This window comes from Pelophylax lessonae, assembly GCF_965119305.1.
Source record: "Pelophylax lessonae genome assembly, chromosome: 1".
Classification (NCBI taxonomy): Eukaryota; Metazoa; Chordata; class Amphibia; order Anura; family Ranidae; genus Pelophylax; species Pelophylax lessonae.
The window spans coordinates 517,878,187-518,022,365 of record NC_138768.1 but is presented as its reverse complement, the minus strand read 5'-3'; positions in this window follow the sequence as shown (position 1 = coordinate 518,022,365).

Below are 144,179 nucleotides of genomic sequence, written 5' to 3'. Positions count from 1 at the left end.
GACAGCTTTTCCCAATAACAATATAAAGTGCAAGTCAAAAATCTAAAATATATATATATATATATATATATATATATATATATATATATATATATATGTGAAAAAATATATATATATACAGTATATATATATATATATATGTATATATATATACATATATATATATATATATATATATATATAAATATATATATCAAAAATAAGTGAGCTAATAAATGAAATATATAAATATTAGTCCATAAAAAAATTGTCCATAGTGAATCTTCCCAAAGTGACAAAAGAAGTGAAAATGTGCAAAAAAGTGCCATAATCCAATAGCTGCGTGTATTCAGTGTCCACACGTGAGGATCCCACCTTCCGTGCACCACTGTTTCCCCTAAATTAACTCACTGGAATATAAGCTGGTTAAACCAGCAATCACACTTTCTTAATACATTTCAAGACTGGTGGTCCAGTTCCTCAATAAAGGTTATCCCAGTTCATAGGATATATATAGAGGGGGAGGAGAAAGAATATATCCACATAGTGTAATTCCGTTTCAACTGTCGTTTGTTTATAAAAAGCAAAATATGTAAGCTCACATTTAATAGTGTCTACCCGACACTAGGATGACACTAGGTTCTAATGTATTTACACTGCTCCGGCGTCTCTGGAGCTCTGTCGCGAGCATATGTCTCTCTCTCTCGCGGTGTTTCCTTCGGCGTCCTAACCCCCGCCGATTTTAGAAGGGTAACTACTTGAAGTTGGAGGGAAGTCCTGGTCAATTTGTTAAGTTATACAGTGTTGAAACTGCCTTTTTGTCTGGATTGAGGTAGCCAAGTCGTACGTCAAGTGGCTTTTCCCGGTCTTATCTTTAGAGTTTGTTTGTAAAATAAGTCATTTAAGATTCCCTATTTAGGAAAAGGAATGGATTTTTGTAAAGGTTAGGAATTTTATGTAGTGAAGGCCTTTGCGGTGCCAAGTTGTTTCACATGAAAAGGAAAAGAGATGTGTGTCTTTGTGATTATGAAGAACATATTGTAGATTAATTTTAGGAGTTAAGTTTTGATCAAGTTTAGTATCCGTGTAAATCAAGGTGCCATGAATCCAATTCCTTATGTATGCTATTAGAAAAGCTAAATTATATATTTCAAGATCAGAAAAATTGAAGCCCATCACCAGGAAGTTAATGCAATGAGCGTAAGCTTGTTGTTGCCCTCCTACTGCTCCAAATGAGATCTCGGGAACATCCTGTAGAGATTTTTTAGGTCAGAATGTTTAAGAAGTAGTGGCAGTACCTAAACAGTGTAAAAAAAAAAGATTATTCTACCCCTGTATAAAATGTTAGAGCTAAGTGTGTCCAGGTTTGTAAGAGTGGCTTTGATAGTTAATAATTTATTTTAAGCATTATTATAAGCATTATTATAATTGCTTAATTCCTGCTCTAGGCCAATTTTTCTTTTTTTACTTTTTTTTTTGCATTAGTGTATTTCCCTCAGGTCAGTGAACTGGACCCGCAGTGCTCCCCTCCAACAATATTTTGTGCTGTAATAACACAGTGTGTTCAAGGCACCTTGGTGGTGCTCCCACCTACGGTGGGGCCATGACAACCTGCATACATAGAATCTACTCACTTGTTGAGTGATGTTGGACATCAATTCAACCTGGAAGACTGTGGGGGGTAGCTCTACAATAGAGGTTAATAATGCAGTTTGAGCTGTTATTTTTTTATACCTACAGTACATGAAAGATATTTAAAAACAAAAAAATGTCTGGGGTTGGCCTTTACTTTTATTAATAGTTGGAATGGTTTTTTTAGCAGTGATATTGTTAGACCAGGGGCAATGTGCAGGAGAAGTGCAGGAGAATTGGGGCATGTGCCCCAGGTGCCCAGGTCTAGAAGTGCCTATGGTAAAAATTCTACATGATAAACTGAGAAATGTAGAATGAAAATCAGTATCTGAACTCTGATTTACTCTGCAGGGGTATGCACACCACAACTCTCATTTTTGTCCCATCCATAATGATTTGGAGCCCATGTCCCACCATGGAGATCCCTTTGTTGGGTTCAGCAGAAAAAGTTCTGTGACTGAAGGAGGGTCAGTTATGCCATTTTGACAAGTTTCATAATCCTTGCATTTTTTTTATTTTTATTTTACACCCTTCTATTGAGAAGAGCTAGCTTCATGACTCCACTGTGCTTTATAAATGTGGGATATCTATTCTTTTTGTAAACATCAGTAGTATGACCATACGTGGCCCCTAATTGAGACTATATAATGCACAACATGGTAGAATCCATAAATGTATAAACTCTCGCGCTCAAATTATATACCGTGACCACTATTTCTAGTGAATGCACAAAAAACTCCAATAAATATATAAAAACGTGATGCAGCAGCTTTCAATCAAATAACTAAACAAAATAGGTGATCCCCATTCAAAAATTGAACTAAAATTGAGCTTGGTGTTTTTAGTTAAATTTTTGAATGGGGATCACCTAATTTGTTTATGGTGAATCCATTGATATACTGTATGTACCAAAAATAATTATAATCAGAAAAAAGGTTTTAAAACACAATTAACTTATTATTATTTACAGTAAAATGTTCAAACGCATACATATACGCGGTATTGTTTTCAGGTATACTGTAGGTATTCCAATATTTTACAGGTATTTGCAAAAAAAAATCACGAATTTAACAGACCTAAAGGAGGACCACTTTCTCATGGCTCTCTCCAACCTCTTCATGCCAAAACAGATGGTATTTAATATTTGGTATTTAGTGAGAGTAATTGTACGGTATGCAAGCCTAGAAACACACTGTACCCGCTTCAGTCCAGATGGCTGCAGGTTGCCATATATGAGAAGTTGTCATCTGTCTGGGAGCAGAGATGCCAGCGTCAGTGCCCCTGGTGAGGGCGGCTGTCATGCTTGGGAACAATGCATGCAATTATTAATTTCTCGCCTGCCAACACGCTTTGCTAATAAGATCTACATCCCTGGGAATGACGCAGGATATGCAGAGTGACAGATCTTGGGGGAAGACTATAAGGCTAAACATAGCAATTTCCATCTAGAAATCAAGGTCAGCATCACCCTGTGCTGGAATTATATTGGGATAGCTTGTAAAATACATCATTTTGTTATGCTGCTCCACAGTCAAAATATAAAATTGGCCCTATTTTTTTTATGCTTTGTAAAGCAGACTTCAGCACTGCTCCCTGACTGTGAACAATCTACTGTACACAGCTCTACTGGCACTGGAAGAGACTTATATACCAACCGCAGAGACATTTGAGATATTGCACTCAGTTGGAGTGACTCTTGGCAAACATTTATGCTGAAAGTGTGTTGATGCTGGTATTTGTTAGCTTTGATATAAACAACCAATGAAGCCATTTTTTATGACTAGCACACTAAACAATTTGCAGATGTTTGCCCTAACACCTACGCAAACAGTAAGACTAAAGTTCTGCTGGAAACATTTGGAAGATTCAGAGAGCATATAAAATACAGAGGTCACCTCTGATGTATAAGATTACTTGGTTCTCCAAAAAAAAATACTTTGGCTTTAAAAGGCAACTCCACTTTCGTAGGGAAAAAAAAATAGCAAAGAAAGAAAAATTAATATAGCGTATACAATTGTGACACAAGTCATATTGTAATTGAATGTTATTAAAAATTACCTTTCCTTTTCAATCTGTAGCCGCTGACATTTTTTGAGGATGCAATGCAATATGGCAACCTGGAGCTATTCTGTACACAGAATATGTACTGACCACACCCCATGTGTGATTGGCTCACCGATTTTCCTAAAGTTGGATAAACACTATACAATTTTTGTTGTTTGATTTCCTTTAGATTTACCTTCAACTATGTAGTGCAAGGGCCTGCCTGACTGCATTCAAAATGAAAGAGTTTAGGTTTGACCTCATATTATCTGGTTTTGATAAATCTATAAAGGAAAAAATCTAAAGAGAATTGTATAGTGTGTATGAAGCTTAAGTCTCCCCAAGATACAAGTCAGATTTTAATCATCCCCTGCAACAAAAATATAATTTTTGGTGATGTAGCACTGCCCCCATGGGGGTTGCTGGTTAATGGGTGTTCTTCAGCACTACTGTGACTCCATCCAGCCCACACTCTAGGTTCAGACATTGTGCGTACACCTTTAAGAATTACACTGACATAGTACAAATGAGTTTTGACTTTTGCTCAGTGAGTAAGCAAGTGAAATTATGTCAGTCAGCTGAACCCCTGCTTAAACCGTCAGGGTTCAACCAGACTGACACAGAAAACAACAGAAAACAGTAAGCTGTAATATCAGGAAACAGTATTGTAAATAACGTTCTATATAATAAAAGTGTAATGAATATTTCCTAACACAATAAGATAATGAGGCAATACTCAAGTTTAAAGAGAACTCTAAGCTAATTTATACTGTCAGTCCCCTTTTTAGCAATATGGCAATAAACTAGAACGTGTACCCTTTAAGAACTACTGTGCATCAATGTCCCTCCCTTTAGCTAGGCCTTGCTATGTTCTTCACAGGCAATTGTAGCTCATAGATAATTTCCACTGTGGTTTAAAATAGCAAGAGGATCAGATGTTATATTGTAATCCTAAGAGAGTTGATGTCGGTTGCAATGTCTGTGGTCAGGGTAAAGATGACATTTTATACTTACAGTGTGAGCCACGCAAAGGCACCCTCTCTCCACTTGGATGTCCGTCCGTGAGGGCCCGCTGGAACAGGCGATGTGATTTCCCACACTTCAGTGTCCGGAAACAGGCTGCACTCTGCCACCTCTGGATAAAACATATCCAATAAAAAAATGTAAAAAATCTAATTTCTTCATTCATTTAGGCCAATATGTATTCTGCTGCATATTTTTGGTAAAAACAATTTACATGCAGAAAAACTATTTACATGAAGTGCTGCTTCAGCCCTATTCATTTTGAATTGGCCAAAATTGCTCTGCACCGCACCAAAAGTAGTGCATTCATTACTTTTAAAAACTTGCGGAAACCGCATCACATACTTTTGTTCCATGCAATCCGGTGGGGGCAAAAAGCAACACGTTTGCCACCTGCATTTGGGTTGTCGTTAACTTGAACTGACCCCTGCAGCAGATCGCAAGGGCATTGCGATCGGAATGTGGTGCGGGAAGCCACGCGGGAATGCTGCTCTCCCACACTGCATTTAAATGTGAACGGGTCCTTGAACATATACTGTATGTATTTCATCTGTGTATTTTGCCAGGAACTGACTTTTTGCCAAGAATCTTTTCCTAAACTCGGTGTACTAAAGGCTCACCTGGAAGAAGAAAAATTAGGGGTCTATTTTTACAAACGACATTGCTTTCTTAGGCCCCATTTACAACTGTGTCTTTTAGGTGCAGCATATTAAACAAAAAGTCTTGCATGCTGCATCTTTTATGCGCTTTCATAAAAACACTTTTTCTATAGATTTCAATGGTAGCGTGCCTAAAATGCATGTAAAACGTGCCTAAAATGCAACGCATCAAAAATCCAACTCACACTCGGGAACGGGCCCTTAGTCCCAAGAGATTACATTTTATTACAAAACTCAAACGCACTTTTTATTGTGAAAAGGGCTAGTTTTGATAAAATAGGATGCTGTTTAAATTCTAAATTATTAATGGAGAATTATGGCCAAATCTCTTTTTGCTGTAATAATCATGTGGGTCACAGGAGTGCACTTAGCTCTGCACTCCTGTGACCCAAATTCGGCCGACAGCGGGCTAAAGTGCTGGAGAGGCAGAGCAGAGAGCAGTGACTGAAAGTCACTGCTCTCTGCTCAATGAAGACCAAGAACTGAGCGATCAGCGGGCATGTGATCGCTCAGTTCTCAGTCTTAGAGTCGGTGGAGAACAGATGCAGCCATTCGATTGATGTTGCAGCCATCTAAGTGAGTATGTAGGTTTTTTAGTTTCCCACACTTATCCTTTAAATTTATTTCCAAAATCAGCTTACTAAAAACACTACTTTTATGAAGAAAAAAATAGAAGCCTGCATTTTTCAAATATTATTCTGTTTTAGTCTGAATTCACAAATGTGCAAGTCGGGAATGCGTGCATAACTGTACATGTTCCCGACCCACAAGCAAAACACACTGTCCTTAAGCAAAAGCACGGAGGTGTCATTAATTTTTAATGGGACCCCCACACATCAGCAAAATTACAGAGTTTTTGTGTTCTGTATGCAGTTCCATGTTTTTCGTGGGTACAGCAGCTCATTAAAATGAATGGGCTGCTGGACCCGTGACGTGCGTGTGCAAATGAGCATGGCCAAGTGTGAACCTAGCCTAGGTCCATGGAACTGGCAATGCATATCCACGTAGTCCACGTTCGTGTAGTAAGAGCTGCACATCCAAAATGCGAGCCATGGGTGCTCCTGTCAGCAAAACCTAGTGTTGAATGAGCCACATGGAAAATTGTTGTCCAGAGAGAGTCTGCTTTCAATCAGAACAGCCCAAAGTAGAAGTTTTATTGATCTGCACTGTTTAGCCTGGATAGATGAATCTGTTAAGCCTATGCACAAGATAAGAATATCGCATGAATGATCGTCTGTTTTTTTTTCTTTTGTGCATGATAGTTTTTATATTGAAAATTAAAAGGTTATTAAAGTCATAAAAATTCTCGTACAACAGAATACAACTTCATACGTGATGTAGGGCTCCATTCACGAAGCGGTATTTACCGCTTTAAGAAATGTAGTAAAATACCGTATAGCTTTTATAGAAAAAAATTTTGTCATTCACTAAAAAATGTTTCTAAAATACTGCATACGGTATTTTTCTGAAACATGCGGTATTTATCTCATGCAATGTTCAGTGGGATGGATATAATAGAGAAGAATTAGAACCCCTGTCAGTATTTATTGTTAATAAAGAGGTAAAATGGCTGAAACTGTTTAAATATGACAACTCACTAAGTCAGTGCAGTCTCTGCAACATATGTATTAAAAAAATACAAAAAAAGATGACCGGTTTACCAGACAAAGGGAAACTGCATTCACAGGTCACACGTGGTGTATCAAAAACAACTAAGTTACATTAAGTAAATACAACATATCTTTATTAATGTCAAATATTGAATGAAAATATTATCAAAAGTCACACACATATAAAAAGCTGATGGTGAATATGCACTAAAGTTAGTTATTGGTCTTGTCATAGGCATGCGCACAGGGTATGCCTGGGCACACCCTAATCACCCTGTGTGGCGCAGATTTCCCCTGTTAAGACTCCTGATATTTCACCAAAGCTCCTAAAAAAAGTGCTAAAAAAATAATTAAAAGAAATTTAAATTGTAAAAAAGAATACAAAATAAAATAATGAAAATAAAAAATGACTGACACCGTCCACTGCCCTACTGACACTGTCCATTGCTCTACTGACACTGTTTGTAGATACAAACATGCACACGCATATGTGTTTGCGCTTTGGGGTGCACAACCTAATGCAATAGGCCGGGCACACCTATGGGTCTTGCCCGCAGTAAACGGAGCTGGTGACATTTGTCTCTTTGCTTATGGGGATCTCCACATGCAGAAACCCCCTAGGACTGGAATTCCTATGGATGTTTTAGTACATATTCTTACTTGTGAGTAAGTTTTATCTGTTACTTGGACACATCATTAACTTTTTGATCATCCGATCAAATTTTTGATCATTCCATTATCCATCATTTGTTTCAAGTGAGTCTTTGATCTTGTGTTTTTATTCACCCTCTCCCCCATTCTAAGTGTGACATGCCCAAATATCTGACACACTATATATAATTATGATTCAATAGGCTGTGTACCGCCCTATGGGGCTCCTTTTTTAGCCACATTGGCCCTGATGTGCTGCCTCCACGCTTGTGGGTTGCTCTGGAGGCCTCTTTTCCCCTGCCCCCACTGGGGACTGGACACTTTATAGGCTCTGGTTTTTGCTCTGTGCATGTATTCAATGTTTATTTATTTTTCCAATAAGTTTTTATTGGAAAAAAGAGTATAAACATACAAAGAGTGGGTCATCATAAAATGTCATACATACAACCACTTAGTATAACAAAGATGTGAGATGCAGATGCAGTTCTGCTATTTATTAACCATCCAGTATGTATAGGCATCCTCAACAGTTACAGCTATGACAGCTACAACCACTGCCTCCATTTGAGGGAGACAAGAAAGAGATGAAAGAGAATTGAAAAGAGGGGTAAGAGAAACATAGAATAGGAATAGGGGGTTGGGGTATAAGGAGGAAAAGGGTGGGGAAGGAGGGCTTCTACATTGGTCATATGCACTTAGAGAGCATTTGGTGTGGAATGAACAAAATGAATAGGATCAGGTGAATTCAGACATAAGTTCAGCATATGTGGATAAAAAGTAAAGGCGAACCAGCAGGCCCATATCTTATGCGCAACTGAAGCCAAATCTCTATGTTCATATGTAAGATATTTCACGTGATATATATGATCGAAACCTTGTTTCCAATAACAGAGAATAAGGGATTTTGCTGCATTTAGGAGATGAGGGGCGATGGAGCGCTTAAATCAGCCAGCTGGTTTGTCCGTGCAGTAAAACAATATGACTCAAGGGTCATTCTGTACAGGAAAGCCTTGGATTAGTTCAATCCAGTGTAGAATTGAAGACCAATATTGGCGTATCAGTGGACAGTACCACCATATGTGAGCATGGGTGGCAACCGCACTGCAACCTCTCCACCATAACGCCAAAATATGCGATGACGTTGAGCAGGAGTGCAATGCGTCAACATTGTATAGTTAACTTGGGCGATTTGCGATGAAATGAAAGAGTTATGCGTAATTTGTAGTATAGTGGACATTTGTGAGATTTAGTTGCAGATACTGTTCCAAGGCCCCAATATAGTTAGGGACCGTAGTAGAGTTCAGTTCCAGTAAAGCTCTGTAGAATTGCAATATGGTTTTCTGAGAGGATTTGGAATTTGCTAGGATCCTTTCCACTGGTGTAAGATTAGCAAGAGATCCTAAAAGTTTAGTTAGATTTTTAATAAACTGAGATAATTAAGCACACATCCAATGATCCATAAAAGAAGGCAATGACGATTGTATAATAGATAGGTACCGGTAGTGAACCTTTCAGGTTTGAAACTTGATGAAGGAGTGTTGGGATTTGGCAGCCAATGACCAAACTGTGGATCCACCTGTCTCGGGGGCAGAAGAATGCCAAATCAAGGGCATCAGCGGTGAATAATATTTCCAGCCATTGGTTTTATGTAAGGAATTCCATATCGTAACAGTGGACCAAGTCAAAGGAGATATAAGTTCTGAAACGTTTTCGATAGTTCTTAGGAATCCAGAGTTGTGTGAATGGTTCTGATCCACTTAAATCTCTTTCTAGTTGAACCAACAGTTTTGTGTTGGTATGATGTGTCCAATCAGAGATTCTATGTAATATCACAGCTAAGAAATATTTTTTAAAATCAGGAAGGACTAATAACTTTTTTGTCTGGTGAGTATTACACGTGATATGTGAGGATGTTTATGGTGCCATACATATCTAAGCACCAGTGATGATAGCACTGAAAATAATACTGGGGGAATTTTATATGGTATAATTTGGAGTAAGAAGAGCACTCTGGGCAATATGTTCATTTTGACAACACTTATCCTCCCCAACCAGGAGGTAGCAAGGTGGTTCCATTTGTTTAGGTCTTGTCTAATGGAGTTAAGGAGGGGTAACAAATTTGCTTTGAATAGGCTGGCCATATTGGGAGTTAAGTATATCCCAAAATATTTCAATGAGGAGTACTCAATGTTTATGATGTACATTTCTGTTTTTTATGATTATTGTATGAATTTTGTCATTAATTGTAATACATCTCTCAACAAGATAGGATCTCCTGAAGAAGCTTTTTTTGTGAAACGCATAGAGAACCACATGAATGAACCTTGTATTTGGCCCAACATACAGAAGAACTTGTATCACATTCATATACCAATGTGTTAGATTCAAATTCGGACACTTAATACAGGTTTCAGCACACTCAGACCGTTGTTCCCATTTATTGGGAATATTATATAGCCTATAATGTTTAATGAAATTAGGATTTATGTGTTTTTTATGCTATGGCTATTTTGGCTGATTGATGTTGTTAATAAACTTTTGTATTTTTTAGTCTTTGGAGTACTCATTTCCTACATTTGGGGTTAAAGGTGGCAACCTTCAAAGTCCATTCAACTCTTTCTCTTTGTTTTCTATATTTAAGTGTGTTTTTTTTTTTTTTTTTTTTGTTACCTGCTAGTTGCTATGCATATATAATTACCCTTCTTCCACCAATTAAAAAGAAAATGTTGTATATATGTGTGTTATACAGTCAGGTCCATAAATATTTTATGACCATAATAATCTTTTTGGCTCTACACACCACCACAATGGATTTAACCACTTTAATACAGGGCACTTCCCTCCCTTCCTGCCCAGGCCAATTTTCCCCTTTTAGCGCTGTTGCAATTTGAATGACAATTGCGCGGTCATGCAACACTGTACCTACACCAAATTTATGTTACTTTCCCCCCACAAATAGAGCTTTCTTTTGGTGGTATTTGATCACCTGTGCGATTTTTACTTTTTGCTAAACAAATAAAAAAAGACCGAAAAGTTTGAAAAAAAAAAAGTTTTTTTGTTTATGTTATACAATTTTGTAAATAAATAAGTTTTTTCCTGCACTGATGAGCACTGATGAGACTGCACTTACAGGCACTGATGAGGAGGCACTGATGGGGTGGCACTGATGGGGTGGCACTGATGGGGTGGCACTGATAGGCGGCACTGATATGCGGCACTGATAGGCACTGATATGCGGCACTGATAGGTAACACAGATATGCAGCATTGGTGGGCACTGATAGGCGGCACTGCTGGGCACTGATAGGTGGCATTGATGGACACTGATAGGTGGCACTGATGGGCACTGATAGGTGGCACTGACGGGCACTAATGGGCACTGATAGGCAGCACTGGTGGGCACTGATGGGCACTGATGGGTGGCACTGATGGGTGGCACTGATGGGCACTAATGGGCACTGATAGGTGGCACTGGTGGGCAATAATGGGCACTGGTGGGCGACACTAAAGGATGGCAATGATGGGCACTTGTGGGCAGCACTGATAGGGAGGACACTGGTGGGCATCACTGATGGGGAGGGCAATGGGGGGCTCCCTGAGCCCTGATTGCCATCCCTGGTGGCCATAGTGGGCATCCCTGGGGTCATAGTGGGCATCCTTGGGGTCATAGTGGGCATCCCTGGTGGATCTAGTGGCACCCCCCCCCCCGAGGGTCTGCACTGGTAATCAATGATCTGATTACCAGTGCCGACCCCCCCCCCCCTGTCAGGGGAGCCGCCGATCGGCGCTCCTTTGCTCGTGCCTGTCAGGCACGAACTAAGGAAAGCCGATCAACGGCTGTTCCTATTTACTATGTGACCAGCCGTGATTGGACACGGCTGATCACATGGTAAAGAGCCTCCGTCAGAGGCTCTTTACCGAGATCGGAGATGCAGGGTGTCAGACTGACACCTCGCATCACCGATCGCCGCTCTGCGCGCCCCCGGGGGGTGCCCAGAGCTGTGTTATCCTGCCGCCGTCATATGACGTCCGGTCAGGATAACACAACCACATTCCCGCCGTCATTTTGTAATAGGGCGGGCGGGAAGTGGTTAAAAGGAAACAAACAAGATGTGCTTTAACTGCAGACTTTCAACTTTAATTTGAGGGTATTTACATCCAAATCAGGTGAAAGGTGTAGGAATTACAACAGATTGTATATGTGCCTCCCACTTTTTAAGGGACCAAAAGTAGTGGGACAATTGGCTGCTCAGCTGTTCCATGGCCAGGTGTGTGTTATTCCCTCATTATCCCATTTACAAGGATTAGATAAAAGGTCCAGAGTCCATTTCAAGTGTGCTATTTGCATTTGAAATCTGTTGCTGTCAACTCTAAATATGAGCTCAAAAGAGCTGTCACTATCAGGGAAGCAAGCCATCATTAGGCTGAAAAAACAAAACAAACCCATCAGAGAGATAGCAAAAACATTAGGTGTGGCCAAATCAACTGTTTGGAACATCCTTAAAAAGAAAGAACGAACCAGTGAGCTCAGCACCACCAAGAAACCCAGAAAACCACGGAAAACAACTGTGGTGGATCACCGAAGAATTCTTTCCCTGGTGAAGAAAACACCCTTCACAACAGTTGGCCAGATCAAGAACACTCTCCAGGAGGTAGGTGTATGTGTGTCAAAATGAACAATCAAGAGAAGACTTCACCAGAATGAATACAGAGGGTTCACCACAAGATGTAAACCATTGATGAGCCTCAAAAACAGGAAGGCCAGATTAGAGTTTACCAAACAACATCTAAAAAAGCCTTCACAGTTCTGAAACAACATCCTATGGACAGATGAGACCAAGATCAACTTGTACCAGAGTGATGGGAAGAGAAGAGTATGGAGAAGGAAAGGAACTGCTCATTATCCAAAGCATGCCACCTCATCAGTGAAGCATTGTGGTGGTAGTGTCATGGCGTGGGCATGTATGGCTGGCAATGGAACTGGTTCTCTTGTATTTATTGATGATGTGACAGCTGACAAAAGCAGTAGGATGAATTCTGAATTGTTTCGGGCGTTATAATCTGCTCATATTCATGCTTTAGAACACATTGGACGGTGCTTCACAGTGCAGATGGACAATGACCTGAAGCATACCACGAAAGCAACCAAAGAGTTTTTATTTAAGGGAAAGGAGTGGAATGTTATGCAATGGCCAAGTCAGTCACCTGACCTGAATCCGATTCAGCATGCATTTCACTTGCTGAAGACAAAACTGAAGGGAAAATGCCCCAAGAATAAGCAGGAACTGAAGACAGTTGCAGTAGAGGCCTGGCAGAGCATCACCAGGGATGAATCCCAGCATCTGGTGATGTCTATGCGTTCCAGACTTCAGGCTGTAATTGACTGCAAAGGATTTGCAAACAAAGTATTAAAAAATGAAAGTTTGATTTATGATTGTTAATCTGTCCCATTACTTTTGGTCCCTTAAAAAGAGGGGGGCACATATACAAACTGTTGTAATTCCTACACCTTTCATCTGATTTGGATGTAATTAACCTCAAATTAAAGCTGAAAGTCTGCAGTTAAAGTACATCTTGTTTGTTTCATTTCAAATCCATTGGGGTGTTGTATAGAGCCAAAAAGATTAGAATTGTGTCAATGTCCCAATATTTATGGACCTGACTCTATATATATATATATATATATATATATATATATATATGTGTGTGATTTTTGATACTATTTTCATTTAATATTTGACTTTTATAAAGATATTTTGTATTTACCTAAAGTAAAACTAAAGGAAATTTTTTTTTTAAAGTTTTGGATAGACTAGAGAGGTATTAAAACGCCTATTAGGTTTTTACTTTTCCCCTCATTGGGGAGATTCCCTTTCTCTATTTGTCCTGTTTACGATTATCATTAAAAGTTAAATGAAAAGAAAATCCCAAGTTTTGAGTTGTTCCTGGAAAAATATAATAAAGGGGAAATCGTCCAATGGAGACACTGGTTCTGGTGGGCTGGGGGACCCTGAGAGATTCCCTAACCTCTTCAGCTCCTGAAGGTTTACCCCCCTTCACGACCAGGTCATTTTTTTGTGATACGGCATTGCGTTACTTTAACTGACAATTGCACGGTTGTGCAACGCAGTACACAAATACAATTAATGCCCTACCACTAATAGAGCTTTCTTATGGTGGAATTTGATCACCTCTGCAGTTTTTATTTTTTGCGCTATAAACAAAAAAAGAGCGACAATTTTGAAAAAAAAAAATATTTTTTACTTTCTGCTATAAAACACTTTCAATAAAAAAAATGGAAAAAATCTAATTTCGTCTTCAACTTAGGCCAATATGTATTCTGCTACATGTTTTTGGTAAAAAATCCCAATAAGCGTATATTGATTGGTTTGCGCAGAAGTTATAGCGCTTACAAACTATGGGATAATTTTATAGAATTTTCATTGCTTTTCCTTTTTTTTTTTACTAGTAATGGCAGTGATCAGTGACTTATAGTGGGACTGCGATATTGCGGTGGACAAATCGGACACTAAGTGATACTTTTCACACTTTTTGGGGACCATTGACACTAATACAGTGATCACTGCTAAATAATATTTACTGTATCTGTACTAATGACACTGGCAGGAAAGGGGTTAACATCAGCATTCAACAGGTTAAATGTGCTCCCTGGGAGTGCCTTCTAACTGTGGGGGGGGGATGCTTGTACTGTAAGAAGACAGAGATCCGTGTTCCTGCTTAGCAGAAACACAAGATCTCTGTCTTCTCCTGTCACAGAATGGTGACCTGCCTTGTTTACATAGGCAGACCACATTTCTGTCTGCCATGGGAATGATCGGCGGGTCTCGGTTGACCCTGGTGCGCTGGACCTGCTGATTGACTCCTGCTGTGTCCAATCATAGCAGGAGCTGGTCGCCTGCCTCGCGACCTAGGAAGGGCCACCCTGCCACAGTATATATGCGTGGGGTGGTCCAGAAACGGTTAATTTGCAAGGATTTCCTCCCCAATGGCACACAGATGGAAAAAAATGAAAAAACTGACAGGGGTTCTAACCCCCCCCCCCCCCCCCCCCATATCCAAAATGAAAAAGGAAGTTTTGCCTTTGGCTACACTTTCAAGCAGCATTTATAAACCTTTTTAACACAGAGGATACATTAGTGTGATGGTCAGTGGGAAGAATGCTCCTTACATATGTCGTCATTGGAAAGAAATTATATATATAGCTTATGGATAGCAAAAAAGATCAATGATGTCAGTGGGAACTTGTCAGTGGGAAGCTATCTCTAAAAATAATTGTGAAAAAGTAAAGTATCCCTGCTACATTTGACATATGTTCTAACAAGGGATTAGACCATTGTGATATGCATGTACATTGTATTATGTTTGGAGTTTTTGCAGCAAATGATGTACTGTATATGTTTTTATATTCACAAAAAAAGTCTCTAAAAATCGGGCGAAATGACAAGAGAAAATAAGTATATTTTTCCAAATGTAATGGGATAGATTCACTAAAGGCACATAAAGTGAGAACTTTGCAAGTGAAGTTGCTCCAGAGCTTAGTAAATGAGGGAAAGCTCTGCTGACTTCCTTGATCTGATCACGTGAAAGCAAAAATGCATGTGATTGGGTTTTTTTTGTAAAGTGAACCTTTAACCCATGTACTAAACTCTAGAGCAACTTACAAATTGCACAGTCTATTTGTCTTAAAGTAAAACTACTGACAAACTTTTTTTTTTTTCATTCTGGAGAGTAAGGGAGAGTTATACTTTAACTAGGGATGCACCGATACTGTAATATATGTTCAATATGTAATTGTGATTTTTTTTTTCTGCAATGTCAATATGTTTTGATGTAAACACGTTTTTATGACATAAGAATTATTATAAAAAATATAGAGGGTTTTAATCATATAATAGTTTGTTGTCTGCTTTTAAAATCCTATTGAGAGGTAGGTAAAAATGATACAGGAATTCTGCCTCTTGTTGTGTATTGTGCTTGCGTCCCCAGTTGCACTAGGTAGCATAAGAAAGAGATGTGTACCACATTTATTTGTATGATACTCAATTATATACAGAGAGTACAACTTGTAAAACTTGTACAAACAAACTGATTGCCTATTATATTTTGTTTGACCAGATGAGCCATAAATATGGGGGGGGGGGGGTTAATAGAAAATAATAAACTCAGTGATCAGTCAGAAAGTAACTGTAACTTGCATGTATAATATTAAAAACAATAATGCAAAACAGATTTAGGATGGCCAAGAACATGCATACACAGACATACTGTAGCTCCCAGGTCAACAGCGCCCTGGTAGTTAATTAAGAATTACAAGACAACAGCCGTAAATAATGTCGGTACTTGTACTTCTCCCATTCACGGAACTCTGTAAATAAATGATGTGGTCAGGTGGGGGGAGCCTATTATATTGTGACAGCAGGCATTGAGCGAAGGTCCTGACCTGCTGTCACAGCAGGGACTCCGGAGGCGTGGGGGTAGCTACAGCAGTAACATGTTACATGTTACACCCTGAATACGGTTTTAACATGCACTTATCCTTTACATTTTTTGCCTAATTCTCCTTTAACCTCCCTGGCGGTATGATTCTTTCGGATTTTAGGTGCTGAAAGCGGTACCATTATTTTGCATGTAATTCTTAAGAATAAGCAGCCCAAACCAACTATTTACATATGATTTTTTCTTACTGTGCGTTCTTCTTTATAACATCTCGGGTATGATAAAGTTTGAAACACAAAATCATTAATTATAATATAATAAAACACTATAGATAAGTTAAAGTATGTATGTATGTATACATATATTATATATATATATATATATATATATATATATATATATATATATATACACATATACACACACATATATATATATATATATATATATATATATATATATATACACATATATATATATATATATATATATATATATATATATATATATATATATATACATATATATATATATATATATGTATACATATATATATATACACATATATATATACTTATATATATATTTACTTATATATATATATATATATATATATATATAAAGTACAGTAAAACTGCAGGAGAGGGCACTGGGGGGCAAACTAATGTGATTTTTTTTTATTTTAAATGGTATCAGTGTGTTTGGTGTGTTTTATATTTGAATTTGCTGCCAGGTTCCACCCCCCTGCGAACGTCACGTCGCAGGAGACGAAAGCCGGGGCACAGAGAGGATCGGGAGGAAGATCCGCCACTAGACACTGCCGGGATACATCGCTGGATCCCAGTGACAAGGTAAATAACCCCGCTTTCAAGATCCAGCGATGCTTCTGGTGGTACCCTGAGTGTGGCTCAGGGTTACCGCTTTTGGCTCTGAAATTTAACCCCGAGCCACGCTCGGGAATACCGCTAAGAAGGTTAAGGGACATGGTGGGGAGGTGCCCTATGCCTAGACTCTTTTGCTAATAGGTATTCTATTGCTAATAGGTATTCCTCGCTCCCATCTCAAAAAGTTGGAAGGTATGCACTGAAAATTAACCAAAACAAACTATGAAAGGTGCACAAATATGGACTCTCTGTCTCAAGCAGAGTAACGTGGCTGTATAGCATAGTCTCTGAAAGACTCTATAACAACGTCTTATCTAGCTGAGAACTACTTTTAAAATGTTGTTCACTCTGAAGAAAAGAAAAATTGAAAAGTCAGCAGCTACAAAAACCTGTAGCTGATGACTTTTAATAAAAGGACTCATACCTGTCCAGGGATCCAGTGCCATCCACACCCTCACTGTGGGCAACCGCCTGTGCTGCTTGTGGGTTCACACCTGGCTTCCCACTGTTCATGCGTGAGCCATTTTGCCATCTGTGAAAGGACTAGCAGTCTTCTAGGACCTGTGACGTGTCCCAGAAGACTGCGGGGAGGGGGAGAGGAGAACTTCTGCTTGGATCTCCTAGGCCACATGTGTCAAACACAAGGCTGAATCTGGCCTGCCAGGCCATTTCATGTTGCTCTCAAAGCTCCCCTGCAGCTGAGGCATCCCCCATGTCTCTGCCCTCACATTGTCTCAGCAGTCAGCAGCAGAGAGGAGGAAAGAACTCCTCAGCCAGATCCTGTGCTTCTTCCTACAGCCACGGAGAGGCTCACCTCTTCCCTGCTCTGTCTCAGAAGTCTGTAGAAGAGAGAAGGAAAGAACTCATCCTACAGATCCTGAGCTTCTCTATGCAGCTGTAGCACCCCCTCATCTACCCTGGTCACAGTATTCAGCAGACTCTGGCTGCTGACTCCAGCCCTCCTCTGGTCCTCCTCCAGATCCTGCACTTTCTGCTTCCCAGCTCTGCCCCCCAGCTTCTTCCTAGCAGCAGCACACAGGTAAGGGGGGTACACTGTGATGTATGGGAGGGTGGGAGGGCTCTTGACATCTGATGTTAGGGGGGTGCGGTGCTCTGGACATCTACATCTTACAGATACAATTGGCCCTTTGAGGGCAATCATAGTGCTGATGTGGCTCACAATGAAATTGAGTTTGACACTGCTGGTATAGGCGATCCAAGCAGAAGTGGGAGCAAGTACCTGTCAAAACTATATACCACCCCCCAAAAAAAATTACAGGAGAAGAGGGGATGGGAGGAGAACTTAAAGCGGAACTTCCCCTTCTTTTGGGCGCAGTTCCATTTTAACTAGACTTTGGGCGTGGTACATATGTCCAGAAAGACATCATCATTGCACTGTGTAGCATGTCTAGTCTGTCTGCCCTGCTACTTCCCACTCCCCTAGCAGTTCTCAGCTATGAGCTATCAAAGCTGGGACTGCTCTGTACCCAGGGCAGCTTTCGGCAGCTGAACTGAAAAAAAGGAGTTTGACAGTGTTTATCAAAACACTTCTCAGACTGAACAGAAAATATATAAACTCACATAATGTTATATTTGTATCTACTCTGTTCATTCATCTGCAGATCGAAGTAAACTTCGAACTGCAGATAATGTCAGTTAAAGCAACCACAGATGAAGTCGTAATGACAAAACGCGTCAGAGCGGGACGTCTGCGCACCACCGACAGTGACAGACATCAGATACAGTGAGAGTATCAGCGTGGTGGGTGAGACACCATTCACTGATTCGTAGATAAGTGACTGATGTTGATGTGAATATTGCGTGTATATGACTTGTGTTTGAAAGTGCAATTTTAAAAGAGGATGTTCTAAATAATGTCTGCTTGAACGGGATTACGCTATGTGGAGCTTTTTTCTTATAAAAGATCAGTGACTCCTGGAGTGATCCTAGTGTAACCGACACCATCTGCTTGGAGAGCAATATAAACAAAGGCTTGTTAAATGAATATCTCTGTTGAGTGTAAACTGTTAAGAGAGTGGGACTCATGTGGTGACAATCGGGGTGATTGGTGCATGGAACAACCTAAGGCAATACAAGGATACAAGGATATTGTTTTCCAGAGACTGTTTTGCACACACTCACAGGGTGTTTGTATTCACGTGTGTGGTTAACACATAAATGCCGTTCAATTGTAGAGACTATTGATGGGGCGCCACTATTAGAGTTTTACTGTTTTAACGCTATTTTTTTGTAATTAATCTATTAGTTATAGTAGCAGCTATTGATGTTTGAATGTTTAACATATAATTAGTGTATAGATATTCTGGTTTTAATGACCTTCTGCATATTGGCGATGTGTTATAAATACTTGGAACACATCCTAGTTAAAGCAACCTAACTAATTAAAAAAAAAAAAAAATGTTTCTTTAAATAAAATATTCTCATGTTAATCCCCCTATTAACTCTTATGCTGGCCATACACTAGCCAAAAAATCGTTCGAAAATCTGTCATTTGGTCCGGTCGTTTTTCGTCCAGTTAATGGGAACAAATAGAAATCGTTTTTAACTTTTCAGAGCCGAAAAATCGAAGGAACAGTTTGGAAAATTCTGCCGAATGAACGATAAATTGAAAGGTTAATGTGTTTCTCGGCCGAACTGTTTGCACTAGGCATACAGTCAGATCCATAAATATTGGGACATCAACACAATTCTAATCTTTTTGTCTCTATACACCACCACAATGGATTTGAAATTAAACAAACAAGATGTGCTTTAACTGCAGACTTTCAGCTTTATTTTGAGGGTATTTACATCCAAATCAGGTGAACGGTGTAGGAATTACAACAGTTTGTATATGTGCCTCCCACTTTTTAGGGGACCAAAAGTAATGGGACAGATTAACTTATAAATCAAACTTTCACTTTTTAATACTTGGTTGCAAAGCCTTTGCAGTCAATTACAGCCTGAAGTCTGGAATGCATAGACCTCACCAGATGCTGGGTTTCATCCCTGGTGATGCTCTGCCAGGCCTCTACTGCAACGGTCTTCAGTTCCTGTTTGTTCTTGGAGCATTTTCCCTTCAGTTTTGTCTTCAGCAAGTGAAATGCATGCTCAATCGGATTCAGGTAAGGTGATTGACTTGGCCATTGCATAACATTCCACTTCTTTCCCTTGAAAAACTTTTTGGCTGCTTTTGCAGTATGCTTCGGGTCATTGTCCATCTGCACTGTGAAGCGCCCTCCAATGAGTTCTGAAGCATTTGGCTGAATATGAGCAGATAATATTGCCCGAAACACTTCAGAATTCATCCTTCTGCTTTTGTCAGCAGTCACAGCATCAATAAATACAAGAGAAGCAGTTCCATTGGCAGCCATACATGCCCACGCCATGACACTACCACCACCTTGCTTCACTGATGAGGTGGTATGCTTTGGATCATGAGCAGTTCCTTTCCTTCTCCATACTCTTCTCTTCCCATCACTTGGGTACAAGTTTATCTTGGTCTCATCTGTCCATAGGATGTTGTTCCAGAACTGTGAAGGCTTTGTTAGAAGTTGTTTGGCAAACTCTAATCTGGCCTTCCTGTTTCTGAGGCTCGCCAATGGTTTACATCTTGTGGTGAACCCTCTGTATTCACTCTGGTGAAGTCTTCTCTTGATTGTTGACTTTGACACACATACACGTACCTCCTGGAGAGTGTTCTTGATCTGGCCAACTGTTGTGAAGGGTGTTTTCTTCACCAGGGAAAGAATTCTTCGGTCATCCACCACAGTTGTTTTCCGTGGTCTTCCGGGTCTTTGGTGTTGCTGAGCTCACCAGTGCGTTCTTTCTTTTTAAGGATGTTCCAAATAGTTGATTTGGCCATACCTAATGTTTTTGCTATCTCTCAGATGGGTTTGTTTTGTTTTTTCAGCCTAATGATGGCTTGCTTCACTGATAGTGACAGCTCTTTGGATCTCATCTTGAGAGTTGACAGCAACAGATTCCAAATGCAAATAGCACACTTGAAATTAACTCTGAACCTTTTATCTGCTCCTTGTAAATGGGATAATGAGGAAATAACACACTCCTGGCAATGGAACAGCTGAGCAGCCAATTGTTCCATTACTTTTGGTCCCTTAAAAAGTGGGAGGCACATATACAAAATTTTGTAATTCCTACACCTTTCACCTGATTTGGATGTAAATACCCACAAATTAAAGCTGAACGTCTACAGTTAAAGCACATCTTGTTTGTTTCATTTCAAATCTATTGTGGTGGTATATAGAGCCAAAAAGATTAGAATTGTGTCCATGTCCCAATATTTTTGGACCTGACTGTATGTGACAAACTGAACGAAAAACGTCCATTGAACGATTTATCATTCGAAATTCAGTCATTACATGATAGCATGATCGTCTGTAGTGTTGAGCGAACACGGACTGTATTATTCACGTTCGTACCGAATAATTGGATTTTTGTTACCCGAACACGGACCCGAAAACATTACTGTATGTTCGGGTTTAAAATCCGTGTTCGGTCATTTTATTTCCAGGTTTGTATGTATTGGCGCGCTTTTAATGGCGGGCTTTCAACAGCCAATCAACAAGCGTTTAACTGGTGTGCCTTAAGCCATCCCAGCCATGCCTACAAATGTATTAGTAGCTGTGATTGGCCATCTGAAGCATGTGACCAAGTCTTTATAAGTTCGAGACCGAGCGCCGCTGTGTCATTCTGCTGTAGTATAGGGACAGAGCACACATCATACGTGCTGGCTGCTGATTAGGGACAAACAGTCATAAATTATATTGTGTCCGAAAATAATTCAGAATCAGGGACAGGTCGGAGTACTGCAGGCAGGGCGAGTTGTTAGGGCATTTTAGGGCAAGGCTGGAGATAGGCAGGGTCCGTGTTCTACAATCGATTTTGCTGTGTGGGGGGGGTTTGCAGTGCCGGCAGTGACCGATCTTATCGATCATTTTAGGGCGAGGCTGGAGATAGGCAGGGTCAGTGGTCCACATCGATTTTGCTGTGTGTGGGGTGGTGTGAACACAATCTTTTTCCCCGCTGAGGAGGAGGGAGAAAAAAGTCTTTTTTATCAGTCAGTTTGTGCAGCGTTTTTCCTTCAGTGCTGCTGACTGTGATAATACACTGCTGTGTTCACATGTGCTATTATTGAGTGATTTCAAAATTTATACACTTTTTTCTATTCCACTATTCAATATACACCCTTTTGGGTTAAAAAAATTAAATTGTGTCATAGTCTGTACTAATCTATTTAAAGATTACAAACTTAAAAGGGGAATTTTCTTTTTTTTTCCCTCCATAGCCTGCAGCAGAGCTGACTGATATAAGACACTGCTGTTCACATGTGCTATTGAAAAATAACCAATTTTATATCATATTTTCTATTCCGCTATTCAATCTACACCCTTGGGGTAAAAACAATTAAATTGCGGGATAGTCTGTATCGGTACGTGTGAGATACACCTTTCCAATTTTTGGGGCGCATCTCATACTGCCGAGGATTGCAGGGTGCTTCAGTCTGCCTCCTGCCTGTTCCGAACTCCTCCTACTCCTTATCCTGCCTTTGGGGGTACAAAAAATAGTAATTTGGGCCTAGTCTGGGTCTGTACGTGTGAGATACATACACCTTTTGATATCATATTTTCTATTCCGCTATTCAATCTACACCTTTGGGGTAAAAACAATTAAATTGCGCGATAGTCTGTATCGGTACGTGTGAGATACACCTTTCCAATTTTTTGGGGCGCATCTCATACCGCCGAGGATTGCAGGGTGCTTCAGTCTGCCTCCTGCCTGTTCCGAACTCCTCCTACTCCTCATCCTGCCTTTGGGGGTACAAAAAAATAGTAATTTGGGCCTAGTCTGGGTCTGTACGTGTGAGATACATACACCTTTTGATATCATATTTTCTATTCCGCTATTCAAACTACACCTTTGGGGTAAAAACAATTAAATTGCGGGATAGTCTGTATCGGTACGTGTGAGATACACCTTTCCAATTTTTGGGGCGCATCTCATACCGCCGAGGATTGCAGGGTGCTTCAGTTTGCCTCCTGTTCGGACCTCCTCCTACTCCTCTTCCTGCCTTTGGGGGTACAAAAAATAGTAATCGGGGCCTAGTCTGGGTCTGTACGTGGGAGATACATACACCTTTTGATATCATATTTTCTATTCCGCTATTCAATCTACACCCTTGGGGTAAAAACAATTAAATTGCAGGATAGTCTGTACCGGTACGCGTGAGATACACCTTTCCAATTTTTTGGGCGCATCTCATACCGCCGAGGATTGCAGGGTGCTTCATTTTGCCTCCTGTTCGGACCTCCTCCTACTCCTCATCCTCATCCTGCCTTTAGGGTACAAAAAATTGTAATCGGGGCCTAGTCTGTGTTTGTACGTGTGAGATACACCACCGTTTTGTAAAATTTTTCCTATTCCGCTATTCAATATACACGCTGTTTGAGTGTAAAAAATTAAATTACGGCATAGTCTGTATCGGTACATGTGAGATACACCTTTTTAAATTTGTTTGGCGCATCTCCTTCCACTGCCGAGGATTGCAGGGCTCTTCAGTTTGCCTCCTGTTCCGAACTCCTCCTACTCCTCTTCCTCATCCTGCCTTTAGGGTACAAAAAATTGTAATCGGGGCCTAGTCTGTGTTTGTACGTGTGAGATACACCGTTTTATAAAAATTTTCCTATTCCGCTATTCAATATACACCCTGTTTGAGTGTAAAAAATTAAATTACGGCATAGTCTGTATCGGTACGTGTGAGATACACCTTTTAAATTTGTTTGGCGCATCTCCTTCCACCGCCAAGGATTGCAGGGCGCTTCAGTTTGCCTCCTGTTCCGAACTCCTCATACTCCTCTTCCTCATCCTCCCTTTAGGGTACAAAAAATTTTAATCGGGGCCTAGTCTGTGTTTGTACCTGTGAGATACACAGTTTTTTATCCTTTTTTCTATTCCACTATTCAATATACACCCTTTTGGGGTAAAAAAAATTACGTTGCGGCATATTTTGCATATTTGACTGTGAGATACTGTTGTTGTTTTGTTCCGCTATTCAATAAACACCTTTCTAGGGCAAGATCATAAATTACAGAAATATGAGGAGACCGTCAAATAGGGGCCGTGGCCTGGGTCGTGGTGCTGCTGGTAGAGCTCCTGTTGCAAGGAGAGGACGTGGTCGATCTGTGCCAGCTACACGCACAGGTGAAACACCTTCCTCAAGTGTGAGTAGGCGACAGAACCTGCAGCAGTATTTGGTAGGGCATCATGCGCCTCTAGAAGTGATGAGGCCAGAAGAAGTACAGGCGATAGTAGATTGGGTTGCTGACAGTGCCTCCAGTTCCTTCACATTGTCTCCCACCCAGTCTACTGCAGAAAGGTCAGAGTTGGCACCTGCAGCCAATGTCCAACCGTTTTTCACCTCACCCCCTTGCAAATCAGGCAATCAGTCTGAGCCCCAAGTCATGCAGCAGTCTCTTCTTCTTTTTGATGACTCTGTCAGCAGGGTTTCCCAGGGCCATCCACCTAGCCCTGCCCCAGAAGTGAAAGAGATTGAGTGCAGCGATGCCCAACCACTTATTTCTCAAGATGAGTACATGGAAGGACCATCGCAGCACGTCTCCGATGATGACGAAACGCAGGTGCCAACTGCTGCGGCATTCAGAATTGTGGAGACCGAAAAGGAGGGCAGGGGTGAAGACTGGGTGGAAGATGATGTGGAGGACGATGAGGTCCTCGACCCCACATGGAATGAAGGTCATGCAGGTGACCTGAGTAGTTTGGAGGAAGAGGCGGTGGTCGCACAGAGCCACCAGCACAGCAGAAGAGGGAGCAGGGTGCAGAAGCGGAGCGGCCGTGCCCTAGACACTACGCCTGCTACTGCCCAATGCAGAAAGGGAACGAGCGCACCAAAGCGAGCACAAAAGAGTTCTCTAGCGTGGAAGTTCTTCAGAAAATGTGCTGATGACAGGACACGAATGGTTTGCACCCTGTGCAATCAGAGCCTGAAGCGAGGCATAAACCTTCTCAACCTGAGCACAACCTGCATGATCAGGTATCTAAGTGCAAAGCACGAGCTGCAGTGGAGTAGACACCTTCAAAACCAAGAAAGGTCTCTGGCTCCCCCTGCTTCCTCTTCTGCTGCAGTCTCGGCTTCTCCATCCACATCTGTAGTGATACCGGCACCTGCCACCCCGCAAACAGACGATCTGTCAGCAACACCACCACCTGGGTCACCAACCATCTCCACAATGTCCCGTGGAAGCGTTCAGCTTTCCATCTCCCAAACACTTGAGAGGAAGAGGAAGTACCCCCCTACCCACCCGCGATCCCTGGCCCTGAATGCCAGCATTTCAAAATTCTTGGCCTTTGAAATGCTGTCATTCCGTCTGGTGGAGACACACAGTTTTAAAAGCCTTATGTCGGTGGCTGTCCCACAGTACGTCGTGCCCAGCCGCCACTACTTTTCCAGGCAAGCCATCCCTTTCCTGCACAACCAAGTGGGGGAAAAAATCAGGTGTGCACTGCGCAACGCCATCTGTGCCAAGGTCCACCTAACTACCGATACGTGGACCAGTAAGCACGGTCAGGGGCGTTATATCTCCCTAACGGCACACTGGGTAAATGCAGTGGTGGATGGGCCTGAGGCGGATAGCAATTTGGCGCATGTCCTTCCACCACCGAGGATTGCAGGGCGCTTCAGTTTGCCTCCTGTTCCTAACTCCTCCTACTCCACTTCCTCATCCTCTACCGCCTCCTCATCCGGTCAGCGTAACACCTTCACCACCAACTTCAGCACGGCCAGGGGAAAACGACAGCAGGCAGTTTTAAAACTTGCCTGTTTGGGGGAAAAACCACACACCGCGCAGGAGTTGTGGAGGAGCATGGAACAGCAGAAAAATGAGTGGTTGCTGCCAGCGAGCCTCAAGCCCGGCCTGGTGGTGTGCGATAATGGGAGAAATCTCATAGCAGCTCTGGGCCTAGCCGGTTTGACGCACATCCCTTGCCTGGTGCATGTGCTGAATTTGGTGGTGCAGAGGTTTCTTAAAAATTACCCCAATATGTCAGAGCTGCTGCAGAAAGTGCGGGCCGTCTGTGCGCACTTTCGGCGTTCTCACCCTGCTGCTGCTCGCCTGTCAGCGCTGCAGCGTAACTTCGGCCTTCCCGCTCACCGCCTCATATGTGACGTGCCCACAAGGTGGAACTCCACCTTGCACATGCTGGAAAGACTGTGCGAGCAGCAGCAGGCCATAGTGGAGTTTCAGCTGCAGCACGCACGTGTGAGTCGCTCTGCGGAACAGCACCACTTCACCACCAATAACTGGGCCTCCATGTGAGACCTGTGTGCCTTGTTGCGCTGTTTTGAGTACTCCACCAACATGGCCAGTGCCGATGATGCGGTTGTCAGCTTAACTATCCCACTTCTATGCCTCCTTCAAAAAACGATTCGGGCGATGATGGAAGAGGATGTGGCACAGGATGAGGAGGAGGAGGAGGAGGATGAAGAGGTAACATTTCCAAGGCTTTCAGGGCAGTCATTCGCAAGTGGCTCCGAGGGTGGGTTCCTGCACCCACAAACGCCAGGGACACAATTGTCCAGCAGGGGCACAGTTCTGGAGGATGAGGAGGATGAGGAGGATGAGGAGGAGGAGATGGAGGAGGAGATGGAACCATGTTCACAGCAGGGTGGCACCCAGGCCAGCTCATGGCCATAACTGGTGCGTGGCTGGGGGGATACAGAGGACACAGACGATACACCTCCCACAGAGGACAGCCTTTCGTTGCCTCTGGGCAGCCTGGCACACATGAGCGATTACATGCTGCAGTGTCTCCACAACGAACGCCGAGTTGCCCACATTCTAAATTGTGCTGATTACTGGGTGGCCACGCTGCTGGATCCCCGTTACAAGGACAACGTACCGTCCTTAATTCACTCACTGGAGCGCGATCGCAAGATGCGCGAGTACAAGCGCACGCTGGTAAACGCGATGCTGCTGGCATTCCCACCTGACAGCGGGGCCACAGTGGAAGCACAAGGCCAAGGCAGAGGAGGAGGAGGAGGAGGAAGAGGTCGCCAACGCAACCAGGGCACCGCCAGCACCTCAGAAGGCAGGGTTAGCATGGCCGAAATGTGGAAAAGCTTTGTCAGCACGCCACAACAAACAGCAGCACCAGCAGCTCATATGGAACGTCTTAGCAGGAGGCAGCATTTCACCAATATGGTGGAGCAGTATTTGTGCACACGCCTACATGTAGTGAATGACGGGTCTGCCCCCTTCAACTTCTGGGTCTCCAAATTGGGCACATGGCCTGAGCTTGCCCTTTACGCCTTGGAGGTGCTGGCGTGCCCTGCAGCCAGTGTATTATCTGAACGTGTATTTAGCACGGCTGGGGGCGTTATCACAGACAAGCGCAGCCGCCTGTCCAGACACAACGTGGACAAGCTCACGTTCATTAAAATGAACCAGGCATGGATCCCACATGACTTTTCCGTACCTTGTGCAGAATATAGATGGATACCGACCTTACCCAGCCATTGTTCTATTTTTGATCTTTCTCACTCTTTTGGGGTGTACCCTCATTTAAAATGACTGAAAAAAAGCAGTGTTGGCTACCTCGTCCTCCTCCACCGCCGCTTCCACCTACACCGCCCATAGGTGTGCGCAGCCTATTGCATTAGGGTGTGCACCCCAAAGTTTAAATACACATGCATGTGTTTGCCTACATGTATATGGCCCCGGTACATAACTCTCCCTGCTGGCAAAGTGAAATAGAAGTGTGTGGCACTTCTCTTATGGCAGAGCAGGTCAGAGGGAGATTTTTCCCATCTCCTCACTGGCAAACAGAGCGATAATGCTAATGTGCCCTAGGTGATTAGGGTGTGCCCAGGCACACCCGGCACACCCTGTGCGCACGCCTATGACACCGCCACATCCACCACCACCTCAACCTCCCTCCTACTCCATATGGGCCTCGTCCTTCACAAATGAAGAACATTGTTTTATTTTTCTGTTTTTTTTTTTGTTGTTTTAAGTTATTTCTCTATCCACATTTGTTTGCAGAGCACTCGCCATGCTCTTAACTACGTTTTGCTGCCATTTTCAGCACTCTAGCCCTTTCCATTGGTGTTTTAGAGCCATTTTAGTGCCTGAAAGTTCGGGTCCCCATTGACTTCAATGCGGTTCGGTGTCCGGGTAAAGTTCGGAAAAAGTCCGGGACACGGACCCGGACTTTTTTTTCAAGTTCAGCCGAACCCACCGAACACGGACATCCAGGTGTCCGCTCAACTCTAATCGTCTGCTCTCACGGCTGATTTTTTGTTTTTTGAAAATGATTTTTAATGATATTTCAGCTAGTGTATGGCCAGCTTTAGTTTACTTCAGCCCTGTTTAACTCCTTAGTCTCATTTTCCATATTTCTATTTTCCTGCTCATTTTTTTATTTTTTTTTATCCTTTGAACCATTATTATTTAAACTTTTTGTTTTTGTTTTTCTTAGTTTTTACGTTAATAGTTTTACACATTTAACATATATTTATACATTTCCTATTTTAAAAAAGCACAAAATGAAAAAAACAAAACACCTTACTTCATTTGTAAATAACTTTACATTGCTTTATAAAATGCAAACTTTTTACACTATTGATTCTTAAGCTAACACTGTTCAAAAAAAAAAGGAAAAATGCATTTTGTTTACTTGCGTTTTATTGTTTAAGGGTTGCAAAAAAAAATATTGTTCAAAACACAAACAGCTGCTTGCACTTAATCTCATAAATAGCATCCCTCTTAGTGCAGTTCAGGGTAGCTCTGATAACACAGGTGAACAGCTGGAGGGATACAAGGTCTAAAACCAAGGGCCACTTCCCAGGAACTAAAATAATCTGGTAGAAATTGGGGAGGTGCTAGGTAACTGGGCTACTGGACAGGTTGCAATGCAATTAGGCATCTGCATGGCTGCTCACACCCCGGTTCTGATGGTTGAGGGCCACTGATCTGGGCTGCAGATCACTTACTCAGCTACCTGTGCCTTAGATGGTGTGGCCTTTCTGAGCTGCTGAGGAAGGAAAGTAGTGAGGCATATCTTTCTAGATCATTTCAGGGAATCCAGGGAGTTTTGGAAAATGCTTCCAAGCATGTTGAGTAAATGGTAAATAAATCTGCTACATGAAAATAAAGGCTGGCTAAAGTTAAATCCAGACTGAAATATTTGGGGTCAAATGCCAGCTTCTGAAAGCCAAATGGCAACACCCAATGTATTTATTTTTGAGGACAGGGGATTTCCATAGTTTAGACAATGGTTTCAAAATGGGGTAAAATCAGCCTTTATAAAACTGGTCATTTTTTATATTTTTTGTCTCTCCATATAGGAGTTTAATATACACATAAAACTGATTTATTATGAATCATCTTGATAGAGGACATTTATTCTTAAAGGTCATTGTTCAGTTTATTATTAAACTGTACCATAAGGTCCATTCCTAATGTGCAGATAAGTAATATGTAATTGAAGTAGCATTTTTACAATTATATAACTTAAATGTGTGTAAAGATATGTTGGTATGTAAGCAGATCAGTATAGAGATTTGTTTAAAAAATAAATAAATAAATAAAAACTGTACTTATTTTTATAAAGAAGGTAGTTCAGGGAAGTGGCCTAGAGGAAGGTTCCATTAAAAATTCATTGCAGTATACAGAACAGTGTATAGACTCTTGACACCAAGACATCAAAAGAGACCAGAATATAGGATTCTTGTAGAGCTGGTAAGGCAACAAATCCTTCAAAGTTCTTTCATTCTTGAAAAAAATGCTTGTATGTTTTAAACATGTGACTGGAAACATGTATCAAGCTAGATGGCTAGCTCTTTAAAGTGTATTTCCACTTTTGCAGCCAAATTGGGGTAACAGCTACTTTATATTTGGTACATGTTTCTATTCGCATAGCATAAATTAAAAAAATACAATTTTTGCATACCTTTTTACTTGCTTAAAATCCTACCTAGCTTTCCCCTTCTATGAATGTTAAGAAAGAGACTGTGGAGTTATCCTTACTTTAATGAACCTAGAACAGACAAGGTTTGCCCCCTGGCAAAGCACCTTCTCCTAATTTTGATGAGGAAATTGGCCTCTTCTTCCAAAACCCTGGCCCAGTGGTTGTGGGGGTCTGTGGGGGGGGGGGGGTTATAAGAATCTGGATGGATTTAAAAATAAGGGGCCCCCAGATACTGCCCCACATATAACATGAATAAGTAAGGGGTCCAGGTTACTCCTACATAGTGCCACTACTCATTCACAAAAAAAATGTAAACATTAAAAAAATACTTTTTAATTAAAAAAAATGTAGCACATATACAATATTGCATTCATTATGAAATCACATTATCTAGTGATGCAAATTCACATTAAAAGGGTTGTGAAGTCAGAAGTTTTTTTTTTTTTTTATCTTAATGCATTCTTTGCATTAAGATAAAAAGCCTTCTGTGTGCAGCAGCCCCCCTAATACTTACCTGTGCCCCATCTCTATCCAGCGATGTGCACGAGTGCCTCAGCCATCCGTGACTCTCTCTCCTGATTGGTTGAGACACAGCAGCCGTGCCATTGGCTCCAGCTGCTGTCAATCAAAGCCAGTTAGCCAATAAGTAGAGGGAGAAGGCAGGGCCATATCGGAATGGATACACAAAGCTGTAGCTCAGCTCCGGTGCCCCCATATCAAGCTGCTTGCTGTGGGGGCACTTAACAGGAGGAAGGAGCCAGAAGAGTCAAAGAGGGACCTGAGAAGAGGAGCATCTGGGCTGCTCTGTATAAAACGAACTGCATAGGTAAGTATAACATGTTTGTTATTTTAATATAAAAAAAAATACTTTACAATGGCTTTAATCATGGTGCCGCCTACTAAAAGAAAAAACGTACACAATCTTTCCTCCGCGACTTGTATAATGAATTAATTCCCTGAATGGTTTGTTTACAAACAGAACAAAGCTGACAGAAGCTGTCATTTTACCTGCAATTTAACCTCTTTCTTACCATCAGTAGTAATTTACTGCTTGTTATTCCTGGACAACCTACTGGTATGTCATCCTGCTCATGGACACAGCGCATCATTGTGCTGTTATTGGCCCAGATACCACGTGATTGCTGTGACCAATCACATAGATCACATGTCACCTAGTAAACAACATTCATGTTATTATTGTTTACTACTATATGTGATCTGTGATTGGTCATAGTGATCACATGGTACCTGAGCCTATCACAGCACCCTGTAGCATGTGACAGCTGTGGCCAATCACAGCATCACATTAGTAAACAATGAGTTATAAATAAAAGCTTTTCATGAAAGTTCAAATGATTACTGTTGCAGTGCTCATTGCTGCAACAAGCACTCATAGTGTAAAAAATAAAATAAAATCCTGATTACCTCCCTAGAGTAGTAGAGTATTACTATGGTCACAGTATGTTTAAGGCCAGGTTCACATATGTGCGGGTTCGTGCCCTGGGTCCTGTGCTTGCCTGTTCACCAGTTCAGGTGTGATTCAGGTCCAAATTTTTGCCTGTATTGGCACCTGAGCTGGACCCAAACACGCACAGGACCCTTTTAAAATCTGCTCTGTTGCCGCCCCAGACCTGTGTTAACCAGCTCCATTGAGAGCCGGTCACACTCGCCTGTCATGCAAATTGGATGCGGGGAAACCTGCATGCAATTTGCATATAGCGAAACCGAGCCTAAAAAAGCTGAATTTTTTTTTTTTTTTTTTTTTTTACCTACTGTCACCAGTAAGTATGCCTGATCACCATCACACCAGTCATATGATTGTGCTGTACTGCACCGATGAAAGTATGTTTAAAAACAAAAACTATGTTACATTTTTTTTTTTTCAGTTATTTTAGGCTGGGTTTAACTAATAGAAATAGGTTGCGGGGAAAACTGCATCCAATTTGCATACAAATTACATACTGCATCCAGTTGTATAGCTAAACTATGCTTAAAAAAAACGGATTTTTTATTTATTTATTTTTTTTACCTACTGTCACCAGTAAGTATGCCTGATCCCCACCACACCAATCATATGATTGTGCAGTATTGCACCGGTGAAAGTATGTTAAAAAAAAAAAGCTATGTTACAATTTTTTTTTTTCAAAAAAATTGTGACAAAAAAGTTACAACTTCAAAAAACTCACCATGCCTCTTACTGAATACCTTAGACCAGCCTTTTTCAAACAAGGTGCCCAGGCACCCTGGTGTGCCTTGAGGTTTCTTCAGGGGTGCCTTGGCAAAATGCCTAAAAATTGGCCAAAAATGGTATACAAGCCGGCATGTGGATGAAGGCTGCCTTTTTAGTTACACAAAGCCACAGGTTTTCACCATTACAACCCTTTAGCTTCCAGGGTCCTAATGACCAATGGCATCATCAGTTGATGAGGAGGATGTCAGTCGCCTGCATAGTACCATTGTTTGACCCTCCCCTGCCCCTCTCCATCAGCGTTTGGGTCATATTACCTGAGTGATAGAGAAATACTGAGGGAGAAGAGAAACATAGGATTACTAGTCAGTACCAGTCTTCAAAAAGGTACAGTATTTGCTTTGGAAGAATAAATCACCTCAAACGTTAGGTATCCTACTTGGGCTTGTGGATGTTGCTGCATTATGTAAAACTATTAGAATAGGTTTTACATTTTAGAATGGGGCGCCTCGAGACTGTCCATAATTTTTAAAGGGTGCCTTGAAAATGTCTTTAATTTTTAAAGGGTGCCTTGACAGAAAAAAGGTTGAGAAACACTGCTTTAGACTGTCTAAATGGGTAATTTTTGTATTTATACATATTTATATTTATTCCTACTTTGTCCACTTTCAGACAATCCCTGAAAACACATCTCTTCAGAGAAACCTATCTGGCAACCACCAAACAATTCCATGAGTCCATCCCCCACAGTTATTACCGCTTGTATCTCTTGACCCTCCCTCTTAGATTGTAAGCTCTAACGAGCAGGGCCCTCTGATTCCTACTGTATTAAAGTTTATTGTATTTGTACTGTCTACCCTCAAGTTGTAAAGAGCTGCATAAACTGTTGGCGCTTTATAAATCCTATATCATAATAATATACTCTAATTTATAGACCCTATACAGAGTTTCCTACAGACTAAAAAATATACCCTGATTTGGATTATTTTTACCAAAAAAATGTAGCAAACTACATTTGGCCTAAATTTGTTCAGAAAGACTATTTGTTTGCAAAACTTTATAACCGAAGTAAAGAAACATTTGTTGTTTTCATAATTTTTTCATTTAAATAGCAAAAAATAAAAAAAACCCAGTGGTGATTAAATATCAGCAAAAGAAAGCTCTATTTGTGTGGAAAAAAAAAAAAAAACGATATAGATTTAATTTGGGTACAATGTTGCATGACCGAGTAATTCCCAGCTAAAACAGCGCAGTGCTGAATATCAAAAAATGGTCTGGTCATGAAGGGGCTAAAACCTTCCAGAGGTCAAGTGGTTAACCACTTAAGCCCCGGAGGATTTGGCTGCTCAAAGACCAGGCCCTATTTTGCGATTTGGCACTGCATGACTTTAACGGACAATTGAGCAGTCGTGCGATGCTGTACCCAAATGAAATTGACGTCCTTTTTTTCCCCACAAACAGAAATTTCTTTTGGTGGTATTTGATCATCTGTGCATTTTTTACTTTTTGTGCTATAAACAAAAAAGAGCAACAATTTTGAAAAAAATAACAATATTTTTCACATTTTTTTATATGAAATTCCCCCAAAAAAATGTAAAAATCAAATTTTTTTAACATTTTAGGTCAATTTGTTTTCTGCTACATATGTTTGGTAAAAAAATCGCAATAAGCATATTTTGATTGGTTTGCGCAAAAGTTATTGCGTTTACTATCTACGGGAAAGATTTTTGTCATTTTTATTGTTTTTTTTTTAACGAGTAATGGCGGCGATCTGTAATTTTTTTTGCGGGACTGCGACATTGCGGTGGACAGATCGGACCCCTGACTGACATTTTTGACACTTTTGGGGGTACCAGTGACATTACTACAGTAATCAGTGCTATACATATGCACTGTTACTGTAAAAATGACACTGGCAGGGAAGGGGTTAACTTTATTAGTGATCAAGGGGTTAAGTGTGTCCCTAGGGGCGTGCTTCTAACTGTAAAGGGGCGTGGCTAGTGATGTAACCACAGAGACATACGATCCTACATAAAAAAAAAACATGTCCGTCATTCTGTTCCCTTATTACAATTTAAAATTGTTCAGAATAGCTTGTAAGCTGCCTATGGAGTCCTACAGTATGTATAAATATGCTCTAAATAAATAAGTAAGAAATATACTTTATTAATCATTATTTTTACATATTTTGTGTGTAAATAATGATGCAATAGTGGGGGTTTCTCCAATTAGACTGCAAATGTAGAAATACACTTTAACAACAAGCATCTTTAATTTATAAATTACAGTATATTTTATTTTTTTTTTATACATGTGCATGATTGCTTACCTTTTTTTTTCTGAGATCACATTAAGCTTTTTTGTAATTTTACAGAAAGTTTTGTTTTTGTTTTCTTTTTTTTTTCTATTTAGAGAGATTACAAGAACATTTCCAGTGCTTCGTTGCACTTTGAGGCAAAATCATTAGGCACCGGGTGGTATAAAGTGCCAACTGAGGGTTTCATGGTTGATTTTATGAATGGGTAGGTTGGCTGCTTGGTGTTTTTTCATTTCTATTTTAAAATATCTATAGCGAGTTAGAACTTAATGGTTTGTGTAATGGGTAGAATTCAAAGGTATTTACTGAAAAAATCACTTCAGGGGTGTAGGATGTAACTATTCAAACTGAAGTTCATCACTACTTAAATTGTCCTAAATGGATAATTTTGTGGATGTTATCTACTTTTGTGTATCTGGTGTAAAATTGGTTTGTCTCTACTTTGTGATGTATCTTCACACATACTGGGCCCCCTAGTCTAATACGAATATTACTGTTAGTTACCCATATATCATCTTCAGAATATCTTTTTCTGTAACAGATTTTAATTCAACACTTTTATTCAGCATGCATTGGTATTATTTTTTAGCTCTGATGAATGGATGGTCCAAAAGTTAAAGTTTTCACCCAGTTGTTCTGTGAATGTATTGCTTGTTTCCTTATTGGTCATCTAGACTGCATCAAAATATATTATATATTATAAAGACAATTTTATTAATAGACACCATAACATGAATGGTGTTCTTTAACCAATTGCTGAAAGCCTGCTCGCAATGTACAGCGGACGGGCAGTCGCACAGGCAGGGCCAGATTAACGTAGGGGCTATTGGAGCTGCAGCTCCAGGCCCCTACCTTTATATAGGCCCCGGGTTGGCCATATTCACTGTTACCGCTCTTCTGTCACTTGTAAACACAGAAGTCTGGCTTCTATGCTCGCTTCCCCAGGCAGCTCTCTCGGAACCTCCCCACACAGCACGAAGGCCGGACAAGGAGGGACAGTTGCCGATGCATGGATGTGTTTATGGGCTTCAGAGACAGCATCCCATGTTGAATTAGTCATGCATGGCTGCACCCTTCCTCCTCTGGGTGCATGCCAAGGCACGGCCCTTAAGGCCCTTCAAAATCCTCAGCACCAAGCCCATGATGCTCTTAATCCGGCCCTGCGCACAGGCAAAGCGACGTACCCATTGCTGCCTGCCCCTGGATTTAGGCCCCCTGACACCCACTGTGATTGTAAACAGCGGGAGTCTGTCAGCAAGTCCAATAAGTGATGGCAGGAACCTGCTGATCGGCTGTACACAATCACAGCCTAGAACCCTATGTTTATGACCAACACAGGGCTATGTACAGTGGGAACAATCTATCTGTCTCTTACCTCTGCCCAAGGTATTTTTGTCAATCATATATTTTGAGTTTGATTATTATCATTATTTTAATAATGGTGTAATAGATGCAGAGGCCTAAGACATGCATTTATATATAAAAACTTAAACTTTGCTTAAGCGTTTGTCTCTTACCATACCGTTGAGGTAACCCAAGCAGTAAGTTTAGGGTTAATAGCAGAGGAGATCACTACAATAGCAGAGCAGACCACGCAACATGGTATCAATGTAATTGGTCCTGTACCATGTGATCGCTGTGTCCAATTATGGCTTCATACAAATGTAAACAAAAGCCGCATGGTGTGGCTTCCTCTCTGATCACTGCCCAACAGTGTACTGTACTGTAGCCAGACACCCATCAAACTGCAACCAGACACCTCACACCCGTCAACAGTGTCACCAGTACTGTCAGGAATATTGTCCCCGATTACAGTGATAACCAGATCGCTATACATTAACACCAGCATCCTGATCATGGCCATACCAGTCTGCTCACCACCATACCAGCTTCTTTATCACAGCAATACCAGTGTTCTGATCACTGCCATACCAATGTCACATCCTGATCACCGCCACACCAGCAGCATCCTGATTACTGTCATACCAGTTTCGTGATTACCACCATACCAGTTGCATCCTGACCACTGCCATACCAGCAGCATCCTGATCACCGCCGCACTAGTGTCCTGATCATCACCATACCATTAGCATCCTGATCACTGCCATACCAGTGTCCCGATCACTGCCACACTAGTGTCCTTCTCACTGCCAAACCACTGTGTCCTGATCACTGCCATAACAATGTGTCCTGATTTCCGCAAACACCAACATACTGATAACCACTATACCAGGATCCTGATCACCACCACAGGTGTCAAAAATAGACATTTTTGTCCAATTATCCATTGAGGACAATTTAAGTAGTGATGAACTTCAGTTTGAATAGTTAAATCCTACATCCTACACCCATGAAGTGATTTTTCAGTAACTACCTTTGAATTCTACCCATTACACAAACCATTAAGTTCTAACTCGCTATAGATATTTTAAAATAGAAATGAAAAAACACCAAGCAGCCAACCTACCCATTTATAAAATCAACCATTATTCCCTCAGTTGGCACTTTATACCACTTTATGATTTTGCCTCAAAGTGCAAACAAGCACTGGAAATGTTCTTGTAATCTCTCTGAAGTAGAAAAGGAAAGAAAACGAAGAAAAAACTTAATGTGATCTTGGAAAAAAAAAAGGTTATCATTAGGGTTGAGCGAACACGGACTGTATTATTCTTGTTCGTACCGAATAATTGGATTTTTGTTACCCGAACACGGACGCGAACACTTTACTGTATATTCGGGTAAAAATCCGTGTTCGGTCGTTTTATTTCCGGGTTTTGCATGCTTTGGCGCGCTTTTCATGGCGGGCTTTCAACAGCCAATCAACAAGCGTTTAACTGGTGTGCCTAAGCCATCCCAGCCATGCCTACAAATGTATCATTAGCTGTGATTGGCCGTCTGAAGCATGTGACCAAGTCTTTATAAGTTCGAGGCAGCGCCGCTGCGGCGTCATTCTGCTGTTTAGATCAGGGAGAGAGCACACATCAACGTGCTGGCTGCTGATTAGGGACAGACAGGAAAAAAAAAACATTTGTGTCCGATAGAATTGAGGGACAGGTCGGAGTGTGTTAGGCAGGGCGAGTTGTAGGCATTTTAGGGAGAGAGTCTGCTGATTTTTTAGGGACAGTGCGTTCTACAAACTACAATCGACATTGCTGTGTGGGGTGGGGTTTGCAGTCACCCGATCTACGATCTTATCAATCCTGTTAGGGAGAGAGTCTGCTGATTTTTAGGGAAAGTGTGTTCTACAAACTACAATCGATATTGCTGTGTGGGGTGGGGTTTGCAGTCCCGATCTACGATCTTATCAATCCTTTTAGGGAGAGAGTCTGCTGATTTTTAGGGACAGTGTGTTCTACAAACTACAATTGATATTGCTGTGTGGTGTGGGATAGGAGATAGGCAGGTGTCAGTGGTCCACATCCATTTTGCTTTGTGTGGGCTGCAGTGAACACAATCTTTTTGGGGTGCAGTGAACACAATCTTTTTGGGGTGCAGTGAACGCAATCTTTTTGGGGTGCAGTGAACACAATCTTTTTGGGGTACAGTGAACACAATCTTTTTGGGGTGCAGTGAACACAATCTTTTTGGGGTGCAGTGAACACAATCTTTTTGGGGTACAGTGAACACAATCTTTTTGGGGTGCAGTGAACACAATATTTTTTGCCCACTGAGGAGGAGGGAGAAAAGTATTTTTCTATCAGGCACTGTGTGCAGCCTTTTTCCTTCAGCTGTGCTGTGCTGAGTGACTGATCATACACTGCTGTGTTCAGTTCACATGTGCTAATATTGAGTGGTTTCAAAAATCATACACTTTTTTTCTATTCCACTATTCAATATACAGCCTTGGGTTAAAAAAAAATAAATTGTGGCCTGCAGCAGAGCTGAATGATATTTGGGGTTTTTGGGGTTCATCTCATACTTCTGAAGATTTGAGGGTGCTGCCTGTTCCATACTCCTCCTACTCCTCACCCAGCCTTTTAGGGGTACAAACAATAGTAATCGGGGCCTAGTGTGGTTGTGTACGTGTGATATACATACACTTTTTTTGATCATATTTTCTATTCCGCTATTTAATCAAAAACCTTTGGGGATCAGTTAAATTGGGGGATAGTCTGTGTCGGTACGTGTGAGATCCACCTTTGCAAGTTTTTGGGGTTCATCTCATACTTATGAAGATTTGAGGGTGCTGCCTGTTCCATACTCCTCCTACTCCTCATCCAGCCTTTTAGGGGTACAAACAATAGTAATTGGGGCCTAGTGTGGTTGTGTACGTGTGATATACATACACTTTTTTGATCATATTTTCTATTCCGCTATTCAATAAAAACCTTTGGGGAACAGTTAAATTGCGGGATAGTCTGTGTTGGTAGGTGTGAGATCCACCTTTGCAAGTTTTTGGGGTTCATCTCATACTTCTGAAGATTTGAGGGTGCTGCCTGTTCCATACTCCTCCTACTCCTCATCCAGCCTTTTAGGGGTACAAACAATAGTAATTGGGGCCTAGTGTGGTTGTGTACGTGTGATATACATACACTTTTTTGATCATATTTTCTATTCCGCTATTTAATCAAAAACCTTTGGGGATCAGTTAAATTGGGGGATAGTCTGTGTCGGTACATGTGAGATCCACCTTTCCAAGTTTTTGGGGTTCATCTCATACTTCTGAAGATTTGAGGGTGCTGTCTGTTCCATACTCCTCCTACTCCTCACCCAGCCTTTTAGGGGTACAAACAATAGTAATTGGGGCCTAGTGTGGTTGTGTACGTGTGATATACATACACTTTTTTTGATCATATTTTCTAATCCGCTATTTAATCAAAAACCTTTGGGGATCAGTTAAATTGGGGGATAGTCTGTGTCGGTACGTGTGAGATCCACCTTTCCAAGTTTTTGGGGTTCATCTCATACTTCTGAAGATCTGAGGGTGCTGCCTGTTCCATACTCCTCCTACTCCTCATCCTGCCTTTAGGGGTACAAACAATAGTAATTGGGGCCTAGTGTGCTTCTGTACATGTGAGATACATACACTTTTTTTGATCATATTTCCTATTCCGCTATTCAATAAAAACCTTTGGGGATCAATTAAATTGTGGGATAGTCTGTGTTGGTAGGTGTGAGATCCACCTTTGTAAGTTTTTGGGGTTCATCTCATACTTCTGAAGATTTGAGGGTGCTGCCTGTTCCATACTCCTCCTACTCCTCATCCAGCCTTTTAGGGGTACAAACAAGAGTAATTGGGGCCTAGTGTGGTTGTGTACGTGTGATATACATACACTTTTTTTGATCATATTTTCTATTCCGCTATTTAATCAAAAACCTTTGGGGATCAGTTAAATTGGGGGATAGTCTGTGTCGGTACGTGTGAGATCCACCTTTGCAAGTTTTTGGGGTTCATCTCATACTTCTGAAGATTTGAGGGTGCTGCCTGTTCCATACTCCTTCCACTCCTCATCCTGCCTTTAGGGTTACAAACAATAGTAATTGGGGCCTAGTGTGCTTCTGTACGTGTGAGATACATACACTTTTTTTGATCATATTTCCTATTCCGCTATTCAATAAAAACCTTTGGGGATCAATTAAATTGCGGGATAGTCTGTGTTGGTACATGTGAGATCCACCTTTGCAAGTTTTTGGGGTTCATCTCATACTTCTGAAGATTTGAGGGTGCTGCCTGTTCCATACTCCTCCTACTCCTCATCCAGCCTTTTAGGGGTACAAACAATAGTAATTGGGGCCTAGTGTGCTTCTGTACGTGTGAGATACATACACTTTTTTTGATCATATTTCCTATTCCGCTATTCAATAAAAACCTTTGGGGATCAATTAAATTGTGGGATAGTCTGTGTTGGTACGTGTGAGATCCACCTTTGCAAGTTTTTGGGGTTCATCTCATACTTCTGAAGATTTGAGGGTGCTGCCTGTTCCATACTCCTCCTACTCCTCATCCAGCCTTTTAGGGGTACAAACAATAGTAATTGGGGCCTAGTGTGGTTGTGTACGTGTGATATACATACACTTTTTTTTTGATCATATTTTCTATTCCGCTATTTAATCAAAACCTTTGGGTATAAACAATTAAATTGCGTCATAGTCTGTGTCGGTACGTGTAAGATACACCTTTCCAATTTTTTGGGCGCATCTCATACTGCCGAGGATTTGAGGGTGCTTCAGTCTGCCTCCTGCCTGTTCCGAACTCCTCCTACTCCTCATCCTGCCTTTAGGGTAGAAAAAATTGTAATCGGAGCCTAGTTTGTGTTTGTACGTGTGAGATACACCGTTTTGTAAAATTTGTCCTATTCCGCTATTCAATATACACCCTCTTTGAGTGTAAAAAATTAAATTGCGGGATAGTCTGTATCGGTACATGTGAGATACACCTTTTTAAATTTGTTTGGCGCATCTCCTTCTACCGCCGAGGATTGCAGGGCGCTTCAGTTTGCCTCCTGTTCCCAACTCCTCCTACTCCTCTTCCTCATCCTACCTTTAGGGTACAAAAAATTGTAATCGGCGGGGCCTAGTCTGTGTTTGTACGTGTGAGATACACCGTATTATAAAATTTTTCCTATTCCGCTATTCAATATACACCCTTTTGGAGTGTAAAAAATTAAATTACGGCATAGTCTGTATCGGTATGTGTGAGATACACCTTTTAAATTGGTTTGGCGCATCTCCTTCCCCCGTCAAGGATTGCAGGGCTCTTCAGTTTGCCTCCTGTTCCCAACTCCTCCTACTCCTCTTCCTCATCCTGCCTTTAGGGTACAAAAAATTGTAATCGGGGCCTAGTCTGTGTTTGTACGTGTGAGATACACCGTATTATAAAAGTTTTCCTATTCCGCTATTCAATATACACCCTTTTGGAGTGTAAAAAATTAAATTACGGCATAGTCTGTATCGGTACGTGTGAGATACACCTTTTAAATTAGTTTGGCGCATCTCCTTCCCCCGCCAAGGATTGCAGGGCGCTTCAGTTTGCCTCCTGTTCCCAACTCCTCCTACTCCTCTTCCTCATCCTCCCTATAGGGTACAAAAAAATTTAATCGGGCCTAGTCTGTGTTTGTACGTGTGAGATACACCGTTTTTTATCCTATTCCGCTATTCAATATACACCCTTTTGGGGTAAAAAACATTAAATTGCGGCATAGTTTGCATATTTGACTGTGAGATACACCCATGCGATACTGTTGTTGTTTTGTTCCGCTATTCAATAAACACCTTTCTAGGGCAAGATCTTAAATTACAGAAATATGAGGAGACCGTCAAATAGGGGCCGTGGCCTGGGTCATGGTGCTGCTGGTAGAGCTCCTGTTGCAAGGAGAGGACGTGGTCGATCTGTGCCAGCTACACGCACAAGTGAAACACCTTCCTCAAGTGTGAGTAGGCGACAGAACCTGCATCAGTATTTGGTTAGGGCATCATACGCCTCTAGAAGTGATGAGGCCAGAACAAGTGGAGGCGATAGTAGATTGGTTTGCTGCTGACAGTGCCTCCAGTTCCTTCACATTGTCTCCCACCCAGTCTACTGCAGAAAGGTCAGAGTTGGCACATGCAGCCGATGTCCAACCGTCTTTCACCTCACCCCCTTGCAAATCAGGCAAGCAGTGTGAGCCCCAAGCCATACAGCAGTCTCTTCTTTTTGATGACTCTGTCAGCAGGGTTTCCCTGGGCCATCCACCTAGCCCTGCCCCAGAAGTGGAAGAGATTGAGTGCAGCGATGCCCAACCACTTATTTCTCAAGATGAGTACATGCAAGGACCATCGCAGCACGTCTCCGATGATGACGAAACGCAGGTGCCAACTGCTGCGGCGTTCAGCATTGTGGAGACCAACAAGGAGGGCAGGGGTAAAGACTGGGTGGAAGATGATGTGGAGGACGATGAGGTCCTCGACCCCACATGGAATGAACGTCATGCAGGTGACCTGAGTGGTTTGGAGGAAGAGGCGGTGGTCGCACAGAGGGAGAGGGAGATGAGGGAGCAGGGTGCAGAAGCGGAGCGGCCATGCCCTAGACACTACGCCTGCTACTGCCCAATGCAGCAAGGGAACGAGCGCACCAAAGTCAGCTCAAAGGAGTTCTCTAGCGTGGAAGTTCTTTAGAAAATGTGCTGATGACAGGACACGAGTGGTTTGCACCCTGTGCAATCAGAGCCTGAAGCGAGGCATAAACCTTATCAACCTGAGCACAACCTGCATGATCAGGCATCTAAGTGCAAAGCACGAGCTGCAGTGGAGTAGACACCTTCAAAACCAAGAAACGTCTCTGGCTCATCCTGCTTCCTCTTCTGCTGCAGTCTCGGCCGCTCCAGCCACATCTGTAGTGATACCGGCACCTGCCACCCCGCAAACAGAGGATCTGTCAGCAACACCACCACCTGGGTCACCAACCATCTCCACAATGTCCCGTGAAAGCATTCAGCTTTCCATCTCCCAAACACTTGAGAGGAAGAGGAAGTACCCCCCTACCCACCCGCGATCCCTGGCCCTGAATGCCAGCATTTCAAAATTCTTGGTCTTTGAAATGCTGTCATTCCGTCTGGTGGAGACGCACAGTTTTTAAAACCTTATGTCGGTGGCTGTCCCACAGTACATCGTGCCCAGCCGCCACTACTTTTCCAGGCAAGCCATCCCTTCCCTGCACAACCAAGTGGGGGAAAAAATCAGGTGTGCACTGCGCAACGCCATCTGTGCCAAGGTCCACCTAACTACCGATACGTGGACCAGTAAGCACGGTCAGGGGCGTTATATCTCCCTAACGGCACACTGGGTAAATGCAGTGGCGGATGGGCCTGAGGCGGATAGCAATTTGGCGCATGTCCTTCCACCACCGAGGATTGCAGGGCGCTTCAGTTTGCCTCCTGTTCCTAACTCCTCCTATTCCGCTTCCTCATCCTCTACCGCCTCCCCATCTGGACAGCGTAACACCTTCACCACCAACTTCAGCACGGCCAGGGCTAAACGACAGCAGGCAGTTTTACAACTTGCCTGTTTGGGGGACTGTCAGGAAGGCAGGTGGAGCCTGACTAATAGAGAGAACTCTCACCTGATGAGAAGGCCGTGGTAGCAGAGCTGGATGCCGTATGGACACCAAGGTAAGTACTCTGATAAGGACACAGGTTCACCTGAGGTGCGGAGTCTAAGTGTTAGCTGGTTTTCACCAGGGCCCCTAATGGTGGGGTTGGACTACGCTGCAAGCTAGCACCAGGTCGCGGTCCCCAGGATCACCCAGCCAGGCAGAGCGCAGGTTCTGGTCCAGAAGCAGAGAAGCAGACAAGGGTTAACCAAGAGAGTAGTCAGATGAGCCAAAGGTCAGGGCGGGCAGCAAGTAGCAAAGACAAGAGGAAGCCGGGTCAAATAATCAGGAACAACAGGTACACAGGAACACGGATCACAAGGGAGAGCTGAAGATAACACAGCAACTTCCTGTAGTGACAGCTGTGTTTAAATAGGCCAATTTGGTAGCCTAGAGCTATACGGAGGTAGCCTCAAACCACACTGAGGTAGCCTCTAGCTATACTGAGGGTAGCCTCTAGCTATTCAAGGCACCTCTTCGTACACGCATGCGTATAGGCGTTTGCCGGTTTGCGGCACCAGTGCGCCTGTGTATAGCAGAGGATCCCTGACATTGCCCCCTCCTTATGGGCAACCTCCGGGTGCCCAAAAGATTCCTTTTCTGAGGATGGCTGCGGAAAAAAGCCCGAATTAATTCCTGGGCATGGACATCCTGTTCGGGCTCCCAGGAATTCTCCTCTGGGCCATAGCCCTTCCATTTAACCAGGAATTGTATTTGGTTCCTCCTCCTTCTGCAGTCCAAGATAGCTTCCACCTCGAATTCCTCATCACCGTCAATCACCACAGGGTCAGGAGGCCTAGAATCCCTACCCGGAAAGGGGTCAGGTAAGGCAGGCTTCAACAGTGAAGCGTGAAATACAGGGTGGATTTTAAGTGACTCTGGCAAGATCAGTTCGTAGGATACCTCGTTAAGTTTCCTCTTTACTGGAAATGGCCCAATAAATTTGGGTGCCAATTTTTTCGAGGGGCAGGCCAAGCGGAGGTTATTTGTTGATAGCCAAACCTTGTCCCCTGGTTGGAGGATCAGTTCACCTTTCCTCTTCTTGTCGAAGATCACCTTGTTAGCTGCCTGCGCCTTGACCATTGCTTCCTGTAGCAGTTTGCTGTTGAGATTGAGGAATTCAGCGACACTCCGAGCTGCAGGGACTGTGGACTCAGAGACAACACAAGGGAAAAATGATGGATGGAAGCCGTAGTTGGCAAAGAATGGTGACTGACCAGTGGCTGAGTGTTTGGCGTTGTTATAGGCAAATTCCGCTAAAGGTAATAATGACACCCAGTTATCCTGGACAAACGTGGTAAAGCACCGAATATACTGTTCGAGAGTTTGATTTGTCCTCTCTGTTTGTCCATTTGTCTGAGGGTGGTATGCTGATGAGATGGATAGCTTGATCTTTAGGGTTTCACACAGGGATCTCCAGAACCGGGAGGTGAATTGGACCCCTCTATCGGAAACGATGTCCGCTGGGATCCCGTGAAGCCTGATTATCTCCTTGATAAATATTTGAGCAGTCTCTGAGGCGGAGGGGGTGTTCTTTAGTGGCAGAAAGTGAGCCATCTTTGATAGACGGTCAACCACTACATAAATGACAGAGCAACCTTCAGACGGAGGGAGTTCAACGATGAAATCCATGGAAATCATTTTCCATGGCCTATCTGGGACTGGCAGTGGTCTGAGTAACCCCCAGGCCTTGCTTCTAACCGTCTTGCTCCGGTTACAGATGGGGCATGCTCCTACATACTGTTTACAGTCCCTTTCTAAATCAGGCCACCAGAACGTGCGTTGTATCAGGTCCAGAGTCTTGTGAACCCCAAAGTGACCCGCCAAAGGGTGGTCATGGCACAGGCCCAGGATCATCACTCGAGTGCTTTCAGGGACAAAAATCTTGTTACCCCGCCATAATAGTCCATCTCGGGAAGATGTAATTCCAGGGAGGCAGGGGACATCCCTCGAGGCTTGTTGCATAAGGGACAGCAGGTCAGGTTGAAGCAGCAGAAAGTGGTTTGGGGATAGGATGGTGTCTGGCGCTGAAGTCTCCTTAGGGTCGTCAAACATCCGGGAGAGCGCATCAGGCTTAACGTTCTTTGATCCAGGCCGATACGTAATGTGGAAACAAAATCGGGAGAAAAATAATGCCCAACGAGCTTGGCGTGGCTTCAGGCGCTTGGCTGTCCTTAAATATTCAAGGTTTTTATGATCTGTATAGATCAGGATAGGGTGTGCTGCTCCTTCTAATAGATACCTCCATTCCTCCAGGGCGGCCTTGATGGCCAACAGCTCCCGATCACCCACATCATAATTTTTCTCTGCTGGTGAAAGCTTGCGGGAGAAAAAAGCCACAGGGTGGACTAAATCTTTAAGACCCTGACGTTGGGAAATGACCGCACCTACAGCCGTTTCTGAGGCATCCACTTCAAGTAGATAGGGCAAAGTGGGATCAGGGTGGCTCAGGATTGGTGCGGTGGTGAATAGTCCCTTCAAAGTACTGAAGGCGACCTGTGCCTCAGAGGTCCAACAGAAACGATTGTTCTGCTTGGTTAGCTGCGTAATAGGAGCAATGATGGCGGAGAATCCTTTAATAAACCTCCTATAGAAATTGGCAAAACCAATAAAACGTTGTACCCCCTTTTTGTCTGAGGGTGCTGGCCAGTCCAGGATGGCAGAGACCTTTTGTGGGTCCATCTTGATGCCTGTGAAAGAAATTATGAGTCCCAAAAACTGAATACTCCGTTGTTCGAACTCACATTTTATTGGTTTGGCGTATAGCCTATGTTGCCGAAGACGGTGGAGGACCTTCTTGACGTGTTCCCGGTGTTGGTCCAGGGAAGCAGAAAAGACTAGGATGTCGTCCAGGTAAACAATTACAAAGACATCTAGATAATCTCTGAAAATGTCGTTGACAAAATGTTGAAAAGTCGCCGGGGCATTACAAAGGCCGAAAGGCATCACCAGATATTCGTAATGGCCAAACCTGGTACGGAAGGCCGTTTTCCACTCGTCCCCTTCACGAATGCGGACCAAATTGTAGGCTCCCCTCAGGTCCAGCTTAGTAAACAGAGAAGCGGACCTCAGTCTTTGAAAAAGTTCGGGGATCAGTGGAAGGGGGTAACGATTTTTAACTGTTATCTTGTTCAGTTCCCGGTAGTCAACACAGGGCCGAAGACAATGGTCCTTCTTCTCTACAAAGAAGATTCCTGCCCCTGCTGGGGAGGTGGATGGGCGGATGAACCCTCTCTTCAGGTTTTCTTCTACGTACTCTTTAAGGGTTCCCAACTCACGTTCTGATAGAGGGAAGATCCGACCGAAGGGAATCTCAGCTCCTGGAAGTAACTCAATCGGGCAATCATAGGGACGGTGGGGGGGGGGAAAGATTCAGGCCCTTGTTTGCTAAAAACATCCAGGTACTCGTGGTAGGGTTCAGGTACGAGAGACCGTGTCTCTTTATCAGAGTCTGTGCATAGCAAGATACTGGGGGAACTGAGGGGCATCGGCAAGCAGTGGTTCTGGCAGTAGGGAGACTGAAATTGGATGTCTCCGGAGGCCCAGTTGATCGATGGGTTATGTGCCTGAAGCCAAGGCAGCCCCAAAATGACTGGAAATAGGGGGGAAGCAATGGCGTCCAAGCTCAGGAGCTCCTTGTGATTTCCAACAGCAGTTACGGGTAAAGGAGGGGTTTCTTGGGTCACCAATCCAGACTTGATGCATGAACCATCTGCCAAAAATACGGAGAGTCCTTGTGACTTGGGTCGAAGGGGAATGTGCTGTTGTGCTGCAAATGACAAGTCAATAAAGCAGCTGCATGCTCCAGAGTCAATTATTGCGGTGACTGGAACCATACCTTCCGGAAGCTGAAAAAGAACAGACAGAGCCAGGTGAGTAGTGCTGGAAGAGGGTGCCGGATAGCTTGAGGGCGAGATGGAGAAGCACTTATGCAGCTTTGCAGGACAGGAGCGTACATAGTGACCGGGCTCCCCACAGTACAGACACAGATTGTTCTGTCTCCGGCGAAGACGTTCTTCTGCTGTCAGGGAAGGTCGCATGAGTCCAAGCTCCATGGGTTCCGAGGTGTCCGGTACCGGTGTAGCAGGAGCAGGATCTGTAGGGATGAGACTGGTGGGAAAAGGACGTCTGGGAGTGGGTACTCGGGGCAACATCCAGACTGGGCGAGACTGCTGGGTATATCGCTCCGCTCTGCGTTCGCGGAGCCGACGATCAATCTGGATCGCCAGTGCGATTAATTCCTCCAAAGTCTCTGGTACACCCACACGGGCCAGCTCATCTTTCAGCCCCTCTGAAAGACCAAGACGGAACTGGTGACGTAAGGCCGCATCGTTCCAGTAGGTATCTGCGCTCCACCGCCTGAAGTCGGTTACGTAGTTCTCCACAGCTCTTCGGCCTTGTTGGAGCATGTGGAGTGCGGTTTCCGCGGTGGAGGTCCGCTGTGGGTCATCGTAGAGCTGGGCCATTGCATTAAGAAAGGACGACAGGGAGTCAAGCTGCATGCTGCGTTCTTCTAACAGACGATGGGCCCAAGCCTGGGGTTCTCCCTGAAGGAGGGAGATGATGAAACCCACTTTGGTGGCTTCCAGCGAGAAGGTCCGGGGTTGTAAGGAAAAATATAATTTGCATGCATTGCGGAATGCACGGAACTTGCTGCGGTCTCCACCGAATCTTTCTGGTGTAGGGACTCTCGGTTCCGGGGGCAACATGACCACCGTGGGTCCTGGCGTGGTCCCTGTGGGAGGTGTGGCGGATGAAGAAGCTGGATCTGCGGTAGGGTCAGCAGAAGAGACCAGGAACTGCACACGTCCTTCCAACTGGGTATACACCACTTGAAGGGATTTCACGGCCTGAGTAAGAGCCGCCAGATGCTGACATATCTCATCCATCGGAGAGATCCCTCGTGCAGGCTCGGTCATGGCTGTGTTATACTGTCAGGAAGGCAGGTGGAGCCTGACTAATAGAGAGAACTCTCACCTGATGAGAAGGCCGTGGTAGCAGAGCTGGATGCCGTATGGACACCAAGGTAAGTACTCTGATAAGGACACAGGTTCACCTGAGGTGCGGAGTCTAAGTGTTAGCTGGTTTTCACCAGGGCCCCTAATGGTGGGGTTGGACTACGCTGCAAGCTAGCACCAGGTCGCGGTCCCCAGGATCACCCAGCCAGGCAGAGCGCAGGTTCTGGTCCAGAAGCAGAGAAGCAGACAAGGGTTAACCAAGAGAGTAGTCAGATGAGCCAAAGGTCAGGGCGGGCAGCAAGTAGCAAAGACAAGAGGAAGCCGGGTCAAATAATCAGGAACAACAGGTACACAGGAACACGGATCACAAGGGAGAGCTGAAGATAACACAGCAACTTCCTGTAGTGACAGCTGTGTTTAAATAGGCCAATTTGGTAGCCTAGAGCTATACGGAGGTAGCCTCAAACCACACTGAGGTAGCCTCTAGCTATACTGAGGGTAGCCTCTAGCTATTCAAGGCACCTCTTCGTACACGCATGCGTATAGGCGTTTGCCGGTTTGCGGCACCAGTGCGCCTGTGTATAGCAGAGGATCCCTGACAGGGACAAACCACACACCGCGCAGGAGTTGTGGAGGAGCATGGAACAGCAGACAAATGAGTGGTTGCTGCCAGCAAGCCTCAAGCCCGGCCTGGTGGTGTGCGATAACGGGTGAAATCTCATAGCAGCTCTGGGCCTAGCCGGTTTGACGCACATCCCTTGCCTGGCGCATGTGCTGAATTTGGTGGTGCAGAGGTTCCTTAAAAACTACCCCGATATGTCAGAGCTGCTGCAGAAAGTGCGGGCCGTCTGTGCGTACTTTCGGCGTTCTCACCCTGCTGCTGCTCGCCTGTCAGCGCTGCAGCGTAACTTCGGCCTTCCCGCTCACCGCCTCATATGTGACGTGCCCACAAGGTGGAACTCCACCTTGCACATGCTGCAAAGACTGTGCGAGCAGCAGCAGGCCATAGTGGAGTTTCAGCTGCAGCACGCACGCGTGAGTCGCTCTGCGGAACAGCACCACTTCACCACCAATAACTGGGCCTCCATGCGAGACCTGTGTGCCTTGTTGCGCTGTTTTGAGTACTCCACCAACATGGCCAGTGCCGATGACGCCGTTTTCAGCTTAACTATCCCACTTCTATGCCTCCTTGAAAAGACAATTCGGGCGATGATGGAAGAGGATGTGGCACAGGATGAGGAGGAGGAGGATGAAGAGGTAACATTTCCAAGGCTTTCAGGGCAGTCATTTGCAAGGGGCTCCGAGGGTGGGTTCCTGCACACACAAACGCCAGGGACACAATTGTCCAGCAGGGGCACAGTTCTGGAGGATGAGGAGGATGAGGAGGAGGAGCTGGAGGAGGAGATGGAACCATGTTCACAGCAGGGTGGCACCCAGGCCAGCTCATGGCCATCACTGGTGCGTGGCTGGGGGGATACAGAGGACACGGATGATACATCTCCCACAGAGGACAGCCTTTCGTTGCCTCTGGGCAGCCTGGCACACATGAGCGATTACATGCTGCAGTGTCTCCACAACGACCGCCGAGTTGCCCACATTCTAACTTGTGCTGATTACTGGGTGGCCACGCTGCTGGATCCCCGTTACAAGGACAACGTACCGTCCTTAATTCACTCACTGGAGCGCGATCGCAAGATGCGCGAGTACAAGCGCACGCTGGTAGACGCGATGCTGCTGGCATTCCCACCTGACAGCGGGGCCAAAGTGGAAGCACAAGGCAGAGGAGGAGGAGGAGGAGGAGGAAGAGGTCGCCAACGCAAGCAGGGCACCGCCAGCACCTCAGAAGGCAGGGTTAGCATGGCCGAAATGTGGAAAAGCTTTGTCAGCACGCCACAACAAACAGCAGCACCAGCAGCTCATATGGAACGTCTTAGCAGGAGGCAGCATTTTACCAACATGGTGGAGCAGTATGTGTGCACACGCCTACATGTAGTGAATGACGGGTCTGCCCCCTTCAACTTCTGGGTCTCCAAATTGGGCACATGGCCTGAGCTTGCCCTTTACGCCTTGGACGTGCTGGCGTGCCCTGCAGCCAGTGTATTATCTGAACGGGTATTTAGCACGGCTGGGGGCGTTATAACAGACAAGCGCAGCCGCCTGTCCAGAGACAATGTGGACAAGCTCACGTTCATTAAATGAACCAGGCATGGATCCCACGGGACTTTTCCGTACCTTGTGCAGAATAGCGATGGATACCAACCTTACCCACCCATTGTTCCATTTTTGCTCTTTCTCACTCTTTTGGGGTGTACCCTCATTTAAAATTTGTGAAAAGAAGCAGTGTTGGCTACCTCGTCCTCCTCAGGGCCAGATTAACGTAGGGGCTATTGGAGCTGCAGCTCCAGGCCCCTACCTTTATATAGGCCCCGGGTTGGCCATATTTACTGTTACCGCTCTTCTGTCACTTGTAAACACAGAAGTCTGGCTACTATGCTCGCTTCCCCAGGCAGCTCCCTCAGAACCTCCCCACACAGCACGAAGGCCGGACAAGGAGGGACAGTTGCCGATGCATGGATGTGTTTATGGGCTTCAGAGACAGCATCCCATGTTGAATTAGGCATGCATGGCTGCACCCTTCCTCCTCTGGGTGCATGCCAAGGCACGGCCCTTAAGGCCCTTCAAAATCCTCAGCACCAAGCCCATGATGCTCTTAATCCGGCCCTGGTCCTCCTCCACCGCCGCTTCCACCTACACCGCCCATAGGTGTGCGCAGCCTATTGCATTAAGGTGTGCACCCCAAAGTTTAAATACACATGCATGTGTTTGCCTACATGTACATGGCCCCGATACATTACTCTCCCTGCTGGCAAAGTGAAATAGAGCAGAGCAGGTCCGAGGGAGATCTTTCCCATCTCCTCACTGGCAAACAGAGCGATAATGCTAATGTGCCCTAGGTGATTAGGGTGTGCCCAGGTACACCCGGCACACCCTGTGCGCACGTCTATGACACCGCCACATCCACCACCACCTCAACCTCCCTCCTACTCCATATGGGCCTCGTCCTTCAGAGATGAAGAACATTGTTTTATTTTTCTGTTTTTTTTTTTGTTGTTTTAAGTTATTTCCTATCCACATTTGTTTGCAGAGCACTTGCCATGCTCTTAAATACGTTTTGCTGCCATTTGCAGCACTCTAGCCCTTTCCTTTGGTGTTTTAGTGTCTGAAAGTTCAGGTCCCCATTGACTTCAATGGGGTTCGGTGTCCGGGAAAAGTTCGGCAAAAGTCCGGGACACGGACACAGACTTTTTTTTAAAGTTCGGCCGAACCCGCCGAACACGGACATCCAGGTGTCCGCTCAACTCTAGTTATCATGCACATGTATAAAAAAATAAAATAGAATGTAATTTATAAATTAAAGATGCTTGTTGTTAAATAGGGATGATCGAACGGTTCGGGTCCACCGTAGGTTCGGCCCGAACATTGGGTGTTCGAGGTTCGGCCGAATTTAGAACTTTTTGCCCAAAAAGCTCGGAATTCGGCAACCAGAACCGCCCAAAATGCAATGCTTCAGGAAATGGGCTTTAAAGGCCCGTGATTGGACCAGAACCATTAGCAAAAGCCAATTGAGGGGGCAGGAGAATGCTAGGAATGTGATTGGAGTGACTAGGGGGTCCCTAGACCAATCATTAGTGAATACGCCCCCCAGTATATAAGATCGCCCCCGCCATATTCCCAGCATTGTTATACTGGACATGGAAGAGAGTGGAAGCAGTTCTGTTAATTTTACTTTAAAAGTGTCATTTAGCTATTTTTAGTGTGAGGAAAGGGATATCTAGTGTAGTTAGAGTGCTCCTTTACACTTAAGTTAGCTTCAAAAATTTAGTTTCTGTAGGGAAAGTGTTAAGTGTCAGGGGACCGTAGTGTAGTGTAGTGTAGTGTAGTGTAGTGTAGGGTTAACTGGCAGTGACTGCTATGGCAGGGTGACAAAACCCCTCCATAGCAGGGTGACCGCTATAGAGAAATGATCATTTCTCTGAATAGCTTCGGAACTGGAATATGGCTTCTCACCAGCCTAGCATTTTTTATGCTGCAGGGGCTGCCACTGCCAGTGCTTTTTTGAGGACATGTTTGATGTCAGACATGACATCTGAACATGTGTATAGGGGGTATATATAAACATATATGTCTGAATATATACCCCTAGACATATATAGGTGTGATAGTAGCAGAAATAAATGCTTGCGCTAATGAAATCATTTACAGTAGTATATTTCTGCTACTATCACACCTATATATGTCTAGGGGTATATATTCAGACATATATGTCTATATATACCCCCTATACACATGTTCAGATGTTTTGCCTGCCTCAAAAGAACCCCAAAAAATGCCAAAAAAACGCTAGCGTCAAAAAAAAAAATGCCCAGGTGTGTTTTTGCTGGCATTTTTTGGGGGGTTTTGGAGGCAGGTAAAACATCTGAACTTGTGCACAGTACCACTATACACAAGTTCAGATGTTTTTCCTGACTGCAAAGAACCCAAAAACATGCCTGCTTTGAAACCGGCAAGGTGTGAAAACCGAGGAGAGAAGCTAACCCCCTGAGCTGAAAGTTTTCTAATGCATACAATCCCCAGACACAAAATCACACAAAAAAAGTTCTTAAAAATTGTCATTTTTGATAAAAAAGCCAATTATTGAAACATTTTTTTAAAAAAAGAGATTTTTTGATTTTTACTTTGGATTTCAGATCTGGGGGGTCTAAAAAGTGTACATGTGAAGTTTCAGCTCTGTAGCATGTCCAGAACCATAAAAACAAAAGATTGTTTGTATTAGAAAACTTTAAGCACAGGAATATGGCTTCTCTGCTGTAACACCTTGCCAGTTTAATAGAAGGCATTTTTTTAGGTTCTTTGCAGACAGGAAAAACATCTGAACTTGTGTATAGTGGTACTGTGCACAAGTTCTGATGTTTTGCCTGCCTCCAAAACCCCCCAAAAAATGCCAGCAAAAACACACCTGGGCATTTTTTTTTTTTGACGCTAGCGTTTTTTTTTTGGCATTTTTTAGAGGTTCTTTTGAGGCAGGCAAAACATCTGAACTTGTGTATAGTGGTACTGTGCACAAGTTCTGATGTTTTGCCTGCCTCCAAAAACCCCCAAAAAATGCCAGCAAAAACACACCTGGGCATTTTTTTTTGGACGCTAGCGTTTTTTTGGGCATTTTTTTTGGGGTTCTTTTGAGGCAGGCAAAACATCTGAACTTGTGTATAGTGGTGTATATACACACATCCATATATTTATATACACACCTAGACATATATAGGTGTGATAGTAGCAGAAATATATGCTTGCGCTAATTAAATCATTTACAGTAATATATTTCTGCTACTATCACACCTATATATGTCTAGGTGTGTATATAAATATATGTATGTGTGTATATATACCACTATACACAAGTTCAGATGTTTTGCCTGCCTCAAAAGAACCCCAAAAAATGCCAAAAAAAACGCTAGCGTCCAAAAAAAAATGCCCAGGTGTGTTTTTGCTGGCATTTTTTGGGGGGTTTTGGAGGCAGGCAAAACATCAGAACTTGTGCACAGTACCACTATACACAAGTTCAGATGTTTTTCCTGACTGCAAAGAACCCAAAAAAATGCCTTCTATTAAACCGGCAAGGTGTTACAGCAGAGAAGCCATATTCCTGTGCTTAAAGTTTTCTAATACAAACTATCTTTTTATTTATGGTTCTGGACATGCTACAGAGCTGAAACTTCACATGTACAATTTTTAGACCCCCCAGATACTAAATCCAAAGTAAAAATCAAAAAATCTCTTTTTTTTTTTTTCATTTTTCAATAATTGGCTTTTTTATCAAAAATGACAATTTTTAAGAACTTTTTTTTGTGTGATTAATAGTTAATGGGGCATGACCCAGAACCCTAGGCACTTTTTAGGGGCATTTATTGGGTTTTGGGGCTTCAAAATGGTGTTTTTTGATTACCGAAGTTCGGGTCCCATTGATTTCAATGGGGTTCTGAAATCCGGGCCGAACTTTCGGGAAGTTCGGATGTTCTGGCCGAACCGAACTTTTCAAAAGTTCGATCATCCTTATTGTTAAAGTGTATTTCTACATTTGCAGTCTAATTGGAGAAACCCACACTATTGCATTATTATTTATTCACACAGAATATGTAAAAATAATGATTAATAAAGTATATTTCTTACTTATTTCTTTAGAGCATATTTATACATAGTGTAGGACTCCATAGGCAGCTTAAAAGCTATTCTGAACAATTTTAAATTGTAATAAGGGGACAGAATGAAGGACATGTTTTTTTTTAAGTGCATCAACATCAAATGTACCACCACAGCCTTGAGATTAGAAACCTTTTTTTTTAGGAGAAACAGTATGCATATCTAGTTTACTAATGTTTTTGCCTGCCGCCTGGACTTATCTTTTGCTCTGCCACTGAAGTAGTAGAATTCAAGACAGCACAGGGATCTCCAGAGTAGTGTTTCTAAATGGAGAAAACAAAGCTTTTGTTTTTCTCAAGGTTTTGTAATTCCTAGATCAGAGTCTGGAGTCCAGAGACTTCAAAGAGCTTTGGGTGGGAAGATGTCTCTACCTCTGTGTCCAGTCTTACCTGACCGAGGCCCTAAACCTGATCTTTTTGCTAGACCGATCCTTTGGCTATTTCCTGACCATGTATCTACCTGCAACCAGTACTGACACATCTGCACGTTCCAGTGGCTATGTTCCTGTGAGGCAGCAGTCCCACCCATCCTCTGTGAACAACTGAACTACTGAAACCACATGTACTCTTTTGTTTACCCTTTGTTCAACCTCCTGTACTTCCTGGCCAGCAAACATAGCATTGTGCTATGGGGGAAGCCATGTATCATTAGGTTAGGTCTGCTTGGCTTTTAGGAACAGAGGCTGCTATAGGTGAAGCTACACTAAGCTATTGACCACTCGTACACAGAAGACCACTACAGTACATCATTTTCTCTACAGTGTTGGTTGTTTTTTGTAATACACAGGTTTAAATGTTCGGTACATAATCAGCCCAGACTTTGAAAAGGTTGTATATCATGTCCTATCCCCATACTTGGGAGGAGGAGCAGAATGTGTTTTGAGGTGTTGATTTGTCAGTGCTGTGGGTTAGAAATATCTTATTAACTGACAACTTTGTATTAAAAAATATATATTTTCATATTCTTTGCACATTTCCAAAAACTTGTGGCAACAAATTACAGTTCCAAAAGATTCCTTATGCCTCTTAGAAAATATGTTGAGGTCTTTGCTTTTAAAAATGTGATACTTTTGTGGGTGTTTCCACTGTCCTAGTGCTCCAGGGCCTCAAAAAATGTGATAGGTAGTAAGGAAATTGGATATGTAATTTATGCACATAGAAAGCCTGAAGGTGCTACTTGGATTTTGGGTCTCTCTTATGTGGCCATGCTGCAAAAAAGTCTCAGGAGGTACCATACGGTATCACTATTCTCAGGAGGTATAGCAAAATGTATTTTGAGGTGTAATACTAAGTATTCCTATGCTGTGTGTGAGATTTAACTTTTTTAAAATTACAACTTTATTTTATTTACTTTCAATATTTTCCAAAGAAATTACAACTTTAATACCTAAGACTGTAAACTTTCTAAAAGGGGGTATTTCAGGGGCTATTTATACTGTCCAGGTATTTTAGGGCCTCAAGAAATGAGATGTCAAGAAATGAAGCAGTCTACATCAGGACTGATCACTTTTCAAATATACTGTATACACCATATTTTGTAGACTCTATAACTTTTACACAGAGTAAATAGAATACACTGATTTGGCTTATTTTTACCAAAGAGATGTAGCAGAATACATTATTAAGAACTTTATTAAGAAATATTGTTTTATTTGCAAAATTTAATAACAAAGACCAAGTGTTTTTTTTTCAAATTTTTCGGAATTATTTCATTTATATAGCAAAAAATAAAAAACCCAAAATAAAAAAACATCTATCTGTCTCAAATAAATTATGATATTTTTTTTAGTACAGTTTCACATGGCTGAGTAATTGTCTCTCAAAGTATGACAGCAATGAATGCTGAAAATTGGCGTTGTACTGGAAGGGAGTGAAAGTATCCGGGTTTGGGGTGGTTAATCTGCAATTGCCATGGCGTGGGAGGGGGTTAAGGCACCCTACTGGGGACACTGTGGAACTGCACTTACTAATGCCTGAATCACAGGCAGGAGCTGTAATCATGTGAAATCAACATTAGGGCAGGTCTCCAGACTTTAGAAGCGGCAAGCAACTTGCATATTTAACTCCTTGTAATGCATGGCCATACTTCTTATACTGTTAACACCAAGCACTTTGGACACACTTCGGTTAGAGAACACCACTTCCCTAGGTGTCCCAAGGCCTTGCTACTTCAACTCTCTCTCCCATGACTCTAGGCTAGGTCCCTAGGCACTCTGTGCTGCGGATCTCATCCCAGAAAGTGGGGAAATTGACCGCTAGTGAAGGTACCAAGCACATATCCCCCTTCACTGCCAGAGTAACCGTAACCTTTGCCTTGCCACCTGCCTCTTACTTGATTGGCTGCTTTGGCCGGTGACACAACTACTGTAGACATTAACAGTAGCAACTGGCTTCCTCTGGACAGCATTCTGCAAGTTAGACTCTGAACTGTATCTTCTCTAACTTAAGTCCCCTAGTTGTAAGCCCTGCTCTTTTGAAACACATTGCATGCACCCCTTTAGAAAGATATCAGACCAGGCAAATCAAGTGAAGAAAAAAGCTTCTTTACTGAAGTAGTTGCAAATAACAGTAATAGTAATAGCAAAGATATTCCCCAAGAGTCCATGATTTGCCAGTAATCCATAAAGGCAGAAAAGTCCATCACTGGCATGTGTAAGTACTTGAGGGTCTACAGGCTCCAGACCCCCTGGGAACCCCCAACTGGGCTCCATTCACCGTTCACCCCCAAGGGAGTGATCCACACCTGCAGAGTAACAGCTACATTTTGGCAGTCTTTCCCTAACCAACCTCCCAGGTTAGTGAGCCCTATTTATATGATATGACGTACAGGGGTCGGTAACCTTGCAGGAAAATGCAGCAAAAAGGTTAACACTTCCAGCTTAGTTACTCCAAGCTCAGCAGGTAAATCTGAGGACACAGTGCAACATCAAGAATTTGTAACTATATGCACCTGGCTGTCTCATTTAACTTGAGTACAGGAGCACAGAGAATAGAACATTTTATCCTTCAGAACCCTCTTTGAGGCACCTGCCTACACAGGTGCTGTACATGTGATCAGCTATGACACCAGTCATTTGATGGTTTGACAGTTCAGTTAAGGGCAAAAGAAAATGTGACAGTTATTATTCACTGCATGACTTGAATTTAACTGTTAAATCAATGGATTTAGTTAAACTTGAAAGTGGTTGCAAACCCTTACACCCAGTGAAGTGACAAGCCTTAGGTGATACACAGATATACACAGAGATTAAACAAATCCTCCTACATAAGTCACACCTGTTTATCTGCAGCAATTTCCTACTGCAGAGCTTTCTAAAACACATAAATCAAAGTTTTTTTTCTCAGCAGCATAAAGAAGGGGGCAAGGATCTGACATCAAACACACTGCAAAGCTAGAGCACTGAGTTCCCTGTAATCTGATAGCGGAGTGGAGGGAAGGGACACACCTACAGAGCTGAGGCTTTGAGTCACTTGCTGTATGCTATGGGGGGGGGGGCTGTTGTGTCAGCTTCGAGTTCTATTAATGATAGAACAGATAACAGAGAGAGCAGAGATAAGAGAAAAAAAAACACACTTGGTGCTTTAGATTGAGGCTAGTATATAGAGGGATATGCTTTGTTAATTTTCCATGTCTGCGGTTTACAACCACTTTAAATGAATTTGCAAACCCAGAATATAGCACCCGAACCCCATTGAAGTTTATGGGAAACTGAATCTTGTAACTTTTCAAGGCCAGTTTTCAAGCTTTTGATAGCCAGGGAGCTGGGCACCTCCATATGGGATATGTACCAATGACAAAAAAATACACTTTTGTTTTGAGTCTTTTACACAAATACACAATCCCTTTAAATAACATGCTTAGAGAATGCCTTAAATCTGCATGCGAAGTGACATTATAAAAACAAGCTATTGCAGATAGGTAACATCTCCTTCCTCGTCGGCTTCTTTTGTAAACAAAACAGCTGGGGGATTCTGGGTGATGTCATTAACCACATATGGTCAAAGACATCAACCACTATAACCAGCTGGTTTGTTAGTGCTTATCAACCAGCCAGCAGCTGTCATTTGCGATGAGAATCCTCAGAGCAGGTCATTGTGGTGTCATTCATCATGATTGACGGTGGACCTACATAGCTGAACAATGTATATGAATTTACAATATGGGACTTTTTTTTTTTTTTTAAATCAAATACTTTTTCTAAAATTTGCATTTACTTTCTGTGTACATTTTTTGGAGCAACAAGGGGTACTATGTACCCCATATTCATTCATGCAGGAGTAGCTGGAACTCTGGGTTCTACCTTTTTTGAAGGGGCTTACAGATTCAAAAAAGTCCTCCCTGCAGACCCTCACATTCACTGGGCTTAGGATGTAGGGATGAGGCCCTTGTTCCAATCAATATGAGGACAAGTTGCCTTACCATAAGTATAGGGCCCCAACAAGATACCCTCCCTATGTTGACAGCATATAGCCTGATATTGCTCAAGAGCGAGACAGGATGCATGCCCAGATATTGGTCTGGTATGACTTTTGAGTCGGAACCCAAGCCATTTATATACTAAGGGTGCATTTTAGAAATCCATACCGGACTCCTGGCTAGGACACTAATAACATTTTTTTGTATTTTTTTTGCATGGAGTCCTTGTTAAAATTTATATCAGATCTTTATCTGGGATACATTTCTACACTAGATAGGGATCTATATTTTTACTGGAAACAAGTGGATTACTTAATTTCCAGATTACTCCTCAGACTACTCTTTAAAATGTTCTGTTGAGTTAAAAAGAAAGTTTAAGCCCTCAGTACTGTTCTGTGAAAAATATAATTTTTGCATCTATACCTGTAAAGGAAAAAGCTGATACAATATTAAAGCCAGTGTGTACTGAAAATTATAGAACAATATATTCTCTACATAAGCCTTTGCCTGTTCTAAATAACCCTCTTTTGGAATTAGTAAAGAGACACATTTATCACTACTATTACAATTTTAACATTAGCTCTTACCATATTTGTACAAATGAGTGAAAGTTTTAACATTTTTCAATAAAGTCATGTAGGAATTTACGTAACATGTATTTTCATTTGACAAGCTGTTCTGTTTTCCTTGTATTACGTATGTTTATCAAATGTTCCTCTGTATATTTGTTTTTCTTCTCACTCAGTTGATCTTCTTGGCTATAATATGATTAGTTTATATAATCCCCCTTGCTTGCCTCGGAGTTGGCAATATTTGTAATCTTTAGTTCACAAATCTTCTTTTGTGGGAGATGTTAATGTCTTTTGAAAGGACTAAAAATGAAAAATAGTCTACGTTTTGAACAGGGTTTCGACATGTTTTCATGAATATAAATTGCAAATGATATTTGTTCGTTCCTTAATGTCTTACGTATATTTAACTTACAAATGAGTGCCTGAAATGCACTGTTAAAGATGAACTCCGGGCTCTGTAAAAACATATTGCCTGAAACAAAACTTTCCCAGAATCCATGATATGGATAGTGTAATCTGCAAAGAAGCCTATGTACTCAGAAATCACAGCACCCACAGTCTTTTTTTTTTTTTTTGCTGATGCTCCAGCCGGCTGACCCATTTTTCTATCCCTTACGTCTAGTCCTCCATGTGCTCCCTTTAGGTACTTACATAAGAATTATACCAGCCACCAAACTCTCTGTTTTCAACTATTTGCTTGTAAAAGACTCACTAGCTAGATCTAAGGCCAATTAATGTAATTATCTATCTATCTATCTATCTATCTATCTATCTATCTATCTATCTATCTATCTATCTATCTATCTATCTATCTATCTATCTATCTATCTATCTATCTATCTATCTATCTATCTATCTATCTATCTATCTATCTATCTATCTATCTATCTATCTATCTCTCTATCTCTCTATCTCTCTATCTCTCTATCTCTATATCTCTATCTATATCTCTGTCTATATCTCTGCCTTTAAACGCACATGAACTTTAAAGGCATCCCAGTCTTAGTCCATAGGGTCCAGTACTGAGTTGGCCCACCCTTTGCAGCGATAACAGCTTAAACTCTTCTGGGAAGGCTGTCAGCAATGTTTAGGAGTGTGTCTATGGGAATGTTTGACTATTCTTCCAAAAGTGCATTTGTGAAGTCAGGCACTGATGTTGAAGAGAAGGCCTGGCTCGCAGTCTCCGCTCTATACATCCCAAAGGTGTTCTATCAGGTTGAAGTCAGGACTCTGTGCGGGCCAGTTAAGTTCCTCCACCCCAAGCTTGCTCATCCATGTCTTGATGGACATGCTCTGTGTGTCAATGGTCCCCATAGCAAGGGATGAGGAGCTGACAGCGTTGGAGGGGGACCATTGCACAGAGGAGGTAAGCAGGGGCGTAACTATAGGGGTTGCTGGAGTCACAATTGCCCATGTGGCTTCCCTGTATACCTGGAGAGGAGGGACAGGCTATAGAAGAACTGATCCCCTCCATTTTCGTCCTGCGGCTAATGAAAGTCTTCTTCTCCACCTCTCACTCTCTCTTAGGCATTCAATATCTGCAGCAGAAAAATGGAGGGTCCTGTCCCCCGATATCACTCCCATCCAGGTCCCGCTGCCCCTGGGCCCCTGTGTACTCTTTTGCCCCCTGTCCCCTCCTCTACTGGCTTACCCCCTCCTGCCAGCTGCTGTGGGGGATGCTTTCAGGATGGAAAGCTGGGAAGGGGCCAGTAAATGTGTCATTTATCAGCCCCATTCTTTTCTGAATGGACACAGTGAGTTATCGGTAAACTATGCTTCAGTTTGTAAATGAATGGGAACCTCTGTACAGAGCTTTTCTTTTCCATTCATTCTGTGCAGCTGAGGCTGCAGAGATGGAGGCTGAGGGCGGTCTCCTCAATCACCATTCTCTGTTTTAAAGGTGGACCATCAGAGTTCTGTTTAAACCCAGACTTTTTACCAAAGTCTCCCAACGGGGCTTCTAATAAAATTGTAAAAAATAAAATTGTAAAAAATAAATAAACAAAATAAAATGGCGCTTCGCCACCGTGGCAAGGCCCCAAGATGGCAGGAAAAGGGGGCCACTGCAAAACATGTGAAAGGGCCCCATGGCAGAATAAAAAAAAAAGGCCCTGCGGCAGGAGTAAAGGGCCCCCTGGATTAGGGTGACCCTTTATGGTTTCTTGCACCAGCTCTGAAGGTTCCAGTTTTGCCTCTGCCAGTAAATATGACATGTTTGTTATTTTAAAAAAACTTGTAAAGCTTTAGCGCCGGTTCACACTACCGCAACGCTACTTCCCGGGGCGACCTCCGAGATCGCGGTGCGAGCAGCGCGCCGCGACCTCGGAGCGGCCGCCACGGACTTCATAACATTGAAGTCGATGGCGGTCGCCTCCTGGTCGCCCCAAAGAAGCTCCGGACCCTTTTTCTAGGTCGGAGCGACTTGTGTCGCTCCTATTAGAACGGGTCCGCAGCTTCCCTATGGGAGGCGACCTGCGGCAACCTGTGAGGCGACCAGGTCGCCTCACAGATCGCCCTAGTGTGAACCGAGGCTTACAATCACTTTAATCATGATCAGTGGGTGGAGATGTAGCAGTATTTTGACACACACACGAATCATGTGAGCAATTTTTTAACAATTAAAACAGGTGCTTGTAATAATATTTTGAAAAGTCATATAGTGTCTATATTGTGGCAATTTAGTTTTGTTTGCAGCACCTGTAACACTAAAGTTTAGTAAAAGATAGAAAGAGAAAAGGGAAAGAGTCACAATGTAACCTGGATATTGCAATCTGGAGTTAAATCACTAGCTTTAAGGTCTGGTTCACACTGGTGCGACATACGCTCCGACTTTGGAAGCACATGTCGCATGACGTGTATAAATCAGTGGTTCCCTATGACAGCCATCTTAACTGGTCTGACACAAATCGGTACAACTTTGAAAAAGGTTCCCGCACTACTTTGGTCCGACTTTGGTCTGTTTTCAGCCCATTCAATTTTATTAGTCGGATCCTTGTCCTAACCATCTGACTTGTGACATCTGACATGATGATTACAGCAGCAGAAAAAGGAATTTATGTCACACTGGGATTGTTTTGATTGGTCAATGGACAAATTGAACCATTTCAAAGTCGGAGCAAAATTATATCCTGTTCATTCAAGTCAGATGGAAGTAGGACTGATGTAGGACCGATGTCGCAGGGCAAAGTCAGATTGACAGTCATACAACATGTCGTACCAGTATGAACCCGGTCTAAAAGTTTATAGCTGATACAAAAGATTCCAGTATCACTTGATCTGGTAAAAAAATAAAAATAAAAGTAATAACAAAGGTACTAAGTTTTAGTTAAATTCTAACAGCTCTGTTGTTGAACAGTATACTGTACATTTAAAAATGACCATGAAATCTTTTGAAAACACGAACAGGAAGAAATATTTCCGACACGATGTTCACTTTCTAAAGAGTCTCGAAAGCTGAAAACAGCAGATATACAAGTAAAACTTATGTAGGGAGATCTCTGTGTGTCATATGAGGCTTGTTTATTTTACTGGGTATATGTGAGGGTCTACGTCCACTTTAAATGAAATAATGATAAACACAAAACAAAGTAGATACTTTTCCACTGAATGTTACACAGGTATTTGGTTATTTATGAGGTTGTTTGGGGAGCACTTAAATATTTATTCCAAATTTTTGCAAATGTATAACTTGTGACATAGTATAATACCTATATAAAATCCAGAAATCCAAGGACTCAAACTTTAGCACCATATTTAATATAAACTTGAAACATTTTATATAAGAAGCCCTCTCCACCTTTCCTAATTATATAAACAGGTCTGGACATTAATAAGTCAATCAGATTGTCTGGTTCCAGACCACACCAAATACCCCATCTATTAACCACACCTATTACTCTTGTCTTATGTGAATTTTCCATAGGAATAAATGTAAACCAGGGGAGGGCAGAATCAAGATCAAATTGTGAGGATTTTCAAGAAAAGGTTGTGCAGTGCTATGCATGCTGCACAGCAAACATCTCAGGGAGCAAGGACAAGAAAGTATATGGCTTGTCATTGATTTTGGGGGAAGGTATTGGGGCCCTTTACCTTTTTAAGTAACACCATTGTGGTTGGCACTTACCTGGATTTTGGCCAGATCTGGTTTCAAGGTTCCCTTCAAGAGCCCTTTGAAACCTTTCCTGAGAGATACATGGGTGCTGCCATTGCCAATCTTCTTCTAAAAATGCTAGTTGTTTGGCTAGCTCTGCACTGAGAAAGGGATTCCTTGTAGCCATCACATCTCTAAAGCCCCGTACACAACTAATTTCTGCCAACCGGTCGTCTGTCTTTTGTCCAGAGTGCGTGTCTGTTGGTTGGAATGTGCTCTAGACTGCACACGAATTTTACCGTACGACAGAATTATACTTCAGAAGTGATGTCATGTGTTGGATTGCTTTGTATGTGTTCTTTCTCTCTGAGCATGCCTAGTCTTGCTCATAAGATTTTTCCCCATCGAAATCTGTACTAATGAGACGAAAATCGGACGTGTTTTGACGGAGGACAAAAATTTTAATGCCTGCACACCAGGATTTTGTCAGCCGAAAAGTCTGAGACGGCTGTCGAAAGCACCATACTAACAAGCCGAAAATCGGTCGTCGGACCAAATTTCCCGGCCAAATTTCTTATCGTGTGTACGGGGCTTTAGGCAAATGTCTGACCTTAAAACCTAGGAGTTCCTTTTTGTTTAAGGCAGTACCCAGTTTGCATTGCTGTCCATGTCTATGTTTTCCTGACAAAAACTGTGGCAGCCTTACAAGAATAAAATAGATAAATATAAAATGATAAACATAAAAAAAAATTGTAACTCTGTAACTAATGTTTAAAAAATTGAAAAGATACTTCTTCTTGTGTGCAAAACCTCTGCCACTCACTTTAAGCCTATTTGACCTTTTGATTTAAAACAGGGATTGCCTAAATGTAACGGGAGTTAGGGCAATAGGGGGATAACTATATTGTGCACTTGGTGCACACGGCTTTTCCACACAGGTATACAGTGATGTGCTGCAAACAAATGACAGCTCCCTGGCCAGCGGATGAATATCAACAAACCAGCTGGTGATAATGGCTGATATCATTAATACATGTGCTCAATGATGTGAATGAGGTGTAAGCGAAGGGGCAGGGATATCAGTGACATCACTACCCAAATATGATCACTGGTCATATTTGAGTAATGACAGTAACATAAAATGGCCATGGCCATATTTTGTTTTATGTCACCACTATCCCCGCCCTTTCCATAGCTGATGACATCTCAGAAAGCTTTCCTTTGGCTAGTGTTACTGTCATGATCAGTCGCCTAGGCAAGTTGTTGAGGGTTTTTTTCAGTGAGCCAGTGGGTTGAGATTGACAATGAATTTGCAACATTTTTTGGAACGGACATTTTTTAGGAATTTTTTTTTTTAGTAGAGGTGTTGTCAAACATTTGTGCGTCTTTAATTGTAGTTTACACTATATATTATTTCTGAATGAGAAGGGGTACCTATTCACATGGGGAGAGGGCTGTATCTGGGGACCCCTTATTATAAAAGAGGGCTTCCAGATTCCGATAAGCCCCCACAACCACCACGCAAGGCTTGTGGAAAAAAAGCCATTATCCTCATCAACATGGGAAGGTAAATTGGCAAGGCAACCCCCATGTTGAGGGCATATGGCCTCGTATGGTTCAGAAGTGGGGGGGGGGGGGGCGTGCTTGTCTTTCCCCTCTCCTGGCTAGACAGACTGCATGCTCATATTAAGGGTCTGGTATAGATTTTTAGGGGAACATCATACATTTTTTTTGTGTGGAGTCCCCTTAACCACTTTTGGACCGGAATATGTTCCCCCTTAATGACCAGGCCATATTTTGCGCTTTGGCACTGCGTTACTTTTAGCGGACAATTGTTCGGCCGTGCGACGCTGTACCGAAATTAAATTTATGTCCTTTTTTCCAACAAATAGAGCTTTCTTTTGTTGGCATTTGATCACCTGTGCGATTTTTATTTTTTGCGCTATAAAAAAAAAAAGAGCGACGATTCTGAAAAAAAAAAAACAATATTTTTCACATTCTGCTATATAACATTCCCCACAAAAAATGTAAAAATCTAAATTTTTTAACATTTTAGGCCAATTTGTTTTCTGCTATATATTTTTGGTAAAAAAAGATCGCAATTTTGATTGGTTTGCACAAAAAGTTATCACGTCTACTAACTACGGGAAAGATTTATGTCATTTTTATTGTTTTTTTTTTTACTAGTAATGAATCTGCGATTTTTTGCGGGACTGCAACATTGCGGCGGACAGATCGGACCCCTGACTGACATTTTTTACACTTTTGGGGGGACCAGTGACGTTACTACAGTAATCAGTGCTAAAAAATATGCACTGTTACTGTAATAATGACACTGGCGGGGAAGGGGTTAACACAGTAAGTGATCAAGGGGTTAAATGTGTACTTAGGGGCGTGTTTATAACTGTATGGGGGCGTGGCTTGTGAAATGATCACAGAGACCTGTGTCCCTATATAGAAGGATCAAAAGAGCTCTGTGATCATTGCAGAAAGAAGAACGGTCAGCTGTATTTACTACAGTTGACTGTTCTTCTCTCTCAGCGGGGAGCGATTGCGGGTGTCAGGCTGCAATCGGAGCCCCCTGCCACGTGCATCGGAGTCCCCGCTGCCGGCGGAGCGTGCTTGCCCCCTAGCTGCAGGCGCGTGACCGACGTATACCTACGTCGGTTCGTGCAGGAGGGCCGCCCTGCCACTGTATAACTGCGGCGGGCAGTCCGAAAGTGGTTATAATCCATACCAGACTCCAAGGGCTTGGTATAGATTCCTGAGGGATCTTACATGTTTTTTTCTTATGCATGGAGTCCCTCCTAAAATTTATATCAGACTCAAAGGTCTGGTGTGTATTGTGGGGGGGACATTTTTTCATTCTTGCTGTAGTATGTGCTACAACAAAAATAATATTTTGCAAAAATATTTACACAACATTTACAGAAAAATATTTTAAAATAAAATTAAAATAAGTTTAAATTACGGGCAAATTAAAGTCATTGCCAGCTTTTCTTTTTAATAAAAAGCACACAAATCCTTCAAAAGTCCCCTAAAATACATAACAGGCCCTTGGAGGGTTCTGTGTGCTGTTTTTCTTTTAAAACAAAGCTGTCAAAGTTATTTGCCGGCAGTTTCACTTTAAGCGTTTAAAAGAAGCACTGCTTCTGGCCGAATGCAATTTCAAAAAAAAATTTTTGCATTGGTATATGTTCCCCAGGGCAGTGGCTACCCTCATGCTATTTTTTGACATCTCCTTGCCTATTAACAAAGAAAGTGGTCATTTTAATTTGACAGATTTGTCTCCCATTGTTTTCGAGGGGTGAAGTTTGGCAACCAATTTCACCAAACTCTACTTGAACTGATCCCAGGGCAGCTTTGCTCATCCCTATTAAGGACAGAGACTTTATTTTCATGATATTGTATTGTCTTGCAAAAAATATGTTTTCCTTAGACAAAAGTGACTTGAAATGCACTCTTTTTTACTAGTGTTAGCTTAAAAAATATATATATATATATATATTTTACTGCAGATAAAAATTTTACATTTTGTTCTATATTTTTTCCTATTTAAAATGCCGCTAAAACTATGATTCAGGTGCAAAACAATGAAGGAAATTAGGGGTTTTTGGTTTATTTTCTTTTTTATTGTGACATTACAAAACAAATATTGAATAAAGCAAATAAAAGTGAAAAAAGTTTAAATACAAATGGTTACTAAAATGGAAATAAACAAAGCAGGCAAATAATAGTTGAAGAGACATAGGGAAGAAGAAGTGGAATAGGATAAACTGAGGGTTAGGTAAGGTAAGCAGGTAACCAGTTCTGGACCGGAAGGATTTGGCCCCTTAATGACCAGGCCATTTTTTGCCATTCGGTACTGCGTTACTTTAACAGACAATTGCGTGGTCGTGCGACGCTGTACCTAAATAAAATCAATGTCCTTTTTTTCCCACAAATATAGCTTTCTTTTGGTGGTGTTTGATCACCTGTGCAATTTTTATTTTTTACGCTATAAACAAACAAAGGTTGTGAGTACTGTGAACTGCCCCTGGGGGTCTGTCTAGTGTAGAGGGGACCACTCCGGTGAAGGTCCCAGGGATCCTGGAGCCTGCAAGTGTCAAGGGGGTTGCCTAGTGAGAGGACCCTGAAGTGTCAAGGGGGTTGCCTAGTGAAAGGACCCTGAAGTGTTTAGGGGGTTGCCTAGTGAGAGGACCCTGGAAGTGTAGAAGGGGCGCCAGCGGTTGGGCCCTGAAGAGTCAAGAGTGCAGTGTTAGGAGTTGCAGCAGCACAAGCAGTTACAAGAAGCTACCTCAGTCAGTGAAGGGCTGGAGGGAGTCATACACAGGACTTTTGAGCTAGACAGATTGTCAAGCGTCAAGGATTATTGCAGTCCTGGATATTTTGAGTTAACCAAGGAGTTAAAGTTGAAGTTTCAGCACTTTCAGCAGAACAGTATTTCAAGCGCCAGGAAGCATTGGTCGGCATTCAGCTGGCATCAGGACAGCACTAACAGGCATTTTTCCGTACAGTGTCCCAGTTGAACCTAGTTGAGCCAGAGGAGTATCCCACTCATTCCCTTCTCCCATCCCCATCATAAAATAAACAAAACAAACCAAAGATGCCGGAAAGGTCATTGTCTCGGCTCTCATACTTGAGTTTTCAACTTCAGTGTGTTGGACGTGTTCCCGGTAACAATGGCAGACCCACATCAGGCCTAACGCCTGGAAATATTGCTACATGTCATTTTATTTTTTTACTAGTAATGTCCGACTTGTGTTCTCTATCAGCAGGGAGCGATCGTGGGTGCCCGGCGGCAATCGGTGCCGCCGGTCCCGTGGATCGGCATCCCCGCTGCCTAGTAGGGGCGGGAGTGCGCTCGCCCCCCAGGAGCACTTGATTCTTGTAAGGATTTAGTACAGTATATTGCTTTGTTTTTGCTAGCAGCATTACCACACTGTGGTGTTTAGCGCTGACTATTTTTATATTTGCACCAGTGGCGGTCCGTCCATTGGGGGCGCAGGGGTGCCGCCCCCCCATCCATGCATCCAGCCCCCTAATCTACATGCAGGGCGCCGGACGCATGGATTCCAATTTTTTTGGGGGGTTTTTTAAGCACCTGATTAGAGCCAGAGGCTCTAATAGGCTTCAAAAAAGGGTGGACTCGGGGCGCAGAGCCCAGAATATTTGCTATTGCCACACTGATTCTCCTCCCGGCCAATCAGGAAGCGGGTCCTGAGACCTGTTTCCCGATTGGCCGAAAGGAGAAGGCATGCTATTGGAACAAAGAAGCACGTCACGACGCACGCAAACACGCACACACCGCGACCATTTTAAATATGCTAAAAGTCTATACATATTACACTATTGGAGTTCCTCTTCTTTTCTGAGGCTTACTTGGCATGACAGTTGCAAATTGCTGGTGAATTGGTGAACTTTGTGGAAATCTAAGAGCTGGCATTTATCACCACTAGGGAAAGCGAGTAACCAGATGTTTATCATCCACACTGGGGACCCTGTGAGACTCCAATCACATGCCTGTCTGACCGCTCTATAACTTGAGGGTCTAGATGTTCTGGTAAGCGCTTTATCTGTGTGGACCACTGTGGTTGAGTGACCATTAGTTTTGGATTTAATCTTGGGAGCGGGATCTTTCCTTCACCTCCCTTTTCATCCATAAGAAAGGACTCTGGCTTGGATATGCTCTTTTCTTGATTAAAGGACTGGCTATCATATGTCTCTTTACAGTTGAAAGTGTAAATTTGAGCATTTATTGTATATAGTGTCTGACATCATTAGTGGCCCTGCACCCCTTTGTCTATATATGCTATTGGAACAGAAGGGGGGAGGAGAAGGCCGCTGAGAAGGGACATGAAGGAGCCTGAGGCGGAAGCCACCGCCTGTCATTCCAGAGGAACAAGGTAAGTAAACTGGCAGGCTGGCGGGCTGGCAGGCGGGCGGGCAGGCGGAGAGTTGTGATGGTGCAGGCTGAAGTGATATAGGGGGGCAGGTCCGTCTGCAGCCCCCCCCCCCCCCTCCGACTGATGGAGCACCAGCCTCCACTGGTTTGCACATACTCCAGATGTGGCCACACCAGAGTTTTATAAAGTGGCAGGATTACAATTGTATCTTTTGAGTGAATACCCTTTTTTATGCATGGTTGCTTTGCTTGTTGCAGCATTGCATGCCATTACTCAGTCTGTCATCTAGGACCCCCACACTCCAGATAATTCCCAATGAGTAAGCTCCAGTGGACCGAGTGAAACATATTGGGGTTGTGGCCTGGGGGTCGGTCCAGGCTGCAACTGCCACTTGTTTATAATATATAGCAGGTTTTGTTCTGATCTGCTGCTCCCTGGATCTGCTGCTCTTATCTGTCATTGTCTGGAGCATGGGTGGGCTCCTTACCAGCCAGCACTCACAGCAGCAGGCACAGGACTACATTTCCTAGCAGCCGAAGCCACTCACATACATACCATGGGTTCACATCTAAGACCCCCAGATCTTTCTCCATCCTTGATTTCCCCAAAAGTTTCCCCCCCTAGTTAATAACTTGCGTTTTAGTCCCAAAGTGAATTACCTTACATTTTTCAACATTAACCCTCATTTGCCATGTATCTGTCTACACCTTTATTTTATTGAGGTCTTCTTGTAAAGTTTCAATATCCTGCTGTGAAGTTGTTACCCTGCTTAGCTTTGTGTCATCAGCAAACACTGGGATTTAACCACTTAAGACCCGGAGGATTTGGCTGCTCAAAGACCAGAGCCTATTTTGCGATTCGGCACTGTGTTACTTTAACGGACAATTGCGCGGTCGTGCGATGCTGTACCCAAATTAAATTTACGTCCTTTTTTTCCCACAAACAGAGCTTTCTTTTGGTGGTATTTGATTACCTGTGCGATTTTGACTTTTTGCACTATAAACAAAAAAAGCGACAATTTTGAAAAAAATAACAATAATTTTCACATTTTTTTATATGAAATTCCCCCCCCCCCCCCAAAAAAAAAATGTAAAAATCAAAATTTTTTAACATTTTAGGCCAATTTGTTTTCTCCTACATATTTTTGGTGAAAAAAAATTGCAATAAGCGTATTTTGATTGGTTTGTGCAAAAGTTATTGCGTTTACTAACTACGGGAAAGATTTATGACATTTTTATTGTTTTTTTTTTAGCTAGTAATGGCGGCGATCTGCGATTTTTTTTTTTGCGGGACTGCGACTTTGCATCGGACAGATCGGACCCTTGACTGACATTTTTGACACTTTTGGGGGTACCAGTGACATTACTACATTAATCAGTGCTATACATATGCACTGTTACTGTAAAAATGACACTGGCAGGGAAGGGGTTAACTTTATTAGTGATCAAGGGGTTAAGTGTGTCCCTAGGGGCGTGATTCTAACTGTAAAGGGGCGTGGCTTTTGATGTAACCACAGAGACATACGATCCTACATAGCAGGATCGTATGATCTCTGCAGTTACCCCAGGGAGAATGACAGGCGGCTTTGTTCACATCAGCCGCCTGCCTTTCTCCCTCTGCAGCGGGAGATTGCAAGTGGCCGGCGGACATCCAAGCCGCCGGTCACTCGCACGGGGATGACAGTGAACGAGCCGGGACGGGAGCATGCCTCCGGCGGCGCGCGTTCGCCCCCTATTGGCTCGCGGGCGAGTCACTTTGCCCAGGAGGGGCTGACCACCGCAGTATATGTACTTGCGGCGGTCGGCAAGTGGTTAACTATTTCTACCAACCTCTATATTATTTTTAAATAAATGAAACAGAATTGGTCCCAGGACAGATCCTTGTGGCACCCCGCTTACAAGTCCAGAGTATTTGCAATTTATCACCATCCTTTGGACATGCCCCTGTAACCAGTTCTCTATCCAGTGTGACAGGAAGTCAGGTAAATCTGGGAATGTAGTCACTGAGAGGAGATACATTCCCACCTGCTTTGAAAAGTTCACTGATACTATAGGGTGTTGGCTGCAAAAAGAGCCAGCAGGAAGTTGAAAACCATTCAGCTGTTCAGAATGAGGAGATCAAGGCCTCTATAATTTGTCCAGAGAAAATCTATTGAGTGCTGCCTCCTGTCGCCGTGTGGGCTGGGAGAGGAAGGCAGACATACGTGTACCTCCCGACGCCGTGTGGGCATGGGAGAAGGACTGCTGCCTCCTGTCGCCGTGTGGGCTGGGAGAGGGGGACAGTCGGATGTGTGCCTCCCGACAAGCTGGTGAGCATGGGAGAAGACCCCCTACAGCGATGTGAAGCTAAGGAGGGTAACCACGAGTGAAGACGTCTCAAAGGTGAGAAGACAAAGTGTTCCATGTGAAGAGTGTGAAGAGTAAAGGGACCTGTTAAATGAACTGTGTTCAATGTGAAGAATCTGAAGAGTAAAGGATCCTGTTATAAATGAACATGTGCTGTGTGAAAGAAAACAAAGGGACATGTTCAATGGACAATGTTTGTGCTGTGTGAAAAGCAAACAAATGGACATTTGAGTGTCTGCTGTAGGATCAGCAGTGTCGGCCCAACAGTAGGTTGGAAAGACTTCTTAGGTAGGTTCCAGCGTGAGAAGGTAGCCGCCCACAGAGGCAAGGATTTATTTTGTTTTATTTTATTTTGATGTTTTGCTGCATGCACTTGTTTGAAGAAATTGGAAGAATAAACCATAAACCTGTTGTTTGCAAGCACTTTTGGGCTATCTCTCTGTGAAAACGCACCCCCAAAGGGGTCATCCACGCCTACCACCGAGCTAATCCCTTACATATGGTGGAGGTATGCAGTGGGCAGAAGCGAAGATCCCTGCAAGGAAGTGCAAATGTTTGATGAACTTTGTCTGGTGCATGAGATTGCACAATCTATGTGTGCAGGAGAGAAGATCCTGACAAAAAAAAAAAAAAAAAACGTGTTTTAAAGAGACAGGGGTCTCAAAATTATTTGATGAACTTTGTTGTGTCTGGTGCAAGTGACTGCACAAACTGTGTGCGCAGGAAAAGAGATCTTGCAAGAGAGAGAACAACTACATGTGTTAAAGAGACAGTGGTCTGAAAATTTTTTTGCTGGACTGTGAAAAATTTGTTTGTGGAGTTATTGAAGATGGGGCGGTCCAAACGCCTGAAAAATGCAAAGATAGATGAAATGAGAGACCGGATTCTATGGATGGAGGGGATGTTGCCGTCTGAACCAGCCCCATCCATGCCTAAAGAGAGTCTACTAAAGAGGAAGGTTGTTGTCCCTAGCAACACTGATGAAACTGCTATGGAGACGCAGTGTGCTCAGATGAAAAGTAAACTCAAAATGGAAGAGATGTTGAAACATCTGATTATATCAAATGCAGCTCAACAGCAAGCAAATGCAGCTCAACAGCAGGCAAATGCGGATTTTCAGCAGAGCTTTGCAGCTCAACAAAAGGCTCATCAAGAGAGCATGGCAGGCTGGAAACAGAGACGCCAGCAGCCAATGGAGGCCATCGGTTTGGAGGAAACCGAGTATGTGTGCAGGGCTGAGTTGGATGCCTTGCAACGGAAAATGGAAGAAAAGGAACAAGCCTTGGAATTGCTTAAAATGGAGCATAGAAACTTGCAGGAAACAAATGAACTACTCAAGTCTCATGTGTCACAGTGGGAAGAATCCACTGCTCTTCTTTTGGTCGAGTTGCAAAAACGCAGAGAGACTATAATGGAGAAAGATACCATCCTCATGGAAAAGGAAAGTGAAATTCAGACTTTGCAGAAGCAAAGTATGGCTGATATGTTGGAGTTGCGTAATCAGCTGGAAAAAAGTCTTCAGTCTTTGGGAGCTACAAAAATAGACCTGCAGGAGTCGCAGGAACAGAATGTTGCTCTGGAAGCGACATTGTCTCTCAGCGACAAAGAGAAAAGTGAAAGAGAGGCTAAATTACTGAGTACTGTGTATGAGCTCACCACTTTGAGCAATGTGGTAGATGAATTACGTGCAGACTGTGAAAGTTGGAAAGGTGAAGCCCAACGTTTCCAGCAGCAGTTAAAGGATAAAGAAGCCTGTGTGGCAGAATTACAGTCTCATTCCCAGAAGCTAGCCAATGAGGTGAAAGCTCTTATGCAGGGAAAAGGAGATTGTGAACATAAGAGGGAAAAAGTAGAGGCACGGCTTCTGGAATCGCAAGTCAAGGTGTCAGAAGGTGACCGATTGTGTGCTAAGCTGTTAGAGAAGGCAAACCGATTGCAGGTTGAGTTGGACAGTGTCACAAATCGGCTTTCTCAAGCAGACAGCAAATCTAGAGAAATTGCGGAAGATTTTTCTATCTTGGAATCGCAGCTGCAAGACACGCAGGAACTCTTACAGGAAGAGAGGTGTCAAAGGCTGAGTTTTAGCACAAAGCTCAAACAAATGGAAGATGAGAAAAATGGCTTCCTGGAACAATTAAAAGAGGAGGCGGAAGCAAAGAAAAACCTATCAGAGCAAGTCGCAACATTGCAAGCTCAGATAGCGGATATGAAAAAACGCATGGAAGAAAGCGTTGGTTCATTACAGTGTGTTGAAGATGTGAAAAAGAAGTTTGATCAGATGCTTGGTGAAGAGAAGACTGTGTCTGAAAAATATGCAGAAGAACGCGCCCGTGCAGAAACGGAGGTGCGTGATAACGAGAGCAAAGCCCTGTTCTTGGCTCGCTCCTTGGAGGAAGCTCTAGAGTGTAAAGTTGAACTAGAAAGAGTTAACCAACAGCTGTGTACAGAAATGGAAGATTTGGTCCGCTCCAAGGATGATGTTGTGAAAAGCGTTCAGGAGCTAGAAAAGTCTAAGCGAGCCTTAGAACAGCAAGTAGAAGAGATGAAGATTCCGTTGCAGGAACTGGAAGAGGAATTCCAGGCAACAGAGGATCTGTCCCAAAGAGGGGATAGTGTGCCTGATGCAGTTTTTAAAAGGATCAGAGTTTTGGGGTCTGTCCTGAGTGAGCCTCAGAAATGTGGTGACATGTGGCTTGAATCACCCCTTTGGAATAAACCGTTCCTTCAAAAACTTCAAGCATTGGAAAATGTATCATTAGAACTTCAGCAAACCAAGGAGCTGAGTAAGAAATGTGATGATTTCTCAGTTCAGGCTGAAAACCTAGTGGAGAAAACTAAAGCGGAGAAAACTAAAGCAAGTGATATAAATCTGGGAGAAAAAAGCAAACGCCACCTAGTGGAGAAAACTAAGGCTGTTGATGAAAACGTGAAGCAAATTAAGTTCAAGTGCCTTTCAGGGAATATTTCCAAAATGGAACTGGTGAAAGACAGGTGGCAGAAATTTGATCGTGATCTTGAGATACATTCCATGTGGAATTCAGATAGAGAAAAGGAACTAGGTGACCTTGAGCGGTCAAATAGTTCAGCAGAAAGTGCATTGAAGAAACCTGTAAAAGAATGTGTTGCAGTTCCATGCTTCTTCACTGATGCAGAGAGGAGGTCTATAATGGATACCACCCAGATTGCTGGGTTCAACTGTGTTGTTGCCTTTAACCCCTATGTTGGTGGAAGGAAAGTTGATGATGTTCTGGTTGGCTACTTCTGTGAAGAGTTTGGCAAGAAATATAAACTGAATATCAAATCAAATAGTAGGCCTTTACTGCGACTCGCTCAGGAGGGCGAAAAGTTTAAGAAGTTGATGAGTGCAAATGCTTCAGATCTGCCTATGAATATGAAATGTTTGGTGAATGATATTGATGTCTCTGGGAAAAGGAACAGGGGTCACTTTGAAGAAATGTGTGACAGCCTGTTGTCTCAATTGGAAAATCCTCTGCACAGCATCTTAGAGCAAGCAAAGCTCAAGAAGGAAGATCATTCCCTTTTACAACAAAAAGTCAATGATTGTGTACAGCTGTATGGAGAGGCAACTCAAGTCACAGAGGGATGTCAAGAGTCCCTACTTGGAACAAAGCTTAGTGAAGCAAAGGTTCTCAAAGTTTTGTGGAAAACATTTATGGATTGCAGAGAGAGGCGTCTTAAGAATGTTGAAGACCTTAAGACTAGCCCAATTGAGTTGCCTATGGATCACGGTCCTCCATGGTGGATTGGACAGACGGTTATGAGGGACAAGCTGTCTGACATTTATGAGAAAGCTGTCAATGAAGATGACAGAAACGAGAAGGAGCAAAATTATGCCAAAAATGCAGTTGAAGAATGTGTATATGAGATGAGAGACAAACTGTGTGGCATTTATGAGAAATCTGTCAGTGAAGATGACAGAAACAGTTTCATCCGGAAGCTTGAGGATAATAGGAGGCTTATCAGTGAGTCAGCAGTGCCTGACACATGCGTGCCTGGAAATATGTGTCCCAACCCTAGGGTTGAAACAAGAGGGGGGGGTATGTGACAGGAAGTCAGGTAAATCTGGGAATGTAGTCACTGAGAGGAGATACATTCCCACCTGCTTTGAAAAGTTCACTGATACTATAGGGTGTTGGCTGCAAAAAGAGCCAGCAGGAAGTTGAAAACCATTCAGCTGTTCAGAATGAGGAGATCAAGGCCTCTATAATTTGTCCAGAGAAAATCTATTGAGTGCTGCCTCCTGTCGCCGTGTGGGCTGGGAGAGGAAGGCAGACATACGTGTACCTCCCGACGCCGTGTGGGCATGGGAGAAGGACTGCTGCCTCCTGTCGCCGTGTGGGCTGGGAGAGGGGGACAGTCGGATGTGTGCCTCCCGACAAGCTGGTGAGCATGGGAGAAGACCCCCTACAGCGATGTGAAGCTAAGGAGGGTAACCACGAGTGAAGACGTCTCAAAGGTGAGAAGACAAAGTGTTCCATGTGAAGAGTGTGAAGAGTAAAGGGACCTGTTAAATGAACTGTGTTCAATGTGAAGAATCTGAAGAGTAAAGGATCCTGTTATAAATGAACATGTGCTGTGTGAAAGAAAACAAAGGGACATGTTCAATGGACAATGTTTGTGCTGTGTGAAAAGCAAACAAATGGACATTTGAGTGTCTGCTGTAGGATCAGCAGTGTCGGCCCAACAGTAGGTTGGAAAGACTTCTTAGGTAGGTTCCAGCGTGAGAAGGTAGCCGCCCACAGAGGCAAGGATTTATTTTGTTTTATTTTATTTTGATGTTTTGCTGCATGCACTTGTTTGAAGAAATTGGAAGAATAAACCATAAACCTGTTGTTTGCAAGCACTTTTGGGCTATCTCTCTGTGAAAACGCACCCCCAAAGGGGTCATCCACGCCTACCACCGAGCTAATCCCTTACACCAGGTACACAACGTGTGGTCCATGGTAACAACATTTATAAATTAAGCGTTTATGTGAAACTTTTTAAATGATGGCATTAAGTCTCTCCAGCATCTTAGAGAACACTAAAGCGTTTAGTGTAAAAGCAGATTAGACACTATATCGGCATGGGCATCCGCAGAACTTTTTTCAGGGGGGGGGGGCGTAATTTTAAGATCACGTATGCTCCTCCCCTTTTTGACAATGTCATGAAGGGGAGGGGCTTAGTCATTATCACATAACGCGCAGGCATCCAAAGGTTTGAGAAACCTGATGCAAAAGCTTAATAGAAGAATAAAGCTGCCATAATTTGTTTTTATGTTCACACTACTGACACTATTGAATGCACGCTGAATGTTCGCTGATCTCCCTTCCCTCCATCTGTTGGTACCTGCCATGCCAGTCCCAGGTCTGCCAATGGGTGCATGGAGCCCAGGAAACATGGCTGAGGTATGTGTGTGTGTGTGTGTGTGGGGGGGGGGGGTTGGCCGACACTAACGGGGGTGTGTGGAAGTGATCTGGTGGCTACACTGCTAATTGATTGTTTCCATATGACAGACAACACTTGGCTTGTTAGATTTATACACAGTAAGTGAGATGCTTTCTTTTAGGCCTTGTTTTCATTTACGTTTTCAGGGCAGTAAAATCGCATGACTGAGCCACGTTTACCACAACTCAATCACTCTCCCTTATGCTACAAAGGCACTGCCACCGTCCTACAATAGTACAACAGTGGTGCCACACACTCCCAGTTGATTAAGCCATTGGGCATGTGTGTAAAACCCCCTGGCACCACTGTTGTACTATGTAAGACAGTGGCAGTGTCTTTGCAGCATAAAGGGGAGTGGTTGGGTGGTGGTAAATGTGGCTCAGCCATGCATTTTTACTGCCCTGAAAACGTAAAGGAAAACAAGGCGTAAAAGAAAGCATCTCACTTACTGTGTATAAACCTGACAAGCCAAGTGTTTTCTGTCATATGGAAACAATCCATTAGCAGTGTAGCCACCAGATCATTTCCACACACCCCCCGTTAGTGTCAGCCACCTCCCCCCCACACACAAAGTTGGACACAAAGTCGGCTTTTCACTTCTCTAATTGAAGGAGTCATTAATATTGGACTGTTACGTATCTGTCTGTTTAAAGAAGTCACTTATACATCATGTCTTTGCTGAGAGACCCTTTTCAATCAGTTGTCACATCATTTGTTTACACTGTATTTTGTGGTCACAGTGGGTTTTTCATTATTTTATGATACACCACAACTTTGTATATGAATTCTTTATATACACTATCTGTTGTATAATTTTTGTAGAGCACACTAATCTTTTTATACACCTTATGTATCTATATGGTAAATACTAGTAGCAGCACCTCATTACTTACCTTGTTATCATGCCTTTAGCAATACATCTATTAGTTAATCTTATGACTCTATTCCGACTCTCTCCTCTACCAGGCAGGCTTCTCTCCTCTGCGGGCCAAAGCTCCGCCTCTCCTGACTGATCTCAGCAGGGAGTCCTCTGTCTGGCCCGCCCCCTGCAGCTGTCGGAAGGAGAGAGGACAGGCAGATGAGGGAGCCGAAGGCGATCAGCACACAGAGCAGAGCTGAGCTTGACATTCCAGAAATCCCAGGGGCGGGGGGGGGCAGACGCCCATGTATATCGGCACCCTCATCTGAAGAATCCCTACTCTAAGACCTTGCTTCCTGTAGTATGGTAAGCAACGGGTTAAGTTGCTGTCTGCAAAATGTTACAATTATGTATATGTCTGGGAGCTGGGTGTGGCTGAAGTTAGTTGCATGCTGATGTGCAGTGAATAAAGAAGCAACCTGTACAGCCTGTCTGTGTTAATACACTACATTTTGGCGACGAGGATGGCTAGCTTTCTGGATTTACCGACTATCGGACCGTTTGATGTGTCTGGAGACCACACTAGTCTCTCACAGCGCTGGGACAAGTGGAAGAAGGGATTTCAGCTCTATGTTATAGCCACAGGAGTGACTGCACCTGCTCAGAAGAGAGCCATGCTGCTGCATCTAGCTGGACCTCAAGTTCAGGACATTTTTGAAACCCTGGGAGCAACAGGGGAAGATTCAGACTATGAGACAGCCATGAATAGACTGAGTGAGTACTTTGAGCCAAAGAAAAATATTCCCTATGAAAGATATAAGTTTAGACAGGCTGTGCAAGAACTGGGAGAAACCACAGACAGTTATGTGACTAGGCTGAAATATCTGGCAAAGTCTTGTGATTTTGGGACTGTAACTGAGGAGATAATCAGAGATCAGGTCATAGAGAAATGCACATCTGTGCACCTCAGGAGGAGATTATTGAGAGAACCTAGTCTCACACTTACTAGTCTGCAGGAGATTGCAAGAGCCATTGAACTGTCTGAGCTCCAGGCTCTGCATATTGAAACCAAGAACACTGCATCTGTCAATACAGTCTCCAAACCTACCTATAATAATAGGAATATCAGGAGTAGAAAAGAGAGTTTTCCACAGAGGACTTTACATATCACCTGCAATAAATGTGGCAGGGCGGGACACACAAGTCAGGACTGCACTGTGGTACAGAATAAAATGTGCTATGCTTGTGGAAAGACAGGTCATTTTGCAGCTGTGTGTAGAAGTACAACCAGAGATAACAAAACCAAAGGACCATCTGCACAAGTAAATGTTATAGCTGAGGATAAAGAGAGTGCTCCTGACTGTGAATTTATATTCTCCCTGTGTTCTCTGCAAGCTGGGACATTAACCATTAAGATTGGAAATACAGATGTGTCAGTGTTGATTGACTCTGGAGCTACATGCAATGTTATGGACTTGGCTTCTTGGCACAGTCTTAATGGCAGAGAAAATCACCTTAAATTGTGTAACACCACTAAACAGATTTATACTTATGGCTCCAGTACACCACTGCAACTTAAAGGCAAATTTTATACCTCTGTTCAAACACATGAGACTGGTCCTCCATTGCAGACCGAATTCTATGTTGTAGATGGCACAGGGTCGCCTCTGCTTGGTCGTCAAACCGCAATGGCACTAGGGGTGTTACAGATTGGCCGTGATGTAGGCAGCGCAAGAGTGAATATGGTGTCTCCTGCTATTTCTGCATTGAAAGAGGAATTTAAAGATTGCTTCTCTGGGTTTGGAAAATTAAAGGATTTTCAGTTGGAGCTTCACATTGATCCACATGTAAAGCCTATTGCACAGCCAGTACGCAGACTTCCTTATAGCCTGAGATCACCTGTTGAGCACAAACTGGCAGAGCTGCTAGACCTTGACATTATTGAACCTGTGGAAGGGCCCACTCCGTGGGTATCACCGTTAGTTGTTGTACCAAAGGGCACAGATATTCGGATTTGTGTGGACATGAGATGTGCTAACCAAGCTGTGCAGAGAGAGAGACATCCAATTCCCACTATTGAAGATGTTCTACATGCAATGAATGGGGCAAGTGTCTTCAGTAAACTGGATTTGAAATGGGGTTATCATCAGATTGAATTGACCCCAGCATCTAGAGTCATCACTACATTTGCAAGCCATAAAGGTCTTTTTAGATACAAGAGGTTGATGTTTGGCGTATCGTCCGCACCGGAGGCCTATCAACATGTGATTCAGCAAGTGCTACATGGTTGTGAAGGCACGCATAACATTTCTGATGATATAATTGTGTGGGGAACAAACACACAGGAGCACGATGAACGTCTCCGTGCAGTGCTAAATCGCTTGAAGGAGAAAGGGTTGACATTAAATGAGAAGAAATGCACATTTCAAATGAATAAAATGACTTTTATGGGCCATGTGCTGTCTGACAGGGGCATTGGTCCGGAGGACTGTAAAATTAAAGCTGTGTCTGATGCCAGAAATCCTGAAAACCCTGCAGAAGTACGCAGTATTCTTGGGCTAGTGAATTACTGTGCCAAGTTTATTCCAGATATGGCGACTGTCAGTGAACCTTTGAGAGTGTTGACTCGCAAAGCAGTCCCTTGGAAGTGGGGCTTTTTGGAACAAGGTGCATTTGACGAACTTAAGAGACGGCTGACTTGCGCCACAACTTTGGCTTATTTCAATCCTACTGCACACACCCAAGTTATTGTCGATGCTAGCCCTGTGGGGTTAGGCGCCATCTTGGTTCAGAGACAATGCACAGGCAATTACAGGCCTATTCAGTATGCAAGCAGATCCCTCACTGATGTAGAGAGACGTTATTCTCAGACCGAGAAAGAAGCTTTGGCTGTTGTTTGGGGATGTGAAAGGTTTCACACCTATCTCTACGGCCTTGATTTTGAAATCATCACAGACCACAAGCCTCTGGAAGTGATATATTCGCCACGCTCAAAACCATCCGCCAGAATTGAGAGATGGGTTCTCAGATTGTTACCATATCGCTTTACAGTGCGGTACAGACCTGGACCGACTAATGCGGCAGATGCACTTTCCAGATTGCCTCAGTCTTCTGCAGCTGTTCATAACCTGGCAGAAGAGTACATTCGTTTTGTGGCTACTAACGCCATGCCTCAGGCATTGACACCGCGGGAGGTTGAAGAATTGTCATCTGTGGATCCGGAAATTGCTCGGTTGAGGAAATGTGTAAGACAAGGGGTTTGGGTGGATTGTGACCCAAGCTATCACAGAATCAAACAAGAGCTGAGTATTGCAGGACAACTAGTTCTACGTGGCAATCGTATTGTGATGCCTAAAGACTTACGGAAACGTACATTACATTTAGCCCATGAGGGCCATCAAGGCATTGTACGCACCAAACAAAGATTACGTGAGAAAGTCTGGTGGCCAGGAATTGACAAGGATGTGGAACGTTTGGTTTCTTCATGTCGAGCATGTCAGTTGGTGGGCAGCAAACCTAAACCAGAACCAGTAACTCACACTGTTCTACCTGAGGGACCATGGGAAGATTTAGCCATTGATCTGTGCGACATTCCATCTGGACACCATCTTTTAGTTGTTGTGGACTATTATTCAAGGTGGCAAGAGGTGGTAGTTCTCACTAAAGCTACATCATCAACTGTAATTGAGGGGTTGGAGAGCATTTTTGCATCTCATGGGTTGCCTAAACGGATTGTGAGTGATAATGGTGCCCAATTTACTTCTCAGGAATTTCAGGATTATCTGAAATCAAATGCTATTGAACATCATCGTACAACTCCATACTGGCCACAGGCTAACGGGGAAGTGGAACGCCAGAATCTAACCTTGCTGACAGCTTTGCGGATTGCTCATTTAGAGAGAAGAGACTGGAAAAAGGAACTGTGGCTTATCGCACAACTCCGCATACTGTCACTGGCGTTAGTCCTGCGGAACTTCTTTGTGGTCGCAAATTCAGGACAAAATTGCCAGACATTGGGGGTCCTCCTACAAGTCAGAAACCTTTTCGGCATATTGATGAGGACAGGAAGATCTGGGCTGAACAGTATGCAAACCACCGCCGCCATTGTCAACCTAGTGGCCTTCAACAGGGTGATAAGGTGTTGCTTCAAAGTGATCGGTTTAACAAACTGGCTCCGTCCTTTGAACCTGAGCCTTATGTTGTAAAGGAGAAAAGAGGTACTCAAGTGGTTTTAGAGGATTTAGATGGTCACACAAAAGTGCGTAATTCCTCATTTGTGAAGAAATTTATTGAGTCAGAAGGTCAAGTATCGGAAGATGGCGAACAGGCAAAGAGTAGTGATGATACTGCCAGTGATCCAGACTTCAATCCACAACCATCCACATCGGAATGGCCAAGAGAAAAACGAGCAACAAATCCACCGGCCTACCTTAAGGACTATGTGTATAGTCAGGAGTTTATAGTTTAAATTTTTAGTTGTTCATCCATGCATTTTGTTAATCTTATTAATACGTTGTGCATGTTATGTTTTATTCAAAGAGAGGAGGGAATGTAGTATGGTAAGCAACGGGTTAAGTTGCTGTCTGCAAAATGTTACAATTATGTATATGTCTGGGAGCTGGGTGTGGCTGAAGTTAGTTGCATGCTGATGTGCAGTGAATAAAGAAGCAACCTGTACAGCCTGTCTGTGTTAATACACTACACTTCCCCTACCCAATAAATCAGCTCATCAAAGCTCCTATGGATGGAGAAATAGGAGAGGGACCTAGGAGAATCCTTAGACATACAGTAACTGACTTGAACAAAATTTGCATCGCTGAAGCAAAATGCTCTCTTAAAGTGGGACTTTACCTATAACAAAAATGAAAATGTTCTTTAGCAACAATGCTGCCAAAATGAGTGTGCGTTGTAAATTGCCATCAGCATTGTTCCTGTTTCTTCTTGCCAGTGGCTGGCATTTTAATGAAGGCCAGAGTCCCTGAGCAGCAGTAAATCTTTAATCTGTCAGCTGATCAACCTCCAGTGGCTCTGATTTTCAGTACAATGCCAAAAACTGGAGAGCAGTGGAGCATGTACAGAGCAGGGTGAGACAGCGTATTACTGGATTGTAAACAGTATAGGCACTTATTTTTAATGTTTTACAAAGCTATACCTGCAAAAGGGGCCAGCATGAAATGATCTAACAGGACCTAATTTTCTGACTAAAGTTTAACTTTTTTTTTCAACTTGTAATTTTTATTTTGTTTATCAGTTCAGTAGCATATAACAACTGAGTATAACAAGAAGTCAACATGACTGCATAAAACAATTACATAGCATGTCCAATAAAGATCATGTACAACAACAATTGAATAATAACATACATTGGCAAACATGTTGGTTTAAACTAGAAACCAGAAAAAGGAAAAAAGAAAAACTTTAACATATCACATCAAGAAAACTCTTATAAGGTCCTTTTCCATGGGTACATGATCGCCAACCACATCACTAAATTTGTTCCCATTGCCCCCTTCTTGCCTGCTTTTAAGGTTGTGGTACTCTAAGACACATATGTGCCATTGCCCTAAAGCTTGTCAGTTTTGGATTCATGTGTACAATATGACTGGGTCAGTTGTAAACTGTAATTTGATTTGGAACACCTGGGGAGTCTTGCTACGTAACGTAGGCCATTTTTTGACCTTTCCAGATGCAAAAGAAAACTAGTGGACTTTATTTTCCTTACTTCTTACCACCCACCCTAAATTTCTCAAAACATGGCCTCCATGGCTAAAATATAACCACCACATGAACTTGACTGATTCTCTTCCCTCAATCTGAAGCTGCTCTCCACAGAAATAATGTTGCAATATATCTGGTCAGGCCCCATTGGTCTCCCAGTTCCTCTTCACTCCTTTATTCTTCCTTCTCCTTATTCTTTTTTCCCCTCTATTCCCTTGCACCCCCTACTTCTTTCTTTTTAACCTCTCTCTCCCTTTTCCCCTCTTTTCTTTGCTCCCTCGTCTTCCATACTCTTCTTTTTCCAATTCCTCCAGCTGGATTATTTTTGCTTTACGATTCTTTCCATTTTCTCTTTACCAGCTATTATGCAATTACACAACTTATTGATTACACCCAATTCATTGACCTTCCTGTCTCCTGGCAGCCAGTAGATCCCAGTAATCAGTCACCGCCTGATGCTGGCTGCCTGGAGGGTATTTAGTCCCTCCTCTACATTTCCCTCTCGCTTCAGTGTTTTGCCTGAAAGCAAGGTTCTGCTTGTTGACTTATCCTGAGCCTAGATCCTGATCCTGCTCCTGCCCTCCTGCCCTGTATCTGTATATTGTTTTCTGCTGCTTTGTATCTGCTCCCTTTGTTCCTGATTCCCAGTCCTAGTTTCCCTTCCTGACTGTTTCTTGCACCCCAAGATTTACCCTGTTTCCCCCATGCCCAACTTTTGTCTATATATATTATAATATATTATAGTTAGTTAGTAAGTTAGTTAGTTAGTTAGATTTGTGGTCACTTAGGTTGCCAGTTAGGTATTTTGTCACTTATGTTATAGTTCACCTATATCTTTATGTTTGCTGTGTATTCTGTTTGCTAGTGTTTGGATGTATTTTGTTTCACTGTTAATAAACTTACTTTAATTATACATGGTCTGGTTTCAGTTTCCTGAGTGAAGCTACACAGACCTAGTCATCCCTGCTGCTGTAGTACACTAACCCTAACATTAACATGATTGTTTCCCTGTTTATGGTGTTATTTATTGGGCTTTCTGTATGCCGTTTTGAAACTTAAAGTGTTACTAAACCCACAACAGTAAAATCAGTCTGTATATGCAGTAAAGCATGCTTTTTATACTTACTGTGGAACCTAAGGGATGAATCCACTGCATTGTGTAAAAATGCTGTTTGATCCTGTCTTCTCTGATCCTCCCCTTCTTTTACCCACCCCAATCCATCTGTTAAAAGAACAGAGCCTTGGAGTCCCTCTACATAGGCTTAGTTTGGTGTGTATTTATAGATAGTTTTTTTTTTTTTTCTTGGGAGGGTGCATGTGATCAGCACAGGGCCAATTAGCACTGTCCAGACAAAAAGTCAGGGGTCATGCAGCCTCATAGGACAGTCAGAGAAGAATGAAAACTTCTCCTATAAGCTTTAACCAGAAAAGAATAGAATTAAAAAGACTGCTGTATACTGCTGATGAGAAAAGGTATTTAGCCGTTTATATTTACTAAAACAATTGCATTTCCATGTTCTGTGTACTGTGGGAGACCAAATATGGTAAATGCAGGGTTTAGTAACACTTCAAAAACTTTGTCCCATATAGACTTCAATGGGGCTATGGGATTTAGGTTTTTGCAGACATCATGCAGGGAAATAACTCACCTTTACTAGTGACAAAATGGTGGGAATTTACTAAAACTGAAGCAGACAAAACCTGGAGCAGCAGTTCATAGTAACCAGTCGGTTTCTAACTAAGGTTTGTTCTATTAAGCTTTGCAAATGGAAGCTAGAAGATGGATGATTGCCATGCACAGCTTCTCCAGATTCTGGCTGCTCCAGTCTCAGAACATTTCCCTCAATGTGTTTTTGGCATCTAATGAACAGAACAGATTTTTAATAGAACATCAGTTTATTTTTGTATTGTATTGTAATTTGTAAGAAAAACTTGAAATGCTGAGAACATGCTTTGGCTTTCTTAAGATATACTCTATCAGGGAAACAGTTGATTGTCTTTATTTGAATGGTTGTAACTAAACTAATATTTGTGATAAAGGCAGACTCTTGTGGATTTGTGAATTGCTCTGAGCAGTTATTTTAGCACTGTCTTATGTCAAAGCATAAGAGATTGACCTGCTATGATTGTCCCTGGGATCTCCCCTGCTTGTTCTGCTCTAGTAATTCTGTAGACTTGTGAAGAGGCTCCTGATTCACATGCACTCACATGCTATGTCTCACAGCTTGCACTCCAACCTATACTATATTGTCAAATGTATTGATACACCCTGTCTTTACATGCACATGAACTTTAGTGGCATCCCAGTCTTAGTCCGTAGGGTTCAATATTGAGTTGGCCCACCCTGTGCAGCTATAACAGCTTCAACTCTTCTGGGAAGGCTGTCCACAAGGTTTAGGAGTGTGTCTATGGGAATGTTTGACCATTCTTCCAGAAGCACATTTGTGAGGTCAGGCACTGATGTGGATGAGAAGTCCTGGCTCGCAGTCTCTGCTCAAATTCATCTCAAAGGTGTTCTCTCATTTTTAGTGGCTTCTGCGTATAGCGTGATGAGTCACACTTTCTTTAATTTGATGGACAGGGTATTTAATAAGTACTGCAGCTGTGCATATATCAAACAAAATGTCGCCTCCAAAACTACATTCTGTTTTTTTTGTCAACAAAATCATGTCACAAAAAGGGTGCAGCATATATGATTATAATTAACATGTGCACAGACCTGATCGCAGGTGCTCAAGAATCCTCCAAAAGATATTTTCTGTCTAAATGAAACTAAAGCAGGCGGTAGACAAAGCTATTTCCTTTCCTGAGAAAATCCCCCATTAACACAGTCTGTGTTGTTGGGGGAATCCCTCCTGCAGAGCCATTGTGTTCTCCCAGAAAGGATGGGCAGGGAGCCTATAAAAGTAGCTAGCAATAATCAAATGTACTGTAAAATCCGACAGGCTGGTTGTACCCAAGTTGAGCAATCAATCAACATGGGTACATTCTGTCTGGCTAGAATCTAGAATGGCTAGAATCTCTGCTGGTCCCTGCTGAACCGGCCGAGATTCGAATCGGGCAGCTTAAGGCTGGCCATGGATGTTTCATTTATTTATTTTTAGATCAGCCAGAGGGCTGATATAATGCATCAGCTTTGACTTTAATACTTTCTGAGTTGCTGACCTGAATAGGTATAGGAATAAGAAATTTTGACACTTTTCTAACATGCAAGGGTGGGTCAATTCAAAGCAACAAGAAATAGAATTCTCTAATATTTTCAGCTGTAATGTACAGTATCTCACAAAAGTGAGTACACCCCTCACATTTTTGTAAATATTTTATTATAACTTTTTATGTGACAACACTGAAGAAATGACACCTTGCTACAATGTAGAGTAGTGAGTGTACAGCTTGTATAACAGTGTAAATTTTCTGTCCCCTCAAAATAACTCAACACATTATGTCTAAACCCCTGGCAACAAAAGTGAGTATACCCCTAAGTGAAAATGTCCAAATTGGGCCTAATTAGCCATTTTCCCTCCCCGGTGTCATATGACTCATTAGTGTTACAAGGTCTCACATGTGAATGGGGAGCAGATGTGTTAAATTTGGTGTTATCGCTCTCACTCTCATACTAGTCACTAGAAGTTCAACATGGCAACTCATGGCAAAGAACTCTCTGAGGATCAGAAAAAAATAATTGTTGCTCTACATAAAGATGGCCTAGGCTATAAGAAGATTGCCAAAACCCTGAAACTGAGCTGCAGCACGGTGACCAAGACCCTACAGCGGTTTAACAGGACAGGTTCCATTCAGAAGAGGCCTTGCCATGGTCAACCAAAGAAGTTGAATGCACATGCTCAGCGTCATATACAGAGGTTGTCTTTGGGAAACAGACATATGAGGGCTGCCAGCATTGCTGCAGAGGTTGAAGGGGTGGGGGTTAGCCTGTCAGTGCTCAGACCATACACCGCACACTGCATCAAATTGGTCTGCATGACTGTCGTTCCAGAAGGAAGCCTCTTCTAAAGATGATGCACAAGAAATCCCGCAAACAGTTTGCTGAAGACAAGCAGAGGAAATAGATTACTGAAAGCATGTCCTGTGGTCTGATGAGACCAAGATAAACTTATTTGGTTCAGATGGTGTCAAGCATGAGTGGTGGCAACGAGTTGAGGAGTACAAAGACAAGTGTGTCTTGCCTACAGTCAAGCATGGTGGTGGGAGTGTCATAGTCTGGGGCTGCATGAGTGCCAGCACTGGGGAGCTACAGCTCATTGAGGGAACCATGAATGCCAACATATACTGTGACATACTGAAGCAGAGCATGATCCCCTCCCTTCGCAGACTGGGCCACAGGGCAGTATTCCAACACCTCCAAGATGATCACTGCCTTGATAAAGAAGCTGAGGTTAAAGGTGATGGACTGGGCAAGCATGTCTCCAGACCTGAAGCCTATTGAGCATCTGTGGGGCATCCTCAAACAGAAGGTGGAAGAGCGCAAGGTCTCTAACATCCACCAGCTCGGTGATGTCCTCATGGAGAAGTGGACTTCAGTGGCAAGCTCTGGTAAACTTCATGCCCAAGATGGTTAAGACAGTGCTGGAAAATAATGGTGGCCACAAAAAATATCGAAAATTTGGGCCCAATATAGACATTTTCATTTAGGGTTGTACTCACTTTTGTTGCCAGCAGTTTAGATATTAATGGCTGTGTGTTGAGTTATTTTCAGAGGACAGCAAATTTACACTGTTATACAAGCTGTACTCTCACTACTTTACATTAGAGCAAAGTGTAATTTCTTCAGTGTTGTCACATAAAAAGATATAATAAAATACTTACAAAAATGTGAGGGGTGTACTAATTTTTGTGAGATACTGTATATATATATATATATATATATATATATATATATATATATATATATATGTGTGTGTAGCACTGTCCCCGTAGGGCTTGCTGTATGATGACTTGTTGGGCCTCCTCCGATTACCAGCACACAGTCACTTAGGGAACAGTTCACACATCGTTCCTTACTCCCGAGGCTTGTCATTCAATAAACAGTCCAGGGGTATTGGTTTTTAGTGTCTATTTTAGAACTTGGATGGGAGAAGGGAATAATGGGATACTCCAAACTGTAACTATTCACAATGGATAAGGACAAATATCACTAGACCTCACCAGGTTGCTTATGGAAGCAGCTGCACTGCTTAAACCATACTGCCACATGTATGGAAGGGGTTAAGTGTCCTTGCTCTTTTCTCTGCAGCAATAGACTTGGTGAATCTACATTATCTTTGGGACACTCACTAGCATCCCCTTTACTGACACCCATCCACTGACTCTTCTAGCTGCAGGGGTGGCCCCCCTCAGGTCAGGCCCCTTGACATAGATCTGTGCTCACCGTACTGCAGAATCAGACCCTCCAGTGTCTCCCCTTTCATTCAGCTTCACCGGACCTCTAGGTTCAGTTCCTCACTAGCAGTCTCCAGACCCTCAGGTCAACTACCTGAGGCCGCATGGCACCTCTACAGGGGAGGAAGCAGCCGCCCCCTCCCTCCGGGACTCCGCTATCCAGCCAAAAGACTTTGAGCACATGTGCTCCTGGCATTTATACAGTATCTCCGCATGCACAGGGCACTTTTCTTCTGCCAAATCATCAGGGCTGTATCAAATGCCTGTGCACTAATTTGTCATGTTTCCTCCCACTGTCCAATATGCCTCCCTATTGGACCAGTGTGAAACACTCTGCAGACAGAACGAGTTGCACCTGAGAACAATGAGCAGACCTCACCAACAGATCCTGCTCTCTAGTAAGCAGAGAACAATATGGATTTACCTGTAGTCCTTCCAATAAGCAGACATGACTCAAAACCTCAAAACTATACTTCCTCTCTAGCACCTATATAGGAGTGTGATATATATATATATATATATATATATATATATATATATATATAGCCTTTTTTTTAAGAAAATAGCGTGCTTGTACAGTTCAAAGTAGATTTGTTACTTTGTCTTTTTCTCCTGCTTCAGGTTTAAGTCTGGCTAAGCTGTACATAGTTCCAGTTCAAATTTCAATTCCATGCCTAGGTGGGTGCCCTATAGAAGCAACATAAAGGGTAGAATAGAGGAACTGAGAAAGGAATGCTAGGGAAAAATCAGAATAATTGCAATGGCATTGCTTGTGCAAAAGAAGAAAGGGTGCTTTATGGGCCTTTTGCCAGCAGAAAGAATAACTCACAGCTTTTCTTTGTGTTTAGAGAAAAATGGATATAGACAGAGGAATTTCCCAGTGTTGTGTAGAAATGTTGTGTTTATCTGGGCCTACTGCCAAAGTGGGAGATATCTAAGACCTATCTAGTACAAAGTACTGTCAGTTTCCTTTTCCAAACGAAAGAATACTATGGTGGTTTTGTGAATGGAAAAAAAAACATAAAGCACAATGCAAATGCTGTTTATTCTTTTGTGACAGCTCATGGTGAGTCATGGATAACAAACTCAGCAAGAGCCTGTTGTCAATCAAAATTCATAAAGGGAAGGTATTACCACTGAGTCCCAGGTGCCATTTAAAACCGGTGCTGATGCTGGTTTTGCATTATGTTCAAACAAGAAGCACTGTGATGCGTCATCAGTGCTTCCTGGGATCACCAGGAACCATTCTTAACAAGCTATTAGGTCATCTGATTCCTTTAGATTATAGTTATTTAGCAGTGTCAACCATTCTCGTCTGTACCTCTCCCTTTGCTCCGTCATGATAAAATACTTTGCCTGGTGTCCAAATTGCAATGAGCTGGAAAAAGCAAAAACATAAGCAAAAAGACAAACAAATGAAGTGTGTGTCTTAAACAGGGACTACTACCTAAATGTATTCATGCTGGGTGGTAGTCAGCCCAAACTGAATTTGAATTTTTTTTTTTATCACTTGGTCTTCCCCTAAACTCTGTGGAGCTGTGGTTTATCTTTGCCCTTTGCCTTTGCCGTATGACATTCCACAGTAAAATGGACTTGAAAGACTATTTACATTTCCTCCATCCAACCAACAGGAGGTGGTTTGATACCAGTGATGCTGTCAGGGCAGGGCTCCTGCTATTTACAAGCAGCTCTTTTCTTTTAGTGCACAGAGGCTACTTAGCTGTCGCTTAATTACCAGCCACTCATTGTTTCCACAGTGACTCACCTGTTTACTATTAACTACCTCATTTGTCCAGTCTACAGCAAGCCCATTTTTTCTATTTAAACAGCTTTGCTCATTTCCTCCATGCCCTTGCAAGGTCTATGATCTCCAGTGTGTTCCTGTGTATGGCTTTAGCCTTGCTGACTTCTCTTCTGATATTGTTTCCTGTTTTATCTCCTTACTATGCTGACTTCTGCCTTCCTGACCCCAGCTCATCTGTCTACCCACTCTGGCATCCAAACCCTGGCTTGACTATGTTCCTGAACTATGTTATTTTTTCTATTTTATTAAAGGTGTGATTTTACTGACATGTTCTGTCTCTACCTGGTTTATGGTTCCTGACAGATGCATGCTGGGGGAGGATATAAATATTTAGGGCAGGACATGTAAGCTCTCTCTTCTGCTGGGCTATGGCCTGGGTAGGCGCTGGACTGATTTATCCTGTTTTTTCAAATTTTCAAGATTTTTTTTCACTTACAGCTTTCAGAGCTTGAAATAATTGAATAATTGAATAATTAAAACCCGTGCTGAATGGGAGTGCAAAATAATTGAGGAGTGTTGTTTAAATCATTTAGATTAATAATATTAATATTTTAATTGATTTAAATTAATTTCAGCTGCTGTTCACCAAGTAAAAACTCAGAAACAAATGACTAGCAATAAAAACAGCACTTAAAAGGAAACAATAAGCAATGATGATCATAAAATGTATTACATCCTGTGCATAAATCGGTGTGAAAAAATAATATACAATTATTAAATAATTACAAAAGTGCACTAGTGCTTGGAAAAAATTAGTCCATAAATTGTGCAATATCTCTAAAAAGTGCAATCAGTGCTGAAAAAAGTCTATAAAAATTGCAATGTACTTAGTATATAATGTAAAGGGTGCTTGAAGTGCTTCAGAAGGTGCTGGGGTGCTTCAAACAAAACAGCCAGTGCGGGTGCTTCACTCCCCTACTGTGTCCCCACTCACCAGAAATTATGGACCCTCAACTATTTCAGTCTGAGGGTCAAATGGGCTTGAAACTGATACAAAAAATGAACAAGGTCCCCTTGATAATGATAATAATTTCCCATGACCACTTTGTGCCAAATCTTGAGAAGCTCAAAGAGAACAAATAGCCCACATAGTGAAGTCCATATTGATAATTTTATTGGGCCAAAATCATAAAACGTACAGAGATTCCATAAGTGCAGTGCGTGTAGAGAGGAGCCGGCTTCCAAAGACCAATATACAGCGTGCGGGAACACCGACTAGCGTGCGTTCCATGGATACCAGGAAGTGATGTCAATGGTTGTGGCGTAACTGGAAATACGTTGACACCTTTCACCCCACCTTCCAGGGCGTCATCAATAGACATAATTTCCGGTAACCACCTGGATGAATATATACTGCTCCAGGGAACCACCCATCATTCGGAGCACCAATCAATAGTAAAAAACCTGAATATCTAATGTCCATCACTTCCTGTTTACAATCTCATACCAACACATTGGAAACTCTTATTAAATATACGTTATCAGCATAAAGCACATTGGAAACTCTTCTTAAATTTACGTTATTAGCATAAAACAATAAAAAAAAAACGTTAAAACCATTGGCAAGTCATTTTAATACATCAAAAATGAAAAAATATATAAATAAAGTGCGCATGCGCGCGGCCTCGGGGACGGATGTGATCTGACCGGGCTCCGCACACTGACGCCCTGCATCTGCCTTCATCCACATCAGGACAAGACATCTAGCCTCCAAAGACACCCCGGACGACATCATGAGACGCGGAGGACCTGACCAGCCTAAAAAATCCGTGCAAAGACAGACTTACCTGCTCCGTTCATCGCGGCCTACTTCCTCTCTTCAGCCCTCAGTCTCCAAGATGGCACCGGGCGGGACGGACACGCGCAGGGCGCCGGACTCCGGGCAGCCCCCCACAGCGTAACGGACACTGGCAACTACCTCCACAACATCCCTAGAGGTACATTTTGCCCAGGAGGGGGGAGAGATCCCGGCCATATTACAGGGAGAGAGCTCACCATGCCCCTCATCCCCGACACTTTTTTCAGGCCTGCGCCCTGGTGAGGGGTCCCCAGCCTCCTCACTGGATAAATAGATGGCTGATATGGCCGAATTGGCCTTCAACCAGCAGAGCCTGCAGAGCCCCACTCGGTCCTTCCGGATTCTAATCTTGCTGATCCACCGCCTGTATATGCTGGTGATGCAGTGCTTATAGCCCGCTTCTCCAACTTATTGCAGCAGGAACTCTCTAAGGCTTGTACAATCATCACGACTGATCTTAAACATGATTTCCAGTCAATTGGGACTAGACTAGACACCATGGAAACTAAAATGGATGGAACTATTGCAAGGGTTAACCAGAACTCTCGCATGATCTCTGAGCTACACGAGCGCTTGGAGGAGGCCTACTCTAAAATCGAGGACCTGGGGAACAGGTCCCGCCGGTACAATATACATATTAGGGGGCTCCCTGAAATGGTGGTGGACCTGGAAAGCACGGTCCAGGAACTTATGAAGGAACTGATTCCTGATATCAGGCCCCACCAACTGGAAATTGACCGTATCCACAGGGCACTCACGGCCCCACGGCAAGACGGCCTCCCCCGAGATGTGGTGGTTAAGCCTCACTACTATGGGGTGAAGGAAAAGCTAATGTCAGCTGCTAGACTTAAGCCCGACTTATCCCTTTTGGGTGCTCCTGTCCAACTCTTTACAGACCTGGCTCCTTCCACAATACAGAAAAGTAGAACCATGAAGCCGCTATTGCAACAGCTCATCAACCAACAGATAAAGTATCGCTGGTCCTTTCCCTTTAAGCTCTCCTTTAGCTACAAGGGCAAGTCCCATTCCTTTACCAAGTTTAATGATGGGGAAGATCTCCTACTTCAACTGGGCATCATATCCAAAGAGTCGTCCTCCCCCAGACAGAGAGAGGGGACTGATGGTTCGCTTTCGCCTATCTGGACCACACCGAAGCATCGCTCCCCCCTGTCCCCCCTCCCGCAGAGATGTTCTGCCCACCTGAAGCGGACTGCACCATGTTCTATGGCTATGTTTTTGGCCACACATGTAGCACCCTATCACTCTGACTGGTGACCCCTGTCCGGGGTGTCTCTCGGTCCTGGGACCTGGGACCTGGGTCTTGTCCTGACCTTTCAGTTTTATATCTGCAGGTTTCGGTGTACATGCTTGCCACCTATTTTTGTGTACCCTTGCCTTCATCCCTTGGGGTGGGGGCAATGTTGCATGTGGTAGTTAGGCTGAGCCCGGAGACGGGTGTTAGCCTATGGGCCTTTTGGTCCACCTATTTTATTTTATTTTTTTGCCTTACTCTTTCTTTGATCCTTGATCTTTCTCTTCTTTGGCTCATTTTCCCCTTCCTTCCTATCTTTCCTTGTCCCCCTATTTTTTTTGTATATTGCCCTTATGATTTTTTTCTCTTTTTTAGGCTTCATATCCTACTGGTGCTTTGGTGACCCATGGGGTGACCTCGGCTCGGGGGTCTCTCCACATCTCCACCTGATGTCTGCAGCAATAAGGGGTGAGTGTTTTCTGCCATACCACCATGTCTAACATACGATCCTCATCTTATACAGTAGTTTCCCACAATGTGCAGGGTCTTAATGCTCCCACGAAGAGAACCAAGGCAATCCAATGCTATCAGAGAATGGGTGCAGATATTCTTTTGCTGCAAGAGACCCATTTCTCGAGAGAATCTGCCCCGAGATTTCTCAGTGCCCGATATACGCAGTGCTATTTGTCTGGCGGACCCAGAAAAAAGTGTGGAGTGGCAATCTGTTTCTCTAAAAAGGTTCCGTTTATTCCTGACACTATTGTCCGGGATAAGGAGGGTAGGTTTTTTATGGGGAGGATCAATGATCAGGCTGTCTCCTTCATCTCATATTATGCCCCCAATGTGGGACAGGTGGCTTTTTTTAGGGATATGTTGGCTACTCTGATCCCTAAGCTTAGTGGGGGTGTGGTGCTGGGGGGAGATAGTAATCTTCCTCTGGACCATGTCCTGGATAAGTCCCCCCCAGTCAGGCAAGCTGCCCCGGTGCCTGCCCAGGCAGAGTAGTACTCTGGCGCAAGTTTTATACCAACATGACTTGGTGGATGCCTGAAGGGAATGTAATCCCTCCACTAAGGATTACACTTTTTTCTCCCACGTCCATCACACGTACTCTAGAATTGATCATATCTTGGTACAGACACCCATGATACCCTATATCACCTCTGTGAAGATAATGGATACTCCATGGTCAGATCACTCCCCATTACGCATGACTCTATCTGATCTCTGGTCCCGACGATCCCCATCCCCATGGTGCCTAAATACCTCTTTGCTGAGTGACCCGACCATTTGTTCGGAAGTGGAGACGGAGATACGTTCTTTTTTTTTGCTACAAACCAGCCTTCTGATACGTCTCCCTCCAACAATTGGTCGGCGCATAAGGCTACCATTAGAGGAAAGTTGCTTCAGCTGGCTGCCAGGACTAAGAGGCATAATGATAGCATTATTAAACACCAGGAGGAGCAGTTAGCCTCTCTACGGGCAGAGCAGCTCATATCAACATTGATATTAGACATAAAATAGATATGGCAGGTGGTCTAAACATACATTTTATGCGTTAGGAGACAAGCCAAATACACTTTTGGCTAGGAAACTGAACCCTCTGAATTTTACTGCGGCACTTCCCAAGCTACGCCTTAAGAATGGCCAAATTTCCCAAAATCCTAAGTTGGTGGTTGCCGAATTTTATGACTTTTACTCAGCCTTGTATAAGGCACCGGAACGGTTCCGGACTGCACAAGCGGACAATTTTTTTGCGGACATCCCTTTACCTAAGCTCAGCACTGTTCACATGGAAATTATGGACAAGGATATTGATGAATCGGAAGTGATGGTTGCCATCAAGAGCCTGAATCCATCTCACCCACTCTCTCACTTGCTGTGGCTGCCTTCAAGGTCCCGCCTGACCATTATGTGTCCTTCGCTTTCTCTCTCCCTGGGGCTGTGGGATAGGCTCTCCAGGTTGTTTCAATTTGTATCCCCCCCCACAGACCGCTAGCTCCTTTGTTCGGAAACCCTGACTTCGCCCCGGGCCTTGAGCCCCGGGCATTCTCGTGGTGGACGAACAAGGGCCTGCTGCGAATCGCAGATATCTGTGACCACAGGGGTCTTTTCACCAAACGGTTTTGATGGAAAAGTTGCATATGCCAGAATCCGAATGCTATCGCTATGCTCAAATTGCGCACTACGCCAAGACTCTACAGCGTGGGTCTGACCTCGCTTGTGGAACCCGAATGGAATTCTTGTGTGAACAGTTTGATAAACTAAGGGGCCATATTTCTCAAATATATGCTATCCTGACATCCTCCGATTCATGCAAACTAAGTTACATGGGGGCTTGGGAAGGGGACCTGCAGGAGACTCCGGACCTGGCGGATTGGCATAAGTTAGCTACCACTGCCTCTAGGTCCCTTATTAATACCTCTATCATTGAGGCAAATTATAAAGTTCTCCTGCGATGGTATATGGTTCCTACACGGTTGGCGGCATGTGTCCAGGGGGCTTCTCTGCCGTGTTTCAGGGGCTGTTGCCAACAGGGGACCGCCTATCATGTGTGGTGGGTTTGCCCGAAAGTACGGCGCTACTGGATACAAATCTATAATTTTATTTACTCCTTGACCCAAGTGAACCTGCGGAAGTCCCCGAGACAGGCGTTGCTGGGGGAGATGGTGACAGATGCCCCAAAAGGGGCCAAATTGCTTATACAATTTATTTTTGTGGCGGCGAGAATAGTGATAGCACGGTCCTGGCGCTCGGCAACAATACCTTTTGAAATGTTTAGAGCAAAATTATCTCCCCTAAAGGGTGAAGAGTACCTAAGCGATGAATCCATTGCGCTTCATTTTGAGAGATAGATTTTTAAGATTACCACCCTTCGAATGGGCTTCTATTCTGTCGATACCACAGAATGTCAGACCACTTGGGTCTCTGTTGTGAACTAACCTGAAATGGTTAGACAGACTGTGATTTCAAAACCCTTTTCTGATATTATTCACATGTCCCTCAACCTTATTCTCAATTCCCTCGTGTCCGCCTCACGTATTGGAGCCCACGTGGACAAGACAGTAAATAGGTGATATGTGTAGACCCACAGGTGATAAACATTTTGATGGTAAAAGATTCTGCCTGAGAGTGTGATCTGAACTCAACAATCTTTCTTTTCCTTATGTTTGGAGGTTTTACAGATCATGCACTTCCCGCAACTAAAAAAACCCACTTGGTCCAGGAAAGTACATTTCTTTACTGGGGGATTGATGACTAGTAATGATCAAACTTTTGAAAAGTTCGGTTCGACCAGAAAACCCGAATTTCCCGAAAGTTTGGTTCGGATTCCAGAACCCCATTGAAATCAATGGGACCCAAACTTTGGGATTTAAAAAACACCATTTTGAAGCCCTAAAACCCAATAAATGCCCCTAAAAAGTGCCTAGGGTTCTGGGTCATGCCCCAGGGACTATGAATCAGGCAAAAAAAAAGTTCTTAAAAATTGTTTGATAGATTTTGATAGAGAGACAATTATTTAAAAAATTATTGAAAAAAATGGATTTAGTGTCTGGGGGGGTCTAAAAAGTGTAACTATGAAGTTTAAGCTCTGTAGCATGTCCAGAGCCAGAAAAAAAAAAAACAGATTATTTTTCTTAGAATTTCAGTAGTGCAGGGATGGTGTTACCCTCCTTGCACACCTGGGCGTTTTTGTTTCAGGCGTTTTTTGGGCGTTTTTTTAAGGCGTTTGGAGGCAGGCATGACATCTGAACTTCTGTATAGGGGTATATATATATATATATATATATATATATATATATATGTGTGTGTGTGTGTGTGTATATATATATATATGTGTATATATATATATATATATATGTATATATATATATATATATATATATATATATATATTTATATATATATATATATATACAGTGGGTACGGAAAGTATTCAGACCCCCCTTAAATGTTTCACTCTTTGTTATATTGCAGCCATTTGCTAAAATCATTTAAGTTCATTCTTCTTCCTCATGAATGTACACATAGCACCCCATACTGACAGAAAAACACAGAATTGTTGACATTGTTGCAGATTTATTAAAAAAGAAAAACTGAAATATCACATGGTCCTAAGTATTCAGACCCTTTGCTCAGTATTTAGTAGAAGCCCCCTTTTGATCTAATACAGCCAGGAGTCTTTTTGGGAAAGATGCAACAAGTCTTTCACACCTGGATTTGGGGATCCTCTGCCATTCCTCCTTGCAGATCCTCTCCAGTTCTGTCAGGTTGGATGGTAAACGTTGGTGGACAGCCATTTTTAGGTCTCTCCAGAGATGCTCAATTGGGTTTAAGTCAGGGCTCTGGCTGGGCCATTCAAGAACAGTCATGGAGTTGTTGTGAAGCCACTCCTTCGTTATTTTAGATGTGTGCTTAGGGTCATTGTCTTGTTGGAAGGTAAACCTTCGGCCCAGTCTGAGGTCCAGAGCACTCTGGAGAAGGTTTTTGTCCAGGATATCCCTGTACTTGGCCGCATTCATCTTTCCCTCGATTGCAACCAGTCGTCCTGTCCCTGCAGCTGAAAAACACCACCACAGCATGATGCTGCCACCACCATGCTTCACTGTTGGGACTGCATTGGACAGGTGATGAGCAGTGCCTGGTTTTCTCCACACATACCGCTTAGAATTAAGGCCAAATTTTGGTCTCATCAGACCAGAGAATCTTATTTCTCACCATCTTGGAGTCCTTCAGGTGTTTTTTAGCAAACTCCATGCGGGCTTTCATGTGTCTTACACTGAGGAGAGGCTTCCGTCGGGCCACTCTGCCATAAAGCCCCGACTGGTGGAGGGCTGCATGGTTGACTTTCTACAACTTTCTCCCATCTCCTGACTGCATCTCTGGAGCTCAGCCACAGTGATCTTTGGGTTCTTCTTTACCTCTCTCACCAAGGCTCTTCTCCCCCGATAGCTGAGTTTGGCCGGACGGCCAGCTCTAGGAAGGGTTCTGGTCGTCCCAAACGTCTTCCATTTGAGGATTATGGAGGCCACTGTGCTCTTAGGAACCTTAAGTGCAGCAGAAATCTTTTTGTAACCTTGACCAGATCTGTGCCTTGCCACAATTCTGTCTCTGAGCTCTTCAGGCAGTTCCTTTGACCTCATGATTCTCATTTGCTCTGACATGCATTGTGATCTGGAAGGTCTTATATAGACAGGTGTGTGGCTTTCCTAATCAAGTCCAATCAGTATAATCAAACACAGCTGGACTCAAATGAAGGTGTAGAACCATCTCAAGGATGATCAGAAGAAATGGAAAGCACCTGAGTTAAATATATGAGTGTCACAGCAAAGGGTCTGAATACTTAGGACCATGTGATATTTCAGTTTTTCTTTTTTAATAAATCTTCAACAATGTCAACAATTCTGTGTTTTTCTGTCAGTATGGGATGCTATGTGTACATTCATGAGGAAGAAGAATGAACCTAAATGATTTTAGCAAATGGCTGCAATATAACAAAGAGTGAAAAATTTAAGGGGGTCTGAATACTTTCCGTACCCACTGTATATACACATATATATATATATATATATATATATATATATATATGTATATATATATATGTGTGTGTGTGTGTATATATACATATACATATGTATACACATATATATATATATGTATACCCCTAACCCAGAATCTGCATAGTGTGGTCACCCTGACATGGCAGAGTTCGGTCACCCTGGCATGGCAGAGTCAGGTCACCCTAAACTACACTACGGTCACCCTGACATGGCAGAGTTCGGTCACCCTGACATGGCAGAGTCAGGTCACCCTAAACTACACTAAGGTCACCCTGACATGGCAGAGTCAGGTCACCCTAAACTACACTACGGTCACCCTGACTTGGCAGAGTCAGGTCACCTAAACTACACTATGGTCACCCTGACATGGCAGAGTCAGAGTCAGGTCACCCTAAACTACACTACGGTCACCCTGACACTTACCCTAACTACACTGCATATCCCTTTCCTCACACTAAAAGAACAGCTCCATACAGCAGAAGATAATTTCAAAATGACACTGGAGCTTTACAAGCAGCAGAAGAAACACAAATGCTTCCACTCTCTTCCACAGCCTCTGTATTACAGTGCTAGAGGTTTGGCAGGGCTATGTTATATACTGGGGGGCGTATTCACTCCTGATTGGCCTCTGGACCCCGTAGTCACTCCAAACACATTCCTAGCAGACTCCTGGCTTTTACTGACGTTTCTGGGCCAATCACAGGCTTTTAAAGCCCAGCTCCTGTCCTATTGCATTTTGGGCGGTTCTGGTGGCCGAATTCCGAACTTTTACCGCAAAAACCGATGGTCGACCCGAACCATTCGATCATCCCTATTGATGACATTATGTGCCAACTTCGTATGTAACATATTAGGTTTAGTATAAATAAAGTTTTGCAGGTAAGATTGTTTTTAAAACCTCATCTGGAGTGACCAATGTTTTTTTTTATAATTATTTCAAATTGTTTGTATTGGCGTGTGAAGCCTGTCATAAAAGCCATCCCATAATCTCTACTTGTAGTCTTTATGGTGTTGAACAAACTCATTCTATCAGTATTCCTAATTGACTCCTTGGTGGTCAGCAAATCTCTGGTCTTATATCCCTTTTCTTTGAATCTCTTAGGGATTGTTACAATTTCTCCTGACTCTCAACATCTGACTCTTAGGGATTGTGCTCAGCCATCTAGGATGATGACAGCTCCCTAGTGGAATGTAGCCATTCCTATCAATCTCTATCAATCTACCATTTTTTTTATATAACACCAAATCCAAGAAATGTAATGATTCTAGCCCGAAAGTCTCTGAAAAGGAAATCCCATACTGGTTTTCACCAATGTCCATCAGGAATCTTGAAATCTTGTCTATATACCTTCTGTATATCTTGAGTTCAGAAGGTGTGTGGCGAAAAATTGCCTCATTTTCCAACTTATTTATGAAAATATTTGCTACTGAGGGCGCATATTTTGCTCCCATAGCCACTCCGTTTTTTTGTATAAAAATTTTTTTGTTGTGCCAGAAAAAAATGTGGTTCATGGCCTGATCTAGTGCTTGTAAAATAAATTATTTTTGTTTGGTTTTTAACTCAATAGTGTCAAGTGCCCATTTGACTGCCTCTAAAGCATGATGTTGTTGGATGTTGGTGTATAAGGAATTAACATCTAAGCTAACCAAGATTGTCACTAACCTCTATCTCTCTTAGTAGTTCCATGAGATGTTTACTGTCCCTGAGATAAGACTGTCCCTGCTGTACTATGGGTTGTAGAAAACAATCCAAATATTCTCCCAATCTTGAAAAAAAGGGAGTCAACCCCACTAACTATAGGTCTCCCAGAGGGTTTATTCCTGTCTTTGTGAATTTTGGGCAGTTTATATATAACTGGGACCCTTGCTGCATCTGATAGTAGGTATCTGCCTTCCTTTTTGTTTAATATATCCTCCTTGCCTGCCCATTTTAACAGTCTGGTAAATTTGGCCTTGTATTTCTTGGTTGAATTGCCTTTCAGTTCCTCGTACGTGTCTTTATCCCTCACTAATCTATTGAGTTCTTCCAAATAATTGCTTTTTTTTAAAACGACAAGTCCTCCCCCTTTGTCAGTTGATCTGATGACTACATCTTTTCTTTTCCCTTGCATTGTCTATGATCTCCAGTGTGTTCCTGTGTATGGCTTGGCCTGGCTGACTTCTCTTCTGATATCTATTCCTGTTTTTGCTCCTTATTACGCTGACGTCTGCCTTCCTGTCCCCAGCTCATCTGATTACCCGCTCTGGCATCCAAACCCTGGCTTGACTACATTCCTGAACTGTGTTATTTTTTTTCTATTTTATTAAAGGTGTGATTTTACTGACATGTTCTGTCTCTACCTGGTTTATGGTTCCTGACAGACGCATGCTGGGGGAGGATATACATATTTGGGGCAGGACATGTAAGCTCTGTCTTCTGCTGGGCTATGGCCTGGGGAGATGCTGGACTGATTTATCCTGTTAGGCCCTTAGAGATTTTTCATTTTTTTTTTTTTTCACTTACAGCTTTCAGAGCTTGTAAAAGGCACCCCAAACGATACATTTTCTAACAGCAAAGAACTGGCAGAATGAAAAGAAAGTTTTGCAAATTTTTTAGGGTCCAAATTATTTGTGCAAATTCCTATTAAGACCTTATTTACATGGGGTATATTAAGCCTTAGTCAGTTACAGGTATGACCAGAAATCTGTGGACTGTCACAGAATGTCAGGCACAAACATAGTGTAAAAAAAATTTATTTAAAAACAAGTTAATAACACAAATGTAAACACACACCTCCAATAAACAAAAACTGTGTAAATCAAACCAGATAACCAAACAATAGTAACACATAATGAACCACTGCCCAAACTAAGTATATACAGGAAACAGGATAAACTAATCGTAATCATAACAGAGCCAGGGTCATACACTGGAGATCAAGCTGAGGGAGCTGGGAGTTAGACAGGACAGGGAGAGAGTAACAGGCTGCAGGATCAGGATCAGGGTCCAGGATCAGGATGCAGGGATACAGGAACACAGGTCAGAGGCACATGGAGACAACACAAAGGCAGTCAGGAAGAGCATGCACAGGGTTTAAATACACTTCCTGCAACCAGCATCAGGTGATGACTGATTGCATGAGATGATGTCAGCTTCTGGCTGCTGATGGACACCCGCTGGTGGACACCGGGACTGTACACTTTAGATCTGAGAGCCACAGTGCCTTTAGCAGTTGAACCCTTTCCTTGCAGTTCTCCCCTCTAAGGAGCGACCTCCGGGCTCTCCAACCAGCCATGAAAGATACCCCAATTGCTGAATTAGTCCAGAGGGAAAATGTCTTATAGGCCAAAGGAGTGCCAGGTTACAAATAAGATGCCCTGGGATCCAACAAAAAGCTAGGTGTCCCACCGCCTGGATCTGGTGACTGGCTAGGTACCCCACCGCTGGGGTTAGACAACTGGCTAGGTATCCTGCTGACCAGTTTCTTAGAGACATAAGCCATTTGATCCCTCAAGACAGTAGGCATCCCAACGTAAGCAGAAGAAGGAGGGAAAAGGTGATGAATGGCTAACAAAGCACCAGATGCCACACATTAGAGGGGTGTCAGCGAGCACCAGGGTGACACCCGGGGCCGGCCGCCGGAGGAGACTCACTTCGCTCACGAGCCCTGCATACACTGCGGGAAATGCCGGAGTTAGGTGTGCTAGATAATGAGAAGGCGATTGGTTGCTAGGACCGCCTAGCAACCAATCACGGCTCATTAACTACTAAGCACATTTAACTTCGGCATTTCCCGCTGACCGCTGTGTATGCAGGGCTCGTGAGCCTCTCTCCCATTCTCTTTGAACAGTTCCTCCCTCTCTGCTCTCCTCCTCTGCTCCTCATAAGGTAAGAGGGGGAGGGGGGAGCAAATTGTATTTTAAAGTTGTTCTATTGGGGGGGGGGTCTCCATTGTAAGGGGGTTGTCTACATTGTAAAGGGGTTCTATTGAGGGGTGTCTGCATTGTAGAGGGGTTTTATTGGGGGGGGGGGTGTCTGCATTATAGAGGGGTTTTATGGGGGGGGGGGTCTTCATTGTAAAGGGGTTTTATTGGAGGGGGGGTTGTCTACATTGTAAAGGGGTTCTATTGGGGGGGGGTGTCTGCATTGTAGAGGGGTTTTATTGGGGGGGGGTTGTCTACATTGTAAAGGGGTTCCATTGGGGGGGGGGGTCTGCATTATAAAGGGGTTCTATTGGGGGGTGTCTGCATTGTAGAGGGGTTCTATTGGGGGGGGTCTGCATTGTAAAGGGGTTCTATAGGGGGGGTTGCATTGTAGAGGGGTTCAATTGGGGGGGGGGGTTTGTATATTAAAGGGGTTCTATTGGTGGGGGCTTTGTATTGTAAAGGGGTTCTATTGACGGTGGCTTTGTATTGTAAAGGGGTTCTATTGGGGGGCTGTATAATGTAAAGAGTTCTGTTGAGGGGGGGGGGCGAGGGCTATGTCATGTAAAGCGTTCTATTGGGGGGGTGGAAACTGTGTAATGTAAAGGGTTCTTTTGGGGGGCAGGGGCTGTGTAATGTGATGGGTTCCATGGGGGGTGGGGGCTGTGTAATGTAAGGGGTTCTATTGGGGGATGGGGGCTGTATAATGTAAAAGGTTTTATGGGGGGTGGGGGCTGTGTAACATAAAGGTTTCCATGAGGGGGGTGTGGGCTGTGTAATGTAAAGGGTTCCATGAGGGGGGTGGGGCCGTGTAATGTAAAGGGTTCCAATGGGGGGGGGGGCTGTGTAATGTAAAGGGTTCCAATGGGCGGGCTGTGTAATGTAAAGGGGTCCAGGGGTATAGGGGCTGTGTAATGTAAAGGGGTCCAGGGGTACGGGGGCTGTGCAATGTAAAGGGGTCCAGGGGTACGGGGGCTGTGTAATGTAAAGGGGTCCAGGGGTACGGGGGCTGTGCAATGTAAAGGGGTCCAGGGGTACGGGGGCTGTGTAATGTAAAGGGGGTCTTCCTACATTTTACTCGCAGTTATTACTGCAGTCCTATAGATTTTTTTTTCTGCATTTTCTGAAAGCGCACCAAAAGTCTTGCATGCTGCATCTTTGGGGCGCTTTCAGAAAACAGGAAAAAAAATTTGGGGGGGAGTGAGACCATGGTTTACTGCACCAGGTGACACCAATCCTAGTGACACCACTGGCAGTAGCACACAGTAAGTATGCCACTGCCAGTTACATGTATTTCTGTCTGGCGCCTCAGGTCAATCTGCGCCGTTTTTGCAGAGGAGGAGGGGCCTGGTCGCCGGGTCAATGTGCGGTTCGTCGCCTGCACGCCGGGGGGGGGGTGCCAGATATAGGATCCGCCCCGGGTGCCAAATGCTCTAGGTACGCCCCTGCAAAGCACCATGAATTTTCTGAACGTACAGCAGTTAATCTGTGCATTTCTGAGACAGATGGAAAGGACGCTTTTGTAACATTACACTTTCCATAATTAACAGACTACGAATTTCATGCTTAGGAGATCCTGGCTCCGCACCGGACTATAATTCAAAAATCCTGCCTGCCAAAAGACATCCCCCTTACATCTGGTCCACTAGCAGTTGGGGTGGGAGGAAAGTCCACCCCTCTCAAGGAAATGCCCCCCCCCCCATACAAATAGGGATTGGAAACCACAACATGTTTCATAGGCTGCTTGTCTCTGATACTGTACCATGCAATACAATGTCTCTGATACTGTACCCCATGGGAAGAGACTTACTGAATTGCTTACAAGCCTGCATACAGTATACACCCAATGGAGTAGAAGTACATGCTGGAAAATTGGATTAGGAAATGGTATGTGGATTGACAGAAATGGAACTAGAGGAAGAGATTGAAGGCAATATTACACCTGAAATTGTTGTCCAAATACCTGATACTCTCTGGGCTAAGAGAAAGTATGATGTGGGGCTTCTACAAGTCCCTCCAGTAAAAGTTAAAATAAAAGCAGGAGCCCAGATCCCACCACAGTACCCACTATCAGTAGATCAACTCACCGGTATACGAAAACAAATAAAGGAACTACTTGAAGCAGGTGTTATAAAGAAAACAGAGAGCAGGGCACAAACTCTATCGTTTCCTGTAAAGAAAAAAGGAGAAAAGGGAGAAAAACCAGTATATCGAATGGTACATGATTTAACCTCCCTGGAGGTCTGATTATGTCAGAATTTTTGTGCTAAAGGTTTTGCATGGAAATATGTTTTATATTGTAGGCCTGTAATTCTCTCCTCTTAAATCTGTCCAAACAAGAGTCTAATAGACATCCCGGGTATGATAAAGTTTGAAACACTAAATCATAAATTATAATATAATAATAATAAATTTCATCAAATTCTTGATTGTTTTCGAATTGGAGATATTTAACCACTTGCCAACCGCTCACATGGAGCGTACTGCGGCAAAGTGGCTCGTTATCGTCCAGCGACGTAGGTCTACGTCACTGGACTCCTCCCCTTGTGGGTGGCGCACGCGCGCCGCCGGAGGCTCGCTCCCGCTGTATTCAGACACAGCGGGAGTCGGGCCAGGGGAGGAGAGTCGTGATCACCGCCGCTCTTCCCCGATCGTCGGCGATCGAGTGAGGAGATCCGCCCGCTTGTGTAAACAAAGTGACAGGCAGGGACAGATTACAGGATTCAGCATAGCTGAACCTGCGATCTGTGCCTGTGTAACACAGTCCCCTCCCCCCACACACATCAGTAAGCACCAGGCATACATTAACCCCTTGATCACCAATAAAAGTTAACCCCTTCCCTGCCAGTGTCATTTTTACAGTAACAGTGCATATGTATAGCACTGATTACTGTAGTAATGTCACTGGTACCCCCAAAAGTGTCAAAAATGTCAGTTAGGGGTCCGATCTGTCTGCCGCAATGTCGCAGTCAAGCAAAAAAAATCGCAGATCACCACCATTACTAGTTAAAAAAAAACAATAAAAATGACATAAATTTCCTATAGTTAGTAGCTGCGATTTTTGCGCAAACCAATCAAAATACGCTTATTGCGATTTTTTTTACCAAAAATATGTAGCAGAAAACAAATTGGCCTAAAATGTTAAAAAAAAATTAATTTTTACATTTTTTTTTGGGGGGGGGGGGGGGGATTTCATATAAAAAAATGTGAAAATATTGTTATTTTTTTCAAAATTGTCGCACTTTTTTTGTTTATAGCGCAAAAAGTAAAAATCGCACAGGTGATCAAATACCACCAAAAGAAAGCTCTATTTGTGGGAAAAAAAGGACATAAATTTAATTTAATTTGGGTACAGCGTCGCACGACCGCGCAATTGTGCGTTAAAGTAATGCAGTGCTGAATCGCAAAATATGGCCTGGTCAGGAATGGGGTAAAATCTTCCGGTCTTAAAGCGGTTAAAAATACGCTCATTGAGAATTTTTTTGTCAAAGACATGTAGCTAAATACATTTTGGCCTAAATATATAACAAAAATTGAATATATTGGATATTTTTTAACTGTCAAAGTAGAAAAATATTGTTATTTTTTCAAAATCGTCGATTTTTTTTATTAATATCGCAAAAAATGAAAAGCGCAGAGGTGATCAAATACCACCAAAAGAAAGCTCTGTTTGTGGGAAAAAAAGGACGTAAATTTTGTTTGGGTACGGCGTTGCATTACCGCGCAATTGTCAATTAAAGTCGCACAGTGCCGAATCGCAAAAAGTGGCCTGCACGTAAAGGAGGAAAATCCTCCGGTCCTAAAGTGGTTAATTATGAGGGAGAATCTGTACTCTAACATGACCGTGCCAAAGAGTGGCAAGTAATGTATTGGTTGTTTAATACCACTCCTGCAGGAGTTTCCCCACCCATCCCTGAAGAATTATTAGGCCCAGAAATTTCCAAATGTCATCTTTGGTCACTGGTTCCCACTTTCTGCATCTTGCAAACTTCCGATGCATTGCGCATTGTTGCTCTTTGTACCGGTTTGTCTCGGTAACTATTTTTTCAATAACCTCATCGGTCAGAAATAACTGTAGGTATGCCAAGGGGCTGTCATGGTCAACGTCAACTTTCATACCAGGTGCTCTAGTAAATGGGAATCTTGGGGGCGCTGCCTGATCTGTACCGCAGTCAACAGATCACCAAGTCCGCACATCGATGAGCTCAGTCGCAGAATCGTCGCTGTTGTCACTTTTAGTACCTGATGACGAATTTTCCCACTAATCACTATCGCTCAGTTCTTCAAATATTTTCGATTCATTGTCTCTGTTTTCCAGTTCGTCCAAAAGCGTTTTTGAGCTAAAAGAATGCTTTTTGGACGCCATGGACGTTATCAATTTTTACGGGCACAAAGTACCGCAAAAAGTACAGGCAAGCCACTAGGTGAAATGGTATGATACAAAGTTGTAATTCTAAAAAATTACACTGTATCATGTCATTTTTTTTTTAAATCTCCCACCGGTTCCAACACCCTGCAACGTGGCGCTCACAGGGAAGGGAACCGGAAGAAGGTGTTGGCATCAACCGAACACACAGCGGGAGGACAGCGGGAGGATGCAGTGGCGGCTGGTGCTCAAAATTTTGGGGGGACGAAAAAAGAAAAATTCGCTGCAAAAAATGCAGTAAAAAATTGCGTGACTTTGACGCCACACAAGTGTTAAAGGGGCCTTCAGTAATCAAGGAAGAGTGCCTTGATAAAGTATTCATAGTTAACCCTTTAAATAATATATATTTTGTCATGTTATATACCACCAAAAACGTACATGTATTTCATGTGATAGACCGGCACAAAATTGTGAACTGGAAGGAAAATGGAAGAAAAATGACAAATGTATTGTTTTGAACATTTTATTAACAAAATTCAAACATGAAAGAAGAAAACCAAAACCAAACCGCAAAAAGCCAGCGTCCTTATCTGAAAATAAATTTTGCTCTTCTTTCCTTAAGGGATGCAAATTTCTCGATGACCTTCTGGTTGAAATCGGTCATCTCTGTCACCAGTCTCTTTTCCATAGACAGCATGGCCAATGCATTCAACCTCTCCTGGGTCATGGTGTTCCTCAGAAAAGTCTTGATCCTTTTTAGGGTTGAGAAGCACCTCTCAGCCTCTGCTGTGGTCATGGGTGTGGTGATGAGGATCTTCAGGAGAGTGAAAGTCTCTGCAAAGACTTCTGTAAGGTTGTTGGCCACAAAAAACTGAAATAAGTCCACAGCTCATTGCATGTTCGGAATTGCTCCTCGGAGTAGATGAGACTAAGCTCAGTTTTTAACCTACTCCCATCAAGTACAGCATAGGTCTTCACAGTAGTGCTAAGTGCATCCTTTGGGAATTCCCTTGCATACTGCTCAAACTTGTCCGCTTGAAGCAGGGTGGCACTAACCAGATGGTTTGTGAACGAGAAGCGCTCCATGGTATGTAGGAGGATGGTATCACAGACCTATCAAGAATGAGAAAAAAACAAAATTAGGTACTGGTGACAAAATGTCAATGTCATGTGTTAGCTCCCTGAGCATCAGAAATGCATGAAACTTAAAATATGTACTCAGAATGTCTTGGGCATTTGTATGGGATGCAGAGAAATTATGATTTCAAAAAGCACTTGTTAAAATGTTCAGGTTTAAGTTATATAAAGGAAGATCATATTCAGTGTTTTTGAATCCAGAATTTCTCAGAACTCCATACACATCAACAGGACATTCAAAGTAAATGTTTCTAAGTTGTATGCATTTCTGATGGTCTGGGAGCTATGAATGCTGTAATACCAATTTTGTCCACTAGAGTGAAAAAAAACACATTATTTTCTTCAAATAAAAACTAACCTCTGTTGCAAGAACTTTATGGGTTGCTGGTTCAAACGAGCACCGCCTCTTTGGTTGAGAACCACCTTCACTCAGTTCACCAACCAGGGAATGCAGAGAATCTCTGAAAAATGTAGAAGTAGTAAGAATAATTAAAACAACAACAAAAACAACAACATGGAAAGGGATTAATACAGCTGCTACCTGATATTTTGTATGGCCTGCTGGAACTGCTGGATGCTCCCCTTAATGTGGACTGAATCTATGTCCTTCTGCTGGAGTTTGGCATAGAGGAGGTCCACATGTGGCATGATGTTGTGGAAAAGGTTAAGAAAAAAAATAAACTCCTGATCCTCCAGCATCATGGCAAAGCCTCCTGCCTCTATGGTGGTAGTAAGGTCAAAGTCACCAGAATGCTGTATTTCTTTAAAACAGCGAATTAGGTCCGCTCAAAAACAGTATTGACGGCACGGCTGTGGAAGTTCCATCTGACACTGCTTGCTGTTGGTAGTCTATGGGCAACTACTTTATCCAGAACATCCGTGTGCTTTGGTGATCTTGAGAAAAAGCTGGCAAACCCTCCAAGGTTAGAAAAAAAAATTCTCACTTTGGATATGCGAGAAGTGGCCTGCTGCATTATTAGATTCAGCTGATGTGCATAGCAGTGGATGTAATGGGCATTTGGGTAAACATCCTGGATCTTCCTTTGCACACCTGCAGTGGCACCCCTCATCACACTAGCTCCATCATAGGCTTGGGAGATGAGTTTATTCTTCTGATCCTCTGGAAGGATGACAGCAAGACGCTCTTGTAGTGCTGTAGCGATGGAATCAGCTGTACTTGTATGGAGAGGAATAAACTCAAAAAACCTCTCTTGGATGCTGTTTTTGCCATCAATGTAGCGCAGCACAAGCACAAGTTGGCATTGTGTGGCAATATCCGTGGTCTCGTCGGCCTGGATGGAGAGAAAATCACTGTTTCGTGCTTCTTGGATAATTTGGTCTTTAACAACTGACAACATGCAGTCCAAGAGCTCGTTCTGCACAGTTTTTGAAGTTCCCTTAAACACAGTGGCGTTCTCAAGGTGCTCTTTCAAAACTCCATCTAGAGAAGCTACAAAGTCGACCAAGCCACGGAATATCCCGGGATTATCTGAAGTCTCACTCTCATCATGGCCACGCAAAGCCAGTTCAAATGCACCACAGAATTTCACGCAGTCTATAATTCTAGACAGGATGTGTCTATTTTTGGTGACTTCGTCATTGTGCTTTCTTATGCCAGTCCTGTAGCTTTGATGTAGCTGTTCAGCAATGCTATGGCTCCCAAAAAGCTGGAGCCTCATAGCGTTGTCCAGATGACTTCGGCTAGCTTCATGCCGCTTGCACTTTTCTGTCAGATGTTTCAAGTCAGAAACCCCTGTTGTTATCCACAATGTGTCAGTTCCATGACCTTGAAACAGCATACAGGGAAAACAATAGAAGGCATTACTAACATCACATCCGGCTAGCCAACTCCGTCTCTCATAGCAAGTGGTGGAAAAGCTCAGAGTGTAAGCTCGACCACGATCACTTGCCTGCTGCTTAAATTGCAAGTTGGGACGATCTGGTCCAAGCTCTTTTATCCTCTTTTTCTCAGCATCAGAACGCCTTGAGAAGGGGTTTTCTTTTAAAGCTACCACAGAATTTTGATCATGGCTGACAAATGTGCCTCACTTCCTAAATGATCAGTACCTAGGAGTCAAATGACAATGTGGGAATGTTTAAAAGAGAGATCCGTATGGCAATTCTATATGCAAGTGTCTATTTAATCAAGAGTTATGATAGTTAGGCTAGGAGGTTTGAAGGTGTTTTGCACGTCACCCTGAAGCCTCGTACACACATTTTTTGTTTGCCTTCTTAATGATTTTTACAGTGGTCTACAGTGACATGTTGTACTGACTTTTGATAACGCTCTGATTGGCGGAGCGAAACGCGTCAAGCCGTCCGAATACGTAATACGCCACTTCCGGCTGCAACCACTTCCGGCTTCCGGCTTCCGGTTACGCGGGTGGAAAGCACGGCCATTTGCTTGGCGTCCCGCGGGTTTGCATAAGGCTGTATATTTCCCTGCACAGTGTAAGTGTAATTCATTTTGCGTGCTAATAAATTGTTGAACATACTGCACGATGATGGCCCCTTTCTTTCTATGAACCGTGAGAGTATAACCTGGAGATAGAGTGAGAGGCTTGTGGTTCGGTACCCTGCTCCTGCTGACGATCCATTGAGGGGTCACTGTTAAGGCGTTTTTACATCCAATTTCTGGTGAGTGGGGAACTGAGAGGGGAGCACCATCTCACCTGGATTGAGCACGGGCACTTTAATATTCATTTATTAACGGAGCACAAAGCACTTGAATGAGCACAGAGACTTTTTCACTTTAATTATATGGACTTTTATACAATATAATTTATATATGTATTTATATAGTTTTGTTGATGCACATGATATATTTGCACAAGTTTTTTAACATGGAATTTATATTTAGATATTTATAATCGATATTTATTGTTATATTTTTGTGATTTGTATGCATAATAATTAAGGTTGCACTCAGTATAGTTTTGCACTAGCACTTTATTTATTTAATGACACATATTTTGAGGTGTTCAGGTACAAGCAGCGCAGGTATATAGTTGTTTTAATGTTGTACTGACTACATGCCAATGATCAGAAGTGGTATTGCTGTGTAAACAAAAGCAAGACAAAGGTGCAGCAGCACATGGAAACTGACATAAATATACAAAAGCTGATCATTCTGAGCACCTCTGTCAGTGTAAATGGTTTGTCAGAACCTTCTAACTGCAACATCTACAGGACTGCTTGTTTTGTTGAAAACAATGCACTTAGTCTTACTAGCAGGATCAGCAGGTGAACATAAAGAAACTAATTACAGGTCACTATAAAAAAGTCCTCAAGATCGGGGGGCGTGGCGACCGCCGAGCAAGATGGCCGCTTGACCAGGGAGCTCCAGCCAGTGCCCAGCAATATACGGATCTACGGCCCATCACAGCCATCCACTGACCTTGAAAACGCTGGAATCGTGCGGGGGAACTGCCGGTGTACACCGCTGCGATGACCAGAAAGAACAAGGGAGTCCCGCCGGTCCGCAAACTCTCCAAGTTCTTCGGACCGCTGCCGCCTGGTCTCCGCCAACATGGCAGCGGAGACATCCCTCCATCTGGCCAGCCGCGCCCTCTACCGCCCGAGTCGCGGGTGAATGACGTCACGTCGGCGCGAACACAGGAGCCGACACAGATGCGGCTGGCGCGGTCCGCTGACTCCTCTCCCTCCACTCCATCAGCACAGAGCCCGGCGAAATCTCGCCCCAGGAGGGACTCATTTCCACCTATGGCGACTGCATCCATGGAGGTGAGCGATACCAATAACGCCCCACGTACACCTTGGGCCTACTCCCCGCCACCAGACCCATTCGCAAAGCTAGCCACCACTGGGCAACCAGTGTCTGACACAACCCTCAAAGAAATGTTGTCAATGCTACATACATCTATGCAGGCAAATATCCAGGCGTCCATCTCCTATTGCCAGAGGGAGCTGCATGGACTGGGGGATAGGGTCCACAATATAGAAAACAGGATGGAGGAATTCACAGTTTCCTATAACACCTTAGTGGATGCTCACACATCCCATCAGGAGGACATTCACCGCATGCAGGCAAAAATTGCTGACCTTGAGGACAGATCGAGGCGTAATAACCTCAAAATACGTGGGATCCCTGAGACAGTCCAACCTAATCAGCTGCCCACCTTTGTTCGTGATCTGTTCCACAAAGTGGTGCCTGAACTCTCTAATGAGGACTTTACCATAGACCGCATCCACCGAATCCCCAAGCCATCCCTCCTGCCGCAAGAAATCCCTCGGGATGTCCTTTTTTCAGGCAAAAGAAAAAATCCTAGACACATTTAGAAGGAGAGACCGCCTCCCCGACACGGCATCGTCCCTTCAGATATTACCTGATTATTCTCAATATACCCTCCAGTTGAGAAGAAATCTGAATTCCATAACTAAGGCCCTAAGGAACAACAAAATCATTTACAAATGGAAATACCCCGCTAAACTGTGCGTCACCCACATGGGGATGACATCCCAAATCCCTTCCATTGAACAGGGCGTCCGACTACTCAAGCAGTGGCACGTCCTCCCGGATACATCTGACCAACGCCCCAGACCTCCTGACCAGCCAGTACCACGTCTCCAACCAGAATGGCACACAGTGTCCAGACCCTCCAGATCCAGGTCCTCTCACCGTTCCAAATAAGCTGACATTTCTACCTGAAGCTGGGCACTCTGGCCCTCCCGCTCTTTGTAGCACCTACTACCGTGCTAGAAACCCCACCGACCACGCAGCTAAAGCTGCTCTTATGGTCCGACAGGGCCATGCTTTTTTTATCGTTGTTTTTTCTTGTTTTGTACGACTCTTTTTCAGAACAGAACTCTGCTACGAATGTAGTAACACCCCTGGAACGTTGTTCCCCACCTCTACAATGTGTTCCGGACTTCCATGTCATGTTCTCCAACACCGTCCGTCGAAACTCCTGCGTAAGATGCACGATTGAAACCCACTACTCGTCTCATTGCTGCACTTCTGTCCCTCTACCAGGTACCTATGTACACCTTCTCACAGCACACACGATCCGTGGACTGCCCTTATTCCTACACCACAGCGCTACTGCGCACACCCTGAACTTCCACACAACTCCCTTATACATGGACGTCTCATTCGCTTAAATGTCTAGGGATCCAGCTGGCGTTTCCCACGTCCAATTTACTCCCTTCCAACATGAAACCCCTACTCTCCACTATAGCAGCAGACACAAATAATATCAAATCATCCGAATTATCGCAGCATTTAAGATGATCTGCCTTCCAAAGATCTTATATACCTTCCGCACCCTACCGGTACATATTACGAAGGCCTACCTCACATCCCTATCTAAAATCCTACGCACGTTCACATGGCAGAAGAAAAGAGCCAGATGCACACACTCACATATGGTACGCCACAAAAGGGTGGGTGGTCTAGGATTCCCGGACATAACAGACTACTACCACGCGACGAGATTAACCCCCCTCCAATATTGGTTCTCCACATCACATCGCCTCCCCTGGATACCAATAGAAGCGGCGTTGACACGCACATCAGACCTTAGTCTGCTACTAATTGCAGATACATGGAAACCTCTGGATCTGAGGACATTGCCTATCACCTCCCAAGCGTCGCTGCGTTCTTGGTGTCTCCTTATCAATGAGAAATCCACACTCCCAACAGACATGTCAATCCCCATACCCCTGAAGGTATTTAATATTCTCCTTCCTTATACGACAACTGCCATGTTCACGGCCGCCGGCATCCTGGAAGTATCCCAATTATACCAACACAACTCACTTAAATCCTTCCATAATCTTCAACTAGAATTCCAACTCCCTCATAAAGCCATGTTCTCATATAACGCCATTGCCAGTTTTTTACGCAAATATCCCTTGCCCCACTTACAGCTCCCAACTCCCCTATGGAAATATCTTACAAATACAGAATCTCCAGTGAAGTGTATTTCCCTTTTTTACAACTTCTTGGGACTTAAGACCTCATTCCAGAAAACCCCACACATGGTCAAATGGGAGGGAGAATTTCAGACACCCTACTCGTAAAACGAATGGAAAATAGCAATTCAAACCTCCTAAACTGCATCCCGTTGTGTAAATCACTGGGAACAAATGCAAAAACTCCTAACTAGATGGTACCTTACACCGTATCGCCTATCTAAAATCTTCCAATCTCAAAGCCCGCTTTGCTGGCGAAATTGTGACCATGTAGGCACGATCTCCCATGTCTTTTGGTCGTGTAAAAGCTTGACTAGCTTCTGGAGGAGGGTGTTTGAGATTCTTTCTGAGACTACGGGTATATTCACCAAACCCACCATGGCCATGGCCCTGCTAAACCTGGGGCTACATAACATACCCCTAACTATGAGAACGGTCTGTTTTCATATACTAGTTGCTGCCAGGACACTTATTGCAAAACACTGGAAGCAGGCCATAATTCCCTCCCACCTGGAAGTGATTAGAATGGTTAACTTTCAGTTCTCCATGGAGAAGGCCCACGCCTACTCGACCCATAGTGGAACCAAACTCCACTCTGCTTGGCACATCTGGACCAATAGCAAATATTATACCCCGATCCCCTGACCGGGAATAGAACTCTCCTGACGAGTCAGATATAACATGTGGAATGACACTGAACAGTTGTATACATGTTTACGATTACTTTTGAAATGTTTAACTTTCACGATGATTGAGTTCTGAAGACTCTATCCTTGTATGTTTTGTTCTGAAACGTTGAAACTACGACAACTTTTGTAATTTGTTGTATTGTTTTAAAACTAATAAAAATCTATTGAAAGTAAAAAGTCCTCAAGATCCATTCCCTCATCTAGGACAGGGAAGGTGCCACTGCCCACTCTGATATTAGGGATTTCTCCACCCCCCCTCCTATGATAATAAGGAGTCCAGACAGCCTGCTTAGCCACCCTCCCATTCCTAGACTGTGTGACCTCCATCAGTGATAACTATTAAAACTGAATTAAAATGTGTCAAGTTTACTCATTTTACCTTTGTGTGAATCTAGGAATGGGAGGGTGGCTCAGCAGGCTGTCTGGACTCCTTATTATCATAGGATGGTGGGGGGGGGGGACATCCCTAATAGCAGAGTGGGCAGTGTGGCATCCTTCCCTGTCCTGGATGAGGCCAGAACTACTACAAGGACGTCTCATCATGTCACCACTCCATAACCATGACGGAACCATCTTCTAACAGGCAGCAGTCTGTGTGCAATTTACTAGTAATAAATATATAGTGCCAGGCCAGCAGCCTGCTTAGTGGTGAGTGTACACAATATAAGACAGCACAGGCCAGGCCAATTACATTGTACACTGGTAAAGTGCTATGCTAACTTAGCCAGTGTACAATGTAATTGGCCTGGCCTGCACTGTCTTATATTGTGTACACTCACTGCTAAGCAGGCTGCTGGCCTGGCACTATATATTTATTAATAGTAAATGGCACACAGCAGCCTGGTAGAAAATGGTATAAAACTCACTAACTCAGTAAAATTATTAAAACATAAAGTTAATATTCTGAAGAGGAGTACTTGTCCTATGAAAAGCAATGCCATTTAAAAAGTAAAATACTTTAGAGCCTGCACACTGAATTCACATACATTAGTAAATGTCTGCACATGAAGTAACTCCAACACAGATATATATACTATACACAGGCTGTTAATATTACCCTGTGTATGTAGGCCTTAGACATGACCAGCGTGCCGTGCCCCCCCCCCCCCCCATCATCAATGCAGACTGACCACCAGCTTGCCATGCCTCCAATGATCAGACATCAATGCAGAGCAGATTGTGACCACCAGCTTGATGCTGTGCCCCCAATGATCAGACATCAATGCAGACTGTGACCACCACCATCTATCATATATATCATCATGGATGGATGATCCATCCATGATGATATATATAATGATATCTGCACACTGTGGTCTGGGCCCGGCCTGGGTAACTTGATAAATCTTGCATCGTGACCTGCCTGTACCTACCTGTTCTGGCCTGGCCTGGCCTGGGTCCATCCATCCATGATGGATGGATGGACCCAGGCCAGGCCAGAACAGGTAGGTAGTACAGATATCCTTATCATCATGGATGGATGGATTGATGGATGGACCCAGGCCGGGGGAAAAACAGGTAGGTACAGGCATGTGAGGTCACTGTGCAAGAATAACATCAAGTTACCCAGGCCGGGCCCAGACCACAGTGTGCAGATATGATTATTATATATATATCAATCCATGGATGGATGGATGGATGATCCATCCATCCATGATGATATATTTAATGATATCTGTGCACACTCTGGTCTGGGCCCGGCCTGGGTAACTTGATAGATCTTGCACCGTGACCTGCCTGTACCTACCTGTTCTGGCCTGGCCTGGGTCCATCCATCCCTGGATGAAGAAAGCCAAAAACTCTTTGCTTTCCAGTTTGAGGGAGAAATGTACACCTGGACAAGAATTCCACAAGGAATGGCTTCCTCCCCAAGTGAATTCTCAAAGGCCATGATGACAATCCTAAACAGGTGCCAACCAGCCCATGAAGGTACAGTGATTAAAGTGTACATTGATGACATCTTGCTAGGTGAAGAACATTGGGAATAAGGATATACTGAAAGACAAACCTTGGAAGAAAAAGAAAACCACTTGGCTGATTATACTGCCAGGAAGACTGCTGAAACACAAATAGAGAAAATTAGGACCCTAGTCACTGATTTTTTAAAAGAGGAAGAAGAAGCTCATAAAAGTTTGGAGGAAAGTATAGAACAAATACAAAAGGCGAAAGAACTGATTAGGAAACTGCAAGAATCTGCAGTCGATAACTGGTATGAATTAATGGAAAGGGATGGAGCAAGGAAAGACCAAGATGGACTCTGGTGCAAGGAAAATGTAATTTGTGTCCCACCCCAAACAGAGAAGATGATCATGCAACTAGCCCATGGCCCAGGTCATGTAGGCCCCGACGCAATGGAGAGAAACATTAGGAAGGCAGGATGGTTTATTCAATACTCCAGGAATACATGTCAAGACTTTGTTGAGGGATTCATAATTTGTGCTAAAAATAACCCAGGAAAGCCAACCAGAGTGACACATAGACATTTGGTCAATCCACTATTCTTTTTTCAAAGACTTCGGTTTGATTACATCCAATTACCTAAATCAGGCCAAAACCAATATGTCTTGGTGTGTGTGGACATGTTTTTGGGATGGGTGGAGGCCTGGCCAGTAACTAAAGCAAATGCCAAGACAACAAAGCTCTTTTTTTGAAGTAATATGCCGTTTTGGTGTCCCTGAAACTATAGAGAGTGATAGCGGAACACATTTTACTGGACAGATCATGCAAATCATATGCACAGACTTGGGAATTGAGCAAGCTTTTTATACCCCCTATCATCCTCAGAGTTTAATAAAGGTAGAAAAATACAATGTGATTATTAGGAACAGGCTGACTAATCCAATGCAGGAAAGAGAGGAAGGGTCAGTAAAGAAACAGTGGCCAGAACTGTTGTCTCTGGTTCTTTCCAGCATCAGGACTACCCCTACTTAAAAGACAGAGAATTTGAGCCCTTATGAGATTTTATTTGGGGGCCCACCTAGGACAGGATTGCATTTTCCACATCAGACTGGTGTAATGTATAATGATCTTGCTGCTTATGTAAGGTACCCTTGGGAACAAAGTTTGAAGGACCCTACCAAGTGCTCCTGATAACTGCCACAGCTGTAAAGTTGGAAGGAAAGCAGACATTGATAAATGCCAGCCATTGCAAGAAAGTAAAGCCATCTTTAAAAGATGAGTAAATTGCTTGTATGCCTTTACTTGATCCTAGCAGTGAAGGCTATAGAGGAAAACCACCTCTACAAATTGCACATGTTGGTGGGCATAAGGGGTAACTTGCTGGATCTGCTCACATAAACCAGACAGTTCGAAAGGCATACACCTTTTACCCATTCCCAATAATTTAACCACCTGGAAAACTGTGTCTTTATGAGCCAGGCCAAAAATTGGCCTTGACAGGGCCCCAGATATCGAACCAATTTACCTTCATTCTGATTTTAAACAACATAAAGCTGCCCAAATACCAGTATGTCTAGAAATACCACAATTATTTTACTATTTTGAAAATACATTTTATGCCAAAAATAACTTAAGGCTTTTGGGTATATCCCCTTGCACAGCACAGACAAAAGGAATACAATGTGGTATTAGAATAGACGATATGACAAGACCAGATTATACTTTGCATAGAGATGGTAAAGTCAGAATGGTTTTTAGCCCCCAGGGACTGCACAGGTACACATATACCCAGAAACTATGGGGCCAAGATTATCCATTTATCTATAAATCCTATCATGGGGATATACTCAAGCTGAAGTGGATAATTTCCTACAGTTTTATCAGAATCTGTATTTTCTAATCCATGCTGGAATGTGGCATTATTTTAGGATGGGAAATGTTTCTGCAGCCATCTGACCAATGAGTATATGCATTGCCCTGGTCACAGACTTTTTACGCCATATATACTAGTAGATCCTTACTACCTTATCTGTGGTCAAAAGGCTTTTAAATGGCTACCTCCCGTAGTTATGGTACCTGCTGTATTAGGACATTAGTGCCCTCCCTCTTTATGGTCGAGAAAAATAACATCAGGACATATAAGGTACTAATGAGTCATCTAGAGCAGTGGTCCTCAACTCCAGTCCTCAGGGCCCACTAACAGGCCAGATTTTAAGTATTACCTTGGGGAGATGCAGACTAGAGTACTACAATCACTGAGCAGCAAATGATATCACCTGTGATGTATTTCAGTTATCTTGCAAACCTGGCCTGTTAGTGGGCCCTGAGGGCCAGGGTTGAGGACCACTGATCTAGAGGACCATCATCAACCCATGCATGTATGAAAACGTAGAGCTGTATTTAATACTGGAGATAAGGTATGGGCATGGTTTCCTGCAATATTAGGGGGAGGCATAAATATACTAGACAAAATGGAAAATGCTTTTTTTAATTATAGTGCATTGGTTGACCAAATGTTTAATGAAACTGATAGTGCGATCAAGAAAATAGCTGCAGATCTAAGATTACCACACAAGCGTACCCTACAAATTAAACTGGCCTTAGACTATCTGTTAGCCAAAGAGGGAGGTCTATGTGTGCTTGCAATTGATACTGCCTGCTGTACCTGGTTTGAAAGCCCTGAGACACATGACATTATAGAAGCCCATCTTCAGAAGATAGAGAGGAAACAGGCCAATGATCTCACCGCCCCTGAAAAGGGTAGTAATTGGAATCCATTTGCCAGTTGGAACATCGGGGGGGGGGGGGGGGCAGGAGGGGTTTCATGGATTCAACAAACTCTTTTTGTCCCTGCAGGAATTATTGTCATAGGATTGCTTGCTTATTTGTTTTTCAGGCGTGCTAAATGTGGAATACATAAGAATACTACAATGGCAGTTAGGACTGAGAAAGATGACCCCATGGAAGAGCTAGAGTGTTACCAAAAAGTCAATCTAGCAGATTCATATGATGTCAATATGGGTGATGTGATTGAGTATATGTATCCACATACAGTACACCTAAGAAGAACTTTACTCCGCTTAGTAGTGAAGTAGCACTGTGGACCCTCTGGTATCATATTAGGCAGGGAAGATAAGGTTAGTGACCCCACCATAGGGGTCAAGAGGAGGGAATTGAGTAAATACATAGGGTCGTATAATGATGAGCTCTAAACATACATATTGTGACAGGAAGTCAGGTAAATCTGGGAATGTAGTCACTGAGAGGAGACACATTCCCACCTGCTTTGAAAAGTTCACTGATACTATAGGGTGTTGGCTGCAAAAAGAGCCAGCAGGAAGTTGAAAACCATTCAGCTGTTCAGAATGAGGGAGTTAAGGCTCTATAATTTGTTCAGAGAAAGTCCTATTGATTGCTGCCTCCTGTCGCCGTGTGGGCTGGGAGAGGAAGGCAGACATACGTGTACCTCCCGACGCCGTGTGGGCATGGGAGAAGGACTGCTGCCTCCTGTCGCCGTGTGGGCTGGGAGAGGGGGACAGTCGGATGTGTGCCTCCCGACAAGCTGGTGAGCATGGGAGAAGACCCCCTAAAGCGATGTGAAGCTAAGGAGGGTAACCACGAGTGAAGACGTCTCAAAGGTGAGAAGACAAAGTGTTCCATGTGAAGAGTGTGAAGAGTAAAGGGACCTGTTAAATGAACTGTGTTCAATGTGAAGAATCTGAAGAGTAAAGGATCCTGTTATAAATGAACATGTGCTGTGTGAAAGAAAACAAAGGGACATGTTCAATGGACAATGTTTGTGCTGTGTGAAAAGCAAACAAATGGACATTTGAGTGTCTGCTGTAGGATCAGCAGTGTCGGCCCAACAGTAGGTTGGAAAGACTTCTTAGGTAGGTTCCAGCGTGAGAAGGTAGCCGCCCACAGAGGCAAGGATTTATTTTGTCTTTTATTTTATTTTGGCTGTTTTGACGCTTGCAATTGTGTGAAGTAAATTGCATGAATAAATCAGTCTTGTTTTCAACCTCTGCTCGGCTATCTCTCTGTGAAAACGCACCCCCAAAGGGGTCATCCACGCCTACCACCGAGCTAATCCCTTACATATGGTGGAGGTATGCAGTGGGCATAAGCAGAGATCCCTGCAAGGAAGTGCAAATGTTTGATGAACTTTGTCTGGTGCATGAGATTGCACAATCTATGTGTGCAGGAGAGAAGATCCTGACAGAAGAAAAAAAAAAAAAAAAAAAAACGTGTTTTAAAGAGACAGGGGTCTCAAAATTTTTTGATGAACTTTGTTGTGTCTGGTGCAAGTGACTGCACAAACTGTGTGCGCAGGAAAAGAGATCTTGCAAGAGAGAGAACAACTACATGTGTTAAAGAGACAGTGGTCTGAAAATTTTTTGCTGGACTGTGAAAAATTTGTTTGTGGAGTTATTGAAGATGGGGCGGTCCAAACGCCTGAAAAATGCAAAGATAGATGAAATGAGAGACCGGATTCTATGGATGGAGGGGATGTTGCCGTCTGAACCAGCCCCATCCATGCCTAAAGAGAGTCTACTAAAGAGGAAGGTTGTTGTCCCTAGCAACACTGATGAAACTGCTATGGAGACGCAGTGTGCTCAGATGAAAAGTAAACCCAAAATGGGGGAGATGCTGAAACAACGGAGCTTTGCAGCTCAACAAAAGGCTCATCAAGAGAGCATGGCAGGCTGGAAACAGAGACGCCAGCAGCCAATGGAGGCCATCGGTTTGGAGGAAACCGAGTATGTGTGCAGGGCTGAGTTGGATGCCTTGCAACGGAAAATGGAAGAAAAGGAACAAGCCTTGGAATTGCTTAAAATGGAGCATAGAAACTTGCAGGAAATGAATGAACTACTCAAGTCTCATGTGTTACAGTGGGAAGAATCCACTGCTCTTCTTTTGGTCGAGTTGCAAAAACGCAGAGAGACTATAATGGAGAAAGATACCATCCTCATGGAAAAGGAAAGTGAAATTCAGACTTTGCAGAAGCAAAGTATGGCTGATATGTTGGAGTTGCGTAATCAGCTGGAAAAAAGTCTTCAGTCTTTGGGAGCTACAAAAATAGACCTGCAGGAGTCGCAGGAACAGAATGTGGCTCTGAAAGCGACATTGTCTCTCAGCGACAAAGAGAAAAGTGAAAGAGAGGCTAAATTACTGAGTACTGTGTATGAGCTCACTACTTTGAGCAATGTGGTAGATGAATTACGTGCAGACTGTGAAAGTTGGAAAGGTGAAGCCCAACGTTTCCAGCAGCAGTTAAAGGAGAAAGAAGCCTGTGTGGCAGAATTACAGTCTCATTCCCAGAAGCTAGCCAATGAGGTGAAAGCTCTTATGCAGGGAAAAGGAGATTGTGAACATAAGAGGGAAAAAGTAGAGGCACAGCTTCTGGAATCGCAAGTCAAGGTGTCAGAAGGTGACCGAGTGTGTGCTAAGCTGTCAGAGAAGGCAACCCGATTGCAGGTTGAGTTGGACAGTGTCACAAATCAGCTTTCTCAAGCAGACAGCAAATCTAGAGAAATTGCGGAAGATTTTTCTATCTTGGAATCGCAGCTGCAAGACACGCAGGAACTCTTACAGGAAGAGAGGTGTCAAAGGCTGAGTTTTAGCACAAAGCTCAAACAAATGGAAGATGAGAAAAATGGCTTCCTGGAACAATTAAAAGAGGAGGCGGAAGCAAAGAAAAACCTATCAGAGCAAGTCGCAACATTGCAAGCTCAGATAGCGGATATGAAAAAACGCATGGAAGAAAGCGTTGGTTCATTACAGTGTGTTGAAGATGTGAAAAAGAAGTTTGATCAGATGCTTGGTGAAGAGAAGACTGTGTCTGCAAAATATGCAGAAGAACGCGCCCGTGCAGAAACGGAGGTGCGTGATAACGAGAGCAAAGCCCTGTTCTTGGCTCGCTCTTTGGAGGAAGCTCTAGAGTGTAAGGCTGAACTAGAAAGTGTTGACAAACAGCTGCGTACAGAAATGGAAGAATTGGTCAGCTCCAAGGATGATGTTGTGAAAAGAGTTCAGGAGCTAGAAAAGTCTAAGCGAGCCTTAGAACAGCAAGTAGAAGAGATGAAGATTCCGTTGCAGGAACTGGAAGAGGAATTCCAGGCAACAGAGGATCTGTCCCAAAGAGGGGATAGTGTGCCTGATGCAGTTTTTAAAAGGATCAGTGTTTTGGGGTCTGTCCTGAGTGAGCCTCAGAAATGTGATGACATGTGGCTTGAATCACCCCTGTGGAATAAACCGTTCCTTCAAAAACTTCAGCAAACAAAGGAGCTGTGTAAGAAATGTGATGTTTTCTCAGTTCAGGCTGAAAACCTAGTGGAGAAAACTAAAGCAAGTGATATAAATCTGGGAGAAAAAAGCAAACGCCACCTAGTGGAGAAAACTAAGGCTGTTGATGAAAACGTGAAGCAAATTAAGTTCAAGTGCCTTTCAGGGAATATTTCCAAAATGGAACTGGTGAAAGACAGGTGGCAGAAATTTGATCGTGATCTTGAGATACATTCCATGTGGAATTCAGATAGAGAAAAGGAACTAGGTGACCTTGAGCGGTCAAATAGTTCAGCAGAAAGTGCATTGAAGAAACCTGTAAAAGAATGTGTTGCAGTTCCATGCTTCTTCACTGATGCAGAGAGGAGGTCTATAATGGATACCACCCAGATCGCTGGGTTCAACTGTGTTGTTGCCTTTGACCCCTATGTTGGTGGAAGGAAAGTTGATAATGTTCTGATTGGCTACTTCTGTGAAGAGTTGGGCAAGAAATATAAACTGGATATCAAATCAAATAGTAGGCCTTTACTGCGACTCGCTCAGGAGGGCGAAATATTTAAGAAGTTGATGAGTGCAAATGCTTCAGATCTGCCTCTGAATATAACATGTTTGGTGAATGATATTGATGTCTCTGGAAAAAGGAACAGGGGTCACTTTGAAGAAATGGGTGACAGCCTGGTGTTGCAAATGAAAAATCCTCTGCACAGCATCTTAGAGCAAGCTAAACTCAAGAAACAAAGAGTCAATGATTGTGTACAGCTGTATGGAGAAGCAACTCCAGTCACAGAGGGACGTCAAGAGTCCCTACTTGGAACAAAGCTTAGTGAAGCAGAGGTTCTCAAAGTTTTGTGGAAAACCTTTATGGATTGCAGAGAGAGGCGGCTCAAGAATGTTGAAGACATTAAGACTAGCACAATTGAGTTGCCTATGGATCACGGTCCTCCATGGTGGATTGGACAGACGGTTATGAGGGACAAGCTGTCTGACATTTATGAGAAAGCTGTCAATGAAGATGACAGAAACGAGAAGGAGCAAAATTATGCCAAAAATGCAGTTGAAGAATGTGTATATGAGATGAGAGACAAACTGTGTGGCATTTATGAGAAATCTGTCAGTGAAGATGACAGAAACAGTTTCATCCGGAAGCTTGAGGATAATAGGAGGCTTATCAGTGAGTCAGCAGTGCCTGACACATGCGTGCCTGGAAATATGTGTCCCAACCCTAGGGTTGAAACAAGAGGGGGGGGGTATGTGACAGGAAGTCAGGTAAATCTGGGAATGTAGTCACTGAGAGGAGACACATTCCCACCTGCTTTGAAAAGTTCACTGATACTATAGGGTGTTGGCTGCAAAAAGAGCCAGCAGGAAGTTGAAAACCATTCAGCTGTTCAGAATGAGGGAGTTAAGGCTCTATAATTTGTTCAGAGAAAGTCCTATTGATTGCTGCCTCCTGTCGCCGTGTGGGCTGGGAGAGGAAGGCAGACATACGTGTACCTCCCGACGCCGTGTGGGCATGGGAGAAGGACTGCTGCCTCCTGTCGCCGTGTGGGCTGGGAGAGGGGGACAGTCGGATGTGTGCCTCCCGACAAGCTGGTGAGCATGGGAGAAGACCCCCTAAAGCGATGTGAAGCTAAGGAGGGTAACCACGAGTGAAGACGTCTCAAAGGTGAGAAGACAAAGTGTTCCATGTGAAGAGTGTGAAGAGTAAAGGGACCTGTTAAATGAACTGTGTTCAATGTGAAGAATCTGAAGAGTAAAGGATCCTGTTATAAATGAACATGTGCTGTGTGAAAGAAAACAAAGGGACATGTTCAATGGACAATGTTTGTGCTGTGTGAAAAGCAAACAAATGGACATTTGAGTGTCTGCTGTAGGATCAGCAGTGTCGGCCCAACAGTAGGTTGGAAAGACTTCTTAGGTAGGTTCCAGCGTGAGAAGGTAGCCGCCCACAGAGGCAAGGATTTATTTTGTCTTTTATTTTATTTTGGCTGTTTTGACGCTTGCAATTGTGTGAAGTAAATTGCATGAATAAATCAGTCTTGTTTTCAACCTCTGCTCGGCTATCTCTCTGTGAAAACGCACCCCCAAAGGGGTCATCCACGCCTACCACCGAGCTAATCCCTTACAATATGTATTGTCACTTCTGCTTTTATTGTAATTTTCCTGTTAAGAGCTTACGTGCACTTTTCTTTTTGCTTAGGAAACAAAAGGTTTGAGCCTGTGACAACATTCCCTGCCTGATGAAACCAACCACCTACCTTCCTGTCTGATCAAGAATATACTCTTGTGGTCAGAGCCAGTTTGAACCAACAACTGTCATGGTGGACTGCTGCTTAGTTCCCTTTTTGTGTCAGTCACTTGATGTTAACACCCATTCCTTTTCCTCTGTCACTAGCAAACAAAAGTAGATAACCTCCTCAGGATGCATCTTGCAACAAACAACAGCAAAACAAAGATAGCTTCCCTGTGCAGCCACGTCTGGTAAGGGCTGGCCTTGGTGTTAAGTCAGTAACAGGTGTGACCAGAAATGTGTGGACTGCCACAGACAATATAGTGTAAAAGTATATAATTTATTATTTAAAAATAAGGGAATAACACAAATGTAAACACACCTCCAATAAACGAAAACTGTGTAAATCAAACAATAGTGACACACAAGGAACAACTAACCAAACCAAGTATATACAGGAAACAGGATAAACAAATCGTAATCGTAACAGAGCCAGGGTAATACACGGGAGATCAAGCAGAGGGAGCTGGGATCAAGACAGGATAGGGAGAAGGTAACAGGAGATGGAGTAAGCAGGTAGGAAGGGATCAGGCTGCAGTGTCGGGATCAGGGTCCAGGATCAGGATGCAGGGACGCAGGAACGCAGGTCAGGGGCATATGGAGACAACACCAAGGCAGTGAGGAAGAGCATGCACAGGGTTTAATTACACTTCCTGCAACCAGCAATAGGTGATGACTGATTGCATTAGATGATGTCAGCTTCTGGCTGCTGAGGAACACCTGCTGGTGGACACCGGAACTGCAGCATATAGATCTGGGAGCCACAGTGCCATCAGCAGGTGAACCCTTTCCTGACAGCACTACTCCTATACAGGTTTTCTGTGCATTTCCATGCAGATAGTATTAAAAGAAAGGTATGGAGCGGCGCTATATCTATTGAAAGAAAACAGTGACATAGCACATATGACAATGTAAATATATAAGCAATCGTGCGTAAACAACTACAAAATAATGTGAAATTGTGATCCTGACTGTGGAAAAATATACTTGAAATAAAGGTGCAAAATCCACACGAATAACAATAATGTGCACAATTCAACAGGTGTAATACCAAATGTGTAAAAGTCCAGTAATAGTAATCAAAGGAAAAAAAAAAAAAAAATATATATATATATATATAAAAGCAGATAAAGTGTCCAATTGTAATGTGCAATAGTGATAAAAACCAAAACCAGTCTATACTCCGTGGGTGCTGTAATTCAATAAGATCAAGAAAAATGGTGATAAGGGTGCTCTATCCCAACAACTGACAATCCACCACTATGTGCTGTGGCCGCTCACCTTAAGGCAAAAATGTTTTCGTTTTCAAAGAACTCAATCGTTGGCTGAAGAAGTTTGTTCCATGGCAGATATATCTCAGCTCATATATAAAATAGAAATAAGTATCTCGATAGTGTAGTATGTATAACACAGCTTTAATAAAATGCAGTAGTCACTTACATTTGGGTAGACAAAAATGCGTATAGGTAAAACGAGGCCGAGGGGTCCGAGGATGATGCAGCGTGAGAATTTCCAAACTTCCGCTCTCGGCCATAGACCGAAAGTGACGTCACCCAGCTCCTCCCAATGCATTGCGTCACTATCACTTGACTTTTATTTTTTATTATTTTTTACAATTTCTTAAAATGTATTTGTTTTTTTATTTTACAAACCTGTTGAGGGTGACATATCAGGGGTCTAAATAGACAGAGAAAAGGACTGAGGACATGCAGTCCTTAGTCCCTTTCTATGCAGCCTCAGCTGAGCTGCAAATGAATGAACAGGAGGCGCTCTGTACAAAGCCTTCCTGAACATTCACAAACTGAAAGCAAAGTAAACAATGTTTACTAAGCTTCAGTGATGAATGAACACAGGAACGATCAGTACCGATGTCAGGGTCCGGACTGGCGGCAGGGAATTGCACTGGAGGTGGATCCTCTGTGTCAGTGAGGGATTGGCGTGGACCGTACCAGGGGACCGGTTCTAAGTTACTACCGGTTTTCACCAGAGCCCGCCGCAAGGCGGGATGGACTTGCTGCGGCGGTAGCAACCAGGTCGTATCCTCCGGTAACGGCTCAACCTCAAAGACAGCTGATTTAGGCGCGGTACAGTAGGACAAGGCAAAGGCAAGGTCAGACGGAGCAAAAGGTCAAGGCAGGCGGCAAGGTTCGTAGTCAGGGGCAACAGCAGAAGGTCAGATACACAGGCAGGGAACGATACACCAAAAGCTTTCTCAAGGTACCAAAGGCAACAAGATCCGGCAAGGACAGGAAGGGGAAGTGGGTTTTTATACCATTTGGACTGATTGGACCAGGCACCAATTAGTGGTGCACTGGCCCTTTAAATTTCAGACCAGCGGCGCGCGCGCGCCCTAGAGAGCGGGGCCGCGCGTGCCGGGAGGAAGCCGAACGGGAGGTGAGTGGAGTCCGCGGGCGGGAACGTCCCGCCGCGCGGACCGACTGAGTGAGGAGTGCGGGGGAGCGGCGCTCACGGTCGGGGAAGGTGACCGGAGCGCCGCTACCCGCAGCATGGCTCGAGTGCTCCGGGACGCTGCAGGACCCGGAGCGCTCGGCGTGACAGTACCCCCCCTTTGGTCTCCCCCTTTTTTTGGAGCCCAGGAATCTGTGGATGAGCTCTTTGTCGAGGATATTGGACTCAGGTTCCCACGACCTCTCTTCGGGACCACAATTCTCCCAGTCAACAAGAAATTTTTTTTTACCTCTGACGACTTTGGAGGCGAGGATGTCTTTCACCGAGAAGACGTCAGAGGACCCAGAGACAGGAGCAGGAACGATGACCTTGGGGGAAAATCGGTTAAGAATGAGGGGTTTGAGGAGGGATACATGAAAGGAGTTGTGAATACGGAGAGAAGGAGGAAGATGGAGTTTGTAAGAGACAGCATTAATTTGGCTTTTGATTTTAAAAGGCCCAAGATAACGTGGACCCAGTTTGTAGCTGGGGACCCGAAACCGGATGTATTTGGCAGAGAGCCACACTTTGTCCCCAGGAGAAAAGACAGGAGGAGTTCTTCTTTTCCTATCTGCATGTCTCTTCATGCGAGAAGAGGCCAGGGTGAGCGACTTTTGAGTCTCTTTCCAGATGGAGGAGAAGTCCAGGGTCAAGTCATCAATGGCAGGAACTCCAGAAGAAGTGGGAATGGGGACGGGGGGAAGCGGGTGACGGCCATACACCACAAAAAACGGAGATTTGGTGGATGACTCAGAGTCTCTAAAGTTGTAAGAAAATTCGGCCCAGGGCAACAAGTCGACCCAATCATCCTGACGGGAGGAGACGAAATGTCGCAGGTAGTCACCAAGGATCTGGTTAACCCTCTCCACTTGTCCATTGGACTGAGGGTGGTAGGCAGAGGAGAAGTTAAATTTGATCTTCAATTGGGTGCAGAGAGCTCTCCAAAACTTTGAGATAAACTGGACGCCTCTATCGGAGACGATGTGTGTTGGAAGACCATGGAGACGAAAAATGTGTAAAAAGAATTGCTTCGCCAGCTGTGGCGCAGAAGGGAGACCAGGAAGCGGATTGAAATGTGCCATTTTAGAGAACCTGTCGACAACCACCCATATGACTGTGTTGCCATGGGATGCAGGAAGATCCGTGACGAAGTCCATTGCTATGTGGGACCAAGGCTGTTCAGGCACTGGCAGAGGGAGAAGAAGACCTGCAGGCTTCTGGCGGGGAGTTTTATCACGTGCGCAGACAGTACAGGCCCGAACGAACTCCGTTACATCTTTCTCAAAGGAAGGCCACCAATAGTGTCTGGCAATTAGTTGAGTCGTCTTTTTAATTCCAGCATGACCCGCCAGGTGAGAGGAGTGACCCCATTTGAGAGTCCGCAGGCGAAGACGTGGAGGAACAAATGTTTTCCCTGGAGGAACTGGTACCAGTGAAGCAGGGGCAGTTGAAATTAGACACTCAGGAGGAATGATGTGTTGAGGAACGGTTTCATCCTCGGAGGCATCGGTGGAGCGTGATAGGGCATCCGCCCTAATGTTCTTATCAGCAGGACAAAAATGGATTTGGAAGGTGAATCGGGCAAAGAACAATGACCACCTGGCCTGGCGTGGATTAAGGCGCTGGGCAGACTGAAGGTATGAGAGATTTTTGTGGTCAGTATAGATGGTGATCGGATGAGGGGATCCTTCCAGAAGGTGTCTCCATTCTTCCAGTACCAATTTAATGGCTAGTAGTTCACGATCTCCGATGGCATCGTTCTTTTCAGGAGGAGAAAAAGTTTTTGAGAAGAAACCGCAGGTGAAGTTTTTCCCTTTAGCAGATTTTTGAAGAAGAACCGCTCCGGCTCCAACAGAGGAGGCATCTACCTCCAGGAAGAATGGTTTCAGCGGATCAGGCCTATTCAAGACTGGAGCGGAGGCGAAGGCGGCTTTAAGACGAGTAAAGGCTTCTTCAGCTTGGGGAGGCCAGGATTTCGGATTCGCTTCTTTCTTGGTTAGACACAATAGGCGACACGATAGTGGAGAAGTGGGGAACAAACTGACGGTAATAATTGGCGAATCCAAGGAAGCGTTGAATAGAGCGAAGGCCTGAGGGACGTGGCCAATCCAAGACTGCAGAGAGTTTGTCAGGGTCCATTTGAAGACCTTGTCCAGAAACTAGGTATCCCAGAAACGGCAGACAGCTACGTTCAAAAAGACATTTTTCCATTTTGGCGTACAGATGGTTGACACGAAGGCGCTGGAGCACTTGACGAACATGGTGACGGTGTTCCTCCAGGGTGGAGGAGAAGATTAGAATGTCGTCGAGATAGACCACTACACAAGTATACAACATGTCCCGGAAGATCTTGTTGAGAAAGTCTTGAAAGACCGCAGGAGCGTTGCACAGGCCGAACGGCATGACGAGATACTCAAAGTGGCCATCTCTGGTATTAAAAGCGGTTTTCCACTCATCTCCATCACGGATTCTGATGAGATTATAAGCGCCCCTGAGGTCAAGCTTAGTGAAGACCCTTGCTCCGCGCAGACGGTCAAAGAGTTCCGAGGTGAGAGGCAAAGGGTAGCGATTTTTTACCGTGATTTTGTTAAGACCGCGGTAGTCAATACATGGGCGTAGTGACCCATCCTTTTTGGCAACAAAGAAAAATCCTGCTCCGGCAGGAGAAGAGGATTTCCTGATAAAACCTTTCTTCAGGTTCTCCTGAACGTATTCAGACATGGCCTTGGTTTCAGGGATGGAAAGAGGGTAAATCCTGCCACGGGGTGGTGTGGTACCAGGAAGCAAATCAATGGGACAATCATAGGGTCTATGTGGTGGTAAGACCTCCGCCTGTTTCTTGCAAAAGACGTCAGTGAAGTCCTGATAAGCCTTAGGAAGGCCGAGCAATGGTGAGGAAACTGAGCCTTGTCTAGTAGGTACCGACTTGAGGCAACGAGTGTGGCAGGTAGGCCCCCATGATTTAATGTCCCCAGAGGTCCAGTCGAGGGTAGGAGAGTGGCGCTAGAGCCAGGGCAGACCAAGAAGGACGTCAGAGGTGCAGTTCGGTAGAACAACAAATTCAATGGTCTCTTGGTGGAGGACTCCTATGGTCATGAGCACAGGTTCTGTGCGATAACGCACGGTATTTCGATTCTCACCTTTAACTGTAGTAATGAAGAAAGGCTTGACGAGACGGATCACAGGAATGTTAAAGCGGTTTATGAAGGAGGCTTTAATGAAGTTTCCTGCAGAACCAGAGTCCAAGAAGGCCTGTGCAGGAAAGGAGACTTTAGCAGCAGAAGAAATCCGTACTGGAACCATCAAGCGTGAAGAGGAAGACTCTACACCCAGCGACGCCTCTCCTACGTTCACTAGGTGCGAGCGTTTCCCTGACGCTGTGGACGAACTGGACAGTCCTTTAAGAAATGTTCGGAACTCCCACAATATAAGCATGAATTCTCATTCCTCCGGCGAGACCTTTCTTGCTGGGTCAGGCGAGCCCGATCCACTTGCATGGCCTCCTCAGCAGGAGGCGCAGCAACCGGTTGCAATGGTTGCTGGAAGAGAGGTGCCAGGCGTGGAAAACGCCTGTTGCGAACAAGATTCTTTTCTTGGCGAAGTTCCTGGCGTCTTTCAATGAAGCGCATATCTATGCGAGTAGCCAACTGGATGAGTTCCGTCAGGGAGTCAGGTATCTCTCGTGCGGCTAGAGCATCCTTGATATGGCTGGATAAACCTTTTTTAAAAGTTGCGCAGAGGGAGTCGTTGTTCCAAGTCAGTTCGGAGGCCAGTGTGCGAAATTGTATAGCACATTCGCCTACTGTAGCGTCTCCTTGGACGAGGTTTAGCAAGGCTGTTTCCGCTGACGAGGCACGGGCAGGTTCCTCGAAGACACTGCGGACTTCAGAGACGAAAGAATGGACGGAGGCAGTGGCAGGATCGTTGCGGTCCCAGAGTGGCGTGGCCCAGGCCAAGGCCTTCCCAGACAATAAGCTGACCATGAAGGCCACCTTAGATCGTTCCGTAGGAAACTGGTCGGCCAACATCTCCAGGTGCAGGGAACATTGGGACAAGAATCCCCGGCACATCTTAGAATCCCCATCAAACTTGTCCGGGAGAGACAAACGGATTCTAGCGGAGGTGGCGGCCACCGGCTGCGGAGGTGGAGCGGAAGCAGAAGCAGGCGGCTGCTGCGGTGCGGGAAGAAGCTGTTGCAGCATGGCGGTCAACTGTGCCAGTTGTTGTCCTTGTTGGGCAATCTGCTGGGACTGCTGGGCAACCACGGTAGTGAGGTCAGCGAGACTAGGCAGCGGCACATCAGCGGGATCCATGGCCGGATCTACTGTCAGGGTCCGGACTGGCGGCAGGGAATTGCACTGGAGGTGGATCCTCTGTGTCAGTGAGGGATTGGCGTGGACCGTACCAGGGGACCGGTTCTAAGTTACTACCGGTTTTCACCAGAGCCCGCCGCAAGGCGGGATGGACTTGCTGCGCCGGTAGCAACCAGGTCGTATCCTCTGGTAACGGCTCAACCTCAAAGACAGCTGATTTAGGCGCGGTACAGTAGGACAAGGCAAAGGCAAGGTCAGACGGAGCAAAAGGTCAAGGCAGGCGGCAAGGTTCGTAGTCAGGGGCAACAGCAGAAGGTCAGATACACAGGCAGGGAACGATACACCAAAAGCTTTCTCAAGGTACCAAAGGCAACAAGATCCGGCAAGGACAGGAAGGGGAAGTGGGTTTTTATACCATTTGGACTGATTGGACCAGGCACCAATTAGTGGTGCACTGGCCCTTTAAATTTCAGACCAGCGGGGCGCGCGCGCCCTAGAGAGCGGGGCCGCGCGTGCCGGGAGGAAGCCGAATGGGAGGTGAGTGGAGTCCGCGGGCGGGAACGTCCCGCCGCGCGGACCGACTGAGTGAGGAGTGCGGGGGAGCGGCGCTCACGTTCGGGGAAGGTGACCGGAAAGCCGCTACCCGCAGCATGCCTCGAGTGCTCCGGGGACGCTGCAGGACCCGGAGCGCTCGGCGTGACAACCGATAACACAGTGCGTTAATTCAGGAAAGGAAGTGGCCGATAAATGTAACGTATTTACATGCCCCCTGCTCTTCATCTCGAATCCGATCCCTTGCTGTGTGCCCAGCTGACAGCCAGCGGGAGGGGGAGGAGGGAAAGCTGGGGGCATTTTAGAGATGTGCATGGAAATGACACAGTGGGAAGAAATGATGGATTGGTGGGGGCAGCACAGGGCAGTAGCAGTAGCGGGGGGGGGGGTATTTTAGGTGAATAGCTGCAATTAGGGGGCTTTCCAGCCACCTGCAAACCTACAAACCTTTAACCACTTTAAGACCAGAGGATTTTCCTGCTTAATGACCAGGCCACTTTTTTCAACTTGGTACTGCGTGATTTTAACTGACAATTGCGCAGTCATGCAATGCTACACCCAAACAAAATGTACGTCCTTTTTTTCCCACATTCAGAGCTTTCTTTTGGTGGGATTTGATTACCTCTGCGCTTTTTATTTTTTGCGGTATTAATAAAATAAGAGCAAAAATTTTGCAAAAAATTGACATTTTCTACTTTGACAGTTAAAAAATATCCAATATATTCAGCTTTGGTCATATGTTTAGGCCAAAATGTATTTAGCTACATGTCTTTGACAAAAAAATTCACTTTAAGACCGGAAGATTTTACCCCCTTCCTGACCAGGCCATATTTTGCGATTCGGCACTGTGTTAATGTAACAAACAATTGCGCGGTCGTGCAACACTGTACCCAAATTAAATTTACATCCTTTTTTTCCCCCACAAATAGAGCTTTCTTTTGGTGGTATTTGATCAAATGTGTGATTTTTAATTTTTGAAAAAAGAGTTACAATTTAAAACAAAAAAACAATTTTTTTCACATTCTGATATATAACATTCCCCCAAAAAAATTTACAAATCAAAATTTTTGAACATTTTAGGCCAATTTGTTTTCTGCTACATATTTTTGGTAAAAAAAAATCGCAATACGCGTATTTTTATTGGTTTGCGCAAAAGTTACTAACTACGGGAAAGATTTGTCATTTTTTTTTTTACTAGTAATGGCAGCGATCTGCGATTTTGTGCGGGACTGTGACATTGCGGTGGACGGATTGGACCCCTAACTGACATTTTTGACACTCTTTGGGGAACCAGTGACATTACTACAGTAATCAGTGCTAAAAATATGCACTATTACTGTAATAATGACACTGGCAGGGAAGGGGTTAATACTGTTGATGATCAAGGGGTTAAATGTGTGCCTCATGCTTACTGACGTGTGTGAGGGGAGGGGATTGTGTGACACAGACACAGATCGCAGGTTCAGCTATGCTTAATGTAAACAAAGCGGGCGGATTTTCTCACTCCTTCCCCGCTGTCTCTCCTCCTGCCTGACTCCCACTATGTCTAAACACAGCGGGAGCAAGCCTGCCGACAAGACAGGGAGGAATCCAGCGACGTAGGTCTACGTTGCTGGACACAGGGCAGCCACCTTGCTCCATTAGCAGCAATGTGAGCAGTCTTAAAGTGGTTAAAAAGAAGAATGTGACTGATGCCCAATGTTTTCTTGGTCACCAATTTTATCAATGGGCTCAGCCCTGGAGTGAAATGCTGGCCCTCCCTGTCTCTGAGGGTACTCGTACAGGGGGCACTACACAAAGGCTGGGATTTACTAAAACTGTAACATGCAAAATCTGGTAAGGCTCATCATAAAGATTCTAGGTTTTATTGTCAAAGCCTAACTGAACAAGCTGAAGTTAAAAGTCAATTGACTACCATGCACAGCTGCACCAGAGTGCTCCCATTTTAATAACCCCATTTAAAAATTGTGCACACAGCAAGAAGTTTTCATGAACCGTTTGTAAAGCTTACAGCCAGCTTCATGCAGGTTTGTTGGAGTCTTTACATCACCCTTTAGGTTCAGTGTATACACGAAAGTTCCTGCATTATCCTAAGTGCATGGTATAAAGTTATAAACTAAACAAATCTCCTCTAATTAATGCTGCAACGCTACACTCTAATTGCTAGAAATCAGAATACAATGTAATTAACAGTGGCGGCCCGTGCATAGCGGGCGCCAGGGCGCCGCCCCCCTACCCCTAAAAAAAGAAAAAAAAATGACAAAGCGAACAAATAAAGTTTTACAAAAAAAAAATTGGGTTCGCCGGCCTTTGTAATGGAAGTGGTGGCTAGGGGGGGGGTGGGGTTACGTCCCAGAAGAGGCGCCGATCAGCAGCCTTCTGGGGGCGTAACCCGATCGCAAGTCCTTGCGATTGGACACCCCCACTTTCGGATATCCTGGCTGTGATTGGTCCAGTCTCCAGCCTGGACCAATCATCATCCAGGACATCCGATCCCTGACGTCACAATGGGGGCGGTGCCGGTGCGTGAGTAAGTCACTCACCATCACCGCCGCTCGGAGGACGAGGGAGAAGCCGCTCTCCTTCCCGCCGCCGCAGAGAGGACGGACTGGATCGAGGAGGGAAGGACCCGCCGCCGCCGCCGCCAGGTAAGTGCATTAAATTGAAGGGAGCACGCACGCTGCACTCTGCATTGATTGGGGGACAATGCTGTGGGCACTCTGCATTTATTGGGGTACATTGCTGTGGCACTCTGCATTGATTGGGGGACAATGCTGTGGGCACTCTGCATTTATTGGGGGACAATGCTGTGGGCACTCTGCATTTATTGGGGTACAATGCTGTGGGCACTCTGCATTGATTGGGGGACAATGCTGTGGGCACTCTGCATTTATTGGGGGACAATGCTGTGGGCACTCTGCATTTATTGGGGGACAATGCTGTGGGCACTCTGCATTTATTGGGGTACAATGCTGTGGCGCTCTGCATTTATTGGGATACAATGCTGTGGCACTCTGCAATCATTGGGGTACAATGCTGTGGGCACTCTGCATTTATTGGGGTACAATGCTGTGGCGCTCTGAAATCATTGGGGTGCAATGCTGTGGCACTCTGCAATCATTGGGGTACAATTCTGTGGCACTCTGCAATCATTGGGGTACAATTCTGTGGCACTCTGCAATCATTGGGGTACAATTCTGTGGCGCTCTGCATTTATTGGGGTACAATGCTGAGGCGCTCTGAATTTATTGGGGTACAATGCTGTGGCACTCTGCATTTATTGGGGTACAATGCTGTGGGCACTCTGCATTTATTGGGGTACAATGCTGTGGGCCCTCTGCAATCATTGGGGTACAATGCTGTGGGCACTCTGCATTTATTGGGGTACAATGCTGTGGGCACTCTGCAATCATTGGGGTACAATTCTGTGGCACTCTGTAATCATTGGGGTACAATTCTGTGGCACTCTGCAATCATTGGGGTACAATGCTGTGGGCACTCTTCAATCATTGGGGTACAATGCTGTGGGCACTCTGCATTTATTGGGGGACAATGCTGTGGGCACTCTGCATTTATTGGGGGACAATGCTGTGGGCACTCTGCATTTATTGGGGTACAATGCTGTGGCGCTCTGCATTTATTGGGATACAATGCTGTGGCACTCTGCAATCATTGGGGTACAATGCTGTGGGCACTCTGCATTTATTGGGGTACAATGCTGTGGCGCTCTGAAATCATTGGGGTGCAATGCTGTGGCACTCTGCAATCATTGGGGTACAATTCTGTGGCACTCTGCAATCATTGGGGTACAATTCTGTGGCACTCTGCAATCATTGGGGTACAATTCTGTGGCGCTCTGCATTTATTGGGGTACAATGCTGAGGCGCTCTGAATTTATTGGGGTACAATGCTGTGGCACTCTGCATTTATTGGGGTACAATGCTGTGGGCACTCTGCATTTATTGGGGTACAATGCTGTGGGCCCTCTGCAATCATTGGGGTACAATGCTGTGGGCACTCTGCATTTATTGGGGTACAATGCTGTGGGCACTCTGCAATCATTGGGGTACAATTCTGTGGCACTCTGTAATCATTGGGGTACAATTCTGTGGCACTCTGCAATCATTGGGGTACAATGCTGTGGGCACTCTTCAATCATTGGGGTACAATGCTGTGGGCACTCTGCATTTATTGGGGTACAATGCTGTGGGCACTCTGAAATCATCGGGGTACAATTCTGTGGCACTCTGCAATCATTGGGGTACAATGCTGTGGCACTCTGCAATCATTGGGGGACAATGCTGTGGGCACTCTGCAATCATTGGGGACAATGCTGTGGCGCTCTGCAGTGATTGGGGACAATGCTGTGGCGCTCTGAATTGAAAGGGGCATGCACGCTGAACTCTGCATTGTGGGGGCACAGCACAGTGTTCATTGCATTGAAGGGGGCACAGCACAGTGTTCATTGCATTGAAGGGGGCACAGCACAGTGTTCATTGCATTGAAGGGGGCACAGCTTCAAAGTCACGCAATTTTTTTACTGCGTTTTTTGGCGCGAAGCAATACCTATTACATTTTTCTTTTGCGCCCCCCCCAAAAATTTTGAGCACCAGCCGCCACTGGTAATTAACCATCTTGTGAAAAAAACAATTACATTACTGTAATAGTAAAATTTTGTGATCAAAACAACGACAAAAATGTCAGTGATAGTCAACAAAATGTAATTGAAAGTCCACAATCTTTCTTAACATCTCTGGCGGTATTCCCAAGCAGCATCCCTGTGCTTTTCCAGTGCTTTGTGCCTGGAAAATTTTGAGCGACCATGGCATCCAAAAAGCGTTCTTTTTGCTCAAAAGCACTTTTAGACAAACTAGAAAACAGTGACAGTGAAACCGAGTTACTTGATGAACTGAGCGATAGCGATTCATGGGAAAATTTGTCATCAGGTACGGAAAGTGACGACAGCGACGATTCTGATCTGGCACATAGCTTGTGGAATTTGGGAATTATATCAAATGATTCTTCAGAATTTCCAACGGAGCTATGTGCCAGAAAGAGACATCAGAATCGTCGCTGTCGTCACTTTCCGTACCTGATGACGAATTTTTCCACTAATTGTTATCGCTCAGTTCTTCAAGTAACTCACTTTCGCTGTCGCTGTTTTCCAGTTCGTCTAAAAGCGCTTTTGCGCAAAAAGAACGCTTTTTGGACGACATGGTCGTTCTCAATTTTCCAGGCAAAAATAACTGGAAAAGCACAGACAGGGCACTGGAAAGGTCACCAGATGCAATCCTGTGGTGAAATGGCATGATACAGTGTAATCCGTTAGGATCACAACTTTGTATCATGTCATTTAGTGTACTTACATTTTTTAAATTGCCGCTGGTTCCACCCCCCTGCGTCGCAACGCTCGCAGGGAAGGGAAGCAGAAGACAGGTGCCGGCATCGGCCAAGCACACAGCGGGAGGACAGCGGGAGGACCTGCTCTCTGTCTCCTATTACCCTCTCCCTGTCCTGTCTTGCTCCCAGCTCCCTCTGCTTGACCTCTTGTGCATGACTCTGGCTCTGTTATCATTGCACTTATGTTCCCAACAGGTGCTAGTGGAGTGTACTAAGGCAGTGCAGTCTCTTGTCAGACAAGCAAAGTGTAAACTGAATTTTGTTCAATCATTACTACAAGCATGGTCAGATATATTGCACTCAGCCTCAGTAAGCTTGCACCAACCCATTCCTGCTGCTAGACACCTGCCTGCTAAAGTATCTCTCTCTCCATCACCCACATCAACCACAGTTGCAGCCCAGCATATCCTACTACCAACCATATGCCAGTACCCTCTTTCCATTTGCTACACCTACCATGCCTTTAACCCATTGAAGATTACCTCTTCTTCGCTGTCTGCGCCAATCCCTCAGAAATCCTCCTTAGCAACTGCTCCCTATTTTTTACCATCACCCAGCTTTTCTTTTCCATCAACTGCTCCCCTTACTCACAGCCCTGCATTCACATGCAGAACCTTAGTGGCCAGGCCCAACAAGAAACAAAAGTTTTTCCCAATTCGCACAATCCTGCCACTATCCAATTATGGCTCCACAGCAGCAGATCTGCTCCTGTCTGCCTATATGGCAGCCGATCTGCTCCCGTCTGCCTCTGTGACAGTTGATCTGCTTCAGTCTGCTTCCACGCCAGCCAGTCTGCTCCAGTCTGCTGCCAGGCCAGCCGATCTGCTCAAGTCTGCCTATATGCCAGCTGATCTGCTCCAGTCTGCCTCTACACCAGCTGATCTGCTCCAGCTTGCCTCTACAGCAGCCGATCTGCTCTAGTCTGCCTCTATGCCAACCAATCTGCTCCAGTCTGCCTCTACACCAGCTGATCTGCTCCAGTCTGCCTCTACACCAGCTGATGTGCTCCAGTCTGCCTCTATGCTAGCCAATCTGCTCCAGCCTGCCTCTATGATTGCCAATGGGGTTAGGCTGGTCTCTGACGGTCCCTGAACCTGATGACCTGACTAACCTTGCTGATCCTCTGCCTGCTGCCAAGCCTGATGTGCCTCTGCCTGCCGCCCAGCCTGATGGGCCTCTGCCTGCCACCCAGCCTGATGTGCCTCTGCCTGCTGCCCAGCCTGATGTGCCTCTGCCTGCCACCCAGCCTGATGTGCCTCTGCCTGCCACCCAGCCTGATGTGCCTCTGCCTGCCACCCAGCCTGATGTGCCTCTGCCTGCTGCCCAGCCTGATGTGCCCCTTGCTGCTGCCCAGCCTGATGTGCCTCTGCTCGCTGCCCAGCCTGGTGTGCCTCTGCCTGCTGCCCAGCCTAATGTGCCTCAGCCCGCTGCCCAGCCTGCTGATTCGGTGCCTGCTGCCAAGTCTGACGATCCAGTTTCTGCTGCTCAGTCTAACGATACGGTGCCTGCTGCCCATTTTGATGGCCTGGTGCCTGCTGCCCTGGTGCCTGCTGATCTGATGCCTGTTGCCCAGTCTGACAATCCAGTGCCTTCTGCCTAGCCCTAAAGATCTGGTGCCTGCTGCTCACCCTGATGATCCGATGCCTAATGATCTGGTGCTTGCTGCCCAGCCTGATGATCCGGTGCCTCCTGCCCAGCCTGATAATCTGATGCCTGCTGCCCTGCTTGATGATCCGGTGCCCACTGCCCAGCATGCCTCTGATCTCCTGACCAATGACCAGCTTGATTTTAATGATCCTCTACTTACTGCCCAGCTGGGTTCTACGGGCTTTGTGCCTACTGCCCAGCTAGCTTTTATTGACTCTATGCCTGCTGCTCAGCTGGAATGTCCGGCAAAGTGTAGGATTCCATCTGCCATTTGGTCTGACACCTCTGAGACTTCATGTACCTTGTATGGGTTACCTGTTTTGCCTGAGATTCTTTTTTCAGTTGCCCCCGTTGGGTCCCTCTTACAGTATGTTTCTCCAATGGCGCCAAAGCCTGGTGGTCCGGACATACCCTTCACAATTGGTAGCTACGTTTGCCTTTGCGACCTTGGTAGTGGTGAGCTCCAGGGAGGTGGCAGAGTACCATTTGTGCCTAGCCATAACCCGGATGCGATTGCCTCAACTCCAGGTGCATTAGGGGACCTGTGTCGGGTAAAAAGTGCCTTGAAGAAACCTAGATGGCTGTTTATGTGCAGAACAAGTCCTGCAAACCTGGCAGGGGAGATACCATGATCATGAAGGTGGTTCTCCCAGGGCGAGGCTCAGCCATTGCACTCTGGCTGTGCTGACCCCTGCGATTTCCCCAAATGCGGGAAACTCGACTGCATAATTTGTGGTAGTGGGGGGACTGCGTTCGCGCTTTCCCCTGATCATGCTTGGTTAAAGACAGCTCAACAAACAAGTCCTGCAAACCAGGCAAGCTACACGATTGTAACCAGACATTCTGGTGTCAGAGTCCTGGTGTTGTCACATGACCCCAGGGCTAAGTTTGTGGATGACCCATGATACCCCAGCATTGGGATGCCTACTGTCTTGAGGAATCAAATGTCATATGTCTCTAAGAATCTTGCCAACAGAATACCTAGCCAGTTGCCTAACTCCAGCGGTGGGGTATCTAGCCTGATATTCTCTGTGGCGGTCCTCACATTTCTGGTCACACTTGTTGCTGACACCAGGCAATGTTTTTCCAGTCTTCTATTGTCCAATTTTGGTAAATTGTAGCCTCAATTTCCTGTTCTTAGCTGACAGGAGTGGTGTTCCGGGGTGTTGGCCTTCTGCTGCTGTAGCCCATCTGTTTCAAGGTTCGATGTGTTGTGTGTTCAGAGATGGTAATCTGCATACCTTGGTTATTTGAGTTACTGTTGTCTTTCTATAATCTACGCCCCCTTCTCCTCTGACATGAACAATACATTTTCATCCACACAACTGTCACTCACTGGACATTTTCTCTTTTTCTGACCATTATCTGTAAACCCTAGAAAATATATATATTCTCAAAAGAATATATTCTTCGCGCCTAGGAGCACCTAATTTAGCAGAAAAATACACTGATAGAAACGTATTAATAAATTAGCAGCTGCTATAGAATAAAAGAACTGAGTAGAAAAAACCCCCAAGATAAAAGGGATTATATAGCGCTTGCTGGTAGGATCATATAAGAATAAAATGCAGTAAAAGAGCTAATATTATAAATTACATAAAATCTAAACCCTTAAAATAAACACAAAGTGATAAATATATAACATTAGTGTCATAAAAGTGTAGTAATGCCAAGTGAAGTCCAAAGTAAAAAGTTCATATGTGATTTAGTGACAAATAATCCACTTCAGTGCAAAGAAAAGTGCTAGTGCTCGGTGTTGGATCCTCCAATGGTCCAAGAAATCCAATCATGAGAGGTGACTTCAGGAAAGGGTAAGGTGTAAACTCACCAGATATGGTGGGTCTCAATTGCCTTACGACAGAGAGACCTATAGCGCTTTGTGACCTTCCAGGTCAGAGGAATGGTGACTGCTGGGCTGTGTTCCCCATAGACCGAAATCCCCTTCCTGAGCAGGCAAGGTCCAATATACTTTGATATGTCCTGGGCAGATATGCTGGTACTCCTCCTTTAGCTATATACAGCACTTTTCTGTGTCTCTGAGTTCGCAGTTTTTTTAAATACTCAGACCAGCCCATCTGGCACCAACAAACATGACACGTTCAACATCACTTAAATCCCCTTTCTTCCCCATTCTGATGCCCGGTTTGAACTTCAGCAAGTCATCTTCACCACGTCAAGATGCCTAAATGCATTTCCTGCCATGTGGTTAACTGATTAGCAATTTGTGTTACCAAGCAATTGAACAGGTGTACCCAATAAAGTGAGTGTATGTTCCTTCCAACTGTTTTAAAAACATAACTAACTGCTCATATTTCTCTATCTGCCCATTTCTAACTGCAAAACTATTGTAGGTTACCCACGGTTGCCTTGTAACATCCTCATGAAAAGGCATAGATTTCCAGCAGAAAGAATACACCTGGATATCTCTCTGTGCTATCCTGGGAACACTGGCCTCCTGTTGTCTAGTCTTCACAGCATGACATTCTCTAGCAATATGCCCCAGAAAAAGACAACAAAAACACCTAATGTGACTGAATCTACTGTTCCTGGCAACTTGCTTTCACCTCTTAAATAGGGATGATCGAACTTTTGAAAAGTTCGGTTCGGCCAGAACATCCGAACTACACGAAAGTTCGGCGCGGATATCAGAACCCTATTGAAATCAATGGGACCCGAACTTCGGTAATCAAAAAACACCATTTTAAAGCCCTAAAACCCAATAAATGCCCCTAAAAAGTGTCTAGGGTTCTGGGTCATGCCCCAGGGACTATTAATCACACAAAAAAAAGTTCTTAAAAATTGTCATTTTTGATAAAAAAGCCAATTATTAAAAAAATTAAAAAAAAAAAAAAAAAAGAGATTTGGATTTAGTATCTGGGGGTCTAAAAGGTGTACCTGTGAAGTTTCAGCTCTGTAGCATGTCCAGAACCATAAAAAAAAGATCGTTTGTATTTTGTCACTTATAGATCTGGAATATGGCTTCTCGCTTTTCACACCTTGCCGGTTTAATAGCAGGCATTTTTTTGGGTTCTTTGGAGTCAGGAAAAACATCTGAACTTGTGTATAGTGGTACTGTACACAAGTTCAGATGTTTTGCCTGCCTCCAAAAACCCCCAAAAAATGCCTGCAACAACACACCTGGGCGTTTTTTTTTTTGGCGCTAGCGTTTGTTCGGGCATTTTTTTGGGTTCTTTGGAGGCAGGCAAAACATCTGAACTTGTGTACAGATGTTTTTCCTGACTCCAAAGAACCCAAAAAAATGCCTGCTATTAAACCGGCAAGGTGTGAAAAGGGAGAAGCCATATTCCAGATCTATAATTGCACTAATACAAACAATCTTTTTTTATGGTTCTGGACATGCTACAGAGCTGAAACTTCACAGGTACACTTTTTAGACCTCCCAGATACTAAATCCAAAGA